This window comes from Marmota marmota, unplaced genomic scaffold (assembly GCF_001458135.2).
Source record: "Marmota marmota marmota unplaced genomic scaffold, marMar, whole genome shotgun sequence".
NCBI lineage: Eukaryota > Metazoa > Chordata > Mammalia > Rodentia > Sciuridae > Marmota > Marmota marmota.
Genome location: NW_026000101.1, coordinates 13687332 through 13829716, shown reverse-complemented (window position 1 = coordinate 13829716; position 142385 = coordinate 13687332). Strand labels below are relative to the sequence as shown.

The 142385-nt window shown below is 49.3% G+C and overlaps 3 protein-coding genes and 1 pseudogene across 10 annotated transcripts in view; all 4 read right to left on the bottom strand.

The window, feature by feature from the left end:
- Coro2a (coronin 2A) overlaps nucleotides 1–2674 on the bottom strand; it is a 45957-nt gene extending 43283 nt beyond the window's left edge. The window contains exon 1 of the mRNA XM_015492276.2: nucleotides 2425–2674. The gene's annotated coding sequence lies outside the window, so the exon portion shown is untranslated. The remainder of the gene's footprint in view (nucleotides 1–2424) is intronic.
- Nucleotides 2675–21469: 18795 nt separating this feature from the next.
- On the bottom strand, nucleotides 21470–68736 carry Tbc1d2 (TBC1 domain family member 2). 8 transcript variants are annotated; one of them, XM_048783310.1, is made up of 13 exons: nucleotides 68158–68734; nucleotides 64700–64841; nucleotides 58487–58631; nucleotides 52883–53016; nucleotides 45553–45746; nucleotides 36823–37209; nucleotides 32740–32850; nucleotides 31115–31308; nucleotides 29348–29824; nucleotides 25675–25795; nucleotides 23658–23843; nucleotides 22589–22710; nucleotides 21470–21888 (listed from the first exon to the last, which is right to left on the bottom strand). In XM_048783310.1, the coding sequence occupies exons 1-13, from the start codon at nucleotides 68530–68532 to the stop codon at nucleotides 21822–21824; spliced, it is 2655 nt and encodes an 884-aa protein (XP_048639267.1). In that variant the 5' UTR covers nucleotides 68533–68734; the 3' UTR covers nucleotides 21470–21821. The 8 variants fall into 8 exon arrangements, with proteins under 8 accessions (XP_048639267.1, XP_015347761.1, XP_048639268.1 ...); XM_015492275.2 differs by having other exon boundaries at nucleotides 21470–21940; nucleotides 68158–68733; XM_048783311.1 differs by lacking the exon at nucleotides 36823–37209 and having other exon boundaries at nucleotides 21470–21940; nucleotides 68158–68736.
- A 9145-nt stretch (nucleotides 68737–77881) lies between these two features.
- Nucleotides 77882–82038, bottom strand: LOC107147631 (annotated as a pseudogene).
- An 11448-nt stretch (nucleotides 82039–93486) lies between these two features.
- The window catches only part of Gabbr2 (gamma-aminobutyric acid type B receptor subunit 2), a 352128-nt gene continuing 303229 nt past the window's right edge, over nucleotides 93487–142385 (bottom strand). The window contains exons 14-19 of the mRNA XM_015492500.2: nucleotides 113935–114045; nucleotides 109152–109376; nucleotides 105972–106154; nucleotides 103663–103792; nucleotides 98548–98665; nucleotides 93487–95486 (exon numbers count right to left, since the gene is read on the bottom strand). Coding sequence (XP_015347986.1) covers nucleotides 95321–95486; nucleotides 98548–98665; nucleotides 103663–103792; nucleotides 105972–106154; nucleotides 109152–109376; nucleotides 113935–114045 — 933 coding nt within the window. The 3' untranslated portion in view covers nucleotides 93487–95320. The remainder of the gene's footprint in view (nucleotides 95487–98547; nucleotides 98666–103662; nucleotides 103793–105971; nucleotides 106155–109151; nucleotides 109377–113934; nucleotides 114046–142385) is intronic.

Genomic DNA, 142385 nt, shown 5'->3' with positions numbered 1-142385 from the left:
GAGGTCCTGGGTGCCTGGCTCGGGGAGCGCGTGGCAGGCACACGGTGTGGCCGGGGATGGTCCCTCTGATCTTGTGCGTGTGTCTCTGTGGAAAAGACTGAAGCAAGGAAGAGGCAGGGACCCCAAGGTGGCCCGGGCGCCACAGCCTGACTGCAAGGGTTTGCACACTGGCTCCAGCCTGCTCCGCCCAACACAGAAGGTTCTAGACACACGTGCCCTCCAAAGTGAAAACTAATTAAAATTACACAAGAGGCTGACTGCAGCAACTTGGTCACATCAGCCACGTTTCCCAGCACCCAGCAGCCCCATGTGGTCACGGGGTACAGCATGAATACGGTCCTCACTGCAGCAAGTTCTGCTGGACAGCACCGCTGGGTCACTTCCTGTCTCTGCGACATTCGGTGAGTTACTTAATGCCTGTTTCCTTACCAGGAACCTCAGGTATGGTGATAAACTACAGAGAACGAACGCCACTTTTCTCACTTACACGTGTTAAGAAGGTTCCACGTGTGAACTCAACCCTCACAGCAGCCCCACAAATACGATACCATTCCATTTTTTTACAGATGAGGAAACTAGGGCACAGAGAGGTTAAGGAGCTTGCCCACCATCACACAGCTGGAACGTGAAGGTGAGCGGTTCAGAGTCAGGACCCCACTTTCCCATAGGCTGTCCTAACGATTAAGCAAGGGAGGGAGGCTTGGCGCATACTTAGTGCTCAACACGTTAGCTAGCAAGGCTGTTTGTGGTCCTAGTGGTTACAGGACGCTCAGATTGGATTTAGGACATGACCGGTACAGTTATGTGCTGGTGGCCCAACATTTTGGGGGTCAGAGTAAAAAAATCCCAAGTCAGAAAGTGCAAAGTGGTTCACCCCACGTGGCCCCCAGGGCTTGCTACTGGGTGAGGGACAGACCCCTGTGGGTCAAGAACTTAGAGGGCCAAGCTAGGCACACCGTGGTGCGCACCTGTAATCCCAGCAGCCCAGGAGGCTGAGGCAGGAGGATCTTGAGTTCAAAGCCAGCCTTAGTAACTCAGCGAGACCCTTATCAGACCCTGTCTCAAAATTAAAAATAAAAAAATAAAAAGGACTGGGGATGTGGCTCAGTGGCTAAGCACCCCAGGTCCAATCCCCAGTACCAAAAAAAGAGGAATTCAGAGGGCCAGGCTGCTCTGTGTGCCTTGGTCCTGGTGGATGAGGACCAGGGGGTGAGGGGTGGGAAGCCCTCTGGCTTCTCCTACAGCACAGCCCAGGCAGGGGCCAGGCACAGCTGCCCAGGACCCTGACTGCCTCAAACGTCACAGTGCAGGCAGAGCCATCTGCGGCCAGCAAAGGACAAGAGTCCGGTCTCCAGGCCTCGCAGGCCTCTGCCCAGCTCCCGCTCCCCCACCCGCCCCCCTGGTCCAGCCCAGGCCTCCTGCAGGCCACAGGAAGCCCAGATGCGGCAGAGGCTCTTTCTCCCTGATGAGATTAGGCCTCCTCCTGACATCTGACACTGTCCAGGGCCAGCAGCCGGGGCTGGCACCTCCGGGACGGACGGTCTGCTCCCCCGCCAGCTGGCCCCTGCTCCCTACCTCCCCTCAGGCAGGGGTCTGAGTGGCTGCTCTTTCTCCCCCACTGTCCCCAGGCCTCCTATCTTGTCCTTTGCCCAGGTTCAGAATAAAGCTCTCGGCTGGACCTGGTTTGGAGGCCTAGCCGCCCCCACCTCCCGTCTGCGTCTCCTCACACCCGCCAGCGTCAGGCTTCCCAGGCACCATCTTTGCTCTGCTCCTTCCCTGCCTGGAACCACGCAGGGCAAGTCCTTGGTTGGCACTTAGCTGGGCTCCGCCGCTGCCCCTTCCTCCGCCCACCTCCAGGGGGCCTCTCCAGCCTAGAAGGCCCCACCCTCAGATTCAGGGATGTGGCCCAGGGCAGGAGAGCGAAGCCCTGGGTTCGAGTCCTGCACCCCCCATTGGTCCCCGCAGCTGAGCACGTGCATCTTAAAAGGAGTCCTGATGTCTACACCCGGGGCGGGGGGGTCTGCAAGGGTCAATGAGATTAGGGGGGCAAAACATCTCGCATGCGTCTGGCCTGAGCCCTCCGTGGAAGGACGCTCCCCTCCCCCTTCCTTCTGTGCTCCTGGGTTTCCTCTTTGTCCTCCACCTGCCCACCCAGCCAGAGGACAGTCTGCCCCAATGGTCCCCCCTCGTTCCTGGGAACCCGGAGGCAGCCAGCTTGCCTCCCGGCTGGAGCTCTCTCTCACACCACCCCCTCTCCTAGACCCTCCCCTGGGCACTGAAAACCAGGGGCTGGAGCTGTCCTCACAGCAAGCCAGCCGGGCAGCTTGAAGTGTCCTAATTCTGGCACCAATTTGCTCTGTGACTTGGGCACATTTCACACCCTCTCTGGTTTTCCATCCATACATGGGCCATACCCCTGCCCACCTGTTAGGATGAAGATGTGCTGGGGGCTCTGCAGCCTGCAGGTGCCAGACACTCCCGAGACCCCTGGAGCGGCAGAGCTGTCCGCCTGTCAGCTGTTCCTGTCCTTGGAGGGATGGTCCCCTTGCTGTCTGGACCTTCTGGAGACACAGCACAGAACTTCTTCCTGTTTATTCCCCAAATGAAGCTCTGACCAAAACTCCAGGTTTATTGCCCCACAAGCTCCTTATCTGGGAGTTTCGAGCAACAAGGGTCACGGATGGCGGGTGGCAGGGGGTTCCCAGGACTCCAGCAGGAAGCTGAAAACCTGGAGGCTGCACTTCCTGCTCGCGGTCCACTCCCTGGTACAGAATGCCCAGAGCTGTCTTTGAACAGGGAGGGGCACTGAGGCCCAGAGAGGGAGCAGCGGGCAGGGCCAAGGCCCTCGAAACCCCAGCCTGGGGAGGCCACTGGCCACAGCCCTGTGGACCCACCATCTGCCTGTTTCAGGGACTGCCAGCCCAGAGTCAGTCCCACCGGGCTCACCGGAGCCCCCTGAGTCTGGCACCATGGTGGGCACTGTGGGGCAGAGACAAGGACAACCCAGACAGGGTCACCTTAAGGGTCTTCAGTGCACAGACAGGTCAGTGGGGAGCCAGCAAGCTCCGTGCAGGGCGAACAGGGCGAGCCACCCAGAGCTGAGCTGCAGCAGGGGAGGGAAGCTGGGTCTGAGGGCCCTTCTGGGAGGGCGCGTTTGAGGAAGCCTGAGCCCAGTCGTGCAGCCCGGGCGTCTGGCCATCCGTGGTGTGCAGAGATGGCCCGGGGCTTGCAGTGCGTGGGGTGAGGGTGGGAAGTGGTGTCAGGGCCAGGGCCGGGAGCCACCGCTGGACAGGGGCTGGGCGAGGGCTCTAATGCCAGCCAAGGAGTTGACACTTGAGACAACTGAGGTCATCAGAGTTGGTAACTGGGGCATAACGTGGTCGGCGCTGAAATGAGTTCAGCCCTTGCCATTAACAAGCCTGGGAAGGATTCTCTCTCTTGGGCTTTGGGCTGGGATCAAGGAGGAGATTACAGTGGGTTTTGTTTTGTGCCTAGCTCTGATTGGCTAGAGGTGCTCTGGAGCAGAGTGAGGAGGAGGAGGAGGACTCCGAAGGCTTCCTTGGTTGGCCTCTGGAGGGAAGGCGTGTGCCTGCCCATTACTGGAGTCCCCAGACAGGAGGACCCAGGGCCTGCAGGCTCCTGCAGATGCCGGGCAACACCCACCTCCCAGCCCAGCCCAGCCCACACAGGAGGATGATGGGAAATTCTCTTCTGCTTCTTTCACCTGCTTATTACCATGGAGATAAATGCCGCTGCTCAACTTAATCAATTCCCTGGGGAGGGGCTGCGGCAGCTGGTAGGAAGGAGGGGAGGAAGGAACTCCTCCGGTCGCCAGCCTTCCCAGCCCCCCCAAATCTCTTGCTCAGGCTGAGCCTGCAGGCCAGGGAGGGCAACAGCCCACGAGGATTTTCCTAAAATCGATGCCAGGGCTTATGAGGATGAGAAGAGCACAGGAGAGGTGTCTGTGGCCCTGTCTGCTGGGACAGAGCCAGCTTCTCATTATACGTCTGCTAATGCTTCACAGCATCGGGTAACACCAGAGACCCGGGGATGGCTGATTACCACCTGGCTCATCAGACCCCACCTACAGCTTCTGATTCAGCAGGCCGGGGCGGGGCCTGAGCATCTGGATTTCTAGCAAGTTCCCAGGTGTCCACCAAGCAGCAGGTACCAGGACCACATCCCGAGAGCCACTGCTGTCCAGCCCTGCGTCTGATTAGCAAAGTCCCTCCTGTTCACGGCTCAGTTTACCCCTCACGACACCCCATTTCACAGATGCAGCTCCAGACCTCATCTCAGAGTAGCGCAGTCACTTTTCTGAGGTTGTGCATCCTGTAATCAGCTGGGGCCCACAGTCCAGACTCCAGATGCTCAGGAACACACAACCACCTGCTGACTCGGGAGCTCTCAGGCGGATTCTCGGCTCGCTGTCTTTCAAATATTCCCCTCCATAGCTAAACGGCCTGCTCACAGCCTGCACTCAAGAACTGGGTGTCCAGTCCTCCTCCCCGGGGGCTCTGCAGCCCCTCCAGCCACAGCTGGGCATCCCCCGGGTGGACAGTAGGCAGGTGCCTAAGACCTGCGCTGCAGAGGCAGAGAGATCTGGCTACGGATCCAGACTTGCCTGGAGGTCTGGGCTCTGCCTCTCAGCCGCGGTTGTGATGCACCAAGGACCTCACAGAGCCTCAGCCCTGCCATGTAGCAAATTCTCAATAAATGGTAGCAAGCAGTGGGTCCCAGGCCAATGAAGGATCTGGGTGTCTTTTTATTCACTTTTTATGGCCCTGGGAATTGAACGCAGGGTCTTACACATGCTAGGCAAGCACTTTTACCACTGAACTGCTACATCTCTGGCTCTATTTATTTTGAGACAGGGTCTATACTAAGTTGCCCAGGCTGGCCTCACACTTGCGATCCTCCTGCCTCAGCTTCCTGAGTAGCTGGGGTTACAGGTGTGCGCCACTGCGTCTGACTCTGAGTATTTTATTTCATTTTGGTACCAGGGATTTAACCCAGGGGTGCTTAACCACTAAGCCACATCACCCACCCTTTTCTATATTTTATTTAGAGACGGGGCCCCTGATTGCTTACTCCCCCACCTGAGTACTCTGGGGAGATGAGGAGCCTGCCCCTGAGGACACGCCTGGGTGACCTTCCCCCAGGCCCAGGCAGAGGAGTGGCCCTTCCCACCGACTTCCCTCTGGGTGAAGGAAGGGGTTCAGCTCCAGTCACCTCCACCCCAACTTACTGTGTGACCCTGCACACGTCAGCACCCCTTTCGGGACCCCCTACCCCCAAGCAATAGAATGGGAGTGAGTATCCTGCCTGTGCCCCTCCTCCTGTGGCTGCAGGGACCACGCAGGCCAAAATGCTGGTTTGATTTATGACACAGTATGTCATAAATCCCCTAGTTGGGAGGCCCCCCTGCTGGGCTCCAACCAGTAACCTGCACACACCTGCCGAGACCTTGGGTTTTCTCATCTGCACACCAGGGGATGGTGACAGTGAATGAGTTAACACCTTCGAGCGCTGGAACCCTGCCCGGCACAGGGTAAGCTCCAACTGCATACCTGTTAAATAACAAAACTCAAAACAAGGACATAACGGTGACTTCTCCTAGGTACCCACGGTGAGCTGGGCCTGCCTGAAACTCCTCACTGTGCGCCCAGGTTGCAGGAACATTGAGCAAAATGATCGTGGGCTCTGAGCAGGGCTTAAACTGCAGCAGGGTCTATGGTCAATTATTTCCCATCAAAGCAGCTGAAGATTGGGGGTGGGGGTCATCCACCCCCAGAGGCACCAACTCCCCCTTAACTAGAGGAAAACAGAGAAAGCCCGTGCCCACCTCCAGCGATCAGTGCTGACCCCACTGCTGAAGCCCAATTCTTACTGAATCTAATTTTCCCTCAGACTCTCTTATCCTCTCTCTCAAACTCTTACCTGGGAGCAAAAACCAGATACAATATCCCAGAGTTGCCCAGGGTCAGGGACCCAGGTGGGCACCTTGCCCCCGTTTTTATACCTTTCTATTTTAACAGTCAGAGTTGGGCTAGTGATGGGAACTCACCCCTTTTGGGGAAGAAGGGCCCAAGTGCTGAACTGCTTCCCCTTCCGATCTCCCCACTGCCTCATCTCTCAGCTTCTGCCCCGTAACAGCCTTTTGCACACTGACCCTGACCTTGGGTTCCGGGCATGGCTCTGCCCGAGGATGGGGTATTTCTCGTGGGACTCAGTTTCCCTCTCCTCCCCGTCTGGCTGCCTTCCCACAGTGCGCCAAGCTATGCCCACCTCATCCAGATCCCAGAGCACACTCAAGCCCTCTGGGCTGAGGACCACTCAGCAGAGCCGGTTCCCAAAAGGACAGCAGCTGCGACCCTTCAGAACAGTAGCTCTCCAGCCCCCGAGAGGCGGTGGAGTGAGCGTGCCCAGGACAGAACCAGGGACAAGACCCAGGTCTCCAGCCTGGGCGTCCGGGGGCCTCTGAGACCTGGAACACAGTTTCCTTTCATCCTGTGCCTGGATACGGTACCAAATATTTTGCTCCTTATCTGTGTTGCTGTAAGAGTGGAAGCTTGTTTGTGGAGGGCCAAATTCCAAGGGTGGCCAGGAGAAGAAGAAAGGCCTTGGAACTGTGAGGTTGGGGCCCTCCCCAGGTTCAGGCCTTAGAAAGGTCAACCGCTTCCCCAGAGGGTGGCTTGGGCTGGAAAGGTGGGGCTCTGGAGGGTCAGGAGAGAGGGCAGACCCCAGGTCTCTTCCTCTGCTTCACAGTCCTCCGCTGGACACGGGGAGAAAGGCGAAGCCCTACCCCAGCAGAACCGAGCTGGGCCACCCTCAAAGAAGAAACCAGGAGCCGAGAGCAGGGAGCTCTGACTGAACGCTTCTGATCATTTGCTCCTTCCAAAGGGAAAATGAATCGGGCTTGCCTGCCCCCGCCCCCACAATATTCCATATTATCTACCAGCGACGCCATCAGTAGTCTCAAGACACAAGTGAGAACTCACCATTATCCAGAGGACTGTCAACCTGTATGTCAAAGAGCGTCCCCCCAACCCCCCCCCCCCAAAAGCGAAATCTCGGGCTGGCTTCTCATCAGACCTTTCTCCGGTCTGGTGGCCAGTGAAGACCAGGGTCCACTCTCGAGTATGCCTGTCCTCAGGTGCCACACGATCGGGACGACCAACCCACAGGTTTTCAGCAGGAATCTTTCAGAAACCCTCGTCCACTTTGTGAGGGATAGTGAGGAGTGGTCAGTTAATCTGTGGGTCCAACCTGGGTCAGTTAGTCTGGATTCACCTGGATGAATTAACCCAGGATGGGGGCAGGGAGTCCTTGTCACCTTCCTCTCTCCCCAGAGACTTCTGGACCACATGAGATATGGCTGCCTGACACCTTCACAGGGACAGTGACAGTCAGTGTGTCCACACCTGACCAACCTGAGACACGGAGTTCTTTCCTTGTTTGTGGGGGTCACATGGTGCCTGCCCCCTAGACAGCATACCTCACCCTGGGAGCCCCGGGAATAGACAGTGGGAATGTTCAAGCTGCAATAGATGGGAGACACCCACCCGTCTACCTGTCACTTCACAGGAAGGGCAAGGACCCCAGAACGGTGCTACTTGTCCACGGTCACCTGGCTGGGCAATGCCGGGCTGGGAGCAGTGGCGCATGTTTGTAATCCCAGCAACTTGGAAGGCTGAGGCAGGAGGATGGCAGAGTTCAAAGCCAGCCTCAGCAACTCAGTGAGGCCCTCAGCAACTCAGTGAGGCAGGGGACATGGGATGTGGCCCAGTGGTTAAATGCCCCTGGATTCAATCTCTGGTACAAACAAACAAACAAAAAACCCATTCTGGATGCAAAAGCAGGCAGCCCCCTGGGCCCTGGCCGGCTCTGTGCCTCTCCCTCTGGCTCTCTGAGGAGCCTCTGCTTCCTCATCTGCAAAATGGGGACTAGTCAAACCCAGCTCTTGGGCTGCCGCTTGTCTGTCCTCAGTTCCCAGTGACATCTGAGGGGTGGGAAGTGACCCTTCCTTATACTCTGCAGGGTTCTGCTTGGGGGCCTGAGATCTGGGTGGTCAGTGGACCCTACAGGACTTAGCACCCCTGTAGTTTAGGGGTCCCGGGGTGCCCACTCAGGCTTGTGAAGGGCACTGCGGACCAGCCAGGATCCAGGGGTTGCCCCGTGGCCTTTTCACCTTGTACCCGAACCTGGCCCATCACTAACCCTATCCTCCGGCTCTCTCAGCCCGTCCACCTAGCTCCACCCCCACGGCTGGGACCACTGCGTCTTATTTGGTCACTGGGTCTTAGTCATCAAGCCTCTTGCCCCAGATCTTTTCAAAATATGAAAATCTGAGCAAACCACTTCCTGGCCAGGGCTCTACTTCTCCAGCCTGGCCTGTTGCCAGGGATCTGAGCTACAGACACATGATGCTTTTAATTCCTCAAAGGTCCCCTTCCCCCAGCCCCAGGGCCTTTGCACAGGCTATTTATTCTGTCAAATGCCCCATCCCCCAGCCTCACCTGCTCACTCCCTACTCATCCTTCAGAGCTCGGCTCAACACTTCCTTCATCAGCGCAGCCTTCTCTTCTGACCCTGGGCTAAGCATCTACTTTGCGATCTTCACTCCCTCTCTGCCCCAGGGTTTGTAGGACTAGACAATTCCTATCCAAGTCCCCTCTGGCCTGTGAGCCCGTGAAGGCGGCGTCTGCTCTGCTCTGCTCTGTACCCCTAGCACTGGGGTGTGCACTTCACATGCAGAAAGTGATCAATACACGAACAAAGGTCCTATTCAAAAAGCCAAATTGAAAAATAGCGTTTTGGGGATTGAATGAATGGGCTGGTTGGGGCAAGGTTCCAGGATGGATGTGTGGGGTGGATCCCTGTGGCCTTCCTCCAGGGTGGGCCAGAGGCCAAGCCACTCCTGGGACTGCTCAGAACAGAGGCTGGTGAGAGCCTACGAGCCCTGGGCTCCTTCCTGCCTGATGTTATCTCCCGCCCTCCTCAGGCTCCTGCACCTGCCACTTGCCCTCCAGGCCACCAGAGCATATCTGAACTGGAACGGCCTCCTCTGCCGTGTGAGCATCTCTTTTTCCAAGGGCCGAAAGTCAAGCATTTGGTGTGTGTGTGTGTGGGAGCTCGGGGTGAGGTGGGATGAGGAAGAAGAGGTCAAATCCCAGCCTGGCCTCTTGCGGGCTGTGTAGCCCTTTGAAAGTCACTTAACCTCTCTGGGCCCCCTGCTTTCACACTTGTAAAAAGAGAACAAGAATCTCTAACTAGGAGGCTGCTGTGAGGATAAAGTGTGGGAATCCACCTCAGCGTCTAGGTGGGGCCTACCACGTGTCATGTGATTCCAAAGCACAGTTTTTCCATCTTGGCATTTCTGAAAACTGGGATGTGACTTAAAATTCGCTCTTTTTTCCTGCTTAACGGATTATAAAATAATGGATGGAACCCAACCTTCAATGAACGGTGGCGGCCGCTTAGTCTCTTTACTTCCTCTGCAGAGACCAGAGGCTCAGGCCCCTGCCCATGCTGGTGCCCACCTGGGTCTGCCCAGTCCAACTCCAGCAGGACACCTGCCTTCTTGCTCTTAGGGATGCCGAGGGCCCGGGCGTTCTGCTGACGACGCTCTGGATGCAGCCCACCTAAACCCGGACCTTGTTGTGAGAAGAGCCCTGGACCCAGCCCGAGACCCCAGAGACCTCTCCTCCAGGGGGCTCCTTCATCAAGCCACTCGGGCTGTTCTGAGGATGCCATCCGGGGCTCGCCCAGGTCCTCCCACCTCCTTCACCTCCAGCCTGGCGATGTCAGGCCAGGCCGGCCTGAGCACCACGCCACCTGCCCTTCAGCTGGCTGTGACCTATGCTGCGCGTATACATCGTGCCCAATTCTTCATCAGGGCTGTGGCTCCGCGGCAGAGCACTGGCCTGGCATGTGTGAGGCCCTGGGTTCGATTCTGGGTACCGCATACCAATCAATGAATAAAATAAGGGTTCATCAACATCTAAAAATAAATAAATAAGAAATACAACGTCTACTGTGTCTAAAATTCCAAAACATAGACAGGACTGAGGAAAACACCTGCCGATAACCAGCTTGATACCGGAACATTTTTTTTTTTCTATATTCACATGTGCATAATAAGTATATTTTTTTCCCATATTTGAACCCAAACAGGCTCATGACACACATTCTTCTCTTTTACTGCCTTTTCCAGTTAACCGGACACCTGGGACCTCTCTTTAGGTCCCCTATGACCCGTGTTCCCTCCCTCCACCTGACCTGACCCCACAGCCCCCTTCAGGCGGGTCTCGGAGGCAGGGCAGGGCCTGGACGGTGTCATGGACACTGCCCCCCATCCCTAGCAGATCTGTGATCTGTCACTGGATCTCAACCTGGTCCCTTCAAGCTAGGCCACACCCTGGCTCAGAAATACTCTGGAGCTCTTAAATCAAAGGTTGTGATGTCAGAGGCGGGTGTCTGTCCCTGTACATTTGGTTGTAGGCCTTTCACAACAGATCAGAAGTCCTCCCGCCCCAGATGCTGGCCTGGTATTTCCCTCCCCCCATCCTCAAGGGCTTCAGAAATCACGACAATGAACAGGTGCCTGGCATTTTACAGCTCATAAAAATGCTTCCATGCCCTTTATCCAGGTTTAAGCCCTACGACAACCCGATCAGTTAGGCAGAGCAGGTATGCATTATCCCCACTTTACAGAGGAAGAGACTGAAGGTCAGGGAGGTGGAGTGATTTACCCAATGTCTGTCCATGTTTTCCTCCCCTCCATCCGGTCTGACTACAAATCCCACAAACAACCCCAGGCATCGCATTCTGCAGGGACCCTTCCTGGACCCCTGGCCCCAGGCTAAATGTTTCCCTGCGGTGACTACAGCTCCCCAGTGAGCCCTTGAGGGCTGGGGACAGGTCCGGCTTACCTACACCCACCCTCCGGAGCAGAGAGAAACCTCGATGTGGGTCACTGGGTAAAGATCACGATCGTCAGTAAGGCCGGAAGTACTCTCCCCTTTACCATGTTACAGATGAGGACACCAAGGCCTAAAGAAGGGGCAGGACTTGCCAAGGGAGCAGGCTGGTGGCAGGGCGGGGTCTCCTTCCTTAGCAGGCTGGGTCCTTTTGTTCCGCTGGGTCCCTTCTGGTCTGCAATTTTGGACTCCAAACCTCTGCTTGAGGTTCATTTCTGTCTCCTCTTGCACTGGCCGGGCCCTACCTGGTGCAGCCAGGTGTGGTGGAGGGAGGTTGGCAGGAGGCTCTGCCTGCGGCGGGCTCAGTCCCCCAGCCAGGACACCTGGGGCAGCCTCAGGAACAGCCACAGGAGCTGACCGTCTGCTGAGCGCCGCCCTGGGCCACACCCAGGCAAAGCTCTCACATCTCACTGTGGCCTGTGGCTGCCACCATTATGATGCCACTGTGCAGGGGAGACTGGCCCAGGGCCACTAGGGCTGAGCTGCATCCCTGGCACAGGCAGCCCCAGGAGTTGGCTGGCACAGAAGCCAGAAATAAATGCACAGAGTACAGGAGACATCTCCCAGGGGCCAGTGGCCTTGGCAAAGGCCCAGACACTCCCTCCCCTTCACCTGGCCACCTCCCGGGGCTGGCTGAGGGCTAAGACTCTGGGGCTCAGGGAATCCAGGCTGCCCTGCAGTCCCCAGCACTCCCTGTGGGCAGCCACCTGCAAACCGTGGGCTGGAGGCCAGGATGGACGCAGCCGTCACTCAATCTTGAACAAGTGCTCAGCTCCTAATTTCTTCTTATGGGATTTGACTAGGTGACAGGTACTGGGCAAGGCCCTGCCTTCCACGGGCCTCACCTTCCCTTCCTGGGGAATCATGCTGGGAGTGGGACGGGGGAGGTGACCTTCTGGGGTTCGCCTCCAGTCAATAAAGCACAGCGTTGGAAATCCTGGACACTAGGGGCAGATGACATGGGTGCAACAATGAGCCCCTGGACAGGCCACCCAGCCAGGGGACTCATCTGTAAAATGGGGACAATAGTAGAAAAAAGACTGAAAGTAAACACTTTCAGTGTTTATATTGTCTGGAATGAGAAAAGATCTGGGAAATTTATTTTGTCCGTTTTCTTATCCTTTTCTAAAAAGTCTCCATTATCATGAAGGATTGATAGTCGGAAAAAAACAAATGTACTTTCTTTATAAGTTAACTTTATTGAGATACAATTTATATACAACATAATACACCCGTTTAAAGAGGGAAGAGTAATAAATAATAGTATATTCCCTGTGCGTTGCATGGGGATGGTGGGTTAAAATGTGAAGACTTCTTGGAGCAGAAGTGTTAATAGGAATTTAAGGAGCCCTGAGCCAGCCTGCTGTCCCCTATTCCTCCCCAGCCCACCTTGGCCCCCCAGCTGCTCCCCTAGGACAGATGCAGCAGATCCCCTGTCCCCAGGATCATGACCCAAGCCCACGCTCACCACTCTGGGCTGGACTATGCCCACAGCCTCTCTCTGCATCCTGCCTCCGTTCATTAGGGGCTGTGACAAAACGCCATAAACGGGTGACTTGTAAACAACAGAAATGCATTTCTCAGAGTTCTGGAGGCTGAAGTCAAGACAAGACGGCAGGCTCTGTGTCTGGCCGGGGCCTGCCTCCTGGTCACAGAGGATGCCGTCTTCACGTGGCAAAGGGGTAAGGGTCTCCCGGGGCCTCTTTTATAAAGGCACTAACCCCATCACGAGGCCCTTCTTGACCTAACACCTCCCCAAGGTCCCATTCCCTGGCACTGCCACCTTGGGCTCGGGATTCCAACACAAGTTTTAGAGGGATGCAAACACCCAGAACACAGCAACCTCAGAGGAATCGCACTAAGCGTGGCCATGCCCCCGCCTTATTCAAAAGCCTGCCATGGCTCCCCATTGCCCTGGACCAAAAGCCCTAGCTTCTGTGAGACCGTTTCGGCAAGTTACTTAACCTCTCTGTACCTGTTTTCTTAACTGAAAAGGAGGGATAAAAATAGTGCCTCCCTCAGAAACCTGTAGGATTCCATGCTGAACATGGGGCGGGGTTCCCGCGATCTTTAACCACAGCCTCTCTGACCTGGCCTCCCTCCCTCCCTCCCTCTGGTCTCATCTGCTCTTCTTTGAACGAGTCAAGCATGGTCCTAGCTCATGGTCCTTTGGCACTGGCTCTTCTCTCCACTGGCAGGCTGCTCCCCCAGAAATCAGTCCAGCTCACTCCAGCAAGCCTTCGCCCCAAGGGCACCTTCTCAATGAGCCCCCAGACCACCCTGTTGAAAACCACAGTGGACGCTCGGCCCTGCTCCGTCTCATTTCCCCGGCTCTAGGAACCATGGTTCTTTGCTGGGAAGATCTTTGCTGGTCTGTTTTGTTTACCATCAGACCTTCGCCCCTAACCCCAGAACCTAGAAAATTCCTAGCACAATGGAGGTGCCTAATAAGTATTGGCCTGAATGACTCAAGGGGTGGTGGGAAGCCCTTGGGACAGAAACAGGCAGGGAGGTGCTCCATGAGTGGACATCACCATCCTCAATGTCATCACTGATCCCTGGAGCAGGCTCCCAGGCCCCTCCTCCTCGACTTCTCCCAGCTCATAATCACACCTTCCCAGTCCCCGCCGCACCCTGCGCATCTCCCAATTATAGTAAGGAACGGTGATTACATCTTTAATTATATCTTTTTCCACTTAGGCTGAATCAAGTGAAATTGCTATTTTTTTTTTTTTGTAAGATATTGTCTGGTTCACATCGTTTATAACCCAATAGGCTTCTCACAGCACCTCAGGGCCCGGCACAGGGGACACCTGAAAAATGTTTGCCCATCGGAGTGAGGTCACTTGGCCCTCCAGACCCGGCAGGATGGCAAAGCTTTTCCTGCACCAGCTACAGATGGAAAACGACAGAGGGAGCGTCTGCATTATCCCGTGTCTTCCTGAGAAAGGCACCCGCTCTACCCAAGCTCTGGCCATTAGAAAGCAGCAAAAGTGTCAGGCATGGTGGCCCACACCTGCAATCCCAGTGGCTCAGGAGGCTGAGGCAGGAGAATTGCAAGTTCAAAGCCAGCCTCAGCAACTTAGTGAGGCCGTAAGCAATTCAGGGAGACCCTGTCTCTAAATAAACGAAAAGGGCTGGGGATGTGGCTCAGTGGTTAAGGGCCCCTCAGTTCAATTCCTGGAACCAAGAGAGAGAGAGAGAGAGAGAGAGAGAGAGGGAGAAAGAGAGTTTAAGGCTGAAACCCCTAGCTGTCCACTCTAAGGGAATCCATTTGATGATGGGGGAGGGAGGCTGGGCTGTCCCTGGCTGCCACCTGCTCACTGCTCCCTTCAGTAACAGGCCCTGCTACGGGTCTTCACTAAGTCTAACTCCTGGGTTGCCAAAGCTGAAACAAATCCAACCACCGCTAGGTCTACGCCCATTGCACAGCTGGGAGAAACGAGGTCCAGGGAGGGGCAGGGACTGACTGAGCCAAGGTTAGTGGGCCCGGGAGAGGGAGAGCCCACGCTGGAATCTACCTCACTGACGTTAGTATCATGGCCTTTCTTCTGGATGACACTGCTCCGCCACCCAGTCTCTGGTAAGGCCAGCTTTTACTCTTGCTACTTTTTAAGGTGTCTTTTTCAAAGGAAATGTTTAGGAAGCCTCAGATGATCTATGGGGAGTGGCTTCACCACAGGACAGCTTCTTACAGATAACAGCACCACCTCTGTCTCTCTCTAGTTCCTTCCTTTAGGGTAAAGTCCCTAAAGTAGAAGCCTAGGAACAAAGGGCAGGCAGGATCATTTTCAAGGACTTTTCTAACAGGCTGCCCGTCACCCCACAAGACCAAATGCCACAGGTGGCTCTACAACCTTATGGGCACAGCTATCCTTTTATATTTCTTTTGCTAATTTAAATTGTTTGTTTGTTTGTTTGCTTGCTTGTTTGTTTTAAAAGATACACTCTAGTTTTGAAATTAGGATCCCTGGACTAAGTGGAAGGTTTGTTGTAAAACTTCAACCAGTGACATCCCCTCCAGGAACAGGGGACACTCATCTTTAAAATAAAGGGGTTGAATGAGATGGTTCCTTAAGGCCCCTTTCAGGTGTGATATTCCACATTTAAAAGGTATTAGTATACAGCTGGGCGTGGTGGCGCACACCTGCAATCCCGCCTTGCCATTCAGGGGGGATGAGGCAGGAGGATCACAAGTTCAAGGCCATCTGGGCAATCCAGTTAGACCCTGTTTCAAAATAAAAAGGAAAAAGGTCTGTATATGTAGCTCAGTGGTAGAGAGTCCCTGGGTCCAATCCTTAGTACCAAAAATAAATAAACTAAATAAAAAAGAATTAGTATGGAATGACTTTTTAACAACCAGAATCTGCCATGCTTCAAAATCAGGACGAAATGTCTTGAACCAGCTGGGCAGGAAAACGGGACCCAGATAAACACTTGCGTAGAGAAGACAGGAGACTTAGGTAGCACTTAGGCCCGTGGGTTGGGGGAAGGCTCCTGGGACAGCATGTATACTTAGTCTGCTTTTACGAGGGGATAATAACACTCATCCGTGGTCCAGCTCCAAGTCCTGGGCAGCTCCATCCGGGCCACAGGGCAAAGTCAGATCACTCCATTTCAGCCCTGGAATCCCACTGCCCCGGAAATATGCCCCCGTCCAGCCTCTGAACACCTGAGGTGACACAGAGCTCACCACCTGCTCAGACGCCCCTCCCTTTTTATGGCCTCAGGACTCCTGGGTGACAGGCAGGTCATGAAGGGGACAGGAGAGACCGGAAGTCTGATTTCCAGAAATTTCTGATTTCTCAGATAGAAGGGTCTGGAGAGGGGTTAAGCTCCTCCTCTCACTCCAGCTTTCTCAAGAGATCACAGGAGGTGCTAGGAACTTCAGGAGGCACCAGTCTCAGAGGGGTCCACACAGAGGGGTCCACACAGCCTGCTGGGGCCAGAGCAGACACCTCAGGGCTCTTCTTGCCTTTGCTCCCTTTGCCTCTGACCAGAGAGGCTGCTCTGCCCAGGCTGTTCATCCTGGTGATGGGCAGATTTAAGGGATGCGACCACTGCCTCAGGGTGTGGAGGGAGGGGTCAGGTGGTGTCCTTAGACCCCTAGCAAGACCAGCAGGAGGGACAGTGACTGGGAAGCAGATCTCAACTCAGTTTGCAGATAGTGACCTCCCCAACCACAGGAGTGTGCAACAGAGCAGCAAGACCTTGCAGACGGATATTACAGAGGGGCTGGGCCCATGCCAGAGGTCTACACCCAGAGAGCCTGGAACCACAGCCCCTCTGTCAGGAGCTCTCCCGATCAATCCCACTGAGACATGGCACTCCCTGTGCTGTCACCAGGATCCAGGTGTGGCCCTCGACAGAACTGGGCTCCGACAGACAGCCAGGGCATGGAGGAGTCCATCCTACCCCATTTCCTACATGCAGGTGGGTGTCTGCGTGGGTTTGGTCAGGCAGCTCTGTGGCTGAGTTCCGGCCACCTCCAGCCTCAGACGACGAAGCCAGTCTTGGCACACACTCTGCACGCCCCACCCGCATGCCCAAGCCGGCGCGACAGGGACCTGGGGATGTCTTATCCCCCCACTGTTTCCTGTGCAGGGAAAGTGAGGCCCAATCCGTCATCCAGCCAAGAGAGGGAGGGTCACGACTTGGGTTCAATGGGGCACCCGGGCCACAACAGGGGCCTGTCGGGACCGGCTGGCCGCGCCCAGGGCGAGCCGCCTCGCCGCGGGAGGGAGGGGAGGGAGCGGCGGGCGGTGCAGCCCGTGCCCGTGCGGGCCGCAAGTCGTCGGGACCCGCACCTAGGGGCTGCCGCTCCCAACAGCCCGCCAGGGCGAGGGCCACGTTGCGTCCGCTATCTCGATGGGGAAACTGAGCCAAGAAAGGCGCAGGGCTTTGTGCAAGGTCACGCGGAGGGGCTGGTAGCCCGGTCCCCGCGCCCCGCCGGGTCCCCCGCGGCGAGCCAAACCCAGCATCCCTCCCTCTCCCGGGGCTGCAGCCGGAGGTGCATCGCGCACGTCCCGCCCGACGCCCCAGCGCGCGGNGCTGGTCTCCGGGTGCGCACGCGCCCGAAGCAGGCGCGCACCCCGGCGCGCACACGATGAGGTGCTTGGGGCTGGCTGCCTGAGACCCAGCGGAGGCCGGGGCCGTCAGACCCGCCTGGCTGTCTCCTCGCTTGGTGGCGTGGGCCCAGGGACTCGGCCTCCCGGAGCCTCAGCATCTCCCTTGGCGAAGTGGAGGCAGTAACCGCGTCTGCCTCGGAGGCCGGTTGAGAACTAGGTCAGAAGAGCCCTCCGGGTACCCTGCGTGCTCAGAGACCGGCTCAGGGAAGCGCTCCCAGCACCCGGGCTGCTGGAGGGTCCCCTAGGCTCCCCAAGCTGGACCGCCACTGAGCGTCAGGGAGGACTCCTTTCCCCGGTAGCCAGGAGGGGGCGCTGCTGCTCAGTCTTGCCAACTTTGAGCCCCGAGGACGTTAGGCAATGGTGGGGTGGAGATGGGAGGCCCTGCCTTTAATAACACTACCTCACACTTACTGAACCAGCATGTGATGTGCGTTACCTATCATACACCCCTGTGAGTTTGATACTCTTACCTGTTTTACAGATAAGGAAGCTGAGGCTCAGAGAGGTGAGATACCTAGCTTAAGATCACACACCACCTCTCTTGAGAACAACTCTTGTGCAGTAGGGCATCCTGAAGGCCTAGAACAGTGCCTGGCACATAGTAGGCACTCAATACGTGATTGTTGAATTAATAGGAAAGTAAGCTATGCTACTTTACGTACGTTGTTACTTTTGACCCTATCAACCTTTTTATTTAGCCATTGTTACTCCCATTTCATAGGTAAGAAAATTGAGACTTAGAATGGCCAAGTACTTGGTGGGGGTGGGGTGTGGGGCTATCAATGATCCTAAACAGCCAGGGCCAAGGCCTGCAGCTCAGGTTTTGAACTCAGATCACCAGGCCACTCCCCTGCCCAGAGCTGGAGGGGTTCTCCTCAAGCTCAGTGTCTAGAACCTTTCCCAGGCTGAGATTCTGAATGTCTTAATTGCCTCAGGGCCTGGGCAGTGTCTGGTGCCCCTCCTCTCCTTCCCTTAGTGCTGCCTTCCTGCCCAGCCTCCCAGAATGCGCTGTGGATGTGCCCTTCCAGCCTGCATCAGCCTCTCTCCAGCCTGTGCCAGGGTGGATGGTGGCCTGGACTGTTTGGGGACAGGCTGGTTTAATGGGGACCTCTCTGAGGACTGTTGCATATTGACCATAAGCCAGAGAGGAGGCCTGTGCAAGACACGACCTGGGACCCTTCCTAGGATTGCTGTGGGGTGGGGTGCAAAAGGGGGGCCTTCCTTTTCTGCTCCCTCTCCTGGTCTAGGCATGGAAGGCGGCTTGACCGCCCCCTGAATCGCATACTTGGGGAAACTAAGGCCTGAGCGAGCCTTGACCTACCAGGGGCCTGCCTGGTGGGAATACCACAGAGGGTGGCTGACTCCAAAGCCAGCACCTTCCTCTGGAACTTGGTGCTGACGGGGAGAGGCCAGGAGCCCTCTCCTCCCAGGGTGTCCATATTGGCCAGGGTGTCCTCACTGTCCACTACTGGTGTGGGACCAGGACAGGTGTGTGTGTGTGTGTGTGTGTCAAGGTGGGGGAGCTCTCCATCTGTCTGCTCTCACGGAGCTTCCTGTGCAGTGTGGCCCTGCATCCACGGAGGAGGGAGCTGAGAAAATGAGATGTCAGCACCTGGGGTGAAGTTCTGATGGGGGATGGAAGCCCTGAACAGGGGCGATCTGGATCTGTGAGGGAGTGCACGCCTCCCACTTTGGGAGTCCCCCAGACCCTTCCTCCTCCTTTGTTCAGAGGTTCCCCAGGGCTCTTTTCCCTCCCTTGGAGAATGGGGCCTGCCCTTCAGCCTGCTGGGGGCTGAGGGTCTGGGGGAGGGATGCTTGGAAGGTCCACCCCTGGGGTAGGAAGGAGGGGCTTTGGGGGATCTGATTCTCCAGACCTGGAAGGCAGCAGCCCCTGGGGAAGGGGAGACAGCTGTGGTGCAGGGCCCGGAACCTGACACCAGGGGTGGGCCCAGGCACCCTCCAGGAAGAGCAGGGGGAGGGGAGCAGGGGCAGCAGGCTCAGACACGCTGGGGTGGGGACCTGTCTGCTGCATCCTCACTGTCCTATGGGTGTCTGCTCCCTATGCTTGTCTCTGATTAAGGGACAGCGCCACAATTCCAGCTTGGGATAACAATTTGGAAGCTCCTTCTCCTTTCCCCCTTGCTCAGCAAGCCCCATAGTGTGTCCACATGAGGCCAGAGGCCAGGCCAGTCCAGTCCCCCAGTCCTGTCCTTGTGAGAGGTGTTCTAGGTCCCATAAAAGGCAGGTAAGTGGGCAGGGGCCCTCCTTGGCTGCAGTCAGGGCCTCCGGGACCTAGCGAGGCTGTGTGACTTGGACAGGTTAGTCGGCATCTCTGTGCCCCATCACCTGAGCTTGGACTGGGTGAGTAGGTGCTGCAGAACAGGAAGTTCTCAATCCCAGCACCCCTCCCCAGGGCTGAAGGAAGTAGCCGGTCCTCACTGTCCAGGGGTCCGGATGCTCCCAGTGTATTGGACCACCCAGGCTCCACAACAACCTGCATCTAGGGTCTAGAACCCACATTGTTTTAAAATTTGTTTTTGTTTTGTGTGGTAATTCAGATGGAACCCAGGACCTTGTGCATGCTAGGCAAGTGCTCTGCCACTGAGTCACATTCCCAGCCCCCAATTTTCAAAAATCTACACAGGGGACTCTAAGATGCAGCCAGAAAGGAAACAGGCGACAGAGCTGGCCCAATGCAGAGCATCACCCACCTTTCCAGGCTGGGAGAAGAGCTGGGGCTCCCAGCTCTGTGCAGAGCCCCAACTCCGATGGGAGCGGAAAGGGGCGGTTTGGAGGGGGAAATGGGTGATGGGAAGGAGAAGGAAGGGAGTGAATGGGAAAGAGGAAATGGGAAAGCAGAGGGATGGAGGACAAGAGGGAGCAGCAGCCCTCCGCCTGATCAGTGGTTTTTTTGGGGGTGTGTGGGGTTTTTTGGGGGGTACCATGGATTGAACCCAGGGGTGCTTGACCACTGAGTCACATCCCCAGCTCTTTTCTATTTTTTTATTTAGAGACAGGGTCTTGCTGAATTGTTCAGGGCTTCACTAAGTTGCTGAGGCTGACTTTGAACTCCTGATCCTCCTGCCTCAGCCTCCCAAGCTGCTGAGATCACAGGCGTGCGCTACCGTGCCCTGCTTGTGTGTTTTTTAAATATACAATACAAATGCTTTATTTAACAGTTGCCAACCATCGGCCAAGTAGTAGGTACCAGGGCCCAGCAGCAAGTTCAGGAAAGCTTCCGAGCCTCTTCTGACTCCAGCAAGGTCAGCACATCACTTTCTGGATGGGCCTTTGAGTTCCAGATGAGGGAGGAGACAGTGTTATCCATGAATTCCATGTACCTGTGTGTACTGTCCCCGTGAGTCTGTCCTGCCCAGCACCTTGGGGACTCTGGCCAGCGGATGGGCTGTACACAGCTTATGTCCTCCATGGTGCCGCAGCGGTATGGGGTAGAAAGACCAGTGTGTTCGTTTTTGCTGCAGGGGGAACGTGAGTTTCAGCGGAGTCAGTAGAGCACGCAGACTCGGGTGCTTTCCTTCACTGGGGGTACTGGCTGGGGCTGGGGGCTCTTCTCTGTGAGAACACCAGCAGCACCTCCTTTGCCCTCCTGGCTCCCTCGCCAGCCTGGTGACCGACCTTACCTGCCAGGGTGCTGCCAGGACCCTGCCCCCCCACCAGCACATTCCATGGAAACTGGTGGTAAAGTGCCTCAGCAGGCACTGGAGAGCCAGGCGCAAGACTCTGCCCACATGATCACAGGTGCTGCTGAGAAATGAACTGTGACCCGTGTGCGGTCTCCGTCCCTGCCTTGGTGGGGACAGTGTGTGTCTGCTGAGAAAGACCTGGGAAAGCTGGGAAGAGCTGACCATGAGCCTGGGACCATGAAGCACAGAAGCCCTGAGCTCAGCGGTCAGCAGTGTGGAGCAGCCCTGCCCTGGGGGACCGGGGGCTTGGTGGAGGGCCACTGCCACCACCTTCCTCCCCCAGCTACCTTTGCAGGAAAGCCGACAGTAGCAGGGGCAGCAGCAGGTCAGAGTGGGTGTGTACAAGGGCTTCTGCCCAGCCCCTATGGCCAGATCCCCTCGGTGGTCAGAAGAGCTCTTCCGGGGAGCCCCGCAAAAGAAGAAAAAAGGATCCAGGTGCAGGCTGTGAAACCAGACCCTGGTATGGACACAGACCTGGTGGGCACTGACGGGGATCTGCTTTCCTGAAAGACAGGTGTCCTCATGACTCAGGCCCCAAGCTCCGCAGGAACCAGGAGACGTGCCCTGCAGGGTCACCTTGGAACAGCAGCTGAAAGGCTGGGGGTGGCAAACCCGGGCCCCCGGGGCCCCACCAAGAACAACTGGACACTGAGAAGTATGTGACTCCCAAAGCTTGTGGGTGGTTTCCAGCACAAACACTGGTTTATAGATATAACTTAGAGGAGGCCCAAGGCGGCCCCACGAAGACTATCCCGCTGGCCTGCCCACCGGCCTGCTCTGTGGGGAGGTGAGAAGCGCATGGCCTCCCTGGTGCGCGTCCGTGAAAGAAGGTCACATGGTGATGGGGCTGAGGGGTTGCCAGGCCTGCAGGGGGCTGCACGTAAGGGTGAAAAGGCTTTGCGTAGGGGAGTGGCCAGGTCAGGCGTCCCCGTCCCCATCATCCTCACTGGCGCAGCCCTCGGTCACTGCTCTGCCCCGGGACGCCCGTCTCTCCAGGTACTCGGCCTTCAGCTGCTCCAGCTCCCGCAGCTCTGCCTCCAGCCGCTCCCGGTGGGTTGCCCGCAGCTGCCGCAGCTGCTTCATGGGAAAGGGGTTCATGTCGCTGAAGGCGATGTGCATCAGCTTCCTGAGAGGGGCACACAGTCAGCTCAGCTGTGCGGCCTGCTGGGCCTGTTCTGGGACCTTCGGACACCTTTCCCACCTCAGGGGCCCTGGGCCTGCCCTTGGGGAGTGTGACTTGCAGGCAGGAAACATGAGAAGCCCTTTCCACCCAGAGAGAACTGACCCACAGGGAGGAACCTCAGAGGCACCTCGCCCAGCAGGAGGGGTTGGCAGGGGAAGGCATCCTGAAGAGGTGACAGGTGAGCTGAATTTTGAAGAGTGAATGAAAGCTGACAGGCAGAGGGGAGGTGGCAAGGTGGGGAGGTGGCACGGAGGCATTCTAACAGAAGCATGCAGGGCACAAGCCTAGAGGCAGGGCTGTTCTGGAAACTCAAATAATCTGCTTTCTAGATTCACAGGCCCGGGTGCTCGGGGAGGGAAAGGTGGGCGAGCACTGAGACTGGGCTGGGGCTGGGGCCGAGTGGCAGAGCACCTGGGTGACGCGGGTGAGGCCCCAGCGCGATCCCCAGCACACACACCACCTAAAGCTGCATGGAGAGTCTGAAGGCCAGGTTAAGGGGATGGATCATGAAGGGGCCAGGACTTCCCTCCAGACACCTAACCTATGACGGAGGACCAGAGTCACCGCCTGGGGGCAGGGGCAGACCCTCACCGGCTGTTGCAAATGGTCTTGGTGAAGAAGCGCAGGTACTGGTAGATCTCCAGGCTGTCCTGCAGCCGCAGGATCTCCTCCTCGTTGTACTTGAAAATGGCCAAGGCATAGCGGAACACCACCTGGGGGCACAGCAGGGGCTCAGGTATGCCATGGCATGGGCCAGGATCCCCAGAGGGAGGAAACCCAGAGGCCAGGCAGCCTGGAATCCCTGGGCAGGCTGCAGAGAGGGAGGCCTAGTGGCACAACACGGGGGTAGACACAGGAAGTGAGGGAGGCTGAGGACCCCGAGCAGGGCACAGCTTCAAAGGCAGGGATTTGGGTGACGCGGGTGAGGCCCCAGCGTGATCTGGATGAAGTTCCAGATCTACCTCTGGACTTCCCCAAGACAGGCAATGCACTGCGTCTGGTGGACCTCTCAGGGTGAATACAGTAGTGTGTGGCATGGTAACACACCTGTAATCCCAGCAACTCAGGGAGGCTGAGGCAGGAGGATCAAAAGTTCGAGGCCAGCCTCAGCAACTTAGTGAGCCTTTAAGTAACTTAGTGAGGCCCTGTCTCAAAATCAAAAACGGCTAAAAAAAAAAAAAAATGGCTGGGGATGTAGCTTAGTGGTAAGGTGCCCCTGGGTTCAATCCCCAGTGAAAAAAAACAAAACAAAGCAAAACAAAAACCCAAACTGTGTTGTTAGATGGGTCTGTGGGAGGTGGGCGTTTGTCCTTGGTCTCCTCACAGGGTCAGGGCAGGGCTTGGCCCAGACCCAGGCTCCACTCTCAGTGCAGGGCTCAGTCCACAGGAAGAAGGAAGGAGGGGTCTGGGTGACAGGCAGGGGATGTGCATCCCTGGTCATGCTAGGCGCCCTCTCAGGGAGCGACTGGGCAACCTCAGGGCGCATCTTCAGAGGCAGAAGTGCCCCTTCCCTCAGGCGCTACAGCACTTCACGATTTACAAGCCACGCCCTCAGCTGTCCCCAGCAGTCCTGCCAGGTGGACACTGTCTTCCTTTCTCCAAGGGCAGAGTCAAGACAGAGGGGGGGGGGCGGGACCGGCTCGGGCCCAGCAGCGCCTACCTTGGTCCCCTCGTATAGGAAGGCGTCCCAGACCCGCAGGAGGATGTCACTGATCAGACTGTCTGCAAAGACCACGAGGAACCAGTTGAACGTGACGAGGGAGAGGTCGATGCGGTGCTGCCCCAGGTGGGCCATCAGCCTGGGCAGCTTCTCTGAGAGGAGGTCCTGCAGCACCCGCTGGTCCACCTGGAAGGCAGTGAGAGGGCCATCACTGGCACCCTGGGGAAATGGCCACCTCCCTTCCTCCCAGCCCCTCAGACCCAGGCTGTCCACAGCAAGCCTGGGGTGCTGAGCGGCCCTGCCCTGACCAGCACCGAGCACCTGGGGAGCTGGGACCCAGGGGCAGCTGCACATCACCTGCTGCTCCCAACACAGGCCAGGGTCACTTGGTTGGAGCATCAGGCTTTACAATGGAGGTCTTTGGGCTGGCCAGTTCTTGGCCACCCCAAGTCCAGCTGACCCTCCTGGTGATTCAGAGAAACTCATGGATGAACTGGCACACCGCTGAGGTCCCCTCCAGGACCGTCAAAGCAAGAGCCGTGGGTGGAGGACAGGGGACAACACTGGCCCTCTGGGTTGACAGATATGGAGAGCAGGCCCTGGACACACTGTGCTCTTTTCTCTTTTTCTGAATATGGGAAATTCTCCATAGCAAGAAATTAAAAAGAAAAAGCAAACTTGACCCTGTGACACAAGCCACCTTAATTTCAGAGATGCTGAGACGTGGAAGTAAAGTATGGCATATTCCCAGCCCCTGCCCCAGTGAGGGGCCACCTGAGACCCCGTGCTCTAACGCCCCAGGGGGAGCCAGCTCCGCTGCCCACCTTTCTGCTTCTTCCACCCAGGCCAAGGGGTGCCGCAGCCCCTGGAACCATGAGGTAACCAGCCCCAGGCCAGGGAGAGCGAAATAGGGAGCTAGGAGGAGCCTGATCCCAGAGGGCATTAAGAAGTGAGCCACCCTGTCATTATCTGAGAGAATAATGGACCGCTGAAGCCACTCCTCGGCCAGCCTCCCTCCCACACAGTCCAGTGCAATCCCTATCTGATCCCCACCTCCCTGCTGACTTCCCAGCCTCACTCCTCTCCCGAGAGCTGTCCCTGAGCTGCCAAGGTCCCGCCCTCCAGAGATGGAAGTAGGAAAGGAGGGGAAGGAAGTACACATAGACAGCGTCCAGATTGGAGGTGAGCAGTGGGCAAGGCCGGCGGAGGGTGGGGAGGCTTGGAATGACTTTGCACTTAGGCCTCTTAACAAGCCCTAGCAGCAACTTTACTCCCATTCTAGAGCAGGCATGCTTGGGGTTCAGAGAGGTGACGTTATGTGCCAAGGCAGCACAGCAGATCAGCCACGGGCAGAGCTCTGGACCCTGTTCTGCCTGACCACAGGGCCAGAGGGCAGTAGAGGTGTAACAGGACAGTGGAGGCAGCCATGCTGCTCAGTGGACAGTGATGAGCATGAGCAGGAATGGTCACCATCACCCCCATCCTGCTGAACTGTGTTCTGAATTCTTTTTTCCAGTACTGGAGATGGAACCCAGGACCTAGCACATGCTAGGCAGGCACTCTACCGCTGAGCTACATCCCCAGCCCTTTTGAAATTTTTATTTTGAGGCATGGTCTTGCCAAGTTCCTAAGGGTCTTGTTCAGTTGCCCTTGCTGGCCCTGAACCTGCAGTCCTCCTGCCTCTGGCCCCCAAGTAGCTGGGATTATAGGCATGTGCCACCAAGCCCTGCTGTGTTCTGAAATTTGACTGGCAAATGGAAAATTAAACTAGGTCTGTTCTTCCTCTCCCAGTGACATGATGTCACCACTGGACTCATACCAGTCTGTCCTCTGGGCAGAATCCCCAAAGTTCTTCAGGCTGGAACCGCCCTGCGTCCCAGAGAAGGGATATTGGCCCACCGTGCAGGTGGAGAAATGGAGGCCGGAGATTTCCAACTTTCGCGGGAGTCACTGACTCACAGGAGCAACTCAAGGGCACTGTTCTGCATGGCTGCCATGTCCCCTCCCTCCCTCTCACCTGGGACGCTGTCAGCGTCTTACTGTAGTAGTCGGCTGGCAGGATGGTCTCCACGATGGCTACCAGGCACCAGAAGGCACTCTCCTCCTCCTCCAGCACCAGCAGAGCCACAGCGGCCAGCCTGAGCAAGGATGAGCAAGGTGACATGGTCAACGCCCAGCCCAGGGCCCGGTACGCTGCGGGCTCTAACATGCTGGCCGCCCTCACTTCCATGTTCTCAAGCTCTGAGACGCTGGCAAGTGTGCGAACCTCCCTGAGCCTCGGCCTCGCACTCTGTAAGGTGATAAAGAAACCCACCTCCGGGCCATGGCCCCTGAGAAGCCTGTCTTTGGTGCTGCCTGGCACACAGCAGTGCACTGCACAGTCCTTCTCTCCTGGACCACCCCCTCTCAGGAGGCTCAAGTGACACCATTGGTAAGAGGGACAAGCCCCCAGGGCTGAGCAGGGAAGTCTTCCTGCTTCTCCATTTTTGCTTGCAGGCTGCATCCAGGACCAATCCAAGTTACACTTCCCTATTGTCCTCCTTGGATTCCTGTTCTCCTAAGATGCTACATAAATACATAAATCCAGTATTCAAAACCACCTGTGGAATGCTGCCCACTACAGACCCTTTTGGGGGCTTATGATGTACACTATCTCAGAAAGCCTCTGGGGAATCCTGCAAGGAGACCCTGTGTCACTTTAACCAACCCAGAGTAACTGTGGGCCATGGAGCCATATCATTGTGCCACTAGTAATGCTTCCCTGGGTTCTCACTAGACTGGATTTATGACCTCCACCTTCTTTTGAGATTCAGGACTTCTAGAAACAAGGCTGAGTCTCAAAAGAAAAAAGAAAACCTTTCTCCTTTCCTAGTGTTTGGGATAGCAAATATGTGGTATGTCTGCCACCATTCTCTTTATCCATGCCCAGGACAGACATAACTAATAGATCTTGGCAACATTCCCCTTGCCGATGCCCAGAGCAGACATAACTAATTGATCAGGGCACTCTTTCCCCCTGAGTTGAAGCTACCTTAGAGACTGCCTCAAGATAGGCCTCCAGCAGCAGTTTCCTATTGGCTCTCTCTGGTCAAGACAAACTCCTTACTCACAGATAGGAAAACTGAGACCCAGAAAGCAAAAGAGAATGCCTCGAGATCACAGTCGGCTGATGATAGAGCAGGAAGAGAACCCAGGAATCCCAACATCCAGCCCACCAACTCAGAGTGTCCTCAGTCCAGGAGCTGGCTGCCAGTGCCAGCTTAGAATTTCTCACAGGACACACTAAAAAGCCAGTTACCTGAGGCTGGTCCCCACTTGGGCTGCTCACTGCTCAGACTCCAGCAGGGCTCCACCCTCAGGCTCTCAGGGCCCAAGGAGGCCTGCAAAGGGGAAATGAGCCAAAGGGGAAAGAGCAAGCTACTTTGGAAGGATTCCACTTATTTTTCACAGGGAAATGGCTTTAAAATGTTTGCTCTAAATTGGCATTAAATCACCGTGTTCTATCTTCACCATCTAAACCAGCTGGATTTGTTGCCTTAGAAGCAGGATGTTATCTTTGAGACATGGGGTGGGGGTGGGGCGTGGTGGCACAACACATGCATTTCCAACTGCTGCCGCTAGATGGCAACTCAGGCAAGTGTAAGGGGTCTGCAGTTTGGGATTCGGGCCTCCAAAGGAACACACCGCACTTTCCATAGTAGAACAGGCCCTTTCTAATACACTTAACTTTCTAGTTAAAGCAATAGCACAAATATTTGCATGAATACCAACTATCTGTGCTTACATATCAAATTTAAGTAAAAATAGCAGAGACAGAGATAGTAAAAAGTACCCTCTGGGCGTCTCCCTCTTCTTTGGCCTCAGTTGTTCCCATCTGCTTTCTAGAAGCAGCCTGTGCCACCTCCTTCCACAGGGGGAGCTTCTCTCCTGTGTGCTGATCTCAAGGTCCCCTGGCTCCCGGACTTTTTCCTGCTTTGGCACACATTGCACCCCAGAGCACCATAGCCTGTATATGGCTAATTGCTTCTCATAGAGGTCACATCGGATCAGGAAAAAATGTTTCAGAGTGGCACCAGCCCACTGCCTGCCAAAGCTCCCACTCTGAATGAGGGTGGGTTGTGGGAAGGACTGGGTGTGGGTGTCCGGGGTTGGAGCTGGCCCAGATGACAGGCATGGTGAGGCTCTGGGCAGGTGACTCAGCTTCTCTGAGCTTCCCTGACTTGCCTGGAGAATGGGGGCACCAGTGCCCACTTCAGGTTTCCATGAGGATTAAGTGATGTCAGGTATGTAAGCACCCTCAGTAAGTTGCTTCCTACCTGACCTTTCTAAGAAATGGGAAAATCATTATTTGTACAAATCCCATGGCTTCCATTTCCCTGCACAGCTGCTCTTAAAAAGGCTTTGCAATTTTTGTTCCTCCTAGATTTCAACATGTTCGCACAGATAAAAAATATACAGGCTTTTTTGCTCAGCTGTTGATGAAGGAGTAGAATTTCTACAGACATCACCTGTAGCAGACATGCAGAATAACACGAATTTCAGGCTTAAATTAAGAGGCATTCCTGTTGGAGCTTAGCTCTGAATTCCCAGTAATTGTACATATCCATGCTCAATTTTACCTAAATTTAGGGTGGAATAAGAGTATTGAAAATATGTGCTCTTGGGAGCCATTCAAATTTGAGTTAAGGACACTCCGAATGTCAATTCTGGGTTAAATAAATGCCACACACCACCTATTCAGAAAAATAGAGCAGAATGGCTTTTGCAAATTTTACTCAAGCATGTGTGTGTTTAAATGAAATTGAGTCAAAATTTGCTTTGGGAAATCTTCAAGACTATGCAATTTCTATGGAGGTATGTAGTGTTCATGAAAGTCCCCTTCCACTTGTGGAGAAGACAGCCCTATGAACCAGGGCCCATCCTCATCCCCAGTCTCTCTCCTCTCCCCTGCTAATTAGACCAGAAATGGAAAGTAATGCATGCTGCGCCATTCAGATTCCTTCTTTGGGATGCAGGTCCTGGGCATGAGGGTTAAGGGCACAGGGTATAAGGTGGGAAGACTCGCTGTAGCCCACAACTTAGTGCTCCACTCTGACGACCTCGATGGGCTGTAAATGCCCCAAGAATGAGTAGGTCTGCCAAGAGGGGTGGGGCTGAAGGCAGAGTGGGGTGGGGGCCAGAGGCCCTGCAGCTGCAGGGCAGTGCAGGGGCCACATGGCCTTGGGGGAGGGCATTCCAGGCAATACTGGACGAGTGCCAGCCTGGGCTTCTGTAGCGCTGCACCCCTGCTGGGCCATCTATCCTCAGCTCTGTCCTCTTCCTCCAGTTCCCCGAGCTTCCCCTGTACCATTTATAAATTCCGTCTTCCTTGGGCTCCTCTGCGTGGGTTTTGTATAATGCTCCCTGACCTGGCCAGGGCTGTCATATGTGAGCTGGGCCCTCACTGTACACTCCAGGGGACCACTCCTGATGGCTCTATGTGAGTGGCATCTCCTGAGCACAAATCGGAGAGCACAGGACAGGGACCTGTGTTCTGACCCATCTGTCTTAAACATGTCTTCTCACCTGCCTGTCCCTATGTGTCCAGTGAGGGCCAGCCTCCCGGGCTTCTCTCTCAGGGTTTCTGGGAGGCCCTGAAAAGTCAGCAGTGCTCTGAAGGCAAAGGGTGTGCCCGACCGCCAGAGGCTCACCTGTTCAGGCCCTGGCAGTAGCCAATGGCTGGGTTCTGCCAGGAGAAGGCCAGCAACACCCGGCGGAGCTTGTCAGGGAAGCTGGAGGTGGGACAGGTGAAGTGCTTGTTGTTGGGGAAGGTCCGGTTCAGGTCCAGCTCGATCTGGCGGGCAGCAGGGTGCTCGCAGGCCTGGCCTCGCCTCAGCAGCTCCTGGTAGCAGCTAGGAGTGTGCAGGTGCTGGACACGGAGATGGACCAGCCATCTCCAGACGCGGGGCCGGTGTTCGCGGGGCACTCCCGCCCGCAGCAGCTGCTTGAGCTCTGCAGAGGGCGCGAGCTGGCCCAGGGCCGCCCAGCGCTCCCGCAGTGGCCGCTCCACAGCGTTGAGGGCCAGCAGGTGGTGGGAGCGCACCTCCAGCACCTGGATCCTGGCCAGCAGCTTCAGGTCTTCCACCTCATAGTCGGGCACTGCCAGGAAGCCGTACTCGTCATACTCACTGCCGGGAAAGACCCACATCAGCCACACCTTGCAGGGCCTGTCCCTGGACAAGGGGTGGGTGGGGGTGCTGGGCCAGGTTCCTCCCCAGCTTCACTGAGGCTCGGCCTTCAGGGCAGGGCAGGCCCCTCCACCCCTCCCAAACTGCCCTGCTCTGCCTCCTGAACACCCGGTGAGGTCCTAGAAGTGCCTGGTACGTAGTGCCCAGGAGACCCTCCAACGACCTCCAAAGACCTCAGGCACCTGGGGCCAAGGAGCAGAACCTTTCACCAGCCAGTGAGCTCGGGGTCAGAGGGGGACAGACTGCACCAATGACAGGAGGAGGTGGAATACCTGGGGGCCAGATAGCTTCTCATTTATTCAACATTTATTTGCCCCTACTATGTGCCCTGCAGGTGCTATCTGTCGATATATATATATATATATATATTTTCTTTTTTTTTTGATACCCAGGATTGAATCAGAATAGTTCAACCATTGAGCCATCCCCAGCCTCTTTTTTTTTTTTTTTTTTAATTTTGAGACAGTGTCTTGCTAAGTTGCTGAGGCTGGCTTTGAATTCCTGATCCTCCTGCCTCAGCCTCCTGAGCCGCTGGGATTACAGGTGTGCACCCCCCGCCCCCAGCGCTGCCAGTCTTATGATCTTGCAAAGCAACAGTCAGCCTACATCTTACAGGGGCTGAGAATGAAGCTCAGAAAGATTAAGTGACTCGTCAAAGAGCAAGAGAGCCAGGTCTGCTGGGTGTGGTGGCACATGCCTACAATCCCCACAACTCAGGAACTGAGGCAGGAGGATTACAAGTTCCAGGCCAGCCTGGGCAACTTAAAGCCTGTTACAAAAATAAATTTAAAAGGGCTGGGATGTAGCTCAGTGGTGGTGACCCTGGGTTCAATCCTCATCACCACCCCCTAATAGAGCCATGTCTGGCTCAAAAGCCCAGGCTTCTGCGGGTAAGCCACACAGCCTCAGGGACCTGTAAGCAGAGTCACACCCACGTCTGTTACTGTAACCGCAGAGTGCACTGCTCAGCCAGGATTTGGCTTATCTCCCCTCTGACCAACATGTCTGGAAGGAACCTGGGCCAGGGCAGACCTGGGGCTCGGAGGCAGCCCTGAGGGCTGCACTGATGTCCTCGGCAGCTCTGGGCAGGGGCTGCTCCTCTGAGCCTGCTCCTGGGCGGGCACTGCATGGTGCATCTGGAGCCAGAGGAGGTCACGACTGCACAGTGCACAGTCAGCAGGGCTGGCAGCAAGGCAGCGGGGTCCTTGGTCCTGCAGCCGCCAGGCTCACCTGACAGGGCCCAGCTCCACGCCGCCGCCATCAGCCGTGGCCTCTCTGGCTTCCCACTGCAGCGCCTCCTGGATGAGCTCCCGCAGCAGCTCTGAGCACTCGCCAGCCTCCAACCCCGCGGCCTCCTGCAGCCTCCGCAGCCCAGCCAGGTACTTGCTCTCCACCTGGCAGTTCCTGGCTTGGAGGTAGGCACACTGTGAGGGGAGGGGCGGCCGGTCAGGTGCCCTGCTCAGCTCTGGGCAGAGCAGCCCTTCCAGCTCCTCGCCCAGCCTCCCCTTCATGGGCCTTCACATAAGGGAAAGATGGGCCTGAGACAGGGGGAGCACGGAGGCAAGGGAAGCAGGAGAGGGCTGGGCCTGGCCTGGGGCTGGGCTCAAGAGAAAGAGAAGACGGGGCTGGGGCAGGGATGGACAGGCTCCAATGCAGCCTGCAGTCCCATTCTGGTCTGCCCAATAGCTGTACAGCCTGTGGCAAGTCACTTAACCTCTCTGTGCCCTAGCTTGTTCATGTGCACAGTGGGGACAGCCTCAGGTTCTGGAGGGAGTAGTCGAGCTGATGAGCAAAACCCTCCCCGGGGGCTGGGCACAGAACCCTCTGCAGGGGGTGTGGCTGGGAGGGCCCTACCCTGTGCCATCTGTGCCACGGGGTGTCATCCCTCCAACACACAGCGCCCTCCCCCCAGGTCTTTCTGCGCACTCCTCCCGGCCTTGAATTCCTGTTTCTATGTGTACAAGCCAGATGGTGCTGGGCAGGGCGGGTGACCTCTCTGGACCTTGTTTTCTGTTGCTATGAGATGGGGACGCAGAAAGCTGCCTCAGAGTACTGCCAAGACCTGAGCCGCCACGTCCCACAGGCGCACCAGGGAGCCTCGTGGCAGATGCTGCAGTCCACGGCACCCCTGCCAGTCGGCAGCTCCAAGCACTTGCCCAAACTTCCTGCTCCCCGGCTCCCACAACTGCTCCCCAACCCCAGGCCCCTGACTGCTTCCTGTGTTCTGTCACCAGTGGCCTTCTCAGGACTTCTGCTGGAGACTCTGGTCTCCCTGTGTCCAGGCCCTCTCCAGAAGCCCACCCTTTGCCGAGCAGCCGCAGCCATCTTCTCAGAACATCAGTCTGGGCCAGGATCTCTCCACTCAGACCCACTCAGCCTTGTCTCATCCTCCTCAGCTCTGCTTCATGCCTCTCAGGCCACAAACCTTTACCACGAGGTCTCCTTTCTTAGAAGGCCTTTCTGCACTGCTGGATAACACCAACTGGCCTTTAGGACTCACTCAGAAGACACCTCCTCCAGGAAGCCTTCCTTGACTTACCTTCCTACCTCCGGGCCCCATGAGTCTGTGAGTCCTAGCTGAGCTCAGCTCCCTCAATAGTCTGCACTCCCTTTGGGGCAGCAGCCAAGCTTATTGGTTTTGATGTCGCTTCCCCATAACTGCCCAGCAAAGCACCCCGACTGGGTGGCTCAAGTCAGCCAGACCACAGGGGCTGGGGAGGAAACGGACACTGTTCACAAGGGCTCAGTCCAGAGGGAGGGCAGCCAGGTAAGGAGGAGCATGAGTGGGGGTGGCCAGCAGGGAGACTGGAAGGGTGGCAGGGCATGGAGATGGCCAAGCAGCTCTCCCCTGGCACCTTCGTCAGCAGCGCCTTCTCCTTCTCAGCCACTTTCCTCCAGATTTTGGTGACCTGGTGAATCTCAGAGTTGAGGAAGCGGTTCTGGGTCCGGTAAGCTTCCATGTCATCCTGGAGAAGAGAGCACAGCATTTCAGGAGTTGACCACGGATACTTCCTGGTCCTGAGGAGTCATCCCGATAATGACAACAGAAAAGGAAACCTAAGCTGGGCATGATGACACAGGTCCCTGAGCCAGTGACTCAGAGGCTGAGGCAGGAGGATTGCGAGTGTGAGGCCAGCCTCAGCAACTTAGCAAGGCCCTAAGCAATTTAATGAGACCCTGTCTCAAAATGAAAAATAGAAAGGACTGGGAAAGTAGCTCAGTGGTAAAGCATCCCTGGATCAATCCCCAGTATGAAAAAAAGAAAAAGAAAGAAAGAAAAAAGAAAGGAAGGAAAAAAAGGAAGTCTGGAAGGACAGAACCACTCCGAGCCTCCTCTCTATCCTGCTCCCCGCAGGCTGTGGTGAAAGGGGGGCCAGGCTGGGGTTCAAGGCCTGGCTCGAGCCCTTGGAAGGGTCTCTACACTGTTGTGTTTCCTCATTTGTAAAAGGGCAAATACCAACCACCCCTGTGGGCAGTGAGGACGCTAAATGGTCACACAGATAACACCAAATGTGGGGACAGAACACAGCAAGTGCTCAGTAGTATTTCGTTTTTTGTTTTTCTTTGTGTTGTTTTTTGGTGGCGCTGGGGATTGAACCCGGGGCCTTGTGCGTGTGAGCAAGCTCTCTACCAACTGAGCTACAACCCCAGCCCCAGTAGTATTTGTTTTAAAAAGCAATGCATTTTATCAAATATTTGTGACCATGAAGTGTCACTGTAAATATTGTTCTATGTTGTTATATAAGTTTTCTAGTCTTTTTTTGTGTGTGTGTGTGCTGGGACTCAAACCCAGGGCCTCAAGCATACTAAGCATGTGCTTTACCACCAAGCTGTACCCCAGACCCCTTAGTGTTCTCATAAGGGACAGGGTGGCCTTGTACTTAGGATCCTTCTGCCTCAGTCTCCCACAGAGCTGGGACACAGGCTTGCGCCACCCGCCCAGCTCCAGTGATTGTTTTCAGTGATGGACAACTACACCACAAGTTACTTACAACCCTTTTCTTTCTGTTGTTTCTAAAATTTGGGCCCCGGCTGTTTTGAGCTAGTATTTGATTTTGAATAACACTGTGAAGAATGGCTCTGAGCCTAGAGGGTTCCCTCTGCACTGTCCCCTGGAAGCAGCCAGAGCCCTTGGCCAGGGTATGCGAGAGGCTAGGCAAGTCTTGGGAAGGTTTGCCCAGGACCTGAGCTATAGCCGTGGTTCTTGGTCTTTATTCTGCCAGGAAGGATGTTCCAGAAGCCATTCAAACACACTGCGCACATCAGTCATCACTGATTAGTCGCAGGTACTCTTGCTGTGGCCCAGCCTTTCTCTCTGCTGCCCCCTGGGCTGCAGGGGAGTACCCAAGGGGCTGCTACAGAGCTGACCTTGGGCAGGCCCTGAGTGATGGGGACATGAACAGCATTTCTCATGGCCTGTGGCACTTTGCCATCAGAGACAGGCCCCATGGGCAGCCCCCAGATGATTTTGGCCCTCAGCTGGGAGGGTCTTCACTCTGGCCAGGATGGCGTCCAATATCCCTCCCAGCTTCCTTGCGACCTTCACTTCCTCATCCCAGGTCTAGAATTGTTGACAGGTATTTTCAAGACTTTGGAAATAGGGCTTTTGTCACATAAGGTGCCCCATTTCCTGCTCTAGGGAGGGCGGACGTGCTCGGAGTGGCCTGTGGTGTGAGCACCTTTGGAGCAGCAGTGGCTGGGGTGGCGACTGGGCAGCACCCTCCCATTCAGCTCGTGACCCTACCTTGAATGCTCTCCTGGGTTCAGAACTGTAGGGAGGAAAAAGAGAGACCTCAGAGAAGAGAAGAGCCGCGGGACTCACCAGCAGAGTAAGGGGAGGAGAGGGCCTGGGGGGAAGCCTCTGCCGCCCCCTGCCTTTGCAGGAAAGAGGACCCTGGGATTCTCCCTGGGCAAGGCCCTTGTGCCAGCATGGGAGACCTGGGTCCACACTGCATGCCTGCCCCTCATGCTGTGTGGCCCAGGACCAGTCCTCCCACCTCTCTGTAGCTCATTGTCCCTACCAGAAAATGAGAGGGCAAACTAGATTGCTGAGTCTTCCCAGCTCTGATACTCAAGAGGTGGCACAGTTACTGTCCCCAGTTCCCAGCTTTGATATTCAACCCCCCCTTTTTTTCCCAAGGTGGGGGAGCATGTGAGGATGCTCACTGAGCCACATTCCTAGCCCTTTTAAATTTTGAGACAGGGTCTCAATCAATGGCCAAGGCTGGCCTTGAATTTGTGAGGCCCAGCTTCCCAAGTGGCTGGGATTACAGGTGTAAGCCACCACATCAAAACCATCATTTGTGGCTGGGCATGGTGGTGCACACCTATATCCCCAGTGGCTCAGGAGGCCGAGGCAGGAGGAGTTCAAAGGCAGCCTCAGCAACTGTCACAGGTTAAGCAGCAGGAAATGCAAATACTCCCTGAGGCCAAACTCAAAGATGGGCAGATGTAATAATCACATTAATGTGACTCACATGTGCAGTTGGTTGCACCTGGCTCCCTGATGACCTAAATTCCTTAAAGATATGACCTCAGGGACACACTCAGGCTCATAGGTGAGTCAGAGAAAACCGGATGCAGCTGATCTGATTCTGAGCCCTGTGCGGCTCCACGGGTCTTGAACAGTGGGCCCCATGGACGCAAAGACCCTGAGCTGGGGCAGGGCGTGGCAGAAGCACGTCACTATGGTCACTATGCACACAGTCCAGCTCATATGCGTTTGAAAGCTCTGGTTTTGTTTTAATCCCAAAGACTCTGGCTTCACACTGAGGGATTCCAGGTCTAGCTGGTGTGTGGTTCTTCAGTTTCTGCTGACAGGGAAGGCAATCTGGGTTGCAAGTTCACTTCCTTTTACCTCCTAACAGCCCTTCAGAGGCAGCATGGAACTTTCCACGGAGGTGAGAGAACTTGCTCCAGGCCATGCAGCTAGCGAGAGGCAGAGCCAGGACTCCAACACTGGCCATCTCACTTCAAAGCTGGGCCGTGAGCCTGTTCAACACGCCCACTGCTTCTCTTGGAAGCTTCCTGTTTCTTTTGCTTTCTTTCTCCCGCTCCTTCCATTCCTCAGTTCCTTGATTCAGGAGCACAGGACTTTCCAAGGTTATAGAGGCGGCAGAACATGTGGCTCTGAAGGGCAGCACTCGGGGCAAGCCTGGCCCTGGTTTTATATGGCTGCGTCTAGAAGCAGTAGGCATAGAAGCACCTATTCCCAGTCTCAGGCTCCTGGGGTCCACGTGGCACCTGTCATTCCCTCTAGACAGGAGACTGCAGCCCATGGCAGGCATCACAACTCAAATTAAGTTCCTGTCCCCGGTGCTGGGGCTGGTCCCCGTGGACTGGGACAGCTTGGGGAAAGGGACAGGGACGGAGCAGGGGAAGGCAGGGTGGGGCAGGGAAGATGGCAGCAGCTAGAGAGGCAGAGAAGCTGGGAGGCAGAGGAGGCCGCAGACGTGAGCTCCCCATTTCAGGAGTCTGGGTGAGCTTCTTTACCTTCTCAGCCTCAGCCTTCCCATCTGTAAAGTGGGGTGCCCGAGCGTGACTGCCTCTCATAGGGCTGGTGCAAGGATAAAATGAGACAATGCAAGTAAAGCAGGCAGCACTGGCACAGGCCACGCCATCGATCCCATACGCCGAATGGTCACGAACCAGCCACAGTCGGTGTGAGTACAGGAGTACTGGGAGAGGCCCTGGGGCATCAGAAGGGCACCAAAGAAGGCCATCCAGGCCGGGCCCCAGACTTAGCTGGTCTTGAACTTTTTCATCTCTAATCTAATAATCAGAGATGCCCGCTTTTCTGCAGCCCAGGTCACCATGAAAGGGTCAAATTGTATCCATCAGCATCTACTTCCGGTACAGATGCTCGGAGGGAGAGCCCTTCTCCACCTTGAAAACCATCAGCCGCCCTCCTGGGGCCCAGGGAGTGGGGGGAGGCCTACCTTGAGGTGCTCCATCCTCTCCTGCTGGCTCAGGAAGTCCCTGTCGGCAGTGCTGAGGGGCTGGTCAGGGGGCCGTGTGAAGTCCTGGGTGACCTTCTCCGAGAGCTTGCAGATGACCTGCTGCTTGGCCTGGTTCTTGTCCATAAGCAGCTGCACGTGCTGCTGCAGCTCCTGCACCTGCTGCTCCCGCAGGCTGGCCGTGTGCACCAGGCTCTCGCGCTCCTGTTCCAGGGCCTCCACCCTCCTGCCCAGCTCTGCGATCTGCCGCACTTTGTGCCGCACCAGCTCCAGCCGGTCCTTGTCCTCTGCTGCTGCCAGGTACGCGCTGGATGCCCTTTTCTCCTGCTGGGCGGCCTCCAGCGCCTTGTGGAGGATCTTCACCAGCTCCTGGGCAGGGAGAGGGCGCCATCTCTGAGTTGGGGGAAGCTTCTCAGGTGCCAGGGGTGGGCACATGTTGTCACCATCCTACCAACCCTGAGAGGTACCTGGGCATCTTGTCCCATCTCTGTCCAGCACAGTGCTGGTTGGGCACACAGCTCCCCAGCAAAACACCACTTCCTAGGAAGTCACAGGTGGAGGTGGCCAAGTGACTATTCTGCCTAAAAGAGGAATGAGCACTGAGGTGTGTAGGCACCTTCTAGGTCACCTTTGAAATCACTAGACACATGCTCCTCTGGGCCAGTGCCCCTTCCTTTCCTTCTGGCTGGAAAATGGCAAGAATGAGAAGTCACCTCACACCCATAAGCTGAGGTATGAGGACGGCAGAGCTGCCCCCTAGCACACACAGCTGCTCACCTACCTCTCCATTCCATAGTGCAAGAGAGAAAGAACTCTGAATACTTATGGGCTTCTTTGTTATAGCAGCTGAATCCATAATCTGACTCATACATGCCCATTTCAGGGATGAACAAACTGAGGCCCAGGAGAGTAGAGTGAAATTCAATCTTGAATCATGCAGACTCCAAAGCCTAAGCTTAGTCAGTAATAAAACCAGGGGTAGCAGCTACATGGCACAAAAATATTACTCTTCCCTCTCATCCCATGGCAGATATTGTTAGCTAGGATATTCTTTACTGCAATGCCGTGTTGAGGCCTCAGAATCCTTTTCAATATAGCATCACCAAGACAGCATTAGAGAGGAAATACATTGGCAATTCCCACACAAAGTTGCCACAGTCTGGCTGGGCACAAAATCACGAGCCACTCACAGCCTTGTAGATTCAAACAGCAAGTCTTTATTCCCGACCTCTCACCAGCACTCTACACGCACGTTCTGGGGGAAATCCACTGGCACTCTACATCCCAAATACTCTCTGAATCCCGCGAGAACTCAACGGGAACTTAAGGAGCGGGCAGGCGCCTGAGGCAGCAGGATACTCCCTATTCCCAGCAGTATACACCCTAAACCTGGACCCACCCTAATCCAGCAGGATCCCCCCCAAACCCGGATCCACCCTGGTCCTTGAGCAGAGTCACCTTTCTCAAACATTCATGCAATGTCACTGCAAATGACCTGGGTCCAAGGCAAGCCCATTTCCACAGTGGAGAGTCCTTCCTCTAGGCAACATGGGGTAGGCTGACAAGGAAATTGCCATGCGTCATTCCTACTTAGCTACGGCTCTCAGCACAAAGACATGCACAGAGGACCTCATTCAATCTTTTTGTAACGGGCCCCTGAGCCCACTGAATGACACTCATAGGGCTGGTATAAGGGAGTGCTAGAAAGTACAGAAAAAACAGGCCTTGATTTCCTCCTCAGCAGCTGTTCACGTGGAAACTCAAGGTCTGCTGCTCCCCTGGCTTCCAGCCTTAAGCTCTTAGGACTTGAGCCTGTGAATTCCTCCAGGGCCAGGGTCAGGATGCCAGCAGCCAGGCAGCCGCGCAGCCAGGCCCACAAGCCATGGCCTTTTCTCAGTGATTATATCCACTGTGCCTGTGCCAAAGTCTTTAAACAAATGGATCAGCTGGATAGGATTATTCGCTAAGAGTAATTCCATTTTGAAGGAAAACTGCCAAATATTGTGACTATTTGAGAAGCTAATGGCAAGCCCCCCTTAGCTGAGTCTTCTGAAACCTCGGTACTTGTGACTTCCTCTGGTTCTTTTCCTCCCACCCACCCACCCACCCATCCATCCATGTGTCCAACCTTTCTCAAGCAGGTGCTCAGGGCCACGCCCCGTTGCCAGGTGGAGGGGCTCAGAGGGGGACCAGTCACAGTTCCCACCTCCAAGAACTGCAAAGGCTGGTGGGAGTGGAAGGGAAGAGGAACTACCAATGGGATGATTTGTTACAAGAAAGGAGAGCAGGAGTGTTTGTGGGGGCACAGAGCTGGGAGTGGGACATTCAGACACTCTACAGAGTGGCAGAGTGCCTTCAACTAAGCCCTGGAGCACAAAGAGGATGAGAGGTGACTGAGCTGACAGGGGAGATCAGCATGGGGGAGTTAAAGATGGAAGACTTTTTTTACATGGTGCTGAGGATCGAACCCAGTGCCTCACACATGCTAGGCAAGCGCTCTGACACTGAGCCACCACCCCAGCCCCAGATGTAAGACTTTTAAAATGCAATCCCCATTCATCCACCTAACTTTCCAGACGGGGCTCCTCCTGAAGGAAGCTCACAGGGAGCTGGAGTAGAGGCTTGGAAAAAGGGAAGAGCAGCTCAGAGCTGTGGGAGTCCTTGGTAAGGCAGGGGGGTGGGGTGGATGGCCCTACACACTAAAGCAGCATGTCTGGAATGCTCAGAATGCAGCAGCCAGCTTCCTAGGACTGTGTGACAGAGATCAACATTCCTGTGGCTCCAGGATGGCTGGCAGCTTAGAACATTTTCGGGTTCAGTTGAGATCTGGAGATTTCCTTGGGTGACTGCCTGGTGAATTCACTGGACATCACTGTTCAGACTTGCTCTGGGTCAGATCCAGTGGGTATCTTTTCTCTAATTTTGAGAGAGTGGAATCTAAAGTCATTTCATTACATCTGGCTGTTTCCTAATTTCCCACCTGGCTCTCACAATCTAAGGGCAGGGTATCAGCCCAGGAGCTCTGCTCCCACCCCCAGGACCCTCCACCAGAAAGAGAGGGGCCTGGAAGGAGGGAACCAGGGTGGGAGGGAAGGAGCCTCAGGAGGACCTGGCAGATGAGGAGTGGCAATGGATCATGGATGCAGGAGGCCAGCAAGGTTCTGGGGACCTTCTGATCCAGTGGCCTTGCTATCACACGCGGTTCCTGAAGCCCAGATAGGAAAAGGGTGAGGAGCCCAACTCCTAATCTAGAAGCCTTCACTTTTCCATGCTCTGTAGTTCATGGATTTCATGGTGAAATACTTCTTTCATGGTTGTTTTTTGTTTTGTTTTGTTTTTTGGTACTGGGGATTGAACTCAGGGGCACTGGACCACTGAGCCACATCCCCAGCCCTATTCTGTATTTTATTTAGAGACGTGTCTCACAGAGTTGCTAAGTGCCTCATTGTTGCTGAGGCTGGCTTTGAATTCAGGATGCTCCGAACTCAGCCTCCCAAATTGCTGGGATTATAGGTATGCACCACCACACCCAGCCATGTTTTTTTGTTTTTGAAAAATAAAATAACCCATGAACATGATAGCATTATTCAAAATACCCAAGAGATGGGAACAACTCAAGTGTTCACTGAGGGATGAATGAGTAAACAAAATGTGGTGCATACATACAAGGGAATATTATCCAACTTTGAAAAGGAAGGAAATTCTGACATGTGCTGTGTTATGAATGAAACACTGAGGACAATATGCCAAGTGAAATGACCCAGTCACAAAATGTCCAACGCTGTATGAGTCCACTGGTGTGACCCCACAGAGCTAGAGAGTGGAATGGTGGGGACCAGTGGCTGCAGGAATGGAAATGGGAAGTAGGGGGTTATGGTTTCATGGGTTAGGAGTTTTGGTTTACAAGATGAAAAAGTTCTTAAGATCTGTAGCACAACAATGTGAGCCAGGTACAGGGGTGCATGCCTGTGATACCAGCACCTCGGGTGGCTGAGGCACGAGGATCACAAGTTCAGAGCCAGCCTTAGCAATGTAGCAAAGCCCTGAGCAACTTAGTGAGACCTGTCTCAAAATTTAGATTTAAAAAAAAAAGGGCTGGGGATGTGGCTTAGCAGGTAAGTATCTCTGGTAGCAAAACAAAACAAAACCAATTTAAGAATATTTAATACTACTGATCTGTACACTAAAAAATAGTTAAAATGTTGTGTTAAATATAGGTCTCGTGTGCGAAAAAAAAAATATATATATATATATATATATATTTTTTTTTCACCTTAAATTTCTAGTACTGAGGATTGAACCCAGGGTGGTTTGCCACAGAGCTACAGCCCCAGCCCCCATCTCCAGCCCTTTTTATTTTGAGACAGGGTCTTGCTAAATTGCCCAGGATGGCCTTGAACTTGCAATCCTACTGCCTCAGCTTCCTGAGTCACTGGGATTACAGGAATATGTCACTGTGCTGGTTGCAAGTTGTCATTTTATTTACGTTTTTAAAAGTCAATAAATTATCTTTAAACAATAATCCTTTGTTTTATTAAAGCACTGATATTTTCATCAATAAAATTAAGGTGGGTGGGTCCAAGAGAGACCAGGCAAAGTATCACCAGCTTTGGAGTCACATGGCCTCAAATCCTGCTGTGGTCGTGGATGGTTTGAGTGTCCCCAGGGAATGTGTGTTGAAATTTAATCCCTATGGTGAGGTATTAAGAGGGTGGCATTTCTGAGGGTGGCATTTCCACGTGTGGCTTTTTGGAGGTGCATAGGATTAGCTAAAGTATTAGGGTGGAGCCCCTGTGACTGGATTTGGGAAGCTTTATAAGAGGGAGAGAGACTAAAAGAGATACTGATACATCAAATGCTCCCTGTCCCTTGCCATTGGGATGGCCTGCGCTGGTTGGGATTCTGCCACCATAAATAATTAAATAAAGCAACCTATCTCAGGTACAGCTGTGTGGCATAAACAAAAACCCCAATCTGACCAACCCTAGTCCCCATTCCAGACCTATGAGGGCTTTTCTAACAAGGGGGGGGGGCTCAGGCTGAACCTTAGTTTTCCTGTAACTAGGATGGAGATAAAGACCCCCTTCTCCATGCAGAGTTGCCCCAAGTATAAGAAAGCAAGTGTGTCCCCCCCAGGCAAAAACAGCCAAGGTGCTTTGCAAGCCTCCCCCGAGGCTGTCTGAGCCCACAGCCAGGGACAAGTACTCTGAAGTCTCCTGCGGGAGTTCCAGGAAAGGGGCCACACATTGTCCCCACCACATTTCCTAAATTATGTCTTTACCAAGTAATCCCAGAGAGCCAAGGTGGCCCCACAGAATCCCAGAGGGGTTCAGCCTTCCTGGCAGTGAACAGATGGCCAACACCACTGGACAACAGCCTGCCACCTGCCAGAGCAGATGGCTTTCAGGCTGGCTGCAGCTCCTCAGGCTTTAGTCACCTGGCCAGTCAGCCACCTGGCACCGACTCCTGCAGTCTGAACCTTTATGGGGCCAGCCCTGCAGGTGCCAGGACAGATAATGGCTTCCTGGGTATCAGAGTTGCCATGGTTCCATGTGACACCAGGAAGGCGCAGGGGCACACTTATTTTTTTCCAAAGAGCAGTCCTTTGCATCTAATCCTGGGCCATGAGACAGGGGAGAGGGGCGCAGTTGGGTTGGGAGGGGCACCTGGACCTGGAGCAGAGGACCAGGGCCCCAGTTCTGGCTCTTCCTGTGGGTGACCTCAGGCAAGTCACTCAGCTTCTCTTAGACCCTCAAGCATGACTTTGTGAAAGGTCAGAAGCTCCAGAGGCAGACAAACAAGAGCCAAACCCTGGCGCAGCCCCCACGAAGCCTCAGGCATGTAGAAGCTCTCAGACCTCCTCTTCAGGAAAAGATGGTAACTGTCATGAGAACTAGAGATGACACATTGAGAGCCCCAGAACTGTGGTGGCACCATGGTCGATGCCAGCCGTTAATATGCTCAGATTATCTCTTCCCACTGAACAGTGAGGTCCCCGAGGGTAGGGATTTGATCCTCATTTGCCCTCTGCAGCGTCAGAGTTTGAAATACAAATTCTTACAGGGTCACTAACAACATTGGCAAGGGCTTCCTGACTGATTGAACTAGGTTAAGACCCCTGGCAGCCCATCTTCATGAAGTTAGTGGTACAAGACTCCTTTCTTTCCTACCACAGAGACACAGGAAATCATCTCACTGGGAAATCCAGGGGCTGCCTGCCCTCTGAGGAACTGGCCCAAGGTCCCCACCCAGCGCTTGTAGTGTCTGAGCAACCGCTGGACACCCAGAGGCTGAGTCAGGTCCCCTCTGCCCCACCTTCCTGTGTCTGCCCTTAGTATAAGCTGGTCTCCTGCTCTCCTTCTCCTCTTTGGCTTTGCTCTCTGGGCTGTAAGTGAAACCCAAGTCCATGGGGCAGGAATGAATGGAGACCCAAGCTCTCATGTCAGTGCTCTGGCCCCATGTGCATGCTTCCTGGAGGCCCTGATGGGCTCACTTGGCCACCTTCTCAGGGCCTCTTACAGGGCATCCTGCTCCTTGTTAGACAAGAAGAATCAATGCTGAGGACCAGGAATGACGCAGTAATAGCCCACAGCTGCCTCTGCTGGGCAGCTGCAGGGTGCCGGGCACTGGCCTCCCGATCCAGACACAGGGCTCTCCAGTAACTATGGCTACAACTCCATCCACACAAGAGCAAAGAGGCTGGAGCCATTGCTCATGGCCAGAATCTGGGCCTGTGCCGTCTCATGCGAAGGCCTGTGCTCAGAACCCAGTCTGAATGAAGTGCACGGGGGAGGCTGGAGCACAGCAATCCTCAATCGAAGGCCACGCAAGGTTCAGTCCCCTCCACCACCTGTCCCAGAACAGAGCTGAGGTTTACTGGGAAGTTACCTAGTTTAAAAAAAAAAAATCCAGATTTTTAAAAGACCTGAACAACTTCCTCATGACCTTTCCCTCTGAACTTCAGGGAGTTGTCCACAGCCTGGGCAACCCTTACAAACCTCCAAGAGTCTTGCCTTTGCTTATGGAAGGAAGGAGAGTCCTCCAGGGACAGCAGCCAGGGCCAACCTGACTGCATCCAGCCTCCCAGGGCCTGTGGGCCACATCGAGCAACTCATCATTCCTTAGAAAGAAAGGCTAGGCCAAGGCGGTGGCCCGTGTGTCCAGGAATAAGGGGAGATGTGGGGAAGGCCGAGCCTCTCCCTCTGGGACTTCAGTGCGCTAGTCCAGGGAGCAGGCAGCTGCTGCGGTTCAGCTCAGTGCTCTCTCGGCTCTCAGAAGCACGAAGCAGCCTCATGATAGGAACACCAAGATGGCGGGGAGAAGAGAGGCTGAGGCAGAAGGAAGACCGAGTTCCCACATCACCGCCACGGCCCCGCAGCGGCATCAGAGGGGATTTCACAAGCTCTAATTATGTCTTGGAGCATTGATTTGTTTAAACACAACGCCTGTCCCTGCCATGAAACACAGGTCCTGTAAAGTTGGTCTCTGTCCTTCTCGCTGTTCTTTCCCAGCACAGACACCACTGCACATATCTCACAGGCCCTCAGGAAAGACTTGGTGAATACACAAATGAATTGGGAACAGAGGAAAGAGCAAGCCTCTCCCACTGTCAGCTACTTCACTGAACGTAACCTCTGACCTACAGCAATGAAACCTCTATCAGTTCCCCTGAGATCTGCTCACAGGGGTCACTGCTCTGAGGCAGGAAAGGAGCAAAACTAGGTAAATAGAGCATTTTTCTGGATTGTTTTCTCCAAAAACAGAGCAGAAAGGAAAAAAAGAAAGAGAGGATATCCAGCAGTTAGTAAAATACATTCCCCACAACTCCCCAGTCTGTAGCTACGGAGCTACAGCCAGTAAGTGGAGCAGCAAGGGACCGAGGCCAAGCTCCAACAAACGCTTAGGCCTTCCTCCCAGAGGAAGACGAGTCTGGGCTCTCAGTGAGGCAGCTCCTGAGGCCCCCAGGTCTCCCACTTAGGATTTAGGGTAACAGCAGTGCTCCCTGAGTTGCTTTTACCATGCTAACGAGAGGCTCCTGCCCAGCGCGGCAGCCCCCCTGTATCCCTGCCATGACCCACCCACTTCTCCATGAAGTAGCCCGAGCACTTCATTTCCTCTGGGCTGAACTTCTGAACAATCTGAATGTGTCTGGCTGTGTGGGGTCTGTCTTCCACAATGGCCTCATGGCTCTTCCTTCTGTAACTCCCATCATGAACTTCTCACTATGTTAAGTCTGAATCTTCCTCCTTGTCACTGTACAAGTGGCCCTGGCTCAGCCCTGGGCCACACCCTGCCAGCTTTCTCCATCTTCCGAGAGTCCTTCAGATATCTGCATCCAGCAGTCACTGCCAGCTCAGGTCCAAGGTCCCCCAGTTCTGTCAGTGACCCCTCCCAAGACCCTGCATCCAGAACACCCCCTCCAAACATGGCCCTTCCTCAGGTGTTGGGTCAGAACACCCCAGGAATGGTCCAAGAGACAATTATTAAAGTAGTTCTCCAGAGATCCCTGCTCTTGGTGGCCATTTGTCACAGAGTTTGAGTGACAGCACGTCCCTGAGTAATCAACAATGGGCTGCATTTTCAACCTCCTGCAGCTGGTCCTCTAAAGACCACAGACTGGCCAGCTGCGCATCACCTTGAGCTGTCCATCTCCACAGGGCTCCCAGCCAGGGGGCCTCTGGGGCCCGAGGCCTGCAGGGAGGCAGTGCTCACCTTCTGGGACTTTAACTCCTTGGTTAGCACCTCCACCTGCTGTTCCAACGCTACCACCTTCTCCTGGGCAGTTCGGTTCCGTAGCCCTTCAGAAAAGAAGGGGAAGGTGTTGCTCTGGCACTTGGTTTTCTGCGTGAGACAGGTGGTCAGGGAAAACTTGGGTGCAGGTTTTGGAGAATCCGCTGGCTCTTTCCCTGTCCAAGAGGAGAAATGCTGAGGTTAGGCTCCGTCCAGACTGTTCTCGAAGGAGTAGACTGTTTCCCAAGGACTCGGCCTCAGCAGCACCTGAGGGCACTCTGTTGGCTGAGCCATTCTGCCCATTCTGTGTCCTGTCAGAGGTGACCCCGACCCTCATGAGTCTGTCATCCCACCCGGCTGGGGTCTGCCGGGGGCAAAGTCCTCAGGCACAAGCCTTACAACATTTTGCTTCTCACTACAGAATCCCACCTCTACCCTCTGGGTGACTTTCAAAGCAGATCTATCTGTTGATAGCAGCTTGGGATGAAGAGCTACTCTACATTCTTGTTCCAGAAAGCAGTTCAAGCTCTCCTTTGATTTTTATTGCAAGCTAAGTCAGGAGACAGGTTTCCCACAGTTGATGGCCCCAAAGCTGCCTGGTCCTTTTTAAAAAATTTTTTTTCAGTTGTAGATGGACACAATACTTTTATTTATGTTTATGTGGTGCTGAGAATCAAACCCAGTGCTTTACATGTACTAGGCAAGCACTCCACCACCAAGCCCAGCCCCAGCCCCACATAATTCTTTTATTTCTTCTAGAGCCGGCACCAGCAGCCTACAGTCCACAGGCCAAATCTAACCCACAGCCCACTTTGGTAAATAAAATTGTATTAGAACACAGCCAAGCCCATTTGGTCACATTTGTCCATGGTTGCTTTCACTTCACAAAGGGAAAGCTGAGCACTTGCAAGCCTCAACTATTTACTTATAGAAAAGTCTCCTTACAGAAAATATTTGCCAACCATTGTTTTTAAGTCACTAACCTGTATTCATTTTTTTTGTTTTTTGGTGGTTTTGGGGATTGAACCCAGGCCTTATGCATGTTATCAAGTGTTCTACCAGTGAGCTACACCCCCAGCCATTTTTTATTTTTATTAAATCGACAAGGTTGACCTCAAAATTGAGATCCTCCTGCCTCTGCTGCCTGAGTTGCTGAGATTAAAGGCATGTGCCACTACACCAGGCTCTAAAAACTATATTCTTGAATCAAATTGAACATCAAAGAATCATTCTCATTGTCTGTCCCATCCCATACACTCCCATGCTTTGGGACACTGCCATTGGCCTACACCCAGGACATTCAGTGACCCAATTACATGGTCAAGGGACATGAAGAAGCATGTTCACACAGGACAAACGTCATTACTTGTTATGAAGTCCTAGCACAGAAATTCCCTCAGCCCTCTGTGCTAGGTAAAGCTGTTTTGATTCTTCTAAGAAAACGTGTCTTTACATTTCCTCTAAAAACTGTAACAAGACAGGGATGCCCTCTTTCACTACTTCTATTTAACATAGTTCTTGAAACACTGGCCAGAGCAATTAGACAGATGAAAGAAATTAAATGGATACAGACAGTTAAAGAAGAACTCAAATTAGTGCTATTTGCCGACGATATGATTCTATACCTAGAAGATCCAAATTCCACCAGAATACTTCTAGAACTAGTAAATGAATTTAGCAAAGTAGAAGGATATAAAATCAATACCCATAAATCAAAGGCATTTCTGTATATCAGCAACAAATCCTCTGAAAGGGAAATGAGGAAAACTACCCTATTTATAATACCCTCAAAAAAAAGATACTTGGGAATCAACTTAATGAAAGAGGTGAAAGATCTCTATAATGAAAACTACAGAACACTAAAGAAAGAAAGAAGACCTTAGAAGATGGAAAGATCTACCTTGTTCTTGGATAGGCAGAATTAATATTGTCAAAATGACCATACTAGCGCTGGGGTTGTGGCTCAGCGATAGAGCACTTGCCTATCACATGTGAGGCCCTGGGTTCAATTCTCATCACCACATATAAATAAATAAAATAAATGTCCATTGACAACTAAAAAAAAATTTTTTAAATGACCATACTACCAAAAGCACTATACATATTTAATGCAATCCCAATCAAAATCCCAATGACATTCCTCATAGAAATAGAAAAAGCAGTCATGAAATTCATCTGGAAAAATAAAAGACCCAGAATAGCTAAAGCAGTCCTTAGCAAGAAGAGTGAAGCAGGTGGCATCACCATACCAGGCCTTAAACTATACTTCAGAGCAATAGTAACAAAAACAGCACAGTATTGGCACAAAAATAGACTTGTAGAATAATGGTACAGAATAGAGAACACAGAGACTAACCCACATAATTACAGTTTTCTTATATTAGACAAAGGCGCCAAAAACATACATTGGAGAAAAGATAGCCTCTTCAACAAATGGTGCTGGGAAAACTGGAAATCCATATGCAACAAAATGAAATTAAGCCCCTGTCTCTCACCATGCACAAAACTCAACTCAAAGCAGATCAAGGACCTAGGAATTAAACCAGAAACACTGCGCCTATTAAAAGAAAAAGTAGGCCCCAATCTCCATTATGTCGGATTAGGCCCTGACTTCCTTAATAAGACTCCTATAGCACAAGAATCAAGAAATGGGATGGATTCAAACTAAAAAGCTTCTCCTCAGCAAAAGAAACAATCAGTGAGATGAATAGAGAGCCTGCAGCATGGGAACAAATTTTTACTACTTGCACAAAAGATAGAGCACTAATCTCTAGGATATATAAAGAACTAAAAAATCTTAACACCAAAATAAATAAATAAATAAATAACCCAATCAATAAATGGGCCAAGGAGCTGAACAGACACTTCTCAGAAGATAATATATAAGCAATTAACAAATATATGAAAAAATGTTCAACATCTCTAGCAACTAGAGAAATGCAAATCAAAACTACTCTAAGATTTCATCTCACTCCAGTCAGAATGGCAGCTATTAAGAATACAAACAACAATAAGTGTTGGCGAGGATGTGGGGGAAAAGGCACACTAACATATTGTTGGTGGGACTGCAAATTGGTGCAGCCAATATGGAAAGCAGTACAGAGATTGTTTGGAAAACTAGAAATGGAACCACCATTTGAGCCAGCTATCCCTCTCCTCAGTGTATACCCAAAGGACTTAAAAACAGCATACTACAGGGACACAGCCACATTAATGTTTATAGCAGCACAATTCACAATAGCTAAACTGAGGAACCAACCTAGATGCCCTTCAGTAGATGAATGAACAAAGAAAATATAATACACACACACACACACACACACATACATATATACACACACACAATGGAATATTACTCAGCAATAAAAGAGAATAAAACCATGGTATTTGCAGGTAAATAGATGGAGTTAGAGAATATGATGCTAAGTGAAGTTAGCCAATTCCCCAAAACCAAACGCTGAATGTTTTCTCTGATATAAGGAGAATGATTCATAGTGGGGATTGGAGGGGGAGCAAGGGAGGATTAGATGAACTCTAGATAGAGCAAAGGGGTGGGAGGGGAAAGGAGGGGAAAACAGTAGGAAAGGCGGTGGAATGAGATGGTCATCGTTACCCTAAGTACATGTATGAAGACACAAATGGTGTGAATATACTTTGTGTACAACCAGAAATATGAGAAATTGTGTTTTATATGTGTAATATGAACTGTAATCCATTCTGCTGTCATACATAACAAGTAAAATAAAAAATAAATGTAAAAATCTAAAAAATATTTAGAGAATAGCTGAGTTGAATTATAGTGCATCCCCTCACCCCTTCCTGCCAGTGCTATTTGGTCGTTGACACAATCAACCACATCAACTGTGGGCTGTTGTTTTTGGAGACTGACAAGAAACTTTTCATTTCATTGAGGTTTCAACCACAGCTATGAGTCTAGCACTCAGTTGCACTGAATTTTTCTCCCATGGAGTTAATAGAAAACATTTGAATTAATTTCACAACCTGCCAATGTTAATGTCTCAATATGAATAAAACACTTGGGTAAGTTCAATTTCTTTTCCAAGTTACACATTTATATATTTTAGCTATCATTTTAAGTTTTGTTGTCCAATTAAGTAAAACCGAATAAATAAAGGATTTTCCTCAAAAATCAATAAAAAGCCTCTTTAGCTTAAAAAAAAAAAGAAAAGAAAAGAAAATGTGTCTTTAGTCTAATGGACACTGGAAACACACTAGCCACCTGCATGTCCCTGTTGTTGGCTGCTGGGAAGTTCAGCACCACATCTGTTCCCTACCTTTAGGTGCTTTCTTAGGATCTTAACAGGATCTTATGTAAATTTCCTAGCCTAAATGACTTGTTTTTTTCCCTGATATGCATTTTAGTAAACTATCACCAATCATTTTTTGGACTTAGGTGCTAAAGATGTTAAAAATAAGGACGTGGTGTGGGACCCAGGATAGGCGACAGGCAGGGGTTGGAGGAAGGACTAAATGTCCTCCTGGAGGCCAGGCTGGGTGCAGCCAAATAAGGAATTACTCTTTGTAGGTAACAGAACCCACATACCTCTCAGCCTCATTGGGTACAAGAGAGAGTGATCTTGTTCCAGATCTAAGAGAAATTCAGCTGTGCAGGTACAAAGTGGAGCGCAGAGCTCAGAGGACTCAGAGCCTCCTTCCCGGTCCTGTCCAGGAGCATGAGAGCTCCCTGCAGCCCAATGGCCCTCTGACTACACCATTGTCCACCAACCCTGAGGGTAAGCTGGGGAGGGACCACTGTTCCCATTTGGTAGTCAGAGATAACAAGCCTCGGGCAGTGGTTTGGTTCCTAGGATGTTGTGGGAGTGCCCCTAGAGTGACTGGGAGGGTGGGGCAGGGTGAGAGGAGCAGAGGGGCCCAGATTCCTATCCCTGTTTCAACTGTTCTTTGTATATTAGATTTTATTTGGGGGTCAAAGTGTCATGGCAGTGAAGATGTACAAATACTCCTCAATTTATGTGTTGATTATGTCCTGATAAACTCATTCTAAGTTGAAAACAGCATATATAGAAAATGCATGTAGTTCACCTGACCTATGGAACATCCCAGTTTAGGGACACAGTGCACTGTGTCCCCTCATGATCACATGGCTTTCCAGAAGCTGGGGCTCATTGCTACTGCTCTGTGTTGAGTGACAGTATCATACTGCATATTGCTAGCCAGGGAAGACATCAAAGTAGTTCAGCAATTTAAGCTCTTGTCTAAAATGCACAAAGCCCTGAGTTCAATCCACAGTTCCTCAAAAGAAAAAAAAAAAAAGCAAGATACAGTTTCTACTGAATTCACATTACTCTTGGTCTCTTGTAAAGACGAGAATTTTAAGTTGAACCATCATAGGTCAGGGACCACTTCTAGTTTTAAAAACCACTAATTTAGATGAGGCAGCAGGCAGCCAGGGGGCCAGAAGGCTTGGCCTCAATCCTGGTCTGTCACTCACTGTGTGGTCATGAGCAAGTCACTCCACTTTTATGTGCCTCAGTTTCCTCACTTATCACAGGAGGATAGCAACAGTATCTACAGTGCCGGTTGCTGTAAGGATTTACAGGTCCATGTAGTTTAAATGCTTAACACATGCACATGAATGAAACCTGAAAGATTCTGCTAAATGAAAGGAGCCAGTCACAAAGGAAGGGCCACAAGTTATAGATTCCATTCACAGGAAACCTCAGAGCAGGCACATGCATGGAGACAGATGGCAGATTACAGCTGGAGGGAGGTGGGTACTGGGCTTGATGGTTCAGGGGTGCAATGTTTCTTTCTGGGAAATAAAAATGCCCCAAATTGATTAGAATGATGGTTGGATAATGAACTACATCCTTTAGATGGGCAGATTGTATGCCATGTGCATTATGCTTTAATAAAGTTGTTACCAAAAAGAGTGCTTAGTGCAGCCCAGCACAAGGTGCCTGCCACAGAGTGTTAGTTTGTTATTAGTCTTGTTGGTTTGAGACAGCACTGACTTCTTTGTGGACTGGTCACTGTGATCTCCAGGAGCCTTATGGGGTACTGGGTGCTGCAAAGGGTCACCTTCACAGCCCAAGGATCATCTCTGCCTTAAGAAGACCCCACACTGTTGCTGTCTTAGCTAGTTTTCTCCCAGTTGATTCTAGTGTAATATACATTCTAAGGGTACCAATGCCAATTCAAGAAGCCAACCCTCTCTGATGGTATGGGGCATTCACATTTTGTGACAGAAACAATGAAATGCTGTGTCAACCTAAAGGTGCCTTGTTCCACTTCTTCAGGCAGATCTGGTTTTAATTGTCCCAGGAATTACCCTATGCATAAATTGAGGAGTATCTGTACATCCTCACTTACCACTAAGTGGTACAGTGGGACTGGAGATGCAGCTCAGTGGTAGTACATTGGTACTTGCCTACCATATGCAAGGCCCTGGGTTCAATCCCACCGGCGGCGGGGTGGGGGGAGTACAGTCAGTGAGTGTTAAATCTTGTGTGTGTATATTTTATATATAAATATATATTTTATTTTATTTATTTATTTTGGTACTGGGGATTGAATCCAGGGCACTTAACCACTGAGCCACATCTCCAGCCCTTATTTATTTATTTATTTTTTGATGGTAGTTGGACACAATACCTTTATTTTATTTATTTTATGTGGTGCTAAGGATCAAATTCAGTGCATTATACATGGTAGATGAGCACTCTACCACTGAGCCACAACCCCAGCCCCTCTTTTTTTATATTTTATTTAGTTGCTTAGGGCCTCACTAAATTGCTGAGGCTGGCTTTGAACTCGCGATCCTCCTTGCCTCAGCCTCTGCAACTGCTGGCATCATAAGTGTGCGCCACTGCACCCGACAAAATCCTGCTCTGTATCTTTTATCACCAAAAAAAGGAAGAAAAAAAGAGAAAAAAAAATCACTGTTCTTCAACCTCTGGAAATCCAGGAGAAGGAGTGACCTAGAGAATTTGGTCTTTGACACACACTGATGGACTGAATGTTCATACCCCTAGGTTGAAGCCCTAATCCCCAAAGCGACAGTGTCAGGAGGCAGGGCCTTTGTGAAGTGATCATTGGAACCCCATGATAGGATTGGTGCCCTTAGGAGAAGAGCAAGGGACCACAGCTCTCTCTTTCAGCCTGGAAGAGGGTCCTCACCAGACAGTGCATCTGCAGCATCTTGATCTTGGACTTCCCAGCCTCCATTCAGCTGTGAGAAATAAGTGGCACTAAGCCACACAGTTATGGCTAAGTCAGACACATGCCTGGCAAGGAAGAGGGAGGGCACTCATCTCATTCAGACGCTCACCTGGGGTGCCAGGATCCATGCCTGAGGCCTGCTCCCCACTCTGAGGCTCCACACTCTGTGGAAAGTCTTCTGTTAAAGATCCGTGGCCTGTTCCTGACACCTGCTTGTTGCCACGGATATTGTGCATGGTGTTTCTGAAAGGAGAAGTGAGGAGCGTGAGGCTGACACCCTTCCTGTGCCTGATGGAACTCAGGCCTCACCCCCAGTCACTCATGCCACTCCCAGTCCCCTCCCTCTCATTCACCCTTTCCACACCCAGCATGGCTTAGATAAGCCTCACTCCCTTTCCCCCAACCCTGCGGCTGGACTGTGCACTTCATGCTTGCCTGTTGTTTATGGGTGGATACAGAATGCCTACAACAGTGCCTGAAATATAGAAGTGCTTCATACCTATGTGTTGAACAAATATTGAATGGACTTTCTGAACTAACTTTCTAGAAACCTCCATCTGACCTCAGAACTACCTGACTCAAAAACCACTGATGGCTCCCAGTTCTGCTGGGATACATTGTAAGCACCTCCTGGCATTCTCATCCCTCACCCCTTTGCTCCTTCCCCTCTCGGATCTGTCCTCTCTGTACCCTCTACTGACTCAGTCTCCAAGGAATTTACTATGTTTCATGATTTGGCCAAGTACTGGTCTAGGCTGAGGCTCCATGGTATCAATTTCTTTAAGAACTTGGCACTAAGTACCTGGCACTGGGGTGGGCATGCCCAGGCTCAGTGGTTTCCAGGAAGGTGCGAGGCAGCACTGAAGGCCGCTTGAGAGCACAGTCCACAGACATTCACAATGAGCCACGTGAAAAGACAGCTCTCCTGAGTTTATTTTCTCTTGCAAAGAGATAAAAGCAGATATAGTCTAAAACTGACAGCAAGGGAGAGAAGGTGATTAAAGGAGTTGACTATGTCAGTTTTTTCAAACTGTAGGTTATGCCCTGTTGGTAGATTATCAAATCAGTTCGGTGTCATGACTAGCACTTTTAAAATGAAATAAAAAATATCAGAGTGCACACCACTTAGTGTTATATTTTGTGAATTACATGTATGTGTACCGAGCTATAACAAAAAATGCATTTCTGTTGGGCATGGGTGTGTCATTGTGTATACCTGTAATCCCAGTGATTCAGGAGGCTGAGACAGGAGGATCATAAGTTCAAGCCCAGCCTCAGCAACTCAGCAAGGCCCTTAGCAACTTAGTGAGACTCTCTCTCAAAATAAAAAATAAAAAGGGCTAGGGATGTGGCTGAGTGGCAAAGCACCCTTTGGGTTCAAATCTCAATATTAAAAAAATGCATTTCTTACTGTGGTCAACAGTTTGAAAAACACCACACTAAGGAGATCTAGTGGATGGCAGTAAAGAAGAGGATGTGAAAGTCTCCACAGCCATGTGAAGGACCTGACTTTGTTCTATTGTCCCTGTGTGTGATACACACTTCTATTAATATGACAGACACATCACTTTGAAGTGCTTTCATTCCACAAATATCTAGATGTTGAATAAATACAAAACCAAGTTTTAAAACACTTAGCTCAAATCCTAGAAAAAGAAGGGGAATCCCCCAAGGACTTGAAACTTCAGTGGGAATGAAAAGGAAGAGGAACGTAGATTAGATTGCTGTTCTGCAAATATTAACTCCCTTGATACACCATGATGGGAGAATAGCACTTCCTCCTACTCTAGATGTTTGGTGGAATTCACCAGTGAAGACACCTGGTCCTGAGGTTTTGTTGTGGGGAGGGATGGTGACTGGGGATAGAACCCACAGAGCCTAGAACCTCACACATGCCAGGTGAATGCTCTAACACTCAGCTACAACCCCAGCCCTTTTTATTTTTAGTTCTGAGATAGTTTCTAAGTAAGTTGCCCAGGCTGGCTCCAAACTTATGATCCTCCTGCCTCCACCTCCTAAGGAGCTGGGAGTACAGGCGTGTGTCATCATACCCGGCCTGACTTATTTTATATTATAAATTCAATCTCTTTACTATTTACAAGGTCTATGCAGACTTTCTATTTCTCTTTGAGTCAGTTCTGGTAATTTGTTTCTAATAATCCATTGTATCCAAGTTATCAAATTTGTTGGCATATATAATTGTTCATAGAATTCCTTATATTCCTTTTTGTTTCTGTAAGATCAGTAGTAATGCCTCTTCTTTTGTTCCTGACTTTAGTAATTTGAACTTTGTCCTTTTTCTTGGTCCATCTATCTAAAGGTTTGTTGATTTTGTTAATCTTTTCAAAGAAAAACCATTTGGTTTGAAATTTAAGTTTTAAAACCCAGATTTTGGGTATAGTCAGATCCAGAATAAGAACAAGAACGAAACTACACTTTCATGGATTGATGGAAGGTAAAATTCATCAGTTAATTATGAGCAGAAAAGAAATTAAAATTCAGCACTCTTAGTACTTGACTTTGGAATTTGCTCTCACACTCCTTTTGCCCTGTATTACTAAGGGGCCCTGACTCCTTGGCCCAGCTACTTCCCCTTCCTAGTTCTTACTCTCCCCATGTAAAAATTAAGGAGTGGTGGGCACACTGAAAAGAACAGCGATGCTGGGTGTGGTGACACACGCCTGCAATCCCAGCTACACACACCTGCAATCCCAGCTACTCAGGAGGCCAAGGCAGAGGATCACAAGTTTGAGGGCAGCCTCAGCAACTTAGTGAGACCTAGTTTCAAGAAGGAAAACAAAAAAGCGAGAAGAAGAGAATAATGACGACCATGATGGGAGCTGCTACTTATATCACTTTGAGCTCTGTCACACAGATTTCACAAACCATAAGCCACATAAATTGGAAAGGGAGCCAGGGGCACATCCCTGGAGCCAGAGGCACTTAAGGGTGGGGTAATTATCATTGTTGCCAACATTTCCTCTTGCCCCAGAATGGCAGCCTCCCTAATAAGTCCCAGGACATGTGACTAGTCATCCCTGGGGTGTGGAAGAAACCCCAACTTTAGGGCAGCAAAGGGCCTTCTGAGCCCTATTCGCACATATCTCCCCTGGGATGGGAGCGCTCTACCTTCAGACAGTGCTGCTGGCCGCTGCTCTTCTAAGCCAGTGTTCTTGGAAGAGATCTCTGTTTTATACAGGTACCAACTTCACTTGGAGCAATTTGTAGAGCATTTTCTGTGCAGGTCTGCTCCATTCTGAAAGGCCTGGCCAGCACCGCACTGATGGTTATAGAGGCTTATACTCAAGGGATAACGTTGGGCCAGTCAGTTTCCTCCCTGAGCCTCAGTTTGCTTGCTCATCGCCATGGGGGCAATGAACATATCCACACCAAACACTGGCTGGGCCCCTCCATGGGCCAAGTTCTAAGCCAAAACACTATAAGGCATTTCACTCATTTCATCCGTGAAACAGTTCAGTGAAATAAGCACTATGGTCAGACCCACCGGACGAGCAGAACTGAGATCCCAAGGGGACCGGCAACCAAAACCACAGAGCTGGTAAGTGGCAGCTGAGCGTCAGACCTGGATGTCTAACTCTTTGGCTCGAGAGCTTAACCACGCAATGACACCACTTCACAGATCTGTCCAGACAGCCGGATGAGAGCATAAAGCATCCCCACACAGTGGTCAGGAAGCTCCCTAAGCCCTTCCCCTGGTATGACCTGCGCTCACCGCAGCACCCATGACAAGCTCCCAAACCTGCCAGGGCAAAGGCAGCTCTGCTCTTACATCAGAACTTATCTCTGGTCTTATCCAAGGGCTGCTGGGGCTCTCAGCAGTCAGGCACTCCTCTTGCTTCATGCCTGTGGCTATCACAAGTTACAGGAGGGAAGTGACTGACCGATGCTCTGAAATTTCCTTCCCTTCTCAGTCTCTGTGTTTTCTCTGTGCCATTTCTGTTGCTGTGGCTTCCACCAGCATGAACCCAGCCTAATCTTGGTGAGCTGCCCTGGGTGCACACTGCCTGGGTGGCAGGCCTCCCCTTTTCCCAGCATGCTCCTAGTGCACCCAGTTCCTCTCAGCTTCTCAAGAGGGACAGTCCCCTGCAGCATATCCCCCTGGCCCACGTACCTGGGGGGCTCAACCAGACTACACATGACCCCAAGACACTAGCTCCAGCTCCCATCTCTCCTCAGGCTCCAGGGCTTCCTGTCTAAATGTCTTTGGGGTAGCTCTGCCTCCAGCCAGCAACCCCAAAGGACACTCACTCATCATCTTTCCTCTGACACCTGCTTCTCTCCTAGGAAGGGTATCATCACCACTCTAGTCCCCCCAAATCACTGAAGCCAACTGAGGAATATACTTTGCCTGAGTCACACACAGTTGGGGCCCCTAATCCAAGTCCAGTGAGCAATCTATTCTGTCTTCTAAGAGGTCCCAGTGTGTCCAAAGTCCACAGAGAACACAGACGCCCAAACAGGATCAGCATTGGGCATAGTTTGCATTCCTGAAAGTTTCTGTTCCTTTAACTAGAGCAACTATGGCAGCTTCGGAAAGGATTTATTACAGGATTGTGATTGCCAAGTCTGGTTCTAGAGCAGTTTGCATGCATTCAGCCACTCAGTCCGACATGAACCTTAAGAGGCAATCACCGCTGTGCTTCAGGAACTAACAAGGTTACTAAAGCACAGAGAAAGCAAACAACTTGTCAAGGGCAGAACAGCTCATGACTGACAGAGCCAGGATCCAAACACAGGCACTTTGGCCCCAAGGCTCAGTCCATACTGCTATCTTTTGTGTGTATGTGGCGGGGAGGGGCGGTATACCAGGGAACTCAGGGGCACTCAACCACTGAGCTACATCCCCAGCCCTATTTTAGATTTTATTTAGAGACAGGGTCTCACTGAGTTGCTTTTGCTGAGGCTGGCTTTGAACTCATGATCCTCCTGCCTCAGCCTCCTGAGCCTCTGGGATTACAGGTATGTGCTACTGCACCCAGTTCATACTGCTATCTTTTTATGCAGTTTAAAATAAAGCCTGATACTGGGAAAGGGTATATGTAATACAGAATTAAGTGAAAAACACAGTTCACAGTGCTTAACATACAATAAGTTGCACATGATAAGAGAATAATTTGACACAGACATTCTGAAACCATCACATTACAACTCCAGGTACCTGGGAGGCTGAGGCAGGAGCATCTCAAGTTTGAGGCCAGCCAAGGCATTTTAGCAAGACCCTGTCTCAAACAAAAAAATAGGAAGGGCAGGGGTTGTAGCTCAGTGGTAGAGAACTGGTCTAGCCCAAGCTAAGCCCTGGGTCCAATCCCCAGTACTATGGGAAAAAAAATTGCTATGAATGTCTGTCCGGGTTATAGAATTATGAGTAAGTCATTCATTATTTCCTTTCAGAAGTTTCTAATTTCCTACAATGAACATGTACTACTTTTTATCCCCCTTTTTATTGGTGCATTATAATTATACATAACAGTGGAATTCATTGTTACATATTTGTACATGAAGGCAATATAACAGTATAATTTGGTCAATGGTACTTCTTTTCGGATCAGTATTCTAAATATATATATAATTAACTGAAACTAAAGCCTGTGACTGTCCATCCCCCCACCTCCCTGCAAAACCCCACCAGGTCAGGCTCCACAGAAAGGGGCTGCTGGGGTCAGGCCGGCCCCAGGGCCCTACTGGCACTTACTGTATTTCAGTTCCCAGGTGCTTGAGGGAGATGTTCTGAAGGGCCAAGGGCATGGCGGGGACAGGTTGCAAGGCAGCTGCCGCACCCACGAGCCCAGTGGGCGTTTTCACAGGGCAGAACTCCTCCAGCTCTGCTTCCTCTTGCCCTGGGGAGCCAAGGACAGAAAAATCAATCCCCAGGACTCTGCACTAGGAAACACTTAGTCCAGGGCTATGGCTCATCTCTGAACAACATCAGGGAGGGTGTATGCAGCTGCACGGTCAGCGAGTATCCACTGTAGGTTAAAAGCAGCACTTTGTGCTGCATGTTCTGAAGCCATTTTGCTAGGGAAACCTTCCTGGAAACCCCTTAAAAACATGCAGAACTGCAGACCATTCTACATCTGAGAATCCATACTAAATAATTCTGCATGCCTGTATTCCCAGTGACTCAGGAGGCTGAGGCAGGAGGACCACAAGTTCAAGGCCAGCCTCGGCAACATAGCAAGGCCCTGTCTCAAAATAAAATTTTAAAAACTAGGGCTGTAACTCAGTAGTACAGTGCTTGCTTAGAATGCACAAGATTTGGGTTTGATCCCTAGGACCCAAACAAAGCAAAACAAAACACCAGCCAGGCATGGTGGTACACACCTGTAATCCCAGCGGCTCAGGAGGCTGAGGCAGGAGAATTGCAAGTTCAAAGCCGGCCTCAGCAACTCAGTGAGCTATTGTCTCTAAACAAAATACAAAAAAGGGCTTGGGATGTGGCTCAGTGGTTAAGCACATCTGGGTTCAATCCCTGGTACCAGACACAAAACAAAACAAAAACACTCGGAACAGGTTAAGCAAATCATTACGCCTTCATAAAATGAAATATTACTCAACTATTTAAAATTATATTAATGAGCAATGTGTAAGAACACAGGGAACATAAATGAGATAACACTAAATGGAGTAAGCCAGATTTTTTTAAAAAATGGAATTATAGTATGCTCTAAGGGTATAGAAAAAGTCTCAGAAATATACTTTTAACAGAAGTTAGGGCTGCATGATGGAATTAGGAGTGAGCTACTCTTATTAATTTCTCTCCAAATTTTCTACAGTAAACATGGCTTACTTTTATAAACAAAAGAAAGAATATGTATTCATCAAAGATAAATGTTAATAAAGAGATTTTCAAACACAGGTCCAGGGTCACAATCCTAAGTACCAAAACCAAAGAAGGACATTTTACAGTACTGGGGATTGAACTCAGGGGTGCTCTACCACTAGCTACCTCCCAGCCCTCTTTTAAATTTTTTTCATTTTGAAACAAAATCTTGCTACTTTGTTGAGGCTGGCCTCAAACTTGTGATCCTCCTACCTCAACTTCTGGAGTAACTGGGATTAAAATTCAGTGCCACGGCACCTGGGAAAGTAGGACATTTTGTGTTATTATATGATTCAAAATACATTTAAATAAAAAGGGGGCAGGAGGTCCTATTATCACATCAACACAAATTTTCTGTATTCCAAATGTTCTGCTTAAATGAGGATTCTTCTATAGTGAGTGACTTCAAAATGTTTAATGTTAAGAAAAGTTTCCAGGCTAAGGAAACATTATTTGAAGTATAAGAGAGAGGAGGTGGCATGTTTAGAAGTTTATTTGGAGTGTACAATATGCGCACAAGAACCACAACCACTTATGGAATGGAACAATCTTGACAAATTAAGAAACTCACAAGGCAGCTGACATTTTTATTTGGAGCCCTTTGATTGAGATGGTAAAAAATTTAGGGGTGGAGGAAATTTATTTTTGCATTACATCTGTAAAGAGGGTGTGGGTACAAAATGTAAGTATAATTGTGGAAGCCAAGGAGAGTTGTTTGACTAAAGAAAAACTGCAATCACCGAAACAGCATGGATAACACATTTGCTAATTCCCAATAGGCTCCACTGGATCCCACAGGCTGGCCAGTACCAGGAAACACCAAAGCCACTCTTTTGAGGTTCTCCCTTCATTTCACCCTCTCATCACACCTAGACGAGGTGTCTACCCTGAGGTTTCCAAGTGTGGCTGAAAAAGTGAGATGAATCATAACTGTGGGAAGCTCAAAGTCTATGAAGCCAGCAAGGGGAAAATGCACACACTTCTGAATTACCAGGTGGGCTGGAGCTGGGGCAGGGGGCCATTCTGTAAGGTGGAATCCTTCCGACTCGAGCAAGGGAAGACCTTTTGGAGAAGGAAAGCTAGAAATGGGATTTGGGGCTGGGATTGATCTGAATCTGCCTAAGGAATAAGGGAGGATCTTTCTGTGTCACATACAGGCAGCAGGGAGAGGTTCCAGAACCAGAGCTAAGCATGCAAATAGGGACCCAGGGGACAGAAAGTTGGGAAAGTCACATGGGAAGGAATATAGCTAAGAGGCTGGATCACATCTGGTCCCAAATGGGGTGGGGGTGGGTGGGGAGGCGGTACAGTTTAAGCAGGAGCCTGAAGTACTAAATCTGGCTTTGGTTGGAATATCTGACGCCAACCCATTTCTATGGGGTGACACTGTGACCTGGCTGGAAATCACTTTTAAAAAAGCAGAAAGGATACTCTCTACCTTGTCTCCTTCAGAGTTAAAGTACACAAAATTATTTAGAAAAGGCTAAAATCCCACAATGTGTACTCAAATCTTTCAGCATATTCTTTAATCCAGACTTTGAACTGATTCAAAGTATTTTGTTGTTTATCAATACTTTAACCACTTTCTTCTCCCTCATTCACAACAATCAAAACATTAGTTTTCCTAAGATTTTAATGTCTTACCAAGTACTTCCTTAACTGCTGATATCTGCTCTCCTATAACTCCAACAATTTACCAATGAGGAAAGAGCAGCTCAGAGAACACGAGCTTCATGGCCAAGGTCAGAGCTAGCAGGTGACAGTTGAGGACTCAAGTGCAGTCTTCCTCTTGCTTTTCCCATTAAGCCACATGACTCATCAGGGAAAGGAGACTGTTACAGATGGGAGGGGTTGCCAAGGAGGGCACAAGCTCATGCAGGGGGTGTAAGAGATAGGTCATACATGGTGGCCATGCCACAGCTGAGGTTAATGCTTCCCATAGGAGACAGAATACATGACCCAAGGCCTTGCCCTCTCTAGCCTCATTTCTCCAGGGAGAAATGCCCTCAACGAGGTGACCACATAATGCATACTTGGTAGCATTTGTTTATAATTTTCCTTTTGCCTGAGCCCTAGGAGCTGCCCATCACCAGTGGGAAGAAGACACTGTCTAGACAAGAAAGGGCCCAGGAGGTCACTGCTTCCCTGGAGAGCCCTTGGCAGATGGCTGAGTGCCTTCTCAGCTTTGGGAGGGGTGTATGAGTCCACAGAGTATGGTTCAAATTTCAGGGCGGACATTTCCTAACTAGTGAGCTTCAGCTGCTTCTTCTGTACTGTGTGAATAATGCCCATGAGATTTTTGTAAGGACTAGTAATAAGATACAAGCTCTAACATCATAATTTTATGATGATAGACATGTATAAATGTCATCTACATATTGAAGCTTACCTTGACAATGTACTGTTATTATAAATCTATTGGTTTCCCTTTAATCTTTCTTGACTCTATGGAGACCACTGTTTAGGAGAAGTACAAAATAAAGTTGTAAATACTAAAATGCTGTAGAGATCATGACTTGCAGATTGCTCAAGGCAGGGACTAAAGAATTTTTACAAGACGGAGCTTCTGTGAGTCAAAGTCAGATGTGTGGGTCAGAAGGTTTTTGCCGCCTGGGAGTGGCCCCTGTTTCCTCAGGAAGGGGAAGGGCCTCCTGCTCGGACAGCTGCTAATCCATCCAGGCCTTGCCAGCTTGCTCAAGACTCCACAAACAACACTCAGGGGTCCTGGGAAGGTTTCCTCTCAGGCCCTGGGTCCAGGAGGTTGTGGGCTTGCTATGGGACAAGGAAAGGCTTCAGGAGGGGAGCCCGAGTCTCTGTGTCCTTAGTCCCACACTAGCATCCACCTTGGGATACCAGTGAGTGCCCTGGTCATCATGGCAACACACCCCCTGCCCGATGGCCTCAGCAGGGGTGGCCCTCAGCAGGCCTGGCCAAGTGTGCTGAAGCAAAGATACAGAACTAAAGAACTTAGACCAGGTTTGTCATAGCAGAAGAGGACTGCGGGATCTCAGGGCTACACTTTGGACAACCTAGTTCTTCAAATTTCAGTTCAAGACATACAGGAAGGAGGATTTCTCCTTACTTGTAGTCTGTACCATGTGAATCATGCCCATGAGATTTTTGTAAGGACTAGTAAGATACAAGCTGACTTCAGCAGTTATGTCAACTCAGGCTGCCATTTTATGCAGAGCCAGGGTTCTCTGGTTTCCTGACAGAGGGGGACCTGGGGCCTAAGCAAAAGTACAAATGCAAAGAAACTCTGTAAAGGGCTGCCTGAAAGAATTATTGATGATTATTAGTAATAACCAAAGAAGCAGTTATTATACTAGTAATAGCATGTATGTGTGTGCACTATTATGTGCACATGCTAGTATAATAGCAATAGTTTATGTGTGTGTTCTCATGACCATAATAGAATGTTTATGTATGTGCATATATATGCACACAAATTGTAATCATATTAGGACAGTTCCCTTGTATTGAGCACTTTCTAGATGTCTGACTTCATGCCATGAGCTTCACATTCCTTCCTCTGTGTAATCATAAAGTTCAATGTGTTCACCCATATTCACTCCATAAATATCTTCATGCCAGGCAGAGCACCAAGGACTGGGACACAGGTGACAAAGAAAAGATCCCTGCACTTACAGGCTAGTGGGCAGAGACTAACAAGGCCACTGGTAATCAGAACACAATGTGACATGCCTCCTTAGCAATGTTTGAAAAAAGTATCGGGGTCCATACAGAGTCCAGGAGGGAAAGTCCCAGAGTGTGTCCAAGAGGAGGCTGACAAGATGAGGAGGTGACACTAGAACTCCATCTTAGAGAATAAGCAGAAATCTGCCAGGTGAAGAGGGACAGCAGAGCCTCATCTGGTCCTGCTGATGTGTAGACACAAGGTGGGCACTAGGGGGAAGGCTGGGAGGCTGGCAGAGTGGGATCAGGAGAGACGAGCCCTGGGCACCATGCAAGGAGCTTAGTGGCCTGGCATGGTGGGTGGCCAGGGAGGAGGGTAGCAGGCTTAGGTTCCCATTTTAGAAAGCTCACTTGGGCCACAGTGAGGGGCCAGGTTCAGGCACAGGGATAGAAGTGGAGACACTGGAGTGGAGGCTGCTGTGATTTTCTGGCTGAGAGATGAGATCTAAACCAGGCGGTGGCAGTGAGGAAGGCCTGAGGCTGACATGTGGGTCGGAGGGCAAGAGCGGGCAGCATGGTGCCTGGCTGCACTGGCTGCCTGAGAATGAGGAAGCGTGGAGGGTGACTTGCAAGTGCTGGGGCAACTGGGTATGGGGGGGCCATGTACCAAGGGAAGGGAAGCTGGGTCAAGGGTCAAGGACAGATGTACTCAGTTTTGCAAAGCATCCAGGTGATGCATGGCCAGAAGTCCTGCCTTTGCTTATTTGGCCTCCCCATCAACTGGGATGCAGCCCTTTAGATCCCTGTGGCTCCTTCAGGGCCAGCTGAGGGGTGTCAGGTGTGATCTCCTAGGCTCCTCCATGTGGGGATATTCTAGGATCTGGGGTCAAGACACTTCTCTGTGGGTCACCAGGGAGCAAAGGATTCTGTCTTCTGGAAACACCAGGGATAAGACTGCTCATCTAAAACGCCCAGTACAGAAGCGCTTGGTGAGGAGCCGGGCTAACGCTGCATTCTCTCACTCACCCTCCTCACAGCCACTCTGGGCAAGTTCCACTTCTTGAGATGTCCCAAAATTCTCATCCTAACAGTAGCTAACATCTATTGGGCACTGACATGGTGCAGGTATTGCTCTAACCATTTCAAGTGTATGGATTCATTTACTCTCCATAATAGCCTCAGGAAGCAGGGATAATTTATTAACCTCATTTTATAGAGAAAGAAACGGAAGCTAAGGCAGGCTAAGCAACTTGCTTGAAATCACATAGGATTAGGATGTGCACCCACAGGGATGGCCTCAGAGCCCGAATCCCTGCCCTAATGAATCCCAAGTCACATCCTGGTGCTCTGCTTTCTTTGCAGAGGGCTCCTCCCACTCACTCCCATTGGCAGGGTAAAGGCTTGGCCACCAGCCCTGGGTGTGCAGCAGGAGGCCAGCCTATTCAGTACCTAGCTCGAGGTGCAGGGTGGGCCCATTCCCAGCCAGGGTGGCATCAGGGGCGGCAGGAAGTGCAGGAGGGCTGTTGTGGAACTCCCAGCGCTTCATCTGCAGCTGCTGCAGCCAGTACAACATCACTTGCTTGGTGGCGGCCTGAGAAGCACAAGGATTAGTTGGCAAGGCCCTGTGCCTGCAGAATAGCATTAAGTGTGGGACATAGGGAAGGTCACTGGAGGCTAGGACACTGTCTCTTCCCAGGGGGTAGAAATTGGTTCTGTGGAATATCCCATGCTTCTTGGCCACAGCTCAAGCTCTGGTCTTCCACTCGGGTTTCTCAACCTCTGTAGGCCGGTTTCCTCATCTGTGCTATGGTGATAATGACATCCATGAAATCAAAGAGTAGTTATGAGTATGAAATGAGATAAGGGAAATTAAGTGCCCTGCAGGTGTTCAAGATATGCTTATTAGATGGAGGAACACAGGTGCTGTGACAGCGGAAAGAACTCTGGCATCCTTTGGGTGGGTGCTGGACCATCACTCTCTCCTTGTGTGGTATCTCTAAGTCTTAACTGCATTTTTGTGGAATGGGGGTGATCCCTCCTGCCATGGAGTTGCATGGAAATCATGGATATGAATGGGGACCGAAGAGCCACATGTACACTGTGACAACATGACGACCCTTCATGTGCCCCAACATTCCAGATAGATTATGGGTGGACACTGGTCATTAACCAGCATTAGACCACCCAAATAGCCACTTTCACATCCATTCATTGGCTGGATCCTCAGAAAGAGGCAAGGCAGGAGTGACCAGCCCTTTCTATAGATGGAGGCACTTGGCTCTGAAGCAGCCCAGGAGTGTGGTGGTAGAACCCCGAGACTCCAGTTCCAAACCGGAACTTTGTTGTAATTTATGGCCAGGATATTTGTTACTTATATAATGAAGACCTGAGATCTGCTACAGTGGGCACAGAGGACGCACAGTGTTCTGGGAGTGGATGGTGAGCCTCAAAGACCTGCCTGCAATCAAAGCCACATGAGAATAGCAGCAATGTGGCTATGTGGCAATCAGGGAAGCTTCCCATCTTGAGAAAACTGCAGATGGAGCATGACCTCAGCCAGGGGCTCAGAAAAACGGCCCTCAGTCTGTTGTGCAGTATTGTTAAGAACAAACGGTGCTCATTAGTCCTCTGTTTCCGTATACTGTCCCCAACAGAGCTCTCAGGGCTTCATCATGACCTGAAGGCTGATAAACTCCAGCCAAATCCAAACACCCTGTTTTATCACACAATTCATTTGACATATATATAAGTATATATGTCAATATATATTGAGTACCTAGTGCCAGGAGTGATGGCGCATACCTGTAATCCAGTGGCTCAAGAGACTGAGGCAGGAGGATAACGAGTTCAAAGTCAGCCTCAGCAACTTAATAAGGCCCTAAGCACATGAGTGAGACTCTGTCTCTAAATAAAATATTAAAAAGGGCTGGGGATGTTCCTCAGTGGTTAAGCACCCCTGGGTTCAATCCCAGGTACAAATACGTATATTTATCACCTGTGATATGCATCAAGGACTGTGCTAGGCACTGGAAGATACCATGGTGAACCAACACACATGGTCCCTGTTTAGACAACATCATATGGAGGTCCTGCAGCCTCCTCATCCTGAGTCCCCTCCTGTCAGTGACTGATCCAGCCAGACAACTAGCTGGTTACTCGAGCCATCCCTGATGTCTCCCCTGCGTTCTACTTTCCTATACATCTCTGGCCACTGTCATCTCCCTCCCTCCCCTGGAGCACAGATGTGGCTCATGCATCATTCCCCCCTGGTCACCTGCTGATAGGCTTCATGATTTGTTCCATAATGGATTTCTTTTGATTTGTTTTCTACCCAGTGGTCATGCTTTCTAAGCTTAAGCCTCTTAGACAACTTTCATAGCCTTCAGGGCAAAGTCCAAGCTCCTGAGCCTAACTCACAAATGCCCTTCCCTCTGCTCTCCATCTTTTGGGCCCCTGTACGGATCTCAAGCTCCTGTGATTTGCTGGGACACTTGTGGCTGCATCATGTTTTCTGATCTTTGCTCCCAGGGTTCTTTTGGCCTAGAGAACTATTCTTGCTTTTGTCTGCTTGTTGAAAACAGTTCTTCTTTCAAACCTCAGGTGATGCCTTTCTAGACAGCTCCTTAACCCACCTATCAGAACACTTTTCTTACATAGACTTACCAGGGTATTTCCACAGCACATTTACTATGTCTGCCAGTTTCCCTGCCAGTCCCTCCCACCATACTTCAAGTTGTCTGGGCACTGTCAGGGGCAGGGAAGCAGGTGGCAGGTCTGACTTGGCTCCATATTCCAGAAACTGGCACAGAGCAGGGCACATGTGAGGATCAATGGAATAGGAAAAGCCATGAGTTAGGAGGCCCTATACACAGCACTCAACATGTGGAAGGAGACACATGACTGGGAAGCACATGATCTCTAAAATGCCTTTCCTAGCCTGAAATTCCTAGTTTCCATTATTTTAACTGAGTCCTCAAGCCTGGTCATCAGCCAAACACCACCAGAAAAAAAAAAAAAAAACCAAAAAAAAAACTAAACCTATGGGCATCCACTGATGCCTGGTTAGCTGGAGGCTGTGGGGAGGGTGGGGAGGCAAAGTGGGGGAGGGAGGCTCTCTCCTTGCACACTCTTCTCTGATGCCCGCAGATATCTTAACCCAGATCTGTCTTTCCAATTAAGTGATGAGGTACTTCCTCTTAACATGAGCATTCTGATCTGGGTTCCAACATCCGGTGTATGCATGTGTGTTCACTCAACAAACACTAAGTACCCACTAGTCTAGACATGCCTACACGACAATCTAGGTGTATCAGTGAAACCTACCTGTTTATCCTCCCAATCCCTGCCAATGTCAGCATTTACTCCCCTTGGCCCAAATATTAAGAAGTGAATCAGACTCCTAGTCTTGAGAATTGCAACGAACAATATCTTGACTATACTTCAGTTCCAAGTAAGAAAATCTAGGTAACTTTGTAGTGAGGAAAACCCAAAAGTAAAAGTTTTTCTTTTTGGCAATGCTGGGAATTGAATCCAGGAGTGCTCTACCACTGAGCTACATCCTCAGCCCTTTTTATTTTATTTCAAGAAAGGGTCTCCTTAATTTGCAGAGGCTGGCCTTGAACTTGAGATCCTCCTGCCTCTGCTTCCCAAATCGCTGGGATTAAAGGAGTGTGCCACCATAAGCGTTCCAAAAGTAAAATTTTAATACAGCACCGAGACGTAGAAAGACTACAGGATTCCAAGGGTGGACTACACCATTCGAAATGCCTGACCTCGGGCCATTCACTCCTTCTTTCTTTGACTCAGTGTCTTGATCCAGAAAAACGGGTCCCTCTTTCTGGCCTGCAGGAATGAGGAAACGAGTGTGAAGCGCCTGGGAACTCGCCCCAGGAGACCGTTCCATTTACCTTCAGCGTGATGACCCGGTTGGGAGTCCTGATTTCGAAAGTCCCCTCCTCAGCGTCTGCCTTGCAGTCAAACACCGCACTGGAGAGGTCGATGCTGTCCAAGGGATTAGCATCCTGCGCGGTCCGCGAGTAATAGAGGTGGCATTTCCTCTCGTCGTAGAAGAACCAGCGGGATTTCCAGCTCCGGATGGGCCCTTTGCCGCCAAACTTACTTAAATATCCACAGAGTTTCTTGGGAGCCTCCTCCAGCGGCCGGCCGCAGCCCTCGGACTCCTCTGGAGGCACCGCCTCAGTGAGTCTGGCGGAGCCGGGAGGGTCTTCGGACTCGGCAGCGGAGGAGCAAGACTCAGGGGTGTCTTCCCGGGAGCCTGCCATCGCCGCTGGCGGGCCACCTCAGAGGGACAGGAGGTCCGCAGGACCCTAGGGGCCAAAGGCGAGGCTCAGCCAGCACTAGAGAGACAGACACCTGAGAGGGGGCGGAGCCAACGGCGGACCCGCCCCCAGAAGGAGACCAGGACACGGCTCTGCAGCTTGAGCGCCCCAAACACAGCAAACCCAGGTGGGGGCGGTGGCCCCGCCCTCGCCTCAAATCAGGACCCGCCCTGCCTGCTGCCGGCTCCTCCCAGGCCCGCCCACTTCCGACTTTTCCTCCGCTCCTGTCAGCCATCTTTACTGAGGGCAGCTGAGGTGCGTGAGGCGGGTGTCAAATCATTAGCGTGGAGGCGCTGGGGTAGGTTAACCGTGAGAAGAAATATGGAAGGAGACGTCTGTCCCTGGCTACACTGCCCGCGTACGGCGCCCTCTGCTGCCTAATAGGCTGTCCGTCTTTTCCCTTGGTGGGCCGGCGCATCGCGCAGCCATTGGCTGAGAAGGTCGCCGGGCTTGGATCCCCACTTACCGCGCTATTCAAGGTACTCGCGCCCACCTCTTCGCTTGTCGTGTCTTTAGCACGCCAGTGACAGCGCCCGGCCCGCGTCCTCCGCCTCGGTCCCGGCTCTCATTCGCCTCGTTCCAGGCCCCTTCGCTGCGCTGCGGCGATCTAGAGTCACGCCTGGGGCGTGGAAGGGTTCCGAACATTTTCTAAATAAATGGAAGTACCTAGGGTCTGGCTAACTCGCCCAGTTTCCTGCCTCACTTTATGTCTTTCCCTTAAATTTTCTCCCTGTAGCTCCCAAAGCACCTTTCTCTATTAAGGCTATGCAGCTCATTCCCGTCCGCCTCTCTTTTAGGGGCTTCGTCAGATCCTGCTCTGCCCTCCGCGGCGAAACCCTACTGAGCGGTCACAGACCCTAATGAAAAGCCAAGAGGGGTGAAGGCGAGGGCTGGGAGTGCATGCTGTTCAGATTCTGCTCGACCTTGTTTTTTTTTTTTTTTCCTATAGAGGTAACTGTAGCTCTTACTCTTCCCCATCCAATTTATGTGAAGCTAATGAGCTTTAAGTTCACATGCAGAGGCCACTGGAATTTGTAGTCCCCTAGGTGAGAAGGTTGCATACAGTAAGCATTTCTCCTAAATGCCAGAAGAGATCTCTTAATTCATTATGGTTTATTTTCTTGTTCTAAATAAACATTCATCATCCTTCCCAATTTTGTGTTCATACACAAAATCTGGATCCACACCTACCTTTAGATTTTTTTTTTTTTTTTTTTTTGGTAAATAAATTAAATATGAGGGATGCCTTTGGGGGGCGGGGCAGGGAACATATACTGGGGATTGATCCCAGGGGCACTTTACCACTGAGCTATAGCCCCAGACCTTTTAATCTATTTAAATTTATTTATTTATTTATTATTTTATTTTATTTTTGAGAAAGAGCCTCAGCCTCCCAGATCGCTGGAATTACAGGCGTGTGCATGGCCTAGCCTTTCTAATATTTAAAAAAAAAAAAAAATGGATGGAGAGATCAGAATGCTATACTAAGAATATAGTATAAATCAAGTAGAGAATATCTAGTCTTTTACATTGTGTTCCTTGTCATAAAGAAATTTTTTATTCCAAAAAAGCAGAATTTAAGCTGGTGGTGCACATCTATAATTTCAGTCACTTTGGAAGTTGAGTTCAAGGCCAGTCAGCAATTTAGTGCACCCTGTCTCAAAAAAAAAAAAAAAAATAGTAAAGTGCTGGGTATGTAGTTTGGTGGTACAGAGTGGCCCTAGGTCCAATCCCCAGTACTGGGGCAAAAAATAGAATAAGAAAAGTCTTACAAAGACTTGAAAGTGGTGTGTTAAAATCTCCCATTGCAACTGTAGCATTTCTCGATTTTCAGCAAGGTGAACTCTTTTATATTACCTACCATCCTTTGTGTTTACTGCTTTTTGCCTTGAGCTCTACTTTATTGGCCTTTGGTTACAGCTAACGTTTACTGAACACTTACACAGCCCCATGTTCTGTATTAAGAGCAACCCACAGCTGAGTACAGGGCCCTTCCTTACCTCTCACTCCAGAAACTCAGGAGTCAGGAAGATCATGAATTTGAGGATAGCCTCAGCAACTTAGTGAGCTCCTCAGCAATTTTGCAAGACGAGGTCTCAAAAAACATTGAGGATGTAGCTCAGTGGTAGAGTGCCCCTTGGTTCAATTCCCAGTACCCCTCCCCTCAAAGGGTGGGCAGAATTTGCCTGAGTACTTTGTCCACAACGTATGAGGATTTGAAAATAATATGAAAAACCTAATCACATAATAAAATCTCTTGGAAATAAAAATAGATTGTCTAAATAACTGTTGGGTAAAAGGAAAAATAGAAGCTGCCAATATAAACCATTTGGTGGGGAGAGTAGAAGACAATAAAAACTTTCATGTATCAAAATTCAGCACTGAATGCTTAAGTTACTGGAATTAATATGGACTCCAGGATCAGAATTTCAGCACAATTGATTATTTAATGTGAAACCGTGGATAAGTTATTTTGCTTCCCTGAGTTCCAGTTTTCTTATCTGTGAAATGATGGTAATACCTACCTCATAGGCTTGAAGGGAGGGTTGGTTACATAAGACTTGTAAAGCACTTACTATAGTACCTGCCATGTAGCAATCACTCAGTAAAAAGCTACTGTGGGATGTGGTGAGTATTAACAGAGGGAATTTAAATGCTTGTATTATTTTAGATGAATATAAAAACAACCATTCAACCAAATAAAAGCAAGAAGGAATCAACAAAGACAAAAGTTAAAAAACACTGAATGACTAGTCTAACAAATATACAATAAGGAACATAAAATCTATCTATATCTGTGCTTTACACATAAGATTTTTTTGTACCTCAGGAAACAATTTGTGCCCCCTTGGGAGAGTATTGCCCTAGCTGAAATGCATGGCATTGGGACATAGGAGAACATTAGAATTTCATATCAGTGGGGGAAACAACTACTAAGTTTTCTTTAGATATTTACCTTTTACCATCTGTCTTAGTCCATTTGAGCAGCTGTAAACAAAATACTTTAGACTGGGTAAATTTTTAAACAACAGAAATATATGCTCACAGTTCTGGAAGCTGGAGAGTCAAAGATCAAGGTGCTAGAAGATCCAGTGGCAAGAAGTTGCTTTCTGTTTGAAAGCTGGCACCTTCTTGGCACTTCCTCCAGGGGCAGAAAAAGCAAACTACCTCAAACTTCTTTTATAAGGACACTAATCTCATTCATAAGGGCTCCACCCTAATGACCTAATCATCTCCTAATGGCCCCACTGCTTGATACTATTATATTGGGTATTAAGTTCAGATATAGAAAGTTTGGACACCAACATTTAGACCCTAGCACTATTTATCAAAATAGAGTTTGGGTTGGTAGAGAACTGTATTCAAAAAGTGAAATCACGACACAATGCAATTGTAGTGGCACCCCTCCTCCACAGAAAATCTTAATGAAGCTTCTCCAGAAACCTTCACCATAACTGATCTTAGGACTATCAGCACAAGAATCTCTACAAAAGAGTTCAATGTAGTTAAAATTCTTATTTCCTTTTGCTCTATCTTACTTGGCCTGGAAGAGATCAACACTCCAGGTGTTGAATGCCCCTTTACTAGTTTTTCACAAACATTGATGGACTGTCTAATATAAATAACAACATACATAATAGTTTGTCGTGTGCTGGCAAATGCAGAGTGTAATAAGAAAAACAGATTCTTTTATCTAGGCTCCTGGCCTTGGGCTGGAGCTTCACAGAGATGTTTACCTTTCAAAGATAAGAGAGGAGGTAACTAATTGGGCTCCATAGTAACATCTGGCAGAGGAGGGAAGAAAGGGGAGAAGAAGCTCTCCCCTTCTCTAGCGCTGTCCTTGAAGGGTTAACTTGCCCAGAACAGTGAAAGAAAAAGCTGTTTTTGTGTGAACTTCTGCAGACTGTGAACTTCTGAGCCCCTCCCCTTACATGCTGGGTGTAAAGTTCTGAACCTACCTGAATTCAGGGTTCAGGGGGATTAATTGATTACAGTGAAAGCTGTGCCCTCTGAACCTTGCTGTAGCCAAATGAAACTGTTTCCTGCTGTCTTTGGTGCCCTGTATTGTCTGTCCCCTACTACACAATGGAATATTATTCAGTTACAAAATGGATGAAATTGGAGGGCATTATGCTAAGTGAAATAAGCCAAAGGACAAATATTGTATGATCCTAGAATTGGCACAGTCATAGAGACAGAAAGTAGTTACTAGGGGCAGGTGGGAGGAGAAATGGGATTTATTGTAAAATGGGAACAGAATTAATTTCTTTTTTGGTACTGGGGTTTGAATCCTCTACTGGGGCCCTCTACCACTGAACTATACCTCCAGCCAAGATCTTGCTAAGTTGCTTAGGGCCTTGCTAAATTTCTGAGGATGCAGTCCTCCTGCCTCAGTGTGGTAAGCCATTCTTATAGACCGTGGCCGCCATTAGAAGATGGCGCCGGCTTCCACTGTGGCCTGTGATAAACAACTCCTTTTATGGAGAGTTGGCGCGCAATCCCTTATCACCCTATGAGAGAGATCCACGTGGCGGCTTGGGATTGGGATGCGGGGGGGCTTTATTAAGCTGTGCTTGGGTGTGTCGGGGGCGGGCGCTAGAAGATGATACATGACTCAAGGCCTGAATAAACTGCTGAAAGAAGAATCCTGTGTCGTGTTTTCCCTTGCTGGCGAGGGGTCGCGACACCTCAGCCTCCTGAATCTTTGGGATTACAGGCATGCACCACCACACCTGGCTAGAATTTCTTAAAAAAAAAAAATTATGAAGTTATGATTGATAAACAAAAATCTGTACATATTTAAAGTATACATCTTAATGAGTTTGGCAATAAGTATAAACTATGACACCATCACCACAATCATTGCCATAAAAATATCCATCACCTCCACAGGTTTCCTGTCGCCCTCTTTCTACTTGTGATAACAACATGGGGTCTACCCCAATAGCAAAAATTTTAAGTGTACCATACAGTGTTGTTAACTGCCAGCACTACGTTGTATAGTAGATCTCTAGGGCTTAATCTACATGACTGAGATGTTGTTCCCTTTGACCAATACTCCTCATTTTCTCCTGCCCCACCCCCTGGCAGCCACCATTCTGTACTTGGCTTCTACAACTTGAACTATTTGAGTTTTCTCATATAAGTGGTATCATGTAATATTTGCCCTTCCACATCTGGCTTGTTTCACTTGAAATACTGTCTCCAGGCCCATTCATGTTGTTGCGAATAGGCAGGATTTCCTTATTTTTTAAGCCAGGGTAATATCCCATTATGTGCTTATATCACATTTTCTTTATCCATTCTAATGGGTATGGAGTTTCTGTTTCAAATTATAAAAAAGTTCTAGAACTGGATAGTGGTGATAGTTGCACAACATTGTAAATGTACCTAATACCACAGAATTGTGCACTAAAATGGTAAATTTCATGTTATGTATATTTTACCATAAAATATTTTTTAAATGAAAAAAAAGACACAAGTAAAATAAAGACAACTAACTGTTTATATACTCTTAGAGAGAAGAAAGGCCTTCCTAAGAGCTGCATCAAGGACAAAAAAGAGAAAACTCAAGCTTGCAGGGCTGATCACAGCAACATTTCAAATGTGTATGCAGAAAAAAACCGGGAATCATATAAAAAGACAAATGTAATGTGGGAAAAGTATTTAAAATACATTTACATCAAATAGGTTATAGGTTTAATATTTATAAACAGCACATAAAAGTCAGTAACAGCCAAGGACGGTGGCACCCACCTGTAGTCCCAGCAGCTCGGGAGGCTGAGACAGGAGGATCTCAAGTTCAAAGCCAGCCTCAGCAATGGTGAGGCGCTTAGCAACTCAGTAAGACCCTGTCTCTAAATAAAATACAAACTAGGGCTTGGGGTGTGGCTCAGTGGTTGACTGTCTCTGAGTTCAATCCCCAGTACAAAAAAAAAGTAAGAAAAAAGGATGGAAATCATCATCAAAGCAATAAACCATTCATCAAAGATAGGAGATAAATGGCCAATAAATGTGTAAAGAACTAAACACTTTTATACCTCTCTGCTACTTTTTACTTCTTAAAGTGGCCAGATCTTTTGTTTGTCAGTCAAATCTCTGTCCCTTGAATGGGAGACAATAGCTACTTGAGTCTTTGCTGGGCAGAGTGCTGTAAACTGAAGCAGGGCACATTCAAGATACCTGAGCAATGAGAGCAGAAACTTCAGGAGTTTGCATGTTCTATGATTTAAGAATTCCACTGTAAGAATGTGTTATAAGAAAAACAATCATACATGCTTACAAATATGCTCATCATAGCATTATTTACTACATAGGAAAATTGGAAGCAATATAAATGTCCAAACCCCAGAAGTTCATCAAATAAGTGATTAAAGACATTTTTTGCATAAAGGATATTGGGTAATATGGAAAATATTAGGTTAAAATGTAGGCCACAGAACTATTTCCAGAGAACAATTACTATTTGGTAAGGAAAGAAATACGTGTCATATGTACATAAAAATAAGATTGAAAAGATAACAGATTGTTGATAGTTTTCTCTGAGTTGTTATGATCTTTTTGCTTTTCTGTGTTTTCCATAATTAAAATATGTAATTGTTAAAGTCTATAAATTGTTAGTCTATAAAATTGTTTAAGTCTACAAAATATACACTGTAAATACACATCTGTTCCCGGTACTTAAGTTGCTCCAAAGTTGAACACCTGTAATCCCCGCTCAGGCGGCTGAGGCAGGAGGATCACAAGTTCAAAGCCAGCCTCAGAAACTAAGAGAGGCCCTAAGCAAGTTAGTGAGTCCCTGTCTCTAAAAAATAACTGCCCCTGAGAGTTCAATTTCTAGTACAAAAAAACAAAACCAAACAACAACAACAAAAACGGCCCAGCTCGCGGCGCAGGGAGCGAGCCTGGGGCCGCGGAGCCGCGAGGCCGCCGTTTCAAACACCGCGGGCCCAGGGGCCGTTAGCCGCGGCCGCGGCCGGACCAGGAGAGCAGCGGGGCCGGAGGTGGGTGTGGCGCGGTCCCGGAGAGGCCGGCGGAGCCAGCGGGCCACGGCAGCCAGCCAGGTGTGGCGGCCGGGTGGGCTGGGTGGACCGGCGGTGGCCGGGGTCCGCCCCCGTCCCCAGCCCCGCCCCTGAGCGCCACCCCCAGGGCCGGGCTCGGTGACCTCGGCGTCCATCCCCACCCTCGTCCCAGCCCCGACTCTGAGGGCCTGCCGCCCAGGCCCGTGCGACCCCCCAGCACCTGCCCCTGGAACCCCTGCCCCGCAGGCAGGCCCCCTGTCGCTCCCTCCTACCCACGGCCTCCTACCCCGTTCATCCCGCCCTTCCACATTCAGACCCTTCCAGCCCTGTCGCTTCCCGCGGCGAACCTGCTGAGTCCCTCCCCACAATAAAATGCAGCAGAGTCCTGGAAAACAAAAATACGATCAGAAATTTTTTCTCCAGGGGTACCACCGATTGCCTTGCCCTGGTGGAGATGGCAGATGACCTTAGAAGGGTGGGAGAAGCATCTGGCAGGAGCAGCAGCTGCAGCAGCCCAGCTGCCAGCCACCCTCTCCAGACACTGAAATCCAGAAAGCAACTAGCTCGAAGTAAATCAAGTCTACACTGGCTCAAGGGGAGCAAGTCTCCATTTACAAAGAATCAAGGCAAGTGAGTTCCATCTACACTGGCTCAGGGGAGTGAGTCTCAGTCTATACTGAGCATGAGAGTGAGCACAGTGGGCCAGGCCTTGGAGAGGATGGTAGCTGGGCTCCTGTCCTTGCTATAAGACCTTCCCCTTTCTTTTCTTTTTTAATTTGCCTTTTTAAAAATGATCTTTGGAACATCAATTCTATTATACAGTTTGTGAGAAACAGAAATTTATTAAGAACCATCCGTCTGATCCCAGAAACAGGGAAAGGACAGAGAGGAGCCAGGCAGGGGGAAGTATCCCAGGGAAAAAAGTCCCTGATGTCTCTTGCAGGTGCCGGCAGAGGAAGCTCCGCGGGCTGGCTGGAGCCTGTGGGGAGAAGCCTGAGCCAGTTTGTCCACTTCACTTCTGCAGCTGTTTGAGTCCATGCCTGATCAGTGCCTCCACCATGAAGTCAGGATCCACAGGGCCCAGGGGCTTCTGGCTGTCCACTGGTTTTGTCTGTCTCAGCTCTTCATTTTCATTGGAGCCACTCTGTTTCTCAGTCTAGCACGTTTCTGCCCTCCTTCCATGGGAGCCACTTTTTTTCTGAATGCCAGCCTGCAGAAGCTTGTCATGTAACAGTTGTTCAATGCAGGAGGTGATCCTCCTGGTCACTCTTTTCCAACCCTTGCTGTTGTCATGGAATTGCCCTGTGGAGGTACCTTGGGAGAAATTGCTGCTGTGTCCTGTGACCCACCTACTGAGGATCCTCAAGGCGTTGGGTATGGGGGGCACAGGGTCATACTGGGAGGCTATGCTGGGAGTGGGGGTCCTCGCATGCAGGAAGTGAAGGCGAATGGCAGGCATGCTGGCTTTCCCACCGCCCTTCTGCCCTGACTGCTTGGTCTCCTCAGGCAGTTGCTGTTCTCAAGGGAAGGTGGGAAGGGTGGGCTCACTGGCACTGCTCTTTGGGCAGACAGGGAGATTGGAAGGATCCGTAGGGCCTGAGCATGGGACCTGTGCAACCCCCCAAGGCACGTGTTTCACCTGGAACTTGTGGCCTGCTGCTGGCTTTTCTGGTGTTGGAGTATCAGGTACATGGCCATTGCGTCATCGTATTTTCGATTTGCTCATGTGACCTATTGTCACAATTGTGAGGTCTAGGTGTTGGGAGAGTGGCTCACTAGAACAACTGGGCCAATAGTCCTCACTCTGGCTCAGCCGTGGATGCCCCAGGATCTGCTCTACTGTGGACCTCTGTGTGGGGTCCAACATCATTATTTGGTGTACAGGGGATATTTTACCTTTCATGCATGATCAGCTCCTTCAGCTGCTTAGCGGTGGTCTATGGAAATGGGTGTCTCCCTGTGACCATCAAATATAGAACGACACCCAGGTTCCGGATGTCCACAGGGGAGCCCTCATGTTTTTTCCTCTAGATGACTTCAGAGTTAAGGTATTTAAGAGGGTGCCCCAGAACTTGTTTAACTTACACCTGGTCATGAATCTGGTGCTTGGGCTGAAGTCGATGAGTTTGATGTTGCCTCTGGCATCCACCAGGATGTTTCCCACCTTCAGGTCAAGGAGCACAATACCCTTCTTGTGGCAGTAGTGCATGGCATTTGGGATCTGCCTGAACAGTCTCTGAGCCTCCTCCTCTTGGGATGTGGGGCCACAGCTATCCCCCAACTGCATATTCCATGATGACATAGATATTTTTGATGGTCTCAATGACCTGAAGGAGCTGGATCATGTTTTGATGCTCCACAGCCGTCAGCCTATCCGGTTCAGATAAGATGGGGATGTTCTGTTCTACCTTTGGTAGAACTTTCACGACCATCTCTGTCCCAGTTGAGGAGATGGCGGGTTACTTTCACCTGGGCAAAGCCACCCTGTCCAACGTTCCTCAGAACCTGATAATGGTCCATGAAGGAGATAGAAAAGGATAGGCAGTCGAGAGTAGGGAAGGGTCAGTAAAGGTCATCAAGAGGGCAAGCACGAGAACAGCCATTTTAACATGCCCCAACATGTTATAAAGCAGTTCTGGTTTCCATGTCACAGCGTGGCTGTGTAATCTGGGACAACTGAGATACCAAGAGCCAGTCAAGAGGAGTTTATCAACTTCTCTTTAGGTGCCTTTAAAAGAAGGAACATTGTAAGACTGAAATGGCACTTTTACCACTCTCAGGTGCCCTGCATTCAAGAGTTCTGTCTTTCACCTTTTTAAGTAAAATTCCTGTTCGCGTGTTTACTTTGGTGTTTGTAGTGTTCATTCTTCAACTCCGTGGAACACAAACCCAATTCCAACTAGGCCCCTGTAGCACTGAACCATCCCTAACTCCTGTTACCACACATCCTAAGTAGGAACACCAACTAAGGATGCTAGAAAAACAAGACAAAACCAAAAGACAAAGCAACAAAAATCCAGATTAAAAAAAAAAAAATCAAAAGACCACAACCACCAACCACCTACTGCTCTATCTGGGAATCTGATAGGTCACCACCAAGAGCTTCCTGTACTTTCAGCCAGCCTCTTAGTTTGCCAGTGTGTGAAGTTCCCTCTGGTGAGGTCAGAGCAAGAAATGGGTCAGTCTTGCCAGGACATCACCCCCAAGGGTCATCAGTTTTGGGCCTTCAGGACCTTTTTGACTTTTATAAGAATAAGAAACTCTGGAAGGCTTTTGCTTCAGTGGGTTATAGAAACTGATATTTACTCATTTAGAAATTCAAATTTGTAGGATTAATAAGTTTTCTGAGGCATCAGTAGTGATGGCTATTGATGTACTTAGGCAAAAACATTAAAAGGCAAAAGAGCCAGGCATGGTGACTCATGCCTGTAATCCCAGCAACTGAAGGCCGAGGCAGGAGGATCACAAGTTCAAAGCCCGCCTCAGCAACTTAATGAGACCCTGTCTCAAAAAATACAAAAGGGCTGAGGATGTAACTCAGTGGTTCAGTGCTTCAATCCCCAGTACCAAATAAATCAATAAACAAAATGAAAAGCAAAAGCTCCACAATCAGGGGTCGGGAGTGTGGCTCAGTGGTCAGGCAGTTACCTAGCATGCACAAGGCCCCAGGTTGGATCCTGGCTGAAAACAAAATGAAGCTAAAAAAACCAAGGAGTCACATAACAAAAGCAGATTAATTGAGAGCTTTCTTAGAGAAGTGAATAACATTCAAGTCTGGTGTTGTAGGTGGAGGACACAGACTAGAACACTGTTGTTCTCATGGCAAAGAGTTGGAAGGGATAATGCAGGCTTCTCAACTTTTCTACCCTGTTGTGGGCTGGATTGTGTCCTCTCCCTCTGAAATTCACATGTTGAAGTCCTAACCCGCAGGACCTCAGAATATAACCAAGTATATTCGTGCATTTAAAGAGGTAGTTAAGGTAAAACTAAGGTTATTAGAGTGGGCCCTCCTCGTCCAGCGTGATCGTTGTCCTTATAAGGAGGATTGGGGCACAGGCTAACACAAAGGCAAGACCAAGCAAAGCCACAGAGAGAAGACAGTCCAGAACTGACACTGCCCTGCTGACCCCTTGACCTTGGATCTCCAGCCTCCAGAACTGTGAGAAAATCCGTTGCTGTTGTATAGGCTTCGGGGATTCTGTGCTTTGTCACAGTCTCAGCTCAGCCACACCCCTTGTAGCAGAGAATTCCCTGAGGTACTCAAAGTGGCTTAGAGCAACCACAAAATTTCTGAGAAGTCTTGTTTCATAGTATAAATATGAGTCCATCCCAGAACGTTTAGTACAAAATATTTTAAATTAATTTCCAAAAAGCAAAAATAGTCAAATCCTGCCCCCAACCATCTCTGCTGTGAGCCATGGGGGAGAGAGAGGAGCAGGCTGTACAAACCTCAGAAACTTGGCTGCTAGAATTTTCATTTTCCTGTGCCTTGATTTCCTCGTTTGTAAAATAGGGATCACATAAGACCTGCTCAGGACATCAGAATTACTCTGTTGAATGTTTGTGAAAACCAAAAGGAAATAATGGAAAATATTTGGTTTGTTTCCCACATCTGCACTAATACCAATACACTCGGAGGGGTTGCTCCAGGGGCAAAAGGAAAAAAGAAAAAAAAAAGATCTATGTTTTAAGTTTGAAGACTTTAGAAAGGAACCACTGTGGGCCCAGATGCATCAATTGCTCTGTATCCCAATGGGTGCATTTTCGTTTATTGTATCAAAATATGATCAATACCCTTCTCTGTTCCTTTTCTTCTACCATATTAGCTACAACAAGAGGTTGTCAGAAAGCGACATCTTGTGGCCTTTTTGAGTTCTGCCCTTAATCATTTTTAATATTCCCAAAATCTTTGTCAAGGGATTAAAAGAGGCACCAAGCAATGTCCCTAACCCCCAACATGTGCGAAACAGGCAGGTTACTAATTTGGTACCCTTAGGCCCACATGTCCTAAGTATTCCTTTAATCCATCTATTTAGTGAATGGCTGAAAACTATAAAGTCATATAACAATCATGCATTTATGCACTAATAAAGTATTATACTCCAAGTTTTTTTGAGTCATCATCTATGTTAGTGGTGCTTTTTTTTTGCTTACTATGGGATAATTTTAGTTCTTTTATTAAGAATATAACTTACATGAATGTGATTATACAGTTTTATTGAAAATATTTTTTTAGAAACCTTGTTATTTCTAAATAGCAAAACATCATATACTTTCTCAGGTATCTATTTGTTATAGTTTGAATCTGAAATATCCCCCAAAGGCTCATTGAAGACTTAGTCCCCAATTCAGTAATGTTGAAGCTTTGGGAAGTGATGGATCACAAGGCCTCTGATTTCATCAATGGCTTAATCCATGGATGGGTTCCTAGCTGGACTGTTGGGAGGTGGTGGAGACTGCAGCAGGGGAGACCTACTTGAAGGGAATTGGTCCTGGGGAACTGTGTCTTAATCCTAGTGGCCTTCTGCCACCACACCCTTCCACCACGATATTTCTGCCTTGGAGCCAGCCTACCAGGGATCTGAAACTTCAGAAGCTGAATCAAAAGACATCTTTCCTCTTGTAAGCTGATTTTCTCAGATATTTCATTACAGCAACAGAAAACTAACACAATATTTTTCGAGTAATATGGTTTTCTATTAATAAGCTCAAAGAATTCATGTTTTACATGTATGATATTCAAGTACCCGTGTTAAGACAATGATGTTCACTTAAACCCACAAGTCATTTGCAAATAGAAGTTCTTTTTTTTTTTTTTAAGATCCTGCCTCTGGATTTATTTGTACAAACAGCACAGGAGGACACCAGTTCCCATAGACAGGGGCTCAGGGGTCACACCAGTCCTTCTGTCCTTATTTGCAGGGACCTGGGCACCCTTGGGGGCCTGGACACCTTTGGGAACAGAGCTGGAGCCAGAGCCGAAGCCGGAGCTGATACTTGAGCTGGAGTTGCAGCCTGGGTCTTGCCTTGGGCTTTGGCTTTTGGCTGGCTGAGCCTGGGATCCCTGGCCATGTGGGCACGAGCACGCTTCCCGTGCTTGGGATGGGCTAGCAAGGTGATCAAGCTTGCGGCTGGCACCCTTTGGCATCTTGGGCTTAACTTCCTTAGGCTTTGCAGGAGCCTTGGTAGCCTCTGCACGTGCACTCATGGCCTTGGCGTTGTTTGCCTGCATTTTTTTCAGGCCCTTCTTATTGTGCTTCTTGGCAAAATACATATTTCTCAGGAACTTAGGATCTACCCCCTTAAGAGATAAATATCTTTGTGATCGGGGTTTCTTGATGCCATTTCTGTGCCATTTTCGGGACTGGTTGTGTGTGGTGTGATTCTTGGACTTGGCCATGTTGTGAGCCGCCGCTCTTGGAGCTGTTGAGACCTCAAATAGGAGTTCTTATTGTTAGTTTTTGCAACAACAATAACAACAAAATGAAAATCCTGATTTATTCAGTGATTACCAAAAACTGAAGGACAGAAAAATAATCTTCAGCTTTGCGTGTATACCTCATAATATAACATGACTTTGGACCCAAATGGGCTCTCCAAGCTACCTGGTGGGACCCTGGTAACAAAAACTCCATCACTCAAATCTTGACCAAACATAATGGGAATTCAGCCCCTCATTTCAAGCACTGTGCCTACTTACAGAATCTTAGAAGAGATCATCTGGCCTGGCACACATGGAACCCTCTTCTGTTTTATATTTTGTTTGGATTCTGAATGTGAAAAAGATTCTTCAAAAGAAGCTTCAGTTCTAGGGAAATGTGATTTTAATATTTTTGTGTATTTCATTTTTTGCAAGGGGGTACTGGGGATTGAACTCAGGGGCACTCGACCACTGAGCCTCATCCTCAGCCCCATTTTGTATTTTATTTAGAGGCAGGTCTCACTGAGTTGCTTAGCGCCTCGCTTTTGCTAAGGCTGGCTTTGAACCCTTGATCTCCTGCTTCAGCCTCTGAAGCCACTGGGATTACAGGTGTGCACCACTGAGCCCAGCATGTATTTCATTTTTTTTAAAATTTATATATTTTACTGTGTTGCTGGGACTCAAGCCCAGGGCTTCACACAAGTGCTTTAACATTTAGCTAAACCCAGACTATTATTTTGCATTTTAAAGAATGAGAAAACCCAGGGATATTTTTTAGTTTAATTTTCACAAATTTTTAAGTTGGAGAAATGCAAAACTAGAATTCTGTGTTTTTTCTTCTTATTGTAAGCCTGGCAAGAAATCCTTTACTGGGTGGAGGAGGAAATTCCCATGGGATACTATGTGTCCAGTCTTAGCGGTGTCTCCACAACTTTTCTAGTGTTGTCTCTGGAGTTGGTGTTTGGATCTAAATTCTGGCTCTATCACTCACTAGCTGGGTAATATGGGATGAGTAACTTAACCTCTCTGTATCTGAGTATCATTATCTTTATAAATAAGGGTAATTATAAAACCTACTCCTTAGTGTTGTTTGGTATTATTTCAAATGCTTAGCATAGTGTCTATTCCATAGAGGTCATGTAATGACCCAGGTGTGGTGGCACATGCCTGTAAGCCCAGCAACTCGGGAAATTGAGGCAGGAGAATCACAAATTCAGGGCCAGCCTGGTCAACTTAGTAGGACTCTATCTTAAAATAAAAAATAAAAGACTTGGAAATGTAGCTCAGTGGTAGTGCATCCTGGGTTTAATCCCCAGTACAATTATTATGCATTCTAAGAAACTTTGGTTCTCGACATTAGTAGGAAACTTCCAACATTTATTTGATCCAGGTCATTGTCCAAACTCTTTCATTTCTATTCCAGGTTAGCAGACTAGATAGTTTTCTGTTTGTTGTTGATTTCATTAAGTACTGGGAGACTTTAGCTCTCCTAAATAGAAATCAGCTATATAGCAGTGTTCCTTTAAAGAGGATTAACATCCTGATAAAAGTATAAAAAAAAGGGTGGGGTGGGGTGGGTGTGTATATAGCTCAGTAGTATAGCACTTGCCTGGCCTTTACAAGGTCCTGGGTTCAATCTCCAGCATTGGAAACAAAACAAAGTAAAAACAAAGTAAAATACCTTTGTTCTGCAGAGGTGGTGGACCTTTGTGGTCTACCAGTTGTCCCAAATCCCAGGTGTTGCCTGTCCCTTTTCTTTTGGGTTTCTGAGAGCCTAACCCAAGGTTTCGCACAGGCAGCCTTTTGGTGAGCTCCTGTGCTCTTCGCAAATCTTCAGGGCAGCTCAGAGGGACAGGCACAGGGAGGGAGGGAGAACTGAGGTGGATGCAGCTCTGCACCATTGTTTCAGATGAAGATTGAGAGCCATAGATTATGGAAAAGTCGCCCACTCAAATGCCTGCAGAGAGAAGGCAGGTAATGATACACACCGTGAGCGAAGTGGGCTGGGTGTAAAGGAAAACCCTACAGGGCAGGCAGAATACTAAATGTCAACTGACGCTCGGATGTGAGTATTAACAGCATGGTGGAGGCTGCGGGAATTAAAGAACATATGGTCTATATAAAAGAGGCCCTCTATCAGCTCTGTTCTGTTTTTCACAAGAAACGAGAAATGCAGATTTTATTTAAATAATAATAATAATAATTATAAAAACACTTTGTAGGCAAACACTGTGCAAGTGAAAGAAAACACATTTCCCTCATAGGACATGCATGTCATCAATTTGCATCTGTGCTTCGAGTCTTTGGGCTTCTCCATTCCAATCTCTCAACCAATGTAGGAATTCTTCTTGTCTCCCTGTTTGAACTCTTCCCTGGTGCCATGGTCACTTCCTTAATAGGCTCTCCATCCCACTGTATAAACATTATGTTTACTGATTCAAAATTGCCTTTGTGGAATTTGCTACAGTTTGTCCCCCTTTTTCCTTTTGGGAGAGATCTTAGTCTGTGTTCTGTTGCTGTAACAAAATACCAGAGGATGGATGCTTTGTAAACAGAGGTTTATTTGGCTCTCAGTTTTGGAAATGGAAAATCTAAGATTGGGGCAGACCTATATGTTTGGCCTCCATTGAGGGCCTCCCTGGCTATGCTTCCACATGGCAGAAAAGCAGAAAGAGAGGTAGCTGTGGGTAGAAGGTGCTAAACATGTGGGGTGGTTTCACCTTATGAGAATCACTTTTGTGGGAACTAACCAGGGTCTTGTGAAAACTCCATTAGTCCTTTCAGAGGTCAGCACCTCCAGTGACAGCCATCTTCCATGAGGCTCCACCTCTTAGAGGTTCCACCACATCTCATATTCCACGCTGGAGACCAAGCTTCCAGCACATGAACTTCTGGGTGACACTGAAACCACATCAGAAAATAAGGCAACGCCTCTAATGTATGAGGACTTCCCATAGGAGGAGATAGTGACATGCTGGGCTCTCCTACTGCCCCAGTCTTCCTTGAACTGTGACACCCATGAAATGGGCTCTAGGCTTGTCACTATCCAGTTCCTTCCTCCAGACCTGCTCCTTCAGAAACTTCATGATCAGCACTGGAGTTCTGGTGGCAGGACAGACAATTATGTAGACACCTTGTACCTTTCATCTCCCAGGTGCTGAGCAAATGGCGACATCTTCCCTGCCAAACTGCATCTCTCCTTTTCCTTGTGGTGCTGGGGATGGAACCCAGGGCCTTATGCATGCTGGGCAAGTGCATTACCACTGAGCCGCACCCCCAGCCCCACATTTCACCCTTTGATGTTATTTGAGGGTAATCAGGGACTGGAGAGAGGAAAGGTCTCATTTCTGCAAAGCCATGTGGAAAAGCAGGACAGCTTTACTGTGGAAGGCATTCCTTTGAGATGATGCATGTGATTCTCACAGATGCTGTGTTTGTGTATTACCTGGGACCTCAGAATCTCTGAGGTCAGCAATGAGATACAGAAGCCCATCTCAGTCATTCAGGCTGCCGGGGAGTCTGGGGATAGGTGCCAGGTATCTCTGGAGAACACAATGTTGGGCAGGATTGAGCCTCCCCAAGAAGTATGGGTAACCCCAGCCATGACCTTGCAAGGGTGGGAGAGGATGTGGGTGGGCATGTCATTATACCCCCAAGGCCTGAAGAGCCCCTCCCTACCGTCCCACCTAGTCCTTTCAGAACTTCTCACCAGAACTGGGTTTTGTGCTGGGGGCAGGAGTGGTGCCTTGAAATTGTGGGGCACTGAGGGACGTCTGTGTAGGGGGAGCAGCTATAGGTTTGGGGATGAGGTTTCCCCAGCTTTGAAAGATATCACCTCTGAATAGAATTAATGATGACTCTGCAAGGACATATACAAATATAAATATAAATATGTGCAATTTTTTAAACAAAAATGTCATCATCTCCCTAAGCATGGTGCTGCACGCCTGTAATCCCAACAACACAGGAGGCTGAGGCATGAGGATCACAAGGCCAACCTCAGCAAGGCCAGCCTCAGCAACTTAGCAAGGCTCTAAGCACCTTAGCCAAGGTCCTCTCACAAAATAGATGGGGGGTGGGGAGGCTGGGGATGTGATTCCGTGGTTAAGTGACCCTGGGTTCAATCCTTGGTACAAAAAATGAAATGAAATAAAATAAATAAAAAGGAGATGTAGGTCACTGGTAAAGTACCCCTGGGTTTAGTCCCTAGTACCAGCCCCACCCCCACCCCCCCACAAAAAAAGAAGCTGTCATCTCACTGTTTCTTCCTTAATATTATATATACTATGGAGATCTTTTAAAGCAATAGGTATAGATCTACCATGTTCTCTTTTACAGCTGGACAGTGTGCCGTAGCATGACTGTATCTTAACATTAAGGTGAGTTCTAATTTTTTCTAAATATTAAAGAGTGTTGCAGGGCTGGGGCTGGGGCTCTATGGAGAGCATTTGCCTCGCATGTGTGAAGCACTGGATTCAATCCTCAGCACCACATAAAAATAAATAAATAAAATAAAGGTATTGTGTCCATCTACAACTAATATATATACATATATATATAAAATGAAGAGGGACAGGGTCGGTGGGCAGCCTGACAAAGGGTCTTGTCTCTGTACAGCTTCTGCTATAAGAACTGCTTGGGAGCTCTGCCACTGCCGCTTCTATCCACAGAGCTGCCTCTCCCAGACTCCCCTGCCCTCCAAATCAGGTCCCTAAGACCCGGGATCTGCCAGGTGCCAGTTTCTGTATCTAACAGGCATTGCTCCAAGCTGTTGGCTTGCCTTGAGAGGCTCTCAGACTGGGGCCTAGACTCTTGGGAGATGCCACAGGTGAATCTCAGGAGTCTGCACCTCTAATAACATTAAAATAAAAGATGTGTTTTCATTTCAAGATAATCTAAACAAAATTAAATAAGCATACCTGGGTCATCTGCAGCCAGCTACTTCTGCTGAGACAGATGAAGACTGAATAGTTGTTTGGCTTTTATACAGAGGCTGTAAGCATAAGTTTATGTTTTAGTCAGCTTTTTCACTGCTATGACTAAAGGACCCGACCAGCACAATTGTAGGGGAGAAAAGGTTTATTAAGGGGCTCACGATTTCAGAGGTCTTAGTCCATAGAAGGCTGGTTTGATTCCTCAGGGCTCCAGGTGAGGCTGAACATCATGGCGGAAGAGTGGGCAGGGAGAACCAATTCACATGAAAATCATTTGAATGATAATGATTTGAATCATGCTCCAGATTCAAATATATACCTCGCAGCCACTCCCCCAGTGAACCACTTCCTCCAGCCACACCCTACCTGCCTCTAGTTACCACTCGGTTCATCTGTCACTGATTAGGTTAAGGTGATAACCCACTCATTTCTCCTGTGAACCTTCTTGCATTGTCTCACACATGAGTTTTGGGGGGACACCGCACATCCAAACTGTAACAGTTTATATCTATTTTGAATGTAACCAGGGACCTTTATTAAAAGACTTTGTCGTCATTGTGCCCTTTGGTTTTTTAGTTTGAGGAACCCCGCCCTAGGTCTTTTCCATAGGAATTCCAATAGGAGAAAAGTGTCTTCTCTTTGTTTAGAAACTGCAACTTCCTCTTAGTGCCAGAACTTTCCACTTACCAGGCTTGGTACACAAAAGAGTAGCCATCACCTTGGAGAACAAAGGAGGCCCAGCAAACAGCTCTTAAATGCCATGGGGTTCTCCAGGCTGGCAGCTGCCCCAGGTTCACCTTACTCCTGTAGCTTCTGGTGTGGAGTTTACCCTGTGATCCAGTCGATGGAGGTGTTTCTGGCATTGGCTTCTGTACCTCAGAAGCCATGGCACTCAGGGCCTCAGAACCACGACTATGAGGGTCAACATGTTTCCTGTTGCTCATCGCAGTGGTTTGCATTATGTTCATCCCCCAGAGTTCACGTGCAGGAAGTGTGGTCCTTAGTAAGGCAGTGTTGAGGGGTGGGACCTATAGTGTGGGGTTAGTGGAAGGTCATTAAGCCATAGGGCATCGCCCCTGGAAGGCATTAATGCTGGTGCTGGGGAGTGAGTTCTTTTGAGAATGTGTTGTTATAAAGCAAGGCCACTCCATACACTTGACCCTCTCTGTACCCAGCCAGTTCTCTTTCCACTTCTCCACCATGTTGTGCTTCAGCTAAGGGCACCCTCACCAGAGGTTGAACAGAGTCAGGTATTTTGTTATAGAAACGCAAAACAGGCTAATGCATCTATGTCACCCAATGTCAGTAAGAGTGAGCATGCCCAGTGAGCCCAGATGATTATCCAAACTCCCCCTTTTCCCATGCTTAGTTCTGGGAAAGGCCAGTTCCTCTCCAATGTTTCCATGAATTTCTGAGAGTGTGTGTGCTCATGGTCATTTCTTACTCCGTATTCCTGCTTGTGCAGAGAGCATATTTTCCCCTCTCGTCTTGTGGTTGCTTCTTTCCCTTATTTTGGCCTCTTTCCAAACAGAATTTGTTCTCTTCCTGCATTTGCATCAAAACCCACAAGACTTTTGCTTGTATTGTGAATGTTCCTGAAGGTTTAGGGACATTTTGCTGAGGGAGTGAAATGAAAAGAAGGGAGAGAAGGGACAGGGCTTTCTTTTTTTTTTTTTTTTTAAGTGTTTTATTAGTTATTGATAGACCTTTATTTATTTATTTGTTTATATGTGGTGGTGAGAATCGAACCCAGTGCCTCACACATGTGAGGCAAGTGCTCTACCACTGAGCCACAACCCCAGCCCCGGGACAGGGCTTTCTTCCTGCCAACGCAAATGACTTAAATTCAACTGCTTCATATCCCTATTCTTAAGTCTTGTAGCTATGATGCCATTACTTGACCATTGCCCCCTTCCAGAACCCCCACTCCTCTCTTCCCCCACCAAGTTTCCTGCTGTTCCTAACAGAACTGTCGTTCTGTCTTTCTCACCTTGCCCCCCACATAGCATGCCAAGATTCTTTGTAAGAGTCCCTCCTCAGATGACTTCTTCTGCCTGGAGTTGGATGGCGCGGCCTGCCCCCCTGTGCTTCCTATACCGATTCACCTTACGAGCAGAACAACGTTTATAAAGCACTTTTACCTACCTGAGCCTCTTTAACCATCAGAACAACCCTGGGTGAGGTATTATGTCTATTTTATAGATGTAAGACCAGAAATTCAGAGAGGTTTAGTAGCTCATGCAAAACCACACACTATGTAAGTGAAGGAGTAGAAATGCAGAAATGCTCAGGACTTACAGTTTTGAGGTAAGACCCCTCATCACACACAGAGGATGCTTGCTGTCTTAGCATCCAGAAATCTGAGGCCACAGGAACTCCAGGGTTAATAATTAGCACAACAGTCCAGTTGCCCTCAAGGGCAGCTGTAGCAACCCCAGCAGGTACCTGCATTCCACAGGTCAGCTCCCTCCCCATGCTTTGCTTTTTTTTTTTTTTTTCCTCCTTTTGCAGGCTAGCTGGCTCCTACTGTCTTCAGGTCTAGGTACAGGCTGGTTATGGGTCCCGGACAAAATTAAAATGGTATGTACTCGGGGCTGGAGTTGTGGATCAGCAGTAAAGCGCTCGCCTAGCATGTGCAAGGCCCTGGGTTCAATCCTCAGCACCACATAAAAATAAATAAATAAAATAAAGGTATTGTGTCCAACTACATCTAAAAGAAAATATTAAAAAAATGCTAAGCACTCTGTTCAAAAGTCACAAAGAATTCTAAAACAGTGACGACAGAGCATCAAGCCAGTCATGGGGTATTTAAAATGATTGTACAGGTGGCAAGCCCTTGTTTGGAGGTTAAGTCCCCAGGAAGCATGTCCGACTCCCCAGTCTGGGCTGTCAGCTTAACACATGCTGTCATCAGCTGTGCAGGCTCTTGTTCAGTGCAGGGGCCTCACTGGGGGCTCTGAAGCCTCCCAGCAGGACCTGGAGGAAGCAGGCAGTGAACTGTCATGTCCCGGCAGACCCTGAGTGAGACCAGGCATGACTGGGTGAGCCTCTGGGACTGTCAGGGGTTTCATGCATTGGGTGGTTCCCCAATCCAAGCGAGGAACGACAAGCCAGGATGTGGGAGGAAAAGAGGTGACCAAGAAAGAACTGCAGAACAGACACGGGTCCTTCCTGGGGGTGCGTATCTTGGTGCCAGTTCCTGGGTCTCTAGGCTAGTCCAATGACATCTTCTCAGCCTCCTAAGGTTTCCTCTGCCCTCAGGAGCCTGTGGGTATCCCTACCCCTCTCCCTACCCAGCAGGGTGTGGGCCAGGGAAATCTTTCCCGCAGGTCTCAAGACCAAGAGATGGGAGGAAGGTGGAATTCTCGAATGTTATGGACCACAGTGAGACTCAGGTGAAGATCCCCTGGCTCCCAAAGATTTCTTTTGGTCCTAAGTGACAGAAACCCTTCTCTCTGCAGAAAATGAGACTTAGTTGCTCTAAACGGAGACACTCAATGCAGATGCATCTTTAGGTGCTGCTTCTCCTTGAGCCCAGATGAGGGGATCAGGGCTCAGTTCCAACCTTCAAAGTGGAAGAGATTTATTTCAAACCTCCTGAAAATAGCGGGCAGAAACCCTGGGAAGGGCTCTGATTGGTTGGGCTTGGGTAATGAACATATCTCTGAACCAATCCCTGTGTCTAGGTGGGAACAAGGGCGGGGCTCCAGATTTCCTCCTATTCTTCCTCCCAAAGCCAGGACTGCGACTTCAGAGCGCAGAAAGGGGGCCCGAGAGGCAGGAGTGCCAGTGGCTGCCAGTCTGTTTATACGGTCTACCCACCATCACTCCTCTCCCTGTCCCTGGCTTCTAGGCATTGAAAGCTGATCTCAGGAAGATTCTTGCAGAGGCGAAACTGCTTCGAAGGTCAGGCCCTGGCTGGCTGCTTCTGGAAATTTCTTCCTGTTGTCCCTTAGAGGACCCCAGTGTTGCCACTATGATCCAGGGTGACAGCGCTTTTCAAATGGCTTCAACTCCAGAATACCTTTCTTTGAGGCTTGGAAATGTGTTTTTATTTTATTTTTACTTCAGAAATGAGCTGGTCATAATCAAAGGAAGACAAAAAACAAAAACAAAAACAAAACATTTATTAAAAAAAATGGAGTGTGAAGTGCAACACTGCCATCTGGGCCTTTGCCCTGGGCTTCAGTTCACACAGACCCTGCTGCTCAAGGCCAAGAGGAGCATGAAGAACTTGGGTGAGGATGATGATAGGAGGATTTTCTTGAGTGCAGGGGACATCCGTCCTTTCAGAGGTGCTAAGAAGAAACATTTCCATCAGTGGACTCCACATGGAGAGTCGGAGCCCCTGAGAAATGACTCCATGTTCTTCTCCCTTGCTGTTGTTCTACTGTGGTTCTGGGTCGAGTGTGAGGAAGTGGGTTCAGGAGAAAAGAACGAGTCTCACAGCCAGGACATCTGGGTTTCCCACCTGTACTCTTATGACCTTCTCATTGACTTTGGCTCCAGTGACTGGGCCTCAGTTTCCCCACCTATACAATGAAGAGTTGGATAGGATGTTTTTTCCAATCCTTACTGCTCATTTCTGTGAGTCTAGGTCAGACAGAGAAGGAAGACCTGTCAGGATTCTTGATCATTCCTCTTTGCAATGGGCTTGTGAGGTCACCTTGGGTGAACCATCTACATCCTTGAACATCCTGTATCATGCAGGAGGACTGTAAAAAAGGTAGTGTGGAGTGGCAGGCATTCAGCAGGGCTCTCTTGGGCCAGGATTCAGGAGGCCTGCTCCTAGGCAGATGCCATGATAGAGGATCCTGTGCACTTCAAACCTCTGACCTGGGAATGGCTCTCCTGTGAAGTCTGAATCCATCCCCCTCATTTCTGAGGCCCACACCTGGTCCCACTGCCTGGGTCTTCTCCAGCCTGCTGTGGCCTCCTCTACCCTTGCTCTTTCTTCTAGTCTCAGCAACCAGTCTCGACACAACTTGGACAAAATGTTCAATGCTGCAAAGTCTCATTGAAACCTGTTTTGAGCCATTGTGAAGATGGCTGCTTAGTAGAACACTGAGGAAGCAAATACGACTCCCAAACTCAGGGAGCTCATGATGCAGGTGGGGAGGGGACCATATGAGCGTGTCCCCAGTGCCATGAGATACAGCACAGTCCTCAACTCAGAAAAGAGGAAGAGAGGAATTCCTGTCAGGGGAACTAGGAGAATGAGATGGAACAGCAGGCTGAGGGCCCAGCACAATGCAGGAAATGTACACAGCCTTTAGATGGCACTCGGGTGCAGGGAGAAGCGGCCACAGGGCTGGGAAAGAGCAATGGGCAAAGTCTTGATAGGCCACAAAGGCCTGGAGAGGGGGCTGAGGCTGGGGAGTGAGTGACTTTTCCATGTCAATCAGGAACCTTTTGTTTGCGAGTGATAGGAACTTAGTCCAGATTAACCCCAGCAAAAAGGGCAATTTATTGGAAGAACAGAGTATTCGAGGAAGGCCTAACCAACTGAGCAGGAAAAAGCCCAGATGCTCCTGGCCTTTGGGAGCAGCTAACCACAGACTTGGACCCCATCAGTACCCAGATCTTGTTCCTGTTTCTCTCAGTGGGTTCCATTTTTCCCTTGCAGGGCAGACTAAATTCCTCTACATGGAGGAATCCTGGGAAGGGATTTATTGCCCTGCTTAGTCAGTTTTCCACCCTTGGGCCAGTCAGAAGTTGGAGCTGCATGGAGGTGGGGCATGTGACTGTCAGCTGAAGGCAGGAAGGGCCTAGCTGACCAGGCACCCCCAGGCTGTTTCTCAGCCCCTTAGTGGCTCATTGAGGAACATGGTCCCAGGTGACCTCCATTTGGGGAAGAGGAGGCATTCAAGACGAGTTTTTTTTTTCCTTTTATTCATAAAAACAATTTTGCAACAATTTATTAAAAATTGATACCATGCAGTAGGGGTACGAGAAATTCCTCATTTACATTTGATTCTGGCAGTTCCAGTCTAATTTAAAGCATTTGTGCACTAAACATCATTGGAAAATGCCTTCAGGCCGAAGCCTCTTGGGAAATGGACCGGGTATGTTTGCTGCATATAAAAGAACAGAACCATGGAATAGCTAGAGTCACTTCTGTGTGTCTTGTTATTCTCGGGAAAATTAAAAAACAAGATGGGTAAACCTACAGGATCAGTAAGACAAGAGAATGTACTTTGTGGGTTAACCTAGAAGACAGAGCACGTTTGGGAGTCACAAAGGTTTACAGACGCACGCTCACCTCCGGCAGTCCAATACTTTAGTTTGTTTTTTCCTGCTATGCTGGAATAATATTTCTACAGGTATTTGTGTGTGTGCTTGTGTGTGCATGTGTGTGCGTGTGTGTGTATACATTATGTACAATTAAGTGTCTCTTTCCCTTTGAAAAATTAATGTGATCCTTTAAATTAAATTTGGTTTTGGTGAAATCAAGAAAGCAAGTAAATACTGGTAATACACAGAGTGACAACACGATTTTTAGTGCCTAAACAGAGAATGACTTCAACTTGACCTGTGATGTGTGAACTTTTTTTTTTTTTTTCCCTAAAAGCTACAGTACCTCCGTAACCTCTCCTTGAGGGAGGGGAGGGGAAAGCTGTGCTACGCGAACTGGGGTGTTGGAAATGTTGGCGATGGTGATTCCCGTGGGCCCTTTCGTCAAAGCCTGGTGGTGACAACAGTGTGTTCCTGACTGCAGTGGTTCTGGGAAGAGATTATTGCCTGCCTGTTGAAGCTGCCATTAGGATTCTTTAGGGATGGAGCGAAGTGCTCGGTTGTGCAGACGTCCTGGACGTTGTCATTCAGGCCTTTCTTTAGCAAAGAATGAACCTGTCTAGGAATGTCAGAAAAGTCGTTGGGAGTCTCCCTCCAGCCAGGTTGTTTCAGACAGAGGGCTGTACCGGAAGCGTCTCTGGGCCGCACCCCGGCTGTAGTGAGGGCTGAAGGTCATAGTCACACTGGTACCTCACAGGTCAGGGCTGCTTACTGTTTGGGACAAAGCTTTCCTGGATGAGATCAGGTGTCGATCCTCAGAGTGACCCTGTGAGGTAGGCAGGACGGGTGTTATTTCAACCCCAACCTGTTACAGAGGGGAAACTGAGGCTCAGAGAGAAACTGGTGACTTGCCCAAGGTCACGCGGGGAGTCAAGGGGACTGAGGATTTGAACCCAGGTCTGCCTGACTCCCACGCCAGTGCTCTTTGGGGTTCATTTAATGGGAAGAGTGATCTTATGAATGGGAATCAGTCTGCTGACCGATGGTCCCCAGTGATCCCAAGGGGAGAGCTCACCGGCTCATCTGGATGGAAGGCTGCCTTCTGGAAGCCAAGGGAAGCCCTCAGCCAGCAACTCTCCTCCTGTGACACCAGGGATGTCTTTTAGCAGAATGCCCTCGATTCACTTTGGTCAGAAACAAAGTCAGTGGAAAAAAAAAAAAAATCCCAGCCAGCCCTTGGGCCCTGATGGGAGAGGTTAAAGTGCACATCTTTCTCTATCATGTTTGCTGGGAACAGACATTCCGTGATTAGCTCGGGTGGTCCCCCTTATTTCCGGGAACACTTGATATGAACACAAGGACACGGCCAACATGGTGGGTGCTTGACAGACTGTCGGTGATGCTGCAGAGCGTGTCTGCAGTGACATGCCCTAAATCCCCACGTCCCCGGAACGGTTGTTATTGTGTTAATGTGTGGCATTTATCAGAGGAACAAACATCTCATTCGGTGATGGAGGCCCCCCCCAGGGAGCATGCAGTCTGCCTGCTCGGGTTCCCCAGCCCCAGGGCCGGTGCCTGTCTGCCCTTCCCAGGGACTCCCTGCGCCAGGGAGGCTGAGGTGGGCTGGGCTGGCAGCTGGGGACCTGGTGGCCCTGCTCACCTTCTCCCCCACCCATGTGGAGGAGAGCTGGTGGGGGCCACAGATGGTGATGTGTGTGCAGAGTACAGAGGCGGTTTCTCCGGAAGCCCTGGCCTCTTCCCGAGGCTGCTCAGGGCTTCTCCTTGAGTCTAGCTGGAGTCTAGGCCTCTCTCCTTGTCTAGAATTTTTGTTTTGTTTTGTTTTTTGCAAGTTTCAACTATCCCAGCTCTCCTTGTTTGTAGACATTATGGAAGAAGTCATTTCCATTCCTCTTCTTTGTGAAAGAATAAGAACTTCACAAATAAGGCTCGAGGTCAGTGCCACGTCCCCCGTCCCGTCCACTTGAGGGCCAGCCGCGCAGTCCCGAGAGGCGGCCGTGGTGCCCCGCTTCTCCACGGCCGGAGCCCACAGTGTGCCTGTGGCAGACGCCTCTGCCGGCATGGTGCGGTCACGGGGAGGCCCCAGCCCAGGCCTCCCACCCTTACAGGCCCGAGACCATGACTCGGAAGGAGGGTGGCACGTGTCTGTGGCGGGGGCTGGCGGTGGGGCTGACACAGGGGCTGACACAGCTGGCGTCCACGCCTCCAATGGACGGGAGGTAGGCGTGGTGGAGGATGGGGAGCTGGAGGGACAGCCGGCGCTGGATGCTGGAGGGGAAGAGAGGAGGGGTGTTAGTGAAGGCTGCCTGGCTGCTCTCCAGAAAGTTCTCTGGACTCACTTTGGCTAATAAAAGCTGGGGACAGGAGTCTGTTTTTTCTCTGAATCCAAGAACTGTCGTCTAGCCATTCAGCCATCGAGGGGGTATTTAGTGAAAACCTGTGTGTCCCTCTGTTGCTCTGGGAATAACCGGGGATAACTGGGGACACTTGAAGGAGGAGGGAGATGCAGTCCTTCTGAGCCTCTGGGCCAGGGTTCCGTGGTCACAGGGCAGTGTTACTAGAGTAATCTCCTACCTCCCTTCTAAGGGCTCTCTCAGATCTCTTTCCAGGAGACTCCTCTTCCCTTCTTCCTTGAAGCCCCAGGACTCCTTTGTAAATATCCAAGAAAGAAGCCAAGAAGAGCAGGAGGTGGGCTGAGTCTGGGAGGGCTAGCATGCCACCCTGGGAGGGGCGCCAAGGAAGAGGGAGCTGCCCTCTGGCCCCTGGGCAGGGCCACACCCTTAGTCTTCATCCTTGGCAAGGCTGCTTTTGGGGAATGTGCCCAGGTGACCGCATCCTGCTCTGCTCAGCTGCATTTTTGTGCAGTTCTCCATCCACCCACGTGGCAAACTGCATTCCCTGAGGGAGGGGACTGGTTCTAATGCCTCCTTGTCTCCCCAGTGCCTGGCCACTCAGGAGCATACAAACCAAACCAAACCAGATCTTAACAAAAACTCAACAAAGGACGAATTGCCAGTCCTATGGTGAAGAGGGGAGTTTATCCTAAGTTGCTCAGCAGACCTGGGGAAGCCGGGACCCTTGCTGCTTCGATGGTCCACATGGCTTGTGGCAGAGGCCATCGATTCATGGGGCTAGCTCATCCCAGAAGGGCATGCTCCACAGTTTATTGAGGACATGGTGGGTTCTGAGATGGCTGGGTACAGATGAAGTGCTGCCCTTACTCCCCAAGGACCTGCTGCCCAGAAAGACTTCCCAAGAGACACAGGTGCGCAGGGGAGGAGAGCGCTGGAGAGTCCCTTTTGAAAGGCAGGTTGAGTGAGGGGACCGTCAGCCACGATCCATTCCTTAGGGCAAGATGGTGCTGGCAGATTCCAGGGAGAAAGGGGAGCTGAAGAATAAACCTGGGCCTGGGAGAAGGGTGCTCTGTCCATGTACCAGGGCAAGGCCATCTGCCGAGGCCAGGGGGGTGAGTAGCTCATGGCCGTGAGTGTTCAACACTTCCTTGCTGAGAACCGACTCAATGCTGGAACCTGTGCTCAGTCCCGGGGGCTAATGGACTCACCTTGACCTCAAGGTGCTTACACTCCAGTCGAGGCAACGGAAGGGGAAACTGCTGACAAACACTGGCAACTGCTCTGGCCTGGAGCTGGCCAGTCTTGGAGCTAAGGGGGTGGAGAGGCCCACTCCTTGGAGTTGGAGACTCGGCTGCTTTGGCTGGCTCCACTTGTTATTTCCCATGGCCAAGTTTCAGAGTGTACGTGTCTAACCCCTGCTTCCAATTTAGTAGAATTTGGAAAGAACTAAAATTGCCAGTGGGAACGTAGTTAGCTGAGGTGTTTTTGGGTGTTGCCTTAGACATCGCCTTCCCGTAACACCCCCCCTAAAATGACACTCCTTAACCCCCTTTCTTGCTTTATTTTTCTTCAAATCACTCATCATTTAACATAATATGCTTTTTTTATGTGGTGTTGGGATTGAACCCAGGGTTCCACCCCTGAGCTTCTTCCTCGGCCCTCATGCCCTGTGTTTCTGTAAAGTTGTTATCCTGCCAGGCAGAGTGGAAGCTCTAGAAGATACGGAAACTGTGGAAGGGAGGGATTTTTTAAAATTTTCTTCATTGCTGTGTCCCCATTGCCTATGCCTGATGCATAATAAACAGGTTTCAGTAAATCTTGAAGTAAATGTATTTAGTGAGGGTACATTTTACACTTAACAAAGGCATCGGGCTAAGGGGAGAACATAAGGTTTGATGTTGGATAGGCCTGAGTTCAAATCCTACCTCCTGTGCTTAGCCACTGGGTGAGCTTGGACAAATCACCTCCCTCCCCTCTTTGGAGATTAGTTTCTCATCTATAAAAAACAGCATTGTGGGCTGGGGCTGTGGCCCAGTGGTTGAGCGCTTGCCTAACATGTATGAATTACTGGGTTCGATTCTCACACCACATATAAATAAATAAAATCAAGGTCTATCAACAACTAAAAAAATATTTAAAAACAAAAAGAGCATTATAATTTGACCTGTGTTATAGAATAGATGTGGAACTCAAATAATATCATAGGTATGAAAAACTGTGCCACAGCCACATCAATGTTTATAGCAGCACAATTCACAATAGCTAGAATGTGGAACCAACCTACGTGCCCTTCAATAGATGAATGGATTAAAAAATGTGGCATTTATACACAATGGAATATTACTCAGCACTAAAAAATAACAAGATCATGGCATTTTGCAGGGAAATGGATGGCATTAGAGCAGATTATGCTAAGTGAAGTTAGCCAATCCCTAAAAAACAAATGCTGAATGTCTTCTCTGATATAAGGGGGGGGGTGACTCAAAATGGGATAGGGAAGAAGAGCATGAGAAGAAGACTACCACTAAATAGGGAAGAGAGGTGGGAGGGAAAAAGAGAGAGAAGGGGAGTTGTACGGAAGATGGAAGGAGGCCCTCATCGTTATACAGAATACACGTATGATATTGTGATGAGAAAAAGAAAAAAAAGTGTGTCACATTAGATTGGATAGAGAGAAATGATGGGAGGGGAGGGGAGGAGTAGGGGGGATAGGAAGGGCAGCAGAATAGAATAGACATTATGATTGCTGTATGTATATAGGTGACTCTATGATCAGTGTGATTCTGCAATCTGTACAATTAGAAAAATGAGAAATTATACCCCAATGATTTAAATGTATGAATTGCCAAGATCATTGTAATGTCATATGTAGCTAATAAAAAAATAAAATAAAAAAAAGAAAAACTGTGCCAATCATAAACAGATGTACAGGGGAAACACATTCTTCCTATAATTCTCAAGGAGAAGGTACTCACTGTTCTGGGGAGTTGATATCTTCTATGGGATCTTTGCATGTTCGGGAGGATTCTGTTGGGTTCCACTGTAGCTGGGGATTTTGATCGAGGTGATTTTTTAAAATGGTCTTTCCCCCATCTGAATGCAAAACAACAATATCACAACAAGTTCCATTAAGTTAGTTTACAAATCAGCAATGCAACCTTTAGGATGCTGCCCAACGAATGTAAAAAAGATCTCCCTCACTCGGCCGCATCTGGACCAGGGTTTGTGCAGTACCACCACTCACCCGGGGAGGGCAGCAGCGTGTGGCCCGCCTCTACTCTCTTTTTCTCCAAGAAAAATGGGGGAAATTAAGTTGACTGATATAGACAACATAACTTGGAATTGAGGCTCTGATATTAAGACTGATTCACTGGCACATAGGGATGTCATGACATCCCTATAATATACAAAAAAATCCTTGTATATTTTTATAATTTTATATTATATATTTTTTCCCAGTTTTAGCAAAGATCAAAAAGATTAATAGTGAACTGCTAGTGGGAGTATAAATTGACCTAACCTCTTGGGGGCACTGTCAACGTGTATCAAACATCATAAAAATGCAAACCTTTTACTCAGAATGTCTACTTCTGGGAATTATCTTAGAGAAACAATCAAGGATATGGGAAAAGATATTCAACTAAGCATCATTTATATCAAAATGCTGGAACTAATCTGAATTTGTCCAGTAATAATGGATTATTTGAGTAAGCTCTGGAGCCTCCATTCAAAGGAGTATTGTGTAGCCACAAACCAGGTTGATGTGACCTTCTCTACCCTCTCTGGACTTCAGAACCATCTGTAGTGATTTAAAGAAATATGAAAACCAGCCCCATCCAAGAGATTTGGATCCACTCGGTGGGGACAAGTGCATCAGGGTTTTGTTTGTGTTGTGGTGGACAACCTTGTATACAGGTCACTCTGCCCTCAAGTGAGCCACCCATCCTCATTACTCGTGGATTTTGTCTTTACAAACTTATCCACTCGTCAAGATTTATCTGTAACCCCCCATCAATGCCTGCCATGATTTTGTGGTAATTTGCTGATGAGCATAGTATCTAGAATTTTGAGTTGCCTGATGCTCACGTTCCCGGCTGAGGCAATGTTCTGCCTTTTTGTTCAGCTCTCTTACTATAAATAAGTATCTTTTTTGAGGTTTATTTAGTGATACATTTTCTACATTTTTGTTTTTGCAATACTGGGGTTAAATGAGGGGTGCTGCAAATGCTAGGCAAGGACTCTAACACTGAGCTACAGCTCCAACCCCTTGAGCCTTTTTTAAATCATATTTTGAGACAGGGTCTCGATAAGTTGCCCAGGAAGGCCTTGAACTTGGGATCCTCCTGCCTCAGCCTCTGAGAGGCTAGCTTACTGAGATTACAGGTGTGCACCACCAAGCTAGGCTCCTTTCTCACATTTTTGTATTGTTGGTGATTTTGCTGTTTAAAATGGCCCTAATATCCAGAGTATACAAAGNTATATATAGAGAGAGAGAGAGAGAGAGAGAGAGAGAGAGAGAGAGAGAGAGCGCGAGAGAGCGCTTGTGCACGCTGGGTGACCTGGCACACACATGTAATCCCCAGCAACTTGGGAGGCCGAGGCAGGAGGATGGTAAGTTCAAGGCTATCCTCAGCAACTTAGTGAGGTCCTAAGCAACTTAGTGAAACCCTGTTTTAAAATAAAAAATAAAGGACTAGAGAATATATATTAAATGAGTTTTTTTGGGGGGCAGTACTGGGACTGATCACATCCCCAGCCCTATTTTGTATTTGATTTAGAGACAGCGTCTCACTGAGTTGCTTAGCGCCTTGCTTTTGCTGAGGCTGGCATTGAACTTGTGATCCTCCTGCCTCAGCCTCCAGAACCCCTGGAATTACAGACATGTGCCACTGTGCCTGACTTAGATGAGATTTTTTTAAAACAGAAACATGCATAAATCAAAGTAAGGTATTGATTAATTGAATGAGTTTTATTTCCTCTGAGACTGCTCTTTTGTTTATTTTCATTTGGATTATTGGTCTTTTTCTTATTAGTATATTATGTATGTTTTGTTTATAATTTCTTCTTATATATAAGTACATGAGTTTGTTAAAATTTTATTTGGCTTTGTTTATTGTTTGATTTTTTGAAAACATAAATGATTTTCACTGTGAAAATTAGTTTTGTTTTTGAAATTTTATTTATTTACATTTTTTAATTAATTTATTTATTTTGAGATGGAGTCCCACTATGTCACCCAGGCTGGTTTCCAGATTGTGTGCTCAAGGATCCTCCTGCTTCAGGCTCCTGAGTAGCTGGGACAACAGGTGCATGCCACCACCCCTGGCTGAAATCAAATTTATTATCCTCTCCTTTTGTGTTTCTGTTGTGTATCAAACTGAGGAAGGCCTTTCCCTGAAGTTATCTTTAAAAACTCTCCTTTCTTTCAGGATTTTCATGGTTTTGCTTTTAAATTTTTTTTTTTAATTATCAATGGGCCTTTATTATTTATTTATTTATTTACATGCGAGGATCGAACCCAGTGCCTCACATGTGCTAGGCAAGCTCTCTACCACTGAGCCACAAACCCAGTCCATGGCTTTTCTTTTTATATTTAAATTTTTTAATCTATCTGGAGTTAAGTTTCATGTAAAGTATGAGGCAAAGAGCTACCTTTATTCTTTTCCAGATAGTTACCTATTGATCACATGAAATTACTGAATAATTCACTTTTCCCCCACTAATTTGAAATGCTCATTTTTACAAGATACTAAAATTTTTAGGGGTAATTTTTATTCTTTTAATTTCTCTATAAAACATTTTTGCAATCAACATCTTATGTAATAATAATTTTATAATATTACTTCTCTCTCCCCCTCCAGTATAGGGGACTGAACCCAGGGGTGCTCTACCACTGGCCAACATACCCTTTTTATTTTGAGACAGGGTCTTGCTAAGTTGCTCAGGCTGGCCTTGAACTCGTGAATCTTCTGCAGTAGCCTCCTGAGTAGCTGAAATTTCAGGTGTGAACCACCACACCTGGTTATAATATTACGTCTATAACAAGCATACTTATAAGAATACTATAAGAATAAAAAAACCAAAAAAACTTTTTATCAATTTAAAAATAAATTTGTAATAAATTAGAGAATCTATGGTAATGACAAAAATCCAAACAATAAAAAAGTTATAAAATTCAATGTAAAGTGAACCCTTTTTGCCCACCCTCCGAAATACCATTCCTTTTTTTTGGTCAGTACTGGGGATTGAACTCAGGGGCACTCGACTACTGAGCCACATCCCCAGCCCTGTTTTGTATGTTATTTAGGGTCAGGGCCTCACTTAGTTGCTTAGCACCTCACTGTTGCTGAGGCTGGCTTTGAACTCGCAATCTTCCTGCCTCAGCCTCGAAGCCACTAGGATTACAGGCATGCATCACTACGCTGGCCCAATAACATTCCTTTCTACACAGGTGAATGCTGTTAACAATTTTGGCTGGGCACTGTGGCGCATGCCTGTAATCCCAGTGGCTCAGGAGGCTGAGGCAGGAGGATGATGAGTTCAAAGACAGTTTTAGCAATGGGGAGGTGCTAAACAACTCAGTGAGACCCTGTCTCTAAATAAAATACAAAATAGGGCTGGGGATGTGGCTCAGTGGCTAAGTGCCCAAGTTCAATCCCTGGTATCAAAACAACAACAACAAAAAGCCAAAAAAACAAAACAATTTGGTATTTATTTTTCTAGGCTTTTACTTTCTGCACTGGGTATTGAACTCAGGGCTTTGTGAATTCTAGGTAAGTGCTCCACCATTGAGCTATACTCCCAGCTCTCTCCCTATGCTGTCAAAAAATATCCATATTCTTTCTCTCTCTGTCTCTATCTCTCCCTCTCTCTCCCACTTGCCCTCTTTCCCTTCCCCCCTGTTGTATTTGTCTGTATGATGCTGGCATTTTTAAAATATCTTTATTCTTATGTGGTGCTGGGGAATGAACCCAGGGTCTCATGTGTGTGAGGCAAGCACTCTACCACTGAGCTACAACTCCAGACCCTGATGCTAGCTTTTTTCACTTGGAGATTTTTTCCATATCTGTACAAATAAATAGACCTACTTCACTTTTTAATGGATATATAATGTGCCATGTTTGGCTGGATGATAATGAATGAAACACTTCAAACGATAAGCATTTAAGTTAATTACAGAATTTCTCACTTACAGATAATGTGATGAGTATCCTCGTGCATGCTTCTTTGCCCACCTGGACATATTTCCAAGGGGCACCTCCTGCTATGGAACTGCTAGGTCAGGAAGCTTAACAGTTAACACTTGGAGAGTGCCAGCCTGATTTCCAAACATCACAGGAGAACAGGAAAATGCCCACTTTTTATCCACACAGATAATCTTTTGTTTGTGTGTGTGCTTAGGATCGAGCTCGGGGCTTCATGCATGCTAGGCAAACATTCCACCACTGAGCTGCACCTCCAGCCCCACACCCAGTCAACTTTTAAACTGAGAGGTGGGCAAAAAGTGGTCTGTGAGCTGGGTGTGCTGGTGCATGCCTATAATAGCAGTAACATAGGAGGCCGAGGCAGGAGGATCTCAAGTTTAAGGCCAGCCTCAGCAATTTAATGAGACCTGTCTCAAAAAAAGAAAAGAAAAGAAAAAGGACTGTGGATATAGCTCAGTGGTAAAGCACTCCTACATTCACACACAAGAGTGTGTTGTGGCTCACACTCACAAGTGATTGGTGAGGTTGGAAATCAGAGCCTACCTTACTGATTATTCTTTTCTTGTATACTCATGAGACATATTTGAAAGCATGAAACGTTGTTCAGAGAAGTAAACGTAACTGTTTGCTGGGAACAAAAGGGAAAACACCAGCTCCCTGGGAGCACTTGCATACATGCAGACCTGGCACTGGAGGGACGGGAACAGAAGCCCACATCCAGCCTGCAGGGCTCAGAGCAGACACTGAATTGTGGCCAGGAGACAGGCTGCAGGTGCTCCAGCTGAGTGTGTGTGACTTCAGACCCGTCCCTTGCCATTGTGGAGGAAGATGGCTGGCTGGCGTCTGAAACCCCAGTTGTCCAGTGCGGGTCCCGCCTCCTCTTACCTGTGCTCTCCGTGAAGTTCCCAAGGTTGAGGATGTCGTTGAGCTCTTGGTAGTGGTTCTGTTTAATGTATGTGGTCTTTTCTGGTGTGTCCTGCAGCTGCATGGTGACCTCCTCCAAGTCTTTGTCCAGCTGGAAGACAGTACTCCAACTCAGTCACTGTCCTCCCTCTCTCCCTGCCCAGCCCAGGGAGCTAGCCAGGAAGTGGGCTGGACCTCTGCATCTGGTGAAGAGGTGCAGGATTCTGCTGCTCTTGCTCAAGGAGAACCTAAGACCCGATGGACCTGGGCTTGAACCTTGATGGAGGAGCTGAGCAAGCCCAGGAGGCAGGGCAGAAAGAGGGAAGCTCAGATGTGGAGTTGACAGTCCTGGGGCAAATCTACGCTGTCCATCACTGGCTCTGTACTGGTTTAAGTGTCTCAATTTCTTTATCAGCAGTATGGGGCAACCTTTGTACCTACCTCATGGGGTGTTGTGGAGATTAAATGGGAACGTGTAGAAAGTTTAGCCAGTCGGTCCAGTGCCTGGCACTGAATAAGGCTAACCTGTTACCATAGTACTATTACTATAAATAGTATTATTGGTATCTAAAAGCACCCTCAGTGTGGAGAACAGATACACAGGGTGAACAGCTGTGAGCCTCACACTGTTATGGAGGCTCAGGCTAGCAGGGCTTATCCAGAGAAGCTGATCAGGATTGGTCCCTGACATGTCTGGGTTACATAAAAATCAGGTGCAGGTCCTGGGGCAACTCAGCCCACAGAAGCCGGGAAGGTGTGTGTTGGAGGGGGCAGTGGTAGATTGAGTGGGTGGCTGGCATCAGGTACAGTATTAGGGAAGGGACCTTATAAACTGAGGTGCTGTTGTGGTTCAGGACAATGGTCACTGTTTAATATATTTTCACGTGCAGATGGAGATACCCGTCCCCCTTGTTTGTGTGTGACTCACATGGCAGGGCCAGGATCTAAGGCTGGGAGGAAAAGGAGGCCAGATGTGATCCAATTCCAGGGGGAAATCCCTACATTTTAGGGCTTTTAACAGTGGCTTGGTTTTCCCAGAGTGCGCAGACTCTTCACTGGAGGGTGTGAGCAGAAGTGCAATGTCAAGGCCCGGAGATATTAATCAGAGAGAGGTCAGATGCTGACCCAGAATCAGCAGTGAGGGACAGAAAGCTTTCCTGCTCTGACTGGGGCTGGTGTGGGGCTGCAGTGATTTCAGGGTACTCTTTATGGCAGGCTACTGTAAGTCCCCCAAGGAGCTGCTGGATCAACCAAGTAAAAATACAGTTAAATTTGAATTTCAGATAACAAAAGGTCTTTTTTTTTTTTCTAGTGTTAAGTATATCCCTAACGTTGTATGAGATATACTCATCTGAAAATTTGATTGGTCATTTATCTGAAATTCAAATTTAACGGAGCATCCTGTTTCTAACCTGGCACTTCTTCCCTGCAACTGTCCAGCAAAAGGCAACATTTCCCAGCCTCCTCTGTGACTAGAAGTCGTGCACTTCCAATCTAACAGGAGCAGAACCAATGTGTGCAATTTTGATGTCACTTGCTTAAAAGGCAATGGCTTGCCTTTTAATGGACTTCCTGTCACTCCCATTGCCGAGACTGAGATGAAGACTTGCCTTCTGCCCAGCTTTACTTGGAGAGTGTCAGGAAACCAGAGAAGAGGAACCTGGTCCAGCAATGACCTTGGGGAACCAAGTTGCCCAATAGGGACCTCTCTCCCCAAGACCCTGGGTGGGAGAGAAGTAAACATGTTTCCTTTGGCAGCCTGCAGACCAGACTGTGGGCCTAGTTGGACCCCTGGCCTTACGGAAGGGAAGCTGATTTCCCTCACTGATATAGCAAGTCCAGAATCTGGGGTTTGCTCTGGGCACAAAGGAATCTGGTTATGACTTCTCTGGAATATTCCAGAACCAGATAAGACCCCCCTCAGGACAAGGGTGAGAACTGCAGCAGCAATGCCTCCCTCCAGAAAAGCCTCTGCTCCCTTCCTCTTCTCTTGCTGTGTATGATGGGGTTCTAGGGGTGGCCGGCTGGGAGGCTCACAGATCTCTTGTGAATTGCTTTCTTTCTGAGGATGTCTTGAATGCCCCAATCCAGTCTGGCATTGCTGGACTCCAAGAGTCTGGGCTGGGTGGGCAGTAGGCTCTTGTCAGTTAGATCTGACAACTGCCCCTATCTGATGGGTGGCAGCCTGGTGCCCACAGCCCTGGGGGCAGCAGAGGGCTGTGCTGCAGGTGCGCGGGCTGGGAGGGTCTGCAGGAGCCTGAGGAGAGGGGACTCGGGGAGGCCTGTGGTACCTCGGTGATCTTCATCCGCAGGCGGTGGTTTTCCGACTGCAGGCCCTCCAGGCGGGACGTGCTTGCTTGGTTCACGCTGGTGACCGAGGTGGATGTTTTGGAGTCTTCTTTTCTCTGGTTCTGAGTGAACTGGAATCTCCTGTTCTGAGTTGCTGCATCTGGGTTTGTTCTCAGAGTGATGAGCTGAAGGGACAGCAGAGGACTTGAAGAGAGAAGACTGCTTCCTTCCTCCCAGCCCCTCTGCCTCCCTCCCAGCATCTCGTGTCCTGGAGGCTGTCAGGGCCCAGGAAGGACACAGGCTGGGAGCCAGGAGCCCTGGGCTCAGGCCCGCTTCTGTCCCTTGCTTGGGTGTGATTTGGGGCAGGCTCCTTCCTGGCCAGAAGTTGGTCTCCTGGCCCTGATTCTACCAGTGTCCCCAACATCAGGTGGGGCCACCCAGAGCCCCTCAGAACTGCTCTAGCTGAGCCTTGCTCTACCTCGGGCCTTGCTCCTGGGGAAGATGACACTAGGAGGGAACAGTTGTGAAGACAAAGGATGGAGGAAAGTGAAGCCTCTGCTTATGAGAACCCTCCTAAGTTTTGCTGATAGGCTGGTAAATAGCTTTGTCATTGGAAAAGGCATTTTAAATTTTTTAGCATCTTAAAAATATATTTATTATCTTAAAGTTTCTGCAGGTCAGGAGTTTGGGCAAGGCTTGGCTGTACTGAAGAATTATTATTATTTTTAAAATATAAGACAAAAAGTTGCTACTAGACTGGGATCTTACCCATTTATTCTAGAAATACCTCTGGTTTGTAGCAGGGCCTGGGCTCAGCACTAGAAAGGGGCTGAGTGAGCCAGGGCTTCTGTCCCTCAGGACCTCACAGGCCAGGGCAGGGGGCGGGGCTGAGGAAGGACTTCTCCAGACCAGGAGGTCTGAAGGCCCTAGTGCCCACCAGGTGGAGGGGCAGGGGAGGGAAACCTCCAGTGGAAAACAGGACATATGCAGATGCAGGAGGCTCGGGCACTTAGGGGAGGGGCAGCTTGGTTCATAAATGGGGTTCTTTGGAGGGCAGCTAGAGGAGCCCTGAGAGTCATACAAGCCAGCCCAACATCGGAACTTGGTTATGGAGCCAGGAAGGCAAAGAAGGTTATTGGGGGTGACAGCAGAATGCCACTCCTGGAGCCATGCTCAGAGAACCATCTAGTGTCTTTCTCAGGACGGAGAGTGTCAGATTGCTGGCCAGGAAGTTGTGGCACCAGCCTGGTGCTTGGGAAGCAGAGGAGGAAGAGGGCGCATGCGCTGGAGCTCCTGCGGATCGGCCCCTGGGAGAAACAGGCCTGGGAATGCGGGTGTCCAGAGGGTGGAGGCTCCTGGCAGCCCTTTCCCTAGTGGACCCAGGCTCCTCTTCTGTGCCCCATATCCGCCCTCCCTCCCTAAGTCAACAACTCCTTCCCGACTGCTTCCTGCCTTCTCCTTCACCCTGAGACCACTAAGGTGGCTTCCCTCTCTCCACAGGCCCCACACAGGGTGTCCTCAGAGGTCAAGGCCTTTGGCTCTCCCTCCTGCTACACGATGATTGTGAAAAGTATCTCTTCACAATGTCCTGAGGGCCGGCCCTTCAGATAAATGGAAAGTATAAGTGTGTACTCCAAAGGGTCTTTCCTTTGGACCCAGTGACGCTGCTCCCAAGTGTGGGAGTCCAACCTCGCATGTGACTGAGTTAACTCCCCCGCTGGGTGATGTGGCGTCAGGCACCCATGCTGCTAGACTACCCCGCTCTTCTAGGATTTGAGTGACTTGTGTCTTCCTGCCTGGGCTTGTCTTGCTACAGCCCCATGGGGGGAGCTATGCTCACCTGTTCCTTTGTAATATAACCCCTTGCCCTGTTTAGGATAGAATGTTCCATGGAAGTGCCTTGTGTGTGTCCCCTCCTCTTACTGTGCCCTTGGGTGTGGCCTCCCAGGTGTCAGTCAACCTGCTGACAGTGGACATCATGAAGATAGACTCAGCCCCCTGAAACCTGACCCCTTGCCTCATTTGAATAGCTTCTCCTCAATAAAAGGGGTCAGCCCGTGCTCTCTCTCTCCTCTTTCTCTTCCTGCAGACCCTTAAGGTCAGAGGAGCCGTCACAGCGACCCCAAAGAAAAAGGCATTTGTGTCTCTTGTGTGGTTATTTTGTGCAGCCCAGTTAGCCCAGTTCAACTGGAGTGATCCCTGAGCCTTTTAGTCACGAGAACAGAAACCGGCACCTAAGATTGCATCTTAGGGAATAACTGGAAACAAGAAAAGTGTTATGTAGAAAAACTGTGCACCTGTAATATTAAAAAAGTCTGCAAGCAACTGCAGGAAGGGAGCAAGTGGACATGTTGGTGATGGACCTTCCTCTCAATGAGGCTCTCAAACGTGAGGAAATATGGACAAAAAGTTCAGCGGAAGAGGCAGATTATGAAGTAAAATGTGTGCTCTAGTTACAATCAAATCTTACAAAGCATCATCTTCCAGCCTTTGGAAATCAGAAAGACCAGCAGGCAACGTCAAAAACAGTGACAGTGAAAAGCATCCAAGAAAATGTTAAGCTTTATTAATTTTAAGGTGACAGGACTATGGGAGATTTCTGAAAATCTAGCTCCTCTCTGCATTTTCGAAGCTTTCTATAATGTGAGTTGTCGCTGCTACAATTTGGAGATGTTTGGGGGTGTTCCCCAAGGCTCATGGGTTGGAAGCTTGGTTCTCAATGTGGCAGTGGTGAGATGGTGGGACCTTAAAGAGGTGAGGCCTACTTGGGAGGTCCGTAGGTCATTGGGGGCATGTCCTCAGGAGAGTTAAATATAGTTATCATGGAACTGAGTTAGTTCTTAGGAGAGCAAATTGTTTTCAGAGTAAGCCCAACCCCTGAATTGCTCTCTGGCTTTGTCTTGAGATGTGTTCTTTTCCTCCCCTGTGTCCTCCTTGCTGCTGTGACACCATCTGCTATGAGATCCTCACTGGCGTATAGCCAGCACTGGTGCCATGCCCTCTAATCTCCAGAACTCTGAACTCCAAAAACCTCTTATATTTATGAAGTTAACCAGCCTCAGTTATCTCATTATAGTAATAGAAAATGGACTTAAACAGTCATCATCATAAAAAGAGCATGTGCAAAACCTTAGAAAGTGGAGAAAGCCCAGCAATGGAATAATAGGCCAGGGGCCTGGTACCTTTGGCACAAACACCAGGCAGAGGGTGATGGTGCTGCAGAAAATGATGACCAGAGCCACAATGCAGAACTGCACGTTGGGCTGGTCCCGGGTCAGGAAGGACACAGCGGCCCCAATGATGCACATGATGCCCACGTTGTAGACACTCATTCCGATGTACTTGCTGTCATTGAGTGCAGGGATGCTGACGTTGCGGGTCTCCCAAGCTAAGAAACAACCGAACAACTGAAATGGTGAACAGAAAGGGAAGATGGTCATTACCAAGTGACAGCACACACTCGCTGCCCCAAGAAACTGCCAAATGGGGGGCTGCTCAGGAAGGAGGGGTTGCAGAGAGGAACGCTGGGGGGCCTTGCTACCAGGCATGTCTTTTGGATGAGACCATCTGTCTCCACCCATGGCCCGGGTTGTGTCCCACTGAGGAAATCTAGACCAAGGTATGTGACAAGTACCTGGTTCTCCTTCACTTCCATGACTGGTTCATTTCACAGACCCATCAGTGGGAAGGGACTCCAGGAATGATCGCGACCAACTCCTCCCACTCTCTAGAGAACACTGAGGCCCAGAGAGAAAGAGGGGACTTGCCCAAGGCAACACAGAAAGATGGTGGCAAAAGTAGGTGTCTCTCCAGGAGTTCAATCTAGTCTTTTTTCTATTAAACTGGGCATATACCTTGGAGGTGGGGACTGGGATTACATCCCAACATACAGAGCCATGCAGAATGGAGACTACATTTCCCAACTTCCCTGGAAGCTCAGTGTGGCATATAACTGGGTTCTGGACAATGTTCCATAAGGGGAAATGTGCATGAGTTTTGAGATGTGTCTTTTAAAGGGAAAGGGTGTTGAATTTGCTCCTTAAAAGTTGGAGTGGAAAGTGATGCATGGAGCTTCAGCAGCTGTCTTAGACCATGTTGTGGAAGCTGTGTGATGAGGACATGTGGGTAACAAGATGCAAGCAGCCCTTGGCCAGCCCCCAATGGCTTACTCTCCTTTCCCAGAGAGGAAAATTACGTCTTTCTCTAACTACTATTAATTTTTTTTCACTTGCAGCTCTTTTCCTGACCAATATATCTCCCTACAGAACTGGACAGGGTAGAGACCAAAGTTGAGGTTTGAGCCTTCATGGGAGGCCCAAGGGGAGGTGGGCTCAGGGGAGGTGTGAGAGGGTTTCCGCTTGGGTGCAGCCTCCTTCTCAGCAAGGCCCTCTTGCCTTGGGTACCAGCCCTGTAGCTCCAGGCATGGAGAGCTGAAAGATCCACTTATCACTGCCCCGAGGACCAGCTTATAAGGCAGCATAACTCGTTTGGCAGGAGAGAGCAGGACGTGGAGCCAGAGACCTGGACTGGACTCTGCAATCCGCTGGCTGTGTGACTTGGGGCAAGTCAGTCCCCATCTCAGAGCCTCACTTTCCACATCTGTGAGATGGGAACATTCCTAAAACTCAGAGTTCTCTCAGGGTTTCTGCTCAGCTGAGAGAAGACGGCAGGGGAGCACGTTGCCGATGGAGACGTCCTGCACCAAGGAAGTCAGAAGCTACTTAGTCATAGATATTCTTGCACACACCATGGTGGCTTTCCTCTCCCTGTCCTTTATTCCTTTATCTTTTCCTCTAAATGTGTTATCTTTCAGGCTGGTTTCTCCTCCTCCTCCTTTTTAAAAATATTTAATTTATTTTGATACCAGGGATTGAACCCAGGGGCACTTACCCACTGAGCCACATCCCCAAGCCTTTTTATCTAAAAAAGAATTTTTTTTAGTTGCAGATGGATAGAATACCTTTACTTTATTTATTTATTTTTATGTGGTTTGAACCCAGGATTGAACCTGGTGCCTCAGTGCTCTACCACTGAGCCACAACCCCAACCCCTTTATTTTTTAATTTTGAGACACAGTCTCGCTAAGTTGCTGAGGCTGGCTTTGAACTTGGCAATCCTCCTGCCTCAGCTTCCTGAGTTGCTGGGATTACAGGAATGCACCACTGCGCCCAGCTGCTCCTCATGTGTGTGTGTGTGTGTGTGTGTGTGTATGTGGTGGTGGTGGTGGTGGGGTGCTGGGGATGGAACCAGGGCAGCTCTACCAGAACCACATCACCAAGCCTTTTTTTATTTTATTGAGAAAGGATCTTGCTAAGTTGCCTAAGCTGGCCTCAAACTTGCCATCCTCCTGCCTCAGCCTCTTGAGTACTTGGGCGCCACTAAGCCCCACTGTGATTTATTTTTCAAAACAATTCCTTTAAAAATAGGGAACCAGCAGCCCAGGAACCAGATGCTGAGTGAGGGAAGGAGAGCATTGCCTGTTGGGAGCCTGTGTTGTGCTGGTTCCTTCACATAGGACACACTTCAGTCCCACAGGGGCTGTGCCATCTAAGAGAGCAGGAAGCAGAGGCTTACAGGTAGAGTGACCTGCTTGGGGACCCACGGCAGTGAGCGTCAGGGCTGGATGGCTGCCTGAGACTTCAGCTCTCTGACAGGTAGGTAGCGTGGCCACCTCTCTGCCACACTGCCAAGGTGCCAACCAAACCAGCAGAAAGGTCTCAACCAGTCATAAAATATGGGCATGCCTGGGGACCTGGTAGCTGCCTGCACATCTCTCAAGAGCGTCAGGAGAAAACAGAGTAATGCATTCTTAGACCTTCAAGGAACAGAGAAAGAACTTGTGGGCATGAGTTACACTGGGGTAGATTTCAGTGGAGAGGAAGGAAGAATTTTCTAGAAAAGTGACCCATCAGTAGCAGCTCTAACACATCTGGATCCCTAGAAACTGAACTTATTAGACAGAAGGGTCTTGGCAGATGCCATAAGGATCCTGAGATCATCCTGGGTTATTCTGATGGTCCCTGAATCCAATGGCAAGGATTGGGAGAGAGGAGGAGAAGGCCATGTGAAGTTAGGGGTGGAGATAGGAGTTATGCAGCCACAAGCCAAGGGCTGCCTGGAGCCACCTGCACTGGAAGAGGCAAGGAAGGATTCTTTCCTAGGCCCTTGAAGGGAACTTGCCTGCCCTGATTTTGGACTTCCAGCCCCCAGTGAGAGAATACATTTCTGTTCTGTGAGACCACTGTGTCGCAACTATTTGTCGTGGTAGCTAAAAGAAACTAATACACATCCGTGGGTGGCACAAGCTGCTTTGAGAAGGGCGAATTCCCATCACTGGCTCTGTGGAAGCAGGCAGCATATGAACACTGGTTGGGGGACTGCTCTGTCCAGCCCAGGGTCTGTGCTTCTGGAACAGAAGGGATAGGGGTAGGATTTTAGCTATAGACCCTAAAGGTCAGGAGGGCTATGGAGGGCTCCCTGCACACACTCTGGAAGGGGAAGCACACTCTGGATGGCTTCTATGAATGCCATCCAGCCGGGGCATTCGCTTCACGGGATAGATGCAGTCATCTCCCATCACTTTTGGAAGTGGGCGGGAGAGATAATGAATGATGAAAACATGGCAGGCGAATCTAGTTTAAAAATGTCAGTATGATTTGCTACAATCTAATTTCATGGAACCTCAGAATCAAGGAATGTGGAGGCTGGAAGGATCTTGGGGAGAGCCTAGTCTCACTCTTCTTATTCAATGAGGGGAGTCCCCTCAGCATGCCTTCTGCGATAAAGCTCATTCTTCTCAGGGGCTCCCTCCCCTCTCGGGATGCTGTTTCCTGTGGAACAAAAATTCTTCTTTTTGTTATATTTATTTTTTAGTTGTAGTTGGACACAACACATTTATTTATTTATTTATTTTTATGAGGTGCTGAGGATTGAACCCATGCTAGGATTTCACATGCTAGGCAAACACTCTACTGCTGAGCCACAACCCCAGCCCAACTTTGCCTTTTTTGATCTGTCTGGGCCATCTATCTCTGACAGCTCTTCCAAGTGTTTGGTGACCATGTTCCCTGTGTGTACTCTGTCCAAGTCCAGGACCTCTGGCCAGTTTTCCAGTTCCTGTTGCCACTCTAGGCACCTCTTGTAGAAGGTCATCACCCTGAGGGGTCCAGATTGTGGCCTAGTAGTCCTGCTACTCCCCCTGGGGCTCAAAAGACCGCTGTGGAAATCCTGAGAGTCTCTCAACTGGAACAATCTTTCCCTAGGGTTCCCTAATGCATGCCCTTCTAGTGTGGCCCCTTGAAGGACACAGGATCTACAGTTCTGTGAGTCAGCAGAACATTCGAGGGGCCCAAAAAACCCCAGTTTATTTAACTATTGGAGACAGCTTCATTCTTGAAAGCCAGGGTAGGGGGGACCTTTCAAGTCCTTCCTAACATTGAAACTCCACAACTGTGCGATGTTGGCTTCATATGTGATCTTTGATTTAGCAGATGGCGGGAGGGGAATGAAGGCTGGACTCAGAGACTGCAGGTTACTGGGTAGCCTTTGGCAAATCACTGAACTCCTCTGAGCCTTCCTTTCCTCATCTGTAAAGTGGGGATGATTTCATTCACCTCCCATGGACTTAGAGAGGATCCAGTGAACTGTGGAACATGAGCACGTGCTGGATGCTATCAGACTGCTGCTCCTGGGAGCTGCACAGTGACGCTATGAGGCACCCTTACCAGCTGACTGATCCTGGGCAAGACACAAAGCCTCAGTGTTCTCATCAGGGAAATAGGGGTATCATCTGTACCTGTCTTCTAGGGTTGTTGTAGGGCCTGAGAGATGTGGCAGATGCCAGGCCCGACAGAGAATAAGTGCTTAGTCTAGGGGGCTCTGTTTGTTTTTATTTTGAGGGAGGCCCCTAGGAGAGAGAGACCTGAGAAAGAAGTGCCCCTCAGCTGTCTCCTGCGCAGCACCTACCATGAGAAGCCCTTTGTAGGCGTAGACGATGCCGAGCCAGATGGTCATGTGGGTGTTCTCGCAGTGCTCCAGGAGTGGGCGGATGGAGATGTCCCGGCCTGCTGGGTCCGGCTGTGCAGAGAGAAAACAAAGCGCAGGGATGGACTGGGTACCTCCAGCAGCTGAGGTCCCTATCCCTTTTCCCTTCTGTGAGCACAGCCAATGCCACCACTCAGGAGGACTTCTGGACTCCACCTTTATGTGCCCACCTGGCGGGGCCTAGGCCTCAGTTGCTATTGACTGCCTTTCTGTGTGTTGGTGGCAATTCAACTCTGCCCTCCAGTTCTGTCTGTCCTCTTGCCTGTTCAGCTTGAGTCAGAGGTCCTGAGGGTAGGAACTGGGTCAATTCTGTGTCCCTAGGACCTAGCACAAGATGTGGCCCAGAGAAGGCAGCTGTGAGGTTAGTTGAAAGATGGAGAGAATTAGGCACCCAGTTAGGTCAGGAGCTCTTCAGATGTCTCTGGGACTAACCTGGGCAGCTAGAGACACACTATATTGGCCCAGCCAAGCATGGGGTCTGCCAAGCTCTTCTCAGGAGAACTTCTTGAGCCTCCCCGACTGTGGAAGCAGCAGAGGTAGCCATGCTATGTACCACGTGACCTATGCTGCACCAGAACTGATTGGACAGGAGGTGGGCATCTGACTCCAGGCAGCCAATCCCGAGCCTGGTCAGAGGTGGATGAGGTTTCTGAGGGAGAGGATCCTACCCAAGCATATTCTCTCTCTCTCAGGAATTTAACTGTAAAATTTTGGAAGAAAACCAGACAAATGATGGCAAGAGGAGAAAAAGTCCCCAGGGAATGAAAAAAATATCTACTGTACATTTATTTTTTCTGACCTATTTGAGAGAATGTGGCAGATATCCTGACCCTTTACTCCTAAATATCTCAGCATGAATTCCCTATGAAGGAAGACATTCTATTATACCATCACACACACTTATAAAATTCAAGATATAAATACCTACACAATGTTTTATCTAATATATTGTCCATTTCCAAATTCACTAATTGGTTCAATAACATCCTTTAAGGTACTTGTGGTTTTTTTGAAGGACCATCCATTCTAAGGCTATGTCCGACATTGATTTGTTGGGTCTCTGGTTTGCTTCATCTCAAATCATTCCTTGGCCCACTGTGGTCCTTCCATGTCATTGATATTTCTGAAGAATTCATATTAGTCATTTTGTAGACTATTCCTTAGTTTGGGTTTGTCTGAATGTGTTATTATGATTAGATTCAGGTTATGCATTCTTGGCAGGAATCCTATATAAATGACATCCTTGCCCGAGTACTTCACATTAGGGACACTTGATGGTACTTTTCCCCATTTTTGATGACATGACATTAAGTGTGATCACTTGATCCAGGTGATGGCTGCCAGGTCTCACACTTGAAAGGTACCATTTCCCTTTTGTAATCAATATATAATCTGTGGGAGTACCTTTGAGACTGAGTATTCTGTTGTCACAAACTAACTTATCAGTATCCATTGATGGTTCCTACCTAAGTCATATTACTTTTGAAGCTGAAAAATGGTGATTTGCCGACTTATCATCTTTTTTCTTTTGCGGGGAAGGTACTGGGATTGAACTCAGGGGTACTTGGCCACTGAGCCATATCCCCAGCCTTATTTTGTATTTTACTTAGAGAGAGGGTCTCACTGAGTCGCTTAGAGCCTTGCTTTTGCTGAGGTTTGCTTTTAACTTGTGATCCTCCTGTCTCAGCCTCCCCAGCTGCTGGGATTACAGGTGTGCACCACTGAGCCCAGCTTCAACTTATCATCTTATGTGAATACTTCACATTCCACTGCAAACAAGAGCTTTCCTTTCTTCCCACTTATTTCTAGACTCATGGGTTCCTTTTTAATTCCATGTCTTATAATCAATTGATACCACTGTTAATTTGGATGCTCAAATATTTCCAGATTTGACTAGTGGAAAACCCCTTCATGTTCTACCCATGTTTCCTCCCACATTTCTATAATTTTTTTTTTTGAGCACCTTCTTGCTTCTTGGCCCAAGCAAGATCTTTCAGTTCTCTTAGCACTGTCCTTATCCCAGCATTGGAGTCAACCATTCCCCAGGGTGGTGGTGGGGCTGGCTCTTTTTAGTGCATAATGGTGTTTAGAAGCCAAACTCTGGGCCCTTGATGTGCTCACTGTTTCCAGGGTGTCATTACTTCTTTGTCCTGCCTTTTAATATCTAATCTAATCTCTCTACCATCTACATCTGGATATACACAGATAAGACCCCCACAGAGTTCTTGCTGCCTTCCCCATTTCTTTTTTTTTTTTTATAATTGGTTGTTCAAAACATTACAAAGCTCTTGACATATCATATTTCATACATTTGATTCAAGTGGGTTATGAACTCCCATTTTTACCCCATATACAGGTTGCAGAATCACTTATTTGCCTCTCTTTTCTCCCACAGTGAGATCCCTGGCTTCCAATAACATCAAAATATTTTCTTATTTGCTCGATCCTACCAAAGTTTCAGCATTGATCCACAGATATACTTAACCACCAACCAATGTTGAAGGTTTCTTTGCAAATCTGTTTGCCTTGGGAATGAATCCCACTGAAGTCATTTGTCAAATATCTATGCTTAGTAGGTTGTATTCTGCTAGAGTTGTCCTGTTGAGGCCTGGCAGTTCGGGGTGGGCAACCTCAGAATCAGTCACTGGGAAGAAGAGGCACCTATATGGGGCCCAGGGCTGGTAGGAGTCAAGCCTTAGACAGGTGGGGGCTGGAAACCTTATCTCTTTGGCATTGCTCTCTAGGCCTGGCCTTTGAGGCAAGCAATGCCTGGGATCCTGTGAGTGGGAAGAGATGGTGCTCCCTGTATGAGAGCAGGAAGATTGGGGGGAGGGGGAATGTGAGCTCAGGCCACGCTGTAACCAGAGAGTCCAGCTGCAAGCTCTCTCAGGTTTGATTTCCCTTTGGCTGTCTCAAGCCACAGAAGGTCTTAGCTTGGTCTCTCAGGTCCATAGGCATTGAGTACACACTTGGGCCTGGTGTTAGAGGTGAAAGCAAGGTCCCCTGAAGACTCTTCGGTGAGAGACACCACAGGGGAAGATGAAATCTGGAAACCAAAGTCAGAGTGGCCTGGGATAGAAATTTCTCATCCATGGCAACCCTCACCCCCAGAGCTGGGCTGCATTTTACTATGGGTAATGGCTTTCCTGACATCCTATCATTGTTTAATTAAGGAGACAGAATGGACTTGGTCCCAAGGTCAACACTGACATGGTAGCAGAATCTGGGTCTCTCCAGTATCTGATAAGCACGCAGACATTGGAGTACAGTAGCACAGACACACACGATCACGCATGAGTGGCAAACCCATTAATGATGATTGTGTCTGTTGTTCCGCAGTGAAAGGCAGTAATTTATGATGGACTCTTAGGTTCTCAGTGTAGAGAGGACTGTTCTGTCATACACCATTGTTCAATGTGACTAAAACTCCGTTCACAGTAAACTGACAATGGTTTTCTGACTTATATACCTCCGTGACAGGAAGCCTCTCCCTCTGGCTCTCAGTGAGATGGTTGCACAGTTCTTTTATTGAACCAGAACCTTCTCTGGAACTGCCACACATTGCTGTCCCTCTTTCCTTTGCCCCCGCCCCCACCCGGATAACTCCAAGCTCTGTCTGAGTCAGGAAGGGCCACATCACCTATGCTTCCCTCCACAAGGTACCTGGCCCTGCAGCCTGCTCTGGAGAATTGAGCTCCATGCTCCAGGTGGTGCTGAGCCTCCTGCCTGCCCCTGCTTTAAGTCTCTGTGGCTTGAAAAGTATCTGTCTTCCACTGGTGAGTCATCACTCCCTACCCCACCAGCAGCTTTCATAAAACTGCCGCTCACTGGCTTCTTTCCCCTTCTGCTTCCAACATTCCAGCCTGGTTACTTTTTACCTCCTTAGGGGCTTTCCCTCCTCCACGGTCCCATCCTGGGCTTCGTGTGACCTCTTTGAATCCTGGAATCCCAATTCGGTGTTCCTGGCCTTTCAGTTCCCCACCATCCTCAATAACCTGGGGCATGGCCTGGGCTGTGGGGCCAGGGGCTTCCAAAGGCAGTAGGGCCCAGGGCCACTGAGGTATCAGACCAGGGTGTGACCCCCAGGACGGCCTCGGCTGCTTCCCCGCCAACACCCAGTTCTCAGGCACGGATCCGGAAATAAACCTCCCGAGTCTTCTGGTCATTCACGTAGCTCCACGTTGCCCCATCCCTGTCCCGCAGGATGCGGATCTGAGAGGCAGAGCCGGGTAGTTTTAGGAGCGGTGAGTTTCCTGTCCTTGTGAAGCTGGGGGATGGGGGATCCGTGCAGAGTCAAGCGATTCTTGTCCTGAATCCAAAAGCAAGCTGAGCAAGCTGCACCTCTTGCCTGATCCTGCTTGGGACCAAGGTCCACAGTGTCTGCACAGTCACACACGCAAGGGGAGAGAGACCCCAGGGTGGCTGGTGGGAGCCACCTCCTGAGTGCTTACGTGGCGTCATTGTCGTTCACCAAAGGAACCCTAGAGGGCATCAAAGAACCGTGTGAAGGATCCAGCCTGCGCTGGGATTACCTGCTGCTGGGGACACAGCACTACTGTGGTTCAGTGGGGCTGGAAATGGTGAGGCCATTGGCAACATCTGGCGACTCGGGAAAGCATTCACGGGCCTTAAACAAGGCCTGATTTTTAAGCATTGCTTCCGACCCACTCCACAGCTTCCAGGGCAGCTGCTGGGGGTTGCTGGTGAAGGAGGAACCGGAGAGCCCAGGTCATAATGGGACACTGCATTGGCCTGCCTCAGCGTAGACTGTCCATCCAACCCAGGCCAGCAGTATGGGGCACCAACACCTGCAGATGCCATGCTGGGATCTCATGGCAGGGCCTGAGCCTCAATTTCAGGCCCACTCTGCACAATTGCGATGACTGCATTTCCACTGTCTTAAGAACGCTTCTCTTGCTGGGGTGGCGGGAGGATGACTGCCTACAAGGACTGCTGGCTTGCTTGTTTTTCTTTATTCTTCTTCCTTGTTTCTCACCTGGGCAATTACCTAAGTCATCATTCATTTAGTTCGTAATTATTAAGCACCACCATTTGCCAAGAATTGTGTGGGCACAGGGAGGCAGAATGGAAGAGAGTCCTGTCCTCTAGGTCTCCCATTCCAGTAAGACCAGGATGGCTTCATGAGAAGTGGCCTCAGAGGGAAGGCTGGCCTCACTCCATGACAGCAGCCATACGGACACCAAGGCTTGCCTTGTCATGAGTGACAACTACACATTGGTTGTCAGGTCAGAATTTTATTCACACTCTCTTGTTGAAGACATCTAAGACTCCTATAAGGTGTTGTGCTCATTTTACAGATGAAGAAACGGAGGCACAGAAAGCTAAATAACTCGTCCAGAATCTCCAGTTAATGTCTCAGAGCTGAGGTGAAATCAGACCTCTCATTCCCAAACCAGTGCTTCACTTTCACCATCTGCCTCTCCCCACCCACCCCGTCGCTCCTAAGTAGCGGGTCAAGTTCCAAGGAGAGTGGATGTAAACCTGCTTTGTGAACTGTGAGGTGCCATGTTCCCGGTAAGAGTGACTTAACTGTTAAGCATTTGACAGCAGCCTTCCCAGAAGCCCTGGATCCCTGCAAAGGCTGTATTTTTGGGCCGCAGTCTCGACTCCAGCTCTTCGTGCCTGGCAGGGCGCTCTGCCCAGCAGAAAGACTGGACCTGTTTATGATGGCCAGGGGGAGGAAGTGCTCACACCTGGCTCCTGGTCTGGCGCTGCTCAGTGGGAGACAGGCAGAAGCTGCCTGGGAAAGCCTTTCTCGTCTGTGCAATGAAAGATGAGCAGCTGGCCTGAGAGTCCCTCTGCAGAGTGCCGCTCTTCACAAAGTAGGTCAGTGGCCCCGGCAAGCGTGCTGTATTGTCAAGTTGCACAGTGGACAGACGGAAGGTAAGGGAATGGGGCAAGGTGTGGTCAAAGCCCCATCAGGCCATGGACTTCCTGCATGTCCTTGGGCAAGCCCTTCTCCAGGCCTCAGTTTCCCATTTGCAAAGTGAGCCAATAGGTTAATTTATAGTGTAGTGGATATGAGTGTGGCTCACCGGGGGAGGACTATATTCGTCCTACATTTATTCATTTAAACTTGACTCATCCTGCATTTCTCACGTGCCCACGGTGCATCACACACCAACTCAGATCCTGGTGCATAAGTCCCATCTGATGCTTGCCCCCTTGGAGTGCACATTCTCGTGAACACAGATGTTCAGCAAACCACAGAACAGCTGTGAACACAAGCGATGGTAAATGGTCCCAAGGAGAACTCCAGCATCCCTTGGCGTCCTGATGGGGTCCTGCTTTAGACCAGCTAGTTGGGGCAGGCCTTTTGGAAGGCTGAAAGATGTAGAAACCTAGGGAAGAGCATTCCCAGCAGAGGGAAGGACCTAAAGTGACAAGGCCTTTAGCATGTTTCAGAAAGCAGAAGGAGCTGGTGTGGCGGGGTGCTACTGGGGTCTCCCTGGATGGTGTGCTCAAAGGCCACCTGGAAGATGCAGGATAGTGGCCTGGGAAGTCTCAGGGGGCTGCACGTCTAGGCAGTTCCCAGGGGACATGATACTGATGGTCCATGGATGGTCCTCTGGGCAGCAAGGCCTTTCAAGGATGTTAAATTTGAAGTTTAAGTTCCGAGTATAAGTTCTTTGTTTAAGGAGGGTTCCCTGAGTCACTTGCACACCTGTGACACAGAGGGTAAGGGCTGGGACTCTGAAGCTGCGCCAGACCTGACACCCTTGTGTCCTGTGGGGGGTTTGGCCATGGCACTTGGGTGGAAACCCTCCCCCACACACCTTAAAGGAGCACAGGCCAGGCCCAGGAACCTGAGCCACCCACATATATGAAAAGTCTGAGGGACCCAATCCAAGGGCCCCACAATGGGGTGTGGCACATGGCACTCTGTATGCACCTTCCTGAAGGCCTCCCTGTCCCAGCCCAGCCCCAAGTGCTGCTCGGCTCCCAGGAGCTGCCTTACAGAACTTTCTCCCTGGGCCATTTTTTCTTTTTAATTCCAAAGTCAGTCTTTAAAGTACTTTGCGAGATTGGTAGGTTTTGTGGTTTTGTTTTTTCCCCTCCTGTGGTGAGTGAGTGTGTGTGAGTTTGTATGTGTGTGTGAGAGAGAGTGTGTGTGTGTGTGTGTGTGTCCAATCTTTCTGGGTTGCATGTCAGTATCCTCAGTCACCTCTTTTCCTGAGAACAGGTGAGTAGACTTTGCCACTTTAGTGGGGGACAAAAGATTCCATCAAGGAAGCCCCAGCAGGGCAAGGAAAGAGTGTGGGTTCCAGTCCCATGTCCATCACCTGAAGGCTGTGTGACTTTGAACACATCTCTAAGCCTCTCTGAGCTGTGATTTCCTCATCTACAACATTCCAGGGCTGGCAAGGCGATCAAGGGAGGTAACTGGTGTGCTCACAGCCTGCAGTGGCTGGAAAGCCCGCTCCTGATGTGTCAACCATCATTATTATCTCCAACCGCAGAGAGTCACGGAGTGCTGGAGCTGGGAGGAACCTTCCAGATCCTGCAGGGGCTGGACTGCTTATCTCAACAGCAGCAGCCCCACATCTCTAAGGCAGCAAAGCTAGAAGCTGTCATTTCAAGGTAAGAATTTCTTTTTGAACATTTGATTACAAGTTTGGGCGATTTTTTTTTCAGAATCACAAATCCAGAAGGGACCAGGGGCTCTCGGGGGACACCTTGGGCAGTGTTTCCTTTGGAGGAGCAGAGTGTGGTTCTTTATTGTGCGGGAGCGCTCTGTGCTATGTGGGCACACAGGGCCTGCCAGACCCTGGGCACTAAATGCCACAGATGTCCTCTAGTCACTGTAACAGCCCAAATCTCCCTCCTCTGGTTCCCTAATTCCAAACACTAAGGGGCTTATGCACTAATCCAAGCCCTCTTTTATATACACTGAGAAACTGAGGCCAAAAAGGATTCGTAGCAAGTGGGTGATGCAGTGTTCTGGCCTCTGTCCTATGACCTAAGTGCTGGAAGGCACCAGAGCTGGGCTGTCCAGCCATCCGTGGTCTGGAAGCAGTGTGCCAGAGGAGGGGAGTGGCAGGGACCCGGCTGAGTAGGCAGGACCCCTGCCAGGTCCCATTTTGAGAGGCGTTGCTTGTTGGACTTAGAATGTAACCAGATGCCCTGTGGTTGCCGAAGGCCCACAGCCAGGGTGAGGGGAGGGCTAAAGGCTGGCAAGAGCAGTCGCAGTCCTAACCCGCCAGCCTTCGCGGCCTCATGTGCGTTCACAGTATGTGCTCTCTTTGATTTTGAACTCTGGGGAGTATGGTGAAGGAGTCAGGAATTTCATACCCATGTTACAGGCAAGGAAAATGAGGCTCAGAAGAACAGGAGACTCGCTCAAGGTGCCGCAGCAAGTCAGAAGCAAAGCCCAAGCCAGAAGGCATGAGGGGTGACACATGTCCCCTGCGTGGCCTTCACAGGCACTGGTGTCTCTGCCCTCGCCCCAGAGTGGAGTGAAGGCTTAGAGGAGTGTATACATCTAAGGTAATTTTCCAGGTGAGTGTGACCAATGGCAACTGTTCTCTCTGAAGTTGGTGGAAGACGTGGGCGAGGCAAAGAGTGGCTTCAGTCAGTGGACAGGAGCGCAGAGAACATTCTGCCATCCTGGCAGCCAGGTGAGGATCTCCTTCAGGGAGTCCACACCTATGGGGACTCCACAGCTCCCTGCTGGTGACTCTTGGAATCAGGAACTGGATCAGGAGCCTATGGGAAAGGTCTGAAAAGGGCCGCAGTCTCTAGCAGGCTCAGGACAGCCCGGGGCCTTGGCTGTGGGGGTTTGAGGCGAACCTTCCCAGGAGGCCCCGTGGACATAGGGATATATAGCTATCCGTGCATTACCAGATTTGTCTAGGCAGCGTACTGAATGGAAAGGTGTGCTCGCTGCCCTTTGGAAGGAGGTCCTTCCCCTCTAAGGCCCCCTCAAGGGGTGGCAAGCACACATTCCTAGGCTCTGTTGCCCCCACCCTCAGCTGAACCCCTCCCCCCCACCGTGTCAGTCAGAAATCAGCAGAATGCATTTTCAGGGGTCTTGTGGGTGTGACTGTCCTGAGACAGCCACACTTTCATCCTGCAGCCCAAGGACAAGGCCGCCCCACAGCTAGCAGGGTATGTGGGTGCAGGCAGAGCCCACCGCAGCCAGATGCAGTAGAATAATGGGAGGGACAGAGAGAGACAGAGGGGCTGGAGAGAGACTTGGGTCCCTCACTCACTGACACGGTGCAGCACGAGTCTGAGATGACATAAATTAAGCTCTTGGAATAAATAAAATTGAAAGTACGACAGAGGAATAGTCACGTGACTTCTGCCTAGCAGTCACTGGAAAATGAGGAAAGGAGAAAATACAACACCTGTCTGCTCCACTGATCACCCTCCTCTCCTGCGTTCCCGGCCCTGCCCGCTCCCCAGCGCCATGGCCAGGCAGGGCTGGTCTCTGCAGCCTCTTGCTTCTCAGCCTCCGCTGAGAGCTTCCTGCAAGGGGAGTCTGTGCTCCCAGCCGAATCTTTACCTCCTACAAGTCTCAAGCCCAGCTTCCTATGTCCCTGGCCCTCTCTGTACCCCCCATGTCATGAATGCTCCCCCTCATCTCCAGAGACCTCTGAGTGGCAAAATGCAGGGTCCCTCTTTGGTCCTCCTGTCCAGCCTTGCCCCTCCCCCTCCTGGGTCCTTCCCAGCATCCTCCACTCTCTGCCTCCCGCAGTGGGCACCGTCCAGCTCAGCATCTCCCCATCTGAACTCAACATTCTCTCTCTCCACCTGCTGTTCCTCCTGGGTGTCCACCAGATGAGACCTACCCTGGCGTCTCCTCAGCCTTTCTCTTTCCTTCACATCCATCTCTGCCCCCTCCATCCGGCCACCTGTGGAGCACTAAGGTGCCCGCCTGACGGACGTCTCTCGCTGCACCTCCCTCCTGCCCCTTGGCTTCTGCGGTCCTTCCCACCATCACCTCCTAGCCTCTCCCCACCCAGCTCCTCCGCCATGCTGCCTCCCAGGTCCTGAAGCGCCATTCCCAGCCCCAGCCTCATGAAGGACGTCCAGACCCTCAATCCCGCATCCATGCCTCTGTGATCTGACTCCACCTATCCACTGGGGTTCTACCCACTGTGGTGCCTGGTGCCATGAACAGCCACCGGCCTTGCATCTGGATGGAACCGTTGCCTGCTCATGCTGAGCTCTGGATTTTCCTCTGAGAACTGCGAGAGTCACCTGCTCCGAGGGCTGTTCTGAGTATTTAAGCAAGAGCACTAAGACAAAAGACTACAAAGCCAAGACACAACATGCCCACGGTAACGCGGGAGAGAACAATACAGTCATTTCATTTTCCTGTTGTCATTCAGGGAGGCAAGTGCATTGGGAGCCACAAAAGTGCAATGTTGCAAAGACAGTTCCAAAATAGGATGTTGTAATTGCTGCCGCTGCCACTGCGGGCGTGTGTGGGAATCCCTGGGTGGCGGCAGGCCGGGAAGAGCGCAAGGCCCCTTCCTGTGCTGCAGTGGGCTCCACGTTTTGGGCCAGTGGCTTTCCTACCCTGTCAGTGCTTTCTCCTGTGTCCTGGGGACAGTTACCATTGACAACATGAAGCTCCAATGTCATTATGCCATAAAGGTGTCCTCAATGCGTTCCATACACGTCCTCTGGCCATAAATACATAGAAATAAACATAAAGATGTCCTTATATACATCTGCTTCCGAGGTAGCCCTATTCTACTGGTAGAATCCACCAAGGTCCCCTCCAGCCTTTGCATACCTCTGGCCAGCTGACACTCACCACCTCAATAAGAAGCCCAGTTCATTCTGGGTGTCATGGCCCACGCCTATAATCCCAGTGACTCAGGAGGCTGAGGCAGGAGGATCACAAGTTCAAAGCCAGCCTCAGCAACTTAATGAGACCCTAAGCAACTTAGCAAACCCTGTCTCTAAATAAAAAAAAAAAATAAAAAGGGCTGGAGGTGTGGCTCAGTGGTTAAGAACCTTTGGGTTAAATCTTTAGTACCAAAAACAAACCAACAAACAAAGCCCGGTTCATGTGTGGTCAGGCAGGACTTAAACGGGAACATTCTCTCTCTTTCTAAGCTGTAATCTGTATCCCAAGAACTTCCCGAGCTGGTCTCAGCTCTGCCTCTGGGCCTCTTCCCTGGGCTCCAGGATAGCTCCACTGAGTTGGAGACAGGGATGTGGCTCTGAGACTTCTCTTCTTGGGGCTGATGTCAACTCTACCACATGGCAATTTCTTATTCGTTCCCTTCTTGCTACCCTTGGCCTTGTCACTACCTCCGCAGGGTCTGGGGCTGGGACTGCTGTTTCCTCCCCACCATGGCGTACTGTTTGTCCGGGGCTGTTCTCCAAGCTTGCGTTGGTTACATAGCAGCCTAACCACACCTCGGAGCCTGGCAGTCCACGTTGTCAACGTCCGTGTTTAGGGGCATATTTGGGCTTGAAACACACACACACACACACACACACACACACCCCTCTCTGAGGTTCCTTAGAGACCTGAGTGACCATGTCCCCTGAAAATCCCTGACTATTTTCCTCTGCTGCCCAGGAGTAGTGCCCCTAATGGCCTCCTTGTCATCCCTCATGACCTTTCAGTGTCTCTTTTTTCTAGTCAGGATGTGCCACTGAGTGTGCAGTTCCAAAAATAGGCCACTAAAGGCTACTGGCAAGTGGGCTTAATGATCTCAGGACAAAATAATTTAAAAGACCCACGAGAGGAAGAGTGGGCAATCAGGAGGAAAGACAGTGCTTCGGGAAGGGGACAGGAGGGTGGGTTCAGAGAGGTCAAAGTTGGGCTTTGTCTTCTTTTATTTTCGGTGGTGGGGGGGTCCCAGGGATTGAATTCAGGGCACTCGACCACTGAGCCACATCCCCAGCCCTATTTTGTATTCTATTTAGAGACAGGGTCTCACTGAGTTGCTTAGGGCCTTGGTTTTTGCATTGTTTTCTTGAACCAAGAAAATGTGGCATGGCTTTGATGGGTGTGTGTGTGTAGCGGGGAATGGGTCCTTATGGTTAACTTGGCACTTTTCACATGCGCTCTCAAGGGCCCCTGTAACAATTCCACTTGTGGTAGGACAGAAATACTGGTCCTGACTTACAGGGGGGGAAACTGAGCTCCGAAGGCTTAAGGGGACTGACCAAGGGGGATGGAGAGAGTGGCAGAGACCAGGGCTCACCGTCGTCCTGTCTGTTCACCCACAGTTCTCATCATTGTCTTAAAATTGGAAAATCAGTGTCACTATCAGAAATTGTAGCACAGCAGCCTGGCCAATGGCCCTAGGGGAAAGTGACATTTGACTCTTCTGGACTAAAGCTTGGAAGGGTTGTTGCCAGGTATGGGTGCTCTTTACCTTGTGCTCCAGACCCTAGTAGCCTCATGGAATCTGGCTGCCCTGGAGAACCATCTGGATTCAGTCTTTTGCCTTTAGCTGCTGAGACTCAGGGGCACAGAAGGGCGCTTACATTGAATGCTATTATGTGTCAGGCACCGTGCTAAGCTCTTTGCATGTCACCGCATCCAATCCATCAGAAGTGTCTGTCGGGAAGGTACTATAGTTGTCCCTCGGTGTCCATGGGGATTGGCTCTAGGACCCTTGCAGATGGCACGACCTGTGGATGCTCAGGTTCATTGTTTAAATGAGGCAGTGTGTTCATGTAACACACAATCCTCACCCACACATGACCTCATCTCCAGATGACTTATGATACCCCATAGAAGTGGTACGTCAACAGCCGGTAGGCTGTATTATTTAGAGAATAATGAGAAGAAATACATCTGCACATATTCAGTAGAGATGCAATTCGTTTTTCTGAATATTCTTCATCCATGGTTGTTTGAATTTGCACATGTGGAACCCGAGAACAGGGACTGACTCTATTTCCTCTTTGTACCATATGGAGAAACTGAGGCACAGAAGAAGCAAAGCCATTTGCTTAGGGCCCCAGAGCCACTCGGGTGTGGACCTGGCAGCAGAAGCTGGGTCTTTGTGTGGCTGGAAAGCCTGAAGGAGCCCCAGGGACAGGCAGGAACAGGCGACTATTGTGTTCCAGCACCCTGTTGGGCTAAGTGCTTCCTCAGAGGATGAAGACTGTACACACGGCTTTCTCATTCAGATTTGATGCCTGAGTAAAATCCCTGTGCAATGATTTATTATAGCAACGCCGATTTTCCAATTTTAAGACAACAATGTTGTTTGAAATAAAATGGAAAGGAAACAGGGAAACATCCGAGACCCTGAGTTTGGAGCCTTATTACCGTCTTGCTTCAGCTACTGAGCGGCCTCCCACCTCCTAGATTCCCTGCCTTGGCACGGCAGTGGCTACTTGGCCAAAGGGTCCCAGGGCCAAAAAAGTTTTGGAAATGCTAATGACATTTTTTTTTTTTTTTTTTTTTTTTTAGTATTCAAAGTAAAAATTTAGCCAGGCCAATGGTACATGCCTGTAATCCCAGCAGCTCAGGAGGCTGAGGCAGGAGAATGGCAAGTTCAAAGCTAGCTTCGGCAAAAGTGAGGCACTAAGCAACTCAGTGAGACCCTGTCTCTAAATAAAAACAAAATAGGGCTGGGGACGTGGCTCAGTGGTTGAGCGTCCCCCCCAAAAGTGAAAATTTCATTTACTAATTAAAAAAAATTAAACTAAAGAAATTTCTAGAGCTTTTAACATGTTAAAAGTACACTATACACTTCTGAGAGACAGATATATACTTTCCAGGGTTTCTTAAGCTTTGGACCATAAACTCCCCATTCTCTCTCTCTTTTTCTTGGGTATTGGGGATTGAACTCAGGGGCACTGGATCACTGAGCCACATCCCCTTTTATTTGGGGGCACCTAGTAGGATTAGTGTTCCATGTCAAGGACTTTGGGATCATGTTGGCTTTTGGACTCGAATCTGAACTTCTTGGCTTCATATTTGAGGTCTCCCAGGATCTCGTCCCACAGGCCCCTGTCCCTGTCCACCCCTGGGTTCCAGTCCTCCTCCCCTCTGCCCCAGACCTCTTGGTGTTTATCATCTTGCTCAGAGCTAGGCTATGGGGTTCTCTGAGCTGTGACCTGAGGTGGGGGGGGGGAAGGGATTGGGGAACAACATCAGAAACGTAACAATGCAGCCTCTGTTCGGAAGAATGTTAAAAACACTCTATTAGTGACGTGGCCGAGATGAAAATGGGAATAATGATTGCGAGGCTAATTGAAAGCCATGTGTTTACCGAGGCTCAAAGAATCCCTTTTAGAAACGGGAAGCGGGCCTGCGTGTGCCAACCAACAAGGCAAAATGGGTGCACACTGGAAACAAAAAGCACCAAGATACGCTGGGCAGAACCAAAGATATCGACGTAATTAATAAAGTAATTAACATGCACAGGAAATGCAGAGGCTGCCAGGAGGCTGATAAGAGAGGGTTATTAAAAAAGAATGAGCCATGTAGCAGGGAAGTGAAATTAAGCTTGGCATTTCTTTTTTATCATGGACCCCCAAAATACTCGGGTAATAAATAGGTCCTGACTTGCCACAGAAATACCAATGAGGCTGGGGCCAGAGGTTGCAGCTGACCCCTCCCTGGCCAAATAAACACATCCATCAATCAATTAATCAATTGGCCAGTCACCCAGGAGGCGGGGAAGCACAGCAGGCTAGGAGATGCTCCAGCCCCTCCTGGTGGCATGGTTGATGGCAAGGTGGCCTTGAGGCCAGCTGTCTGTCAATTCTGTCACTTATAAATGATGTGACCATGTGGCAGTCACTTGGCCTCACTGTTGCCATCTGCAAAATGGTCCCAGATGTGGTATCTGCCTCATAGGACTGAGGATGAAATGGACTGAGGGAGGGGTCCATCTGGGTCGTATATGAGTGCTAATGTCCTCGCAAGGCACGCTACCCAGAAAGAAGCCCCTGAGACACAAAGTGAACACGATGTTTCATATGGGGAGTCAACAAAGGGAGACCCAGCTGGGTGCGGTGGCGCATACCTGTAATCCAGTGTCTGGGGAGGCTGAGGCAGGAGGATCACGAGTTCAAAGCCAGCTTCAGCAACTTAGCAAGGCCCTAAGCAACTCAGAGACACCCTGTCTCTAAATAAAATATTTAAAAAGGGCCTGGGGATGTGGCTCAGTGGTTAAGCGCCCCTGGGTTTAATCCTCCCTAAAATGAAAGGGAGACTCCCAACCGGCTTCCTCTGCGCCCTCCTGTAGGGGGTCACCAGGGTGTTCAAGGGGAGAACAGGAAGGGGAAAACAGTCACAGAGCTGATGCTGGGACTTCAGGTCGGTCTGAGCCTCAGTTTTCCCATTAAGAAAATGAGTTTTGACATCTCCATTTCAGCCTCTGAAAACCTATGATCCAACACTAGTACACGGATGAGCTTCTGTTGTGAAGAGAGCAGACCCCACCCTCCTTGGGCTGCTTTGCTTCCTCTTCCTCTGCAACCTTCTAGCTCCATTCCCTGCCTTGGGGTCCACTGGGGCCCTCAAGGTGGAAGCTGCAGAGTTATTAAGCTACTGCAGAGTTACTGTCCACAGGTTACTCCTCCAAGCCCTGGCCCGGTCTCACCAGCAGGGTGCCTCTTCCAGCCCCTGGGGGGGGGGGCTTACCCCCTAGCCCGTCCCTCTCAGAGAGGTCCCCCCCTTCCATTTCTCTCCTTTTCTTAAGCAGAAAGCTGAATTGCCCCTTTCCTCTCCTCCAAGAATCAGCAATTGCTAATATTGTGCTGGATCTGCTCCTTCTCTCTCCCTCTCCCCTGCCCCCCCCCACTCCCCCATAAACCATCTGAAAGTAAACTGCAGACTTCATGCTACTGCAGCATGAATGAGCACACTGTCCTACATGACCACAATATTATCATCCCTGAGAAAAGTGACAAGAATCCATAATGCTACCTGGTAACCAGATTGCCTGTATAAAGAACGCATCACGTCTCACTGCTGAAATTCTTTTATGGCCCCCAATGAATGCCTCCAAGTTAAAGCCCAAACTCAGCCAGCCCTGCATCTATTTCTTACCCACAAAATGCCACATCTGACTAATCTCTTCCCCAGCCATACCTCCACTTCTCTGCTTCCAGTGTTTCATTCACTTGGAATATCGACTCTTTTTTTCTTCTTCTTCATACATGTACTCAGGGTAGTGATGTCCATCTCATTCCACCATCTTTTTTTTTAACCCCCTTGCCCCCTCCCTTCCCCTCCCTCCTCTTTTGCCCTATCTAGTTTGTCTATTCCTCCCTTGCTCCCCCTCCCAACCCCACTATGAATCAGCCTCCTTATAGCACAGAAAACATTCGGCATTTGTTTTTTGGGGGATGGGCTAACTTCACTTAGCATTATCTTCTCCAGCTCCATCCATTTACCTGCAAATGCCAAGGTTTTATTCTTTTTTATTGTTGAGTACTATTCCATGGTGTTTATATGCCACATTTCTTCATCCATTCATTACTAAAGGGAATCTAGGTTGGCTCCACAGTTTAGCGATTGTGAATTGTGCTGTAATAAACATTGATGTGGCTGCATCCTGTAGTATGCTGTTTTTAAGTCCTTTGGGTATAGACCGAGGAGTGGGATAGCTGGATCAAAAGGTGGTTCCACTCCCAGTTTTCCAAGGAATCTCCATACTGCTTTCCATATTGGCTACACCAATTTGCAGACCCAACAGCAGTGTATGAGTGTGCCTTTTTCCCCACATCCTTGCCAACACTTATTGTTGTTTGTATTCTTAATAGCTGCCGTTCTGACTGGAGTGAGATGAAATCTTAGAGTAATTTTGATTTGCATTTCTTTAATTGCTAGAGATGTTGAACATTTTTTTCATATATTTGTTGATTGATTGCATATCACCTTCTGAGAAGTGTCTGTTCAGTTCCTTGGCCCAATTATTGATTAGGTTACTTGTTTTTTTTTTTTTTTTTGGAGTTTAGCTTTTTGAGTTCTTTATATATCCTGGAGATTAGTGCTCTATCTGATGTGCAAGTGGTAAAAATTTGCTCCCATGCTGTGGGCTCTCTATTCACCTCACTGATTGTTTCTTTTGCTGAAAAGCTTTTTAGTTTGAATTCATCTCATTTACTAATTCTTAACTTTAATTCTTGTGCTATAGGAGTCTTATTAAGGAAGTCAGGGCCTAATCCACTATGATGGATATTAGGGCCTACTTTTTCTTCTAATAGGTGCAGTATCTCTGGTTTAATTCCTAGGTCCTTGATCTGCTTTGATTTGAGTTTTGTGCATGATGAGAGATAGGGGTTTAATTTCATTTTGTTGCATATGGATTTCCAGTTTTCCCAGTACCATTTGTTGAAGAGACTATCTTTTCTCCAATATATGTTTTTGACATCTTTGTGTAATATAAGATAACTGTAATTATGTGGGTTAGTCTCTGTGTCCTCTATTCTGTACCATTGTTCTACAAGTCTATTTTGGTGCCAATACTATGCTGTTTTTGTTACTGTTGCTCTGTAGTATAGTTTAAGGTCTGGTATGGTGATGCCACCTGCTTCACTCTTCTTGCTAAGGATTGCTTTAGCTATCCTGGGTCTCTTATTTTTCCAGATGAATTTCATTACTGCTTTTTCTCTTTCTATGAGGAATGTCATTGGGGGAATATCTACTCTTGAGGCTTTACTTGCCTTTTGAAGCTTAGCTAGAATTCTCTGTTGTTCACAAAGTCTTTTAAGCTCTTTCAAGTTGGAATGCATCTATCTTTTTATGTCTCCAAAATATGTGGAGAGCTAGCATGATGACATATTTCCTACATGGCACAGGGCAGAGACAAAGGAACCACACAGATATATTTGATACTTGATCAATCTGTGCCAGAAGTTCATCTTACTTCTGTACCTTTTGAGGCATAAACTCGCTAAACAATAGAGGGAGTATATTGACATTCTGTTAGATGTTGTAACTAAGAACATTTAACAGATTCTACAGGGATTAGGGCTGAGTGTCATTTAGTCTTCTAAAGCTGAAGCAACAGCTGAAAAACATAGTGCAGCAGGCACACTGGATCCTTGCTGTTGGCTAAGAGCATTGTGTCCTCTCTCCACACTTGCTTTGACTCTTTCTTCACCTAGAAAGTTCCTATCTAGTTTTTTAAAGTATTAAAAAGTTTTTTTAGTCTTTAAAAAAAAATCAAGATAAAATTCACCATTTTGACCATCTTAAGAGTACAATTCAGTGGTTTTAAAACGTATCCATAGTTTTGTACAACTATCACTATGATCTCATTATAATTTTTTACCATTCCCCCAAACAAACTCTGCCCCCACTAACACTGTCCACCTCCCCTCCCCCAGCCTCTGCCAACTCAGCCTTCTAGCGGCCTTCCTGGACTTGCCTATTGGAGGTATCTCATATAAATGGAAACACACACCATGGGCCTCTTGTTACTGGCTTCTTTCACTGAACTTGTTTCCAAGGTGCGTCCAGGTGGTAGCTTGTGCCAGAGCTTCATTCCTTTTGCAGCTGTATTGCAGTCCCGGGTTTCGATGGCACAGTTTGCACACCTGCGTGTCAGCCCATGGCCAGTCGGGCTGCTTTCCCTTTTGGGTGATGAACGGTGCTGCTGTGAAGATTCGGGTGCATGCTTTTGTGTGGAACTATGTTTTCCTTTCTCCTGGGTGAACACATACCTAGGATGGAACTTCTGGTCACAGAGCCACTCCTTGACTTTCTAAGGAAAGGCTGAACTGTTCTGCATAGCTCCTCTTCTCTAGATCCAAACCCCGCCTGTCTTTCCAGGCTTGGGGGAAAGGCTCCCCTGATTTTTTTTTTTTTCCTTTCTGTAAAATGTTTCTCAAGGTAGGATGACAAGCCACCTCCTCCTTGCTTCTCTAGGTTCGGGGCGGAGCTATTTCAGCACTTACCACCTACACTGACATTTTCGATGAACTTTTCTGTCCCCCTGGCCTGGGGGAGCCCTGGGAGCAGGGGCGGCGCTTAACCCATTGCCGGCCCCAGCCTCTGGCACAGAGCATGTGTGAGGCAGATGTGGGTTTGGCAAGTGAATGAATGACACTGGTCTCTCTGGTGGCCTCATAGTGCAGCAGAGCCTTAGGAGGGCTTCTCTGGGACAGAGGACAGACCGTGCTGAGCACCTCCTGGGTGTGTGGGCCAGAGTGTGGTTGTGGAGAGCGAGGGATGAATGAGAAGGAATGTGGGCGGCGTGCGTGGCAACCACAGGCGTTCAAGTTCAGAGGACTGGCCTGACCAGAGACAGGGGCTGGAGACAACCAAGGAAAGAGGCCCCTCGGAAGAAGGGCTTGGAAGCACCTTCCTCTTTGCCCGCTCATAGGACCTCAGCAGGCAGCAGGGGAGAGTTCAGCTCTGGGGAGCGGAGGCCTGGCTTCTTGCTGCAGACCCCCACTTGCTCCCTGAGCCCTTGGGGTGCTCACTTGCAAAATGGGAACAGAAAACCCTGCAGCAGAGGGACTGCAGGACTCAAGAGAGGATATCAGCGGAAGTGCATAGGATGTGTAAGTCCACCCCATGGCTCCTCAGGACCCCGCCTCCCCACCCCCACGCCCCATCCCCCCCCCGTGCCCGCGGTCTGCGTTGCTTGCTGTCATCTNNNNCCCCCCCCCGGTGGCTGCTGGTTGTGTCAGTTTGCCTTTCAGCATCAGGAAGTTCTGGGTCAGAGAGTAGAAACAGAAATCATATTGATAGGTGCCAGGCCCAGCCTGTGTTAACATGTTCTCAATTAATGCTCACAGCAAACCTACAACGGAGGAATGAACTTTTCCTTATGGGCACTGGGGCTCAGAAAGGGTAAATCATTCACCCAAGATCACACAGCCGGGAGGTAGCAGAATGTGGGGCACAAGCTCCCAGGAAGGCGTTTGCGTTGCCCTCTCCTCCCTCCAAAGTCCACGATGCCGGGAGCCTGGGATGGCAAATGCGTTCATTTCCTTGGCACGTGAATGCATTTCCAGAAGGCTGGCATATATAGTTGTAGGTGGACACAATGCCTTTATTTTATTTTTATGTGGTGCTCAGGATCGAACCCAGTGCCTCATGCGTACTAGGTGAGCGCTCTACCCCTGAGCCCCAGCCCCAGTCCCCTGCCATATATTTTTAATAATTGGCCTGAGCAGACACTCTCTCTGCAGCGGGCTTGCTGCTGCTGTAAGACACAGATAAGACAGGAAAACCTGAGCGGACGTAGGAAAATCCTCCGCGCGCCCGCGGCAGAAGCCTCTCCGACCCGAGTGCCTTTCTTGCTGTAATTCTCTGAGCCTCCTGTGTCTGACTCATGTAAGAAAATGACTTCTTGGGTGAAATATTAAACATAGTGCACCGACATTCTCGGTCTCGCTCTGGCAGCTCGGTGGGGAATGGCTTAGAGGAGCCAGCTCTGAGCAGGGGCTGGGGGTCACATTCAGTTCGTCTGAGGTTCCTGAGCCAGGAACACGCTGGGCTGGGCTCAGGGGGCCAGAGACAGTGAGTCAGAGGCAAGAAAATGACAACAGGAGGGGCTGGCTTCCAGGGCCCCTCAGAGTTCAAGGGCAGGGCGGCCAAGAGCCATAACAAAGAGGGTTGGGCAGGGTACCTAGCTTCCCCCAGCATGCTCCGTGCCCAGGCTTGGGGCAGGCCCTTCCCTGGCACCGCCCTCCCTAACCTTCCCCAAGTCCTTCCTAGGGGTGAGAGTTGGAAACATCTGGACCCATTTTGAGGATGAAGAAACTGTGGTCCTCACCAGCTAAGTCACCACTGCCTTAATTTCCCAGGGCAACTGTAGCAACTGACCCCACACTGAGTAACCAGTTGGCTTAAAAGAAAGGAAATTTGTTCTTGCACAGTTCTGGAGGCCAGAAGCCCAAACTCAAGGCGCAGCAGGGGTGTGCTCCCTCCCTCTGCAGGCTGCAGGGGATATGCCCTTGACTTCCCCTGCTGGGGACCCCCTGCGTGCTGCTTGCTGCAGCCCTCCAATCCCCAGCTCCACCCTCACTTGGCTGCTCTGGGTCTGTTCTTCCCTTATAAGAACAGTTGTCTTTGGATGTGGGGCCTGCCTGGTAACCCAGAATCTGCTCTAAAGAGCCTCAGTTTAATTACATCTGCAAAGACCTTTTTCTGAAATAAGGTCACACTCATGCGTTCCAGGGATAAGGGTGCTGACATATTTTTGGGGCACCACAATTTAACCTACAATACTGACCTAACTTCATACTCTAAGTGGCTGAGCTCTGAATCAAGGTCAAGTTTAGCTCCAGAAGGCATTTTCTGAACCACTTTGGGCTATATGCTGAATACTTATATGCTGCGCGACTATGGGCACATTACTTAGCCTCTCTGTGTCTCAGGTTCTTCATCTGTAGACTAGGGATAATAATAGTAGCTACCACATGGGATTGTTGTGAGCATTAAATGAACTGATGGAACATTTCAATTGGAATAGTGCTTAGCTCTCCACCAGAGCTGTGGCTATTATTGCCTCTGTGTTATTATCAAGAAAATGCAGATCTGCTGAAAGCCCCTGTGAAGGCTGAGCAGATCTGCTACCAAAGGCGAGTCTGGACTGGAAGGAGATGCTCTCGGGGCTCAATCTGCTGGGTTTGAATATCTGCTCACAAGTGCTTTGCTCTTATGAAACATCCACCAGATCATCACAGATAGGAAAAATACTTAAATATTTATAAGACAGCATTACGCACAACTGGATGCTAATAATTTTGAAAGCCTCAGTAAAAAAACAAAACAAAACAAAACAAAGTAAAATAGGGGATTGATGGAAACAGAAGCAGCAAGTATGACTGGACCCACAGACCAACCAGCTCCAGAGCAGAGATACTGAGGCATTCAACACCGCGAGGCTGGGTGGGTTCCAGGCCCACGGTGTAGCAGGTGAGGCTGTCTTAGGTCAACCAGGTTGTCTGTCAAGGCTCAGTTTCCTCGTCTCTAAAATGGGGATGTCCAGGTGCCCTGGGACCGTGGCAGGCTGCTGAACCTGGAGGCACTGCAATTATCACAGTGTGTGCTTGTGGGACAGGCTGGAGTCTGGGCCCCAATCCGGAGGAGGGCAGGAGTGTGGGTGGCTAGGCATGGAGAACTGGGTAGGACTAACCACGATCATGCTTCCTCTGGCTGCTGTCCCCTGAGACAGGCTGTCTCAGCCTCCTTGACTCTGAGCATCTCTAGGGCCCTGTGAGTGTTCAGCCTATGTCAAGGATGAAACACCATCACTTGGAGATGTGATAAGTGCCCACCATGTGCCTGATGGCTCCATCTCAGAGCCCCTGTGCAGGGGCCTGGACGCTGTAGGTCCTCCTCCCCTTGCTTTCCTGACAGTTTCTGTGCTTGGTGGCTGTATGCAATCACAGGGCACTTTTTCTTTCTTTCTTTCTTTTTTTTTCCCCTTAAAAACTGCCTCAAGTTCTGGTCTGGAACTTGTTCACCCTCTGCTTCTCCCCTGCAATGGACAATGCTGCAGGCCTAGCAATCCCATAGCTCTTCCTTCTTTCCTCTTTCCTGTTCTCTCTTCTGCTGGGAAACAGGTGTTCAAATAATGACTAAAGGATTTCCAGAAACACGAGACTGGAGGGGTCCAGGCACCCATGGGGTCTGACTTCCCAGGTGGCCTGTGTCTCGACCTGCCATCATGGTTCTTATCATTATCTCCTTCTCGAGCTGGGAGTCAAGGTGGAGGCTACGGGAACCATCTAGACTCAGTTTCCCTGGATTCAGGCTTTTCTTCTTTTCCTTTTCTAGCCTTAAATTTACTGTCCTGAGCCTGTTTCTCACTCGGGGATTCAAAGTGCAGTTTAAAGAGTGATCCGAGACCACAATTTTATTTATTTATTTATTTATTTATTTATTTATTTATTTATAGTACCAGGGATTGAACTCAGGGGCACTCAACCACTGAGCCACATCCCCAGCCCTATTTTGTACTTTATTTAGAGACAGAGTTCTGAATTGCTTAGCGCCTCTCCATTGCTGAGGCTGGCTTTGAACTCAAGATCCTTTCTCTTAGCCTCCCAAGCCGCTCGGATTAGAGGTGTGTGCCACCGTACCTGGCCTGAGACCAGAGTTTTAAAAATGATTTTTCTTGGTGATGCAGCCAACATTGAGAACCCTCAAGTCTAGCTTCTTTTTGAAATAATTTAAAAATCTTCTTTTTTTACTTGAAAATATCACTTATTTTTCTTTTCTTTATCCACAGATTCACTCAGCAATTTAATACAGATGCTGAGCAGCCATGTCACCTGGTGCGAAGCTGTCAGCACTGCCAAGTGTCATGCTGTTCCCTTCGGTCATCCACCATGCACTCCTTAGCTTAGTCACTTGCTCATCCAATCACCCAGCCTGCACTGAGCCATGTGCCTGCCAGGTCCTGTGCAGCGGTGGACATAGAGCAAGAGTGGCCAGAACTCATCTTCTAGGGGAGGAGGACGCAAAACAGACAAGAGAGAGAAGGATAAAAGCTGTGATGGGGAACTTGCATACTGGGACCACTTCAGGCTTGGTGGCTAGGGAGTGGCATTTAAACCAAGACTGGAATGACAAGAAAGAGTCAGACATGGAAAGATCTAGAGGAAAAGCATTCCAGGCAGAGGAATCAACAAGTGCAGAGGCCTGAAGTTTGGAATAAAGTTGAAGTGTCAGAGTCACAGAAAGCCCACATGGCTGAGGAGGGGGGAGGCAGGGGAAATGTATTAAGTGGTGTCAGAGACTAGATTTTGTAGGGCCAGTATCAGAAATTCGAGTTCTATTCTAAGTTTGAGGATTTTAACTGGGGAATAGTAAGATACACTGTGGATTTTTAAAAAGATTTGTTTTAGAAGAGTCGATGTAATCCTGCCTTATTAGCAATTACATTAATGGATTAAACTCTCCAATTAAGGTGCGGAGGTTGGCAAACTGGAATAAAAATACAGAATCCTACTATATATATTTTGGGTATAAGTGGTTCACTTTAGATTCAAAGACGCAAATAGGTTGAAAATCTGTTCAAGAATTCGTTTGGCTATTCAAGGAAATGAAATAAAAGGTATCTAGATTGAAAAGGAAGGAATAAAGCTATATGGGCACATGACACAATTTTCTTAGGTCGAAAATCCTGAAGAGTCAACCAAAAAAATTATTATAGCTGATAAATGAGTTTAGAAAATTTCAAGATACAAGATCAACACAAAAATACATTCTATTTCTATACCCCAGCAATAGACAAAGGAAATTTAGGAAGTAATTCAATTTATAATAGCATCAAAAAAGAATTAAATGCTTAGTAATACATGTAAATAAAGAGGAGCAAGACTTGTACATGGAAAACTAAAAATAATGCTGAAAGAAATGTAAGAAAATATAAATAAATGGAAAGATATCCCATGTTCATGGATTAGAAAACAATATTGTTAAGATGGCAATACTCCCCAAATGGATCTACAAACTCAATATAATCCCTATGAAAATCCCAAAAGCTTTTTCACGGACATGGAAAAGCTGATCCTATAATTCATATAACATTTCAAAGCGTTCTAAATAGCCAAAACAATCTTGAAAAAGAAAAACAAGACTAGAAGACTCCTACCTTTCAATTTTAACTATCACAAAGCTACAGCAATCAGTAGTAGTGCAGACAGTGTAGTGCAGACGATAGGATGGAATAGATTTGGGAGTCCATAAATACAACCACGCTTCTATGGTCAATTGATTTTCAGTGCAGGTTACAAACTATTCAACAGAAAGAATATTCAACAAATAATGTTTGAATAACTAGATATCCACATGCAAAAGAATTAATTTGAATCACTATCTCATACCACGTATAAAAATTAAAGTGGATCAAATGTGAGAACTAAATACCATATAACTTCTAGAAAAACACAAGTACAGATTTGTGATCTTGGCTCAGACAATGGTTTCTCAGCTATGATACCCAAGGAACAAATGACCAAAGAAAAAAAATAGATAAACTGGATTTCACCAACATTAAACATTTTCATATGTCAGAGAACACTAATGAGAAAATGAAAAGATAACTAACAGAATGGGAGAAAATATTTGCAAGTCATATATATGACAAGAGTCTAGAATCCAGAATATGTAAAGAACTCTTACAACTCAACAATAAAAAGAAAAATAATTCATTAGAAATGAGCAAAGCAGGCTGGGATTGAGGCTCAGCGGTAGAGAGCTCGCCTAGCATGTGCAAGGCACTGGGTTTGATCCTCAGCACCACATAAAAATAAATAAATTAAATAAAGGTATTGTGTCCAACTAAACAAAAAAAAAATTCAAAAAAGTGAGCAAAGGTTCTGAATAGACATTTCCCCAAAGAGGTTATATGCATGGCCAGTGGACATGTGCAAAGATGCTCAACACTATAAGCTAGTTGTTTGATAATCATTCTCATCAAAAACACGAGATACCACTTTATACCCCGAAGGATGGCTATAACCCAAAAGGCAGATAAATAGCAAGTACTGGCAACAATGTGGAGGAGCTAGAGCCCTCATACACTGCTGGTGGGAAGGTAAAGGTAAAGGTAAAGGCAGCTACCATGGAAAACTGGCAGTTCCTGAAAATGTAGCACAGGTGACTCAGGAATTCCACTCCTAGTGAATATCTAGGGGAAATGAAAACATATGTTCACATAAAAACTTGTAAGTGAATACTCACAGGAACATCACCCATGCCAGTCAAAAAGTGGAAACAATCTAAACATCCACCAGCTGAGGAATGGACAAACACCATGTGCTGTAGTCATACAAAGGAATACCATTCAGCCATCAGAAGGAATCAAATACTGATACAAGGAGGAACTCAAAAAACATTATGCCAAGCAAAAGAAGCCAGACACAAAATACCTCGTGGGGTATGATTTCCTTGTTATGAAATGTCCAGAATAGGCAAATCCATAGAGATGGAAAGCAGACTGGTGATTGGCAGGTGCTGGAGGGAGGGACAATGAAGGGTGATGGGAGAAAGGAACAGGGTTTCTCTTTGAGGTGATGGGACTAGTGGAAGAAAGTTAGGATGTTGGGGCGGTACCCTTGAAGGGGATATTGGGATCCAGTCCCTGGCTCTGATACTGTAAGCCCAAATAAACCTTTCTTTCCCTTAAGTTGATTTATCTCAGGTATTTGTCACAGTGATGGTAAGCTGACCAACATTAACCACCACTAATTCAGTGGCTCATATGATAAATGTTCTTTGCTTATTTTGCCAGTGGTGCATCATGAGCCAACTATATAGCTTTGGCCCATAGCATCCCCACTTTGGGATGTCAGATGATGAAAAATGATGGTGGTCTGGATCAGTAGGAGTAGTATAGACAAACAAAAGTGATGGGTCAGGATGACAGTACAGTCTGCAGGAGTAGTACAAAACTTCTCAGAGAATATCCCATAGATCTCCCAACAGGAGTGCTGTGAGGCTGGGTTCTAATAAGCCTGCAGCTCATGTTTATTGGGGGTATGCTATGTGCCTGGTGCCTTTCTAGTAGCTAGAGACACCACACTGGATAAAATGCAACCCTTCCTCTCCTCCATTCTTGTGGGGCTATATTCTAGTGGATAGGGCGTCATTTGTGACAACACTAAAAAGCTGGATGGGATATACTGTAGAATGATGACTGGCTGTGACACCTGGTTCTTTTTCTCCTTCTTCTCTGCTCTGCTGAATTCAGGATTGGACACAGGACACCTTTTGGCCAATGAAATATGAGTGGAAGTAACATGTGATACATTGGGATGGAAACTTTAAAAGCCTTATACTTGTTCCCTCTGCCAGAAAAACTGTCCTAGAAGGTGCACCATCATCTGTGTCCCAGAGTGAAGACACCATGAGGGGAAAGCTACAGTTGATCCTCAATGGACAAGTGCTCAGATGAGTAAAGAACAGAGGAGAGGAAGAACCTTTAGTGCTTTGATCTACTGAGGGGTTTTCTGTTGTTGTTACCACAGCAAAACCTAGCACACCCTGACTAATACAGGATCTTTTCCTTTTTGTCCTCTGAGAGACATTAATCCAAAACTCAATCCCGGACTATTATGGTTTGGATGTGAGGTGTCCCCCAAAACTCATGTGTGAGACAATGCAAGAGGTTTAGAGGAGAAATGATTGGGTTATGATAGCCTTAACCCAATCAGTGAATTAATCACTTGATAGGATTAATAGAGTGGTAACTGAAGGCAGGTAGGGTGTGGCTGGAAGTGGTGGGCATTGGGGGCGTGCTTTTGGGGTATATATTTATATCTGGCAAGTGGAGTCTCTCTCTGCTTTCTGATCATCATGTGAGCACCTCCCCCTGCCGTACTCTTCCACAATGTTGTTCTGCTTCACCTCGATCCCGGAGGAATGGAGCCTGCTGTCTATCGACTGAGACCTCTGAAACCATGAGCCCCCAAATAAACATTTTTTTAAAATATATTTTTAGTTATAGATGAACATAATATATTTATTTATTTATTTTTATGTGGTGTTGAGGCTCAAACTCAGTGCCTCACACGTACTAGGCAAGCGTTCTACCACTAAGCCACAACCTTAGCCCCCAAATAAACTTTTCTTCCTCTAAAATTGTTCCTGTTAGGTCTTTTAGTTGCAGCAGTGAGAAATCTGACTAAACCACGGACCATATTTTAGAAGATTAAGGCCAGGACTTCAAACTTAAACCCCAGACTCTGGAAGCACAAATTATAGTTTGGATGTTAAATGTCCCTCAAAAGTTGTTGTGTTTGAAGCTTGATCCCCAGTTGCTGGCACCGCTGGGAGGTGGTGGGAACTGTGGGAGGTGGGCTAGTTGGAGGAAACAAGTCACTGGGTGGGTGTTCTTGAGGGGTATATGTTGTCCCTGGCCACTTTCTCTTGCTCTCTTTGCTTCCGGGCTGCCATAAGGTGACAGCCTCCTCTGCCATATGCTCCTGCCACCATATTGTTCTGTCTTACCTCAGGCTCAAAGCAATGGAGCCCACAGGCATTGGACTGAAACCTCTGAAACCATGAGCCAAAATAAATCGTCTCTCTTCCATGTTGCTCAGCTTCACCTCAATCCAAAATTCTTCTCAGGAATTTTGTCAGAGGGAAGGAAAGCTAACACAGCCAGGCCATCCATAGGAACCCTGTTCACAACGGACAGACCCAACCACAGGCCTACCAGCAGCAAGCTGGGGCGTGGTCCCTCATGGATATCTCTACTGCTTGTCAGACTGTGCAATCCTAAGGCAGCTGGTGTGGACCATGGCCCCAATAGGACACCCCATAAGGCCAAAGGAGCACCCTAATGACTGAGGAAGCAAAAAAAAAAAGGTGAGAATCTGCAAAGAGGTTGCTTTCCACAGAAAGATGGAAAGTGGGCTGGGGACATAGCTCAGTGTTAGAGCGCTTGCCTAGCATGTGCAAGGTTCTGGATCTGATCTAAAACACCGGAAGGAAA

Bases quoted from the DNA above. Each gene is read 5' to 3' on its own strand.
- Tbc1d2 (XM_015492275.2), bottom strand. From the start codon at position 68,532: ATGGCAGGCTCCCGGGAAGACACCCCTGAGTCTTGCTCCTCCGCTGCC. The intron at 23,844-25,674 runs GTGAGAGGGAGG...ACTGCCTTCCAG, and splicing joins AGACGCTGACAGCGTCCCAG to GTGGACCAGCGGGTGCTGCA. The intron at 22,711-23,657 runs GTAGGCGCTGCT...CTGTGCCCCCAG, and splicing joins TCCTATACGAGGGGACCAAG to GTGGTGTTCCGCTATGCCTT.